The 129003-nt window shown below is 45.3% G+C and overlaps 4 protein-coding genes across 12 annotated transcripts; 2 read left to right on the forward strand and 2 right to left on the reverse strand.

The window, feature by feature from the left end:
- Positions 1–238: 238 nt before the first annotated feature.
- Positions 239–20055, reverse strand: LOC132388501 (zinc finger protein 16-like). 2 transcript variants are annotated; one of them, XM_059960865.1, is made up of 4 exons: positions 19967–20055; positions 12126–12302; positions 3672–3742; positions 239–2005 (listed from the first exon to the last, which is right to left on the reverse strand). In XM_059960865.1, the coding sequence occupies exon 4, from the start codon at positions 1595–1597 to the stop codon at positions 491–493; it is 1107 nt and encodes a 368-aa protein (XP_059816848.1). In that variant the 5' UTR covers positions 1598–2005; positions 3672–3742; positions 12126–12302; positions 19967–20055; the 3' UTR covers positions 239–490. The 2 variants fall into 2 exon arrangements, with proteins under 2 accessions (XP_059816848.1, XP_059816849.1); XM_059960866.1 differs by lacking the exon at positions 3672–3742.
- A 2991-nt stretch (positions 20056–23046) lies between these two features.
- On the forward strand, positions 23047–36561 carry LOC132388502 (zinc finger protein 239-like). 2 transcript variants are annotated; one of them, XM_059960869.1, is made up of 3 exons: positions 23047–23185; positions 27221–27384; positions 35176–36561. In XM_059960869.1, the coding sequence occupies exon 3, from the start codon at positions 35565–35567 to the stop codon at positions 36549–36551; it is 987 nt and encodes a 328-aa protein (XP_059816852.1). In that variant the 5' UTR covers positions 23047–23185; positions 27221–27384; positions 35176–35564; the 3' UTR covers positions 36552–36561. The 2 variants fall into 2 exon arrangements, with proteins under 2 accessions (XP_059816852.1, XP_059816850.1); XM_059960867.1 differs by lacking the exon at positions 23047–23185 and having other exon boundaries at positions 26436–27384.
- A 9927-nt stretch (positions 36562–46488) lies between these two features.
- Positions 46489–74404, reverse strand: LOC132388495 (zinc finger protein 229-like). Of its 7 annotated transcripts, none has more exons than XR_009510246.1 (4): positions 74305–74404; positions 72760–72910; positions 57191–57306; positions 46489–52402 (listed from the first exon to the last, which is right to left on the reverse strand). XR_009510246.1 is itself a non-coding variant. In XM_059960844.1 (4 exons), exon 4 carries the CDS (start codon positions 55344–55346, stop codon positions 53970–53972), a length of 1377 nt encoding a protein of 458 aa, XP_059816827.1. In that variant the 5' UTR covers positions 55347–56202; positions 57191–57306; positions 72760–72910; positions 74305–74404; the 3' UTR covers positions 52431–53969. The 7 variants fall into 7 exon arrangements, 6 of the variants coding, with proteins under 6 accessions (XP_059816827.1, XP_059816830.1, XP_059816831.1 ...); XM_059960844.1 differs by lacking the exon at positions 46489–52402 and adding an exon at positions 52431–56202; XM_059960847.1 differs by lacking the exon at positions 46489–52402 and adding an exon at positions 52431–56202 and having other exon boundaries at positions 72760–72906; positions 74305–74383.
- A 23097-nt stretch (positions 74405–97501) lies between these two features.
- Positions 97502–103812, forward strand: LOC132388492 (zinc finger protein 235-like; the record flags this gene model as incomplete). The annotated part of the gene is made up of 2 exons (XM_059960840.1): positions 97502–97514; positions 102824–103812. Coding segments are annotated over exons 1-2 (1002 nt in total), but the record flags the coding sequence as incomplete, so codon positions are not given.
- Between the last annotated feature and the right edge of the window lie 25191 nt (positions 103813–129003).

The following is a 129003-nucleotide window of genomic DNA, read 5'->3' on the forward strand; positions in this document are numbered from 1 at the left end:
CTCAGATACCTATCAATCTCTGCATTAAACACATTCAATGACTTGGCCTCCACTGCTGCCCGTGGCAACAAATTCCACAGATCCATCACCCTCTGACAAAAAAAATTCTCTGATTCTCTGTTCTGAATGGGTGCCCTGCAAACCACAAGTCATGCCCTCTTGTACTAGACTCCCCCAGTCACTCTTGAAATTGCATTCAGCAATGGGGATGCATTCAGCCTGCAGCTTATTGAAACTTTCTCCTCAATGTGAACCCGGTCGTGTGTTACATGGTTCGATTATTGAGTGAATCCCTTCCCATATTCACAACAGGTGAATGGCCCCTCCCCAGTGCAACATAATGATGCAGCCTTGTGGAGACGGATGAGAGAATCTCTCCCCAAATTCTGAGCAGACGATCGGCCCCTAACTCGCTGGAGTTTTAATAGATGAGATGATCATGTGAATGCCTTCCCACATTCACAGGTCGACGTCCTTTCCCCAGTGGAACTCACTGGTGTGCCAGCAGATCAGATGACTGAGTGAATCCCTTCTCACAATCTGAGCGGGTGAAATCCCTCTCTGCAGTGTGAACTGACTGGTGTGTCACTAGGTGAGATGATGTGGTGAATCCCTTCCCACAGTCTGAGCAGGTGAATGGCCTCTTCCCAGTGTGAACTCGCTGGTGTGTCTGTAGGTTGGATGACTGAGTGAATGACTTTCCACAGACTGAGCAGGTGAATAGCTTCTCCCCAGTGTGAACTGACTGGTGACTCTGTAGGTTGAATGATCGAGTGAATCCTTTCCCACAGTCTGGGCAGGTGAACAGCTTCTCCCCAGTGTGAACTTGCTGGTGTCTCTGTAGGTTAGATGACTGAGTGAATCTCTTCCCACAGACTGAACAGATGAAATCCCTCACTGCAGTGTGAACTGACTGGTGAGTCACCAGGTGAGATGATGTGGTGAATCTCTTCCCACAGTCTGAGCAGGTGAATGGCCGCTCCCCAGTGTGAACTAACTGGTGTGCTTGTAGGCTACCTAACTGTGTGAATCCCTTTCCACAGTCTGAGCAAATGAACGGCTTCTCCCCAGTGTGAACTCGCTGGTGTGTCTGTAGGTTGGATGACTGAGTAAATGTCTTCCCACAGAATGAGCAGGTGAATGGCTTCTCCCCAGTGTGAACTGACTGGTGTCTCTGTAGGTGAGATGCCTGACTGAATCCCTTCCCACAGTCTGAGCAAGTGAACAGCCACTCCCCAGTGTGAACTCGCTGGTGACTCTGTAGGTTGAATGATCGAGTGAATCCTTTCCCACAGTCTGAGCAGGTGAACAGCTTCTCCCCAGTGTGAACTTGCTGGTGTCTCTGTAGGTTAGATGACCGAGTGAATGTCTTCCCACAGACTGAGCAGGTGAAATCTCTCACTGCAGTGTGAACTGACTGGTGAATCAGTAGGTGAGATGATGTGGTGAATCCCTTCCCACAGTATGAGCAGGTGAATGGCCTCTCCCCAGTGTGAACTCTCTGATGTACCTTCAGTTCAGATGACTGAGTGAATCCCTTCCCACAGTCCGAACAGGTAAACGGCCGCTCCCCGGGGAGACCTCGCTTGTGAGCCATTAGGACAGATGACCGAGTGAATCCTTACACCACAAATTCAGCAGAGGACCAGCCTCTGCCCAGTGTGAACTGACCGGAGTGTCCACACAAAGCACAGGTGAATGGCCTTGCCAGTGTAAACTTGCTGATATACATTCAGTTGAAATGACCGACTGAATCCATTCCCACTGTCTGAGCAGGTGAATGGTTTCCCCCCTGATTAGAATGATGGACATGCCAGTCGTTCAGATGATCGAGTGAATCCCTCCCCACAGTCTGAGCAGAAAGGATGATCGAGTGAATCCCTCCCCACTGTCTGAGCAGGAAGGATGATCGAGTGAATCCCTTGATCCATTTCTTAAATATCTGGACTGAGACAGCAAAACTGTATTCCAGATTTCAGTAGACAAATTTCTTGTCATTTGTAACCTGTAAAAAGATTTTAAAAATCCATCAGTGGGTGTAGAACAGGCATGGGCAAACTGCGGACCGTTAAGCTTTTTAATCCGGCCTGCAGAACTTGATGAAATTATATTAATAACCTTGTTAACGTTTTTTTCCCCACAATTCTGGCGTTTTCCCAATAGATGACGCACTCTATATACATTTGTGGTGACCCATTTCCTGGCACATCCGAACCGGCTCACAATTAGCCAGCGTTCCGGCTAAGGGAGATAGCCTGCGGAGATTTGCGAGCACAGAGCTTTGGAGCCTCTGCGCCACGGGGAGCAGGTTGAGGGAGGCTTAAAAGTGAGGTTGGGGATTTCGAATGAAGTTTTTTTTCTTCGACTGCAGTTACCGACTCCGTGTCGTAATTTTAGCGCTGCATGTAGCACACCGCTACACATTGACCTTTGTTGAGGTGCAGCGTATTACTCCACATTTGCGCTTTACTCTTTGTTCGGCTTGACCTATTTGTGTGAACAGGCGTTCAGCGTCATGAACATCAACAAAGCCAGCCACAGATCCAAGTTAACTGACAAACACCTCAGATCCATCCTGAGAATCGCCACAACAAAACTAAATCCAGACTTTGATGCGCTGGCTGAAAAGGGAGACCAACAACACTGTTCCCACTGAAATTAAAAATAAGTTTCTTCATTGTGTTATGTAAAAAATGCATTTGAAAATATTTTTTTCAATAATCCTTACATGTTACATGTCATTTCTGTTAAGTGATGGACATGAGTAGTGCGCAGTTGCACGTACGTTCTCAAAATAAAAAATGCGCTCCAGATCAAATAACGCGCTCCGCATTCTGGCGCGCTGTCACTGTTCTGTCTTTGTGCTGGTCGTTGTTGAGTTTTGGCACAGGGGACAGTTGAATAAGAAGGAGCAGGACAAGTAGACCTGCATCTCCTACCGTTTTTGAAATAAAGACAGTCAGGAGGAGAGTGATGATGATAATATCTTGAAGGATAAGAGAATTTTCAGTGCTTTAAAATAATAATTTACTATTAAAAAAGGCTGTATTTTATTCATTTAATTTTCAGTGTTTTAAAAGTCATTTCAATAAATAGCTAAATACCATGGGACTTCAAAGACAGATATTTTGTTGTAATGCATTTGTTCATTTTCAATTGAAATTAAAGCACATGTTTTCTACATATTCCATGATATTTTATTTTCTCTTATGAGGTGTATTACCAAAACACTCCATCCATCTGCTCCTGGTCCGGCCCCCCTGTCAAATTTTAGAACCCTTTGTGGCCCACAAGTCAAAAAGTTTGCCCACCCCTGGTGTAGAACAACATTTCTGATGAGATCACTTGAGTTGTGAAGGTGTGATCTGACATCACACTGTTACAGTGAGGTTCAACCCAAGTTGGATGGAGAATTCATCTTCTAACTGGGCACAGTGCTGGTATCTGGAATGAGCATTGAACGCTCTGATTTTCTTCCTGTCTCTATAAGAATGGGGCATTTTTGCCATCTCCAATCTGTGACCTGGCTCAGTTTGACTCTCTCCATTGGTATTATTCCCTGTTCCCACTGAGCTGCATGGGTGCCTGGCCCCACAGTAACTGAAACACTCTCACACAAATAGCCGGCAGTGCATTCCACACACCCACCACTCTCTGTGTAAAAAACTTACCTCTGACATCCCCTCGGTATCTATTTCCAAGCACCTTAAAACTATGTCCTCTCGTGTTAGCCATTTCAGACCTGGGGGAAAAAAATACTCTGGCTATCCACACGATCAATGCCCCTCATCATCTTATACACCTGAAAATGGCTCGAAACATAAACAAGGAAAGAGTACACTGGTTTGAGGATTTCTTAGAAGTACACAACAGTATGAGGGTATAGATAGGATAAATGCAAGCAGCTTTTTCCACTGAGGTTGTGTGGGATGACAACCAGAGGTCATGGGTAAGTGGGGAAGGTGAAAATTTAATGGGAACATGTGGAAAAGCTCTTCACTGGTCATGACAGTGTGGAATGAGATGAATATAAGTAGTGAAAATCAGCTCAGTTTCACCAGTTAAAGGAAGTTTGGATGGGACCCTGGGTGGTAGGAGTATGGAGGGTGATGGTCCCGGTGCAGGTATTTGCATTAGACCGCTTAAATGTTTTTTGGCATTGTCTAGATGGGCTAAATATCCTGTTTCTGGACTGAACTTCTCCATGTTTCTGTGACAGAGATGCTGGCCAAACTTGTTTGGAAGGGAAAAGGAAGGAGTGACAACGGAGCAGCAATGGCTGGAGATTCTGGAGCAATTCGGGAGCTGAGTGATCGATACATCCCAAAGAAGTGGAAGCATTGGAAAGGCAGGAGGACATATCCGTGACTGAAATGAGAAGCCAAAGCCAACATAAAAGCCAAAGAGTGGGCAAACAAAAGAGCAAAGACTATTGGGAAGCTTTTAGAAACCAACAGCAGACAACTTTAAAAAAAAAAGCCACATGAGCTCAGGGTGTGGAGTCCTGATATTGTCATCATTAATGGGTCCGGGTAGCACCCAACAGTCTGAGGCATTTGGAGGAACAAAATATCCGGGGCCTCAATATCTCTTGAAAAGCAAGGTTCCCTGCACCTGTAACTTTTCAACTTTTATTTTGGCAGGCACATACAAACCCTACACCCTCAAAATTTTACTTCTGAAGGCCTTCCACTTACAAGAACTGTGTTGCCAGGAATGAGCCTGTTCCAAACCACACTTGTCAGATGCTTCTGATACCATCAAAATTGACCTTTCTCCAATTTAGAATCTCAACCCATGGTCCAGACCTCTCTTTTTCCATATTTACTTTGAATTTCATGGCATTATGATCACAAATTCTGTCACCAGCCCTGGATCATTTCCTAACAGCTTATTGTACACTTCTATATCAGAAATTCCACATACTGATTAAGGGCACATTTGACAAACTTTACCCCATCTAGTCCTTTTACAGTATGGGAGTCCAGTCTATATATGTAAAGTTAGAATCACTTACTGAATCAACCTTTGTTTATTGGCATGGTCTGCAATCTCTCTACAATGTTGTTCCTCTAAATCCCTCAGATTGTTGGGAGCAACCAAATTCCAATAATGGCTCCAGTATCATAATTCCCTGTCCTGAGCTCATCTGGCTTTCCTACGATGCTTCTTGCATTGTGATATACACAGCTCAGCACATTCATCACACCATGCTCAACCATTTGATTGCTGACTCTATCTGAGGTCTGAACAACATCTGACTGGTGTCAAGATAACAAACTCGCCCTCACTGTCACAAAAACAAAGGAGCTGATTGTGGATTACAGGAGGAATGGAGACAGGCTAACCCCTGTTGACATCAATCGATCTGGGTTTAAGAAGGTGAACAGCTTTAAATTTGTCAGCATAAACATCACCAAGGATCTCACATCGTCTGTACATACTGGCTGTGTTGTGAAAAGAGCACAGCAGCACCTCTTTCACCTCAGATGGTTGAAGAAGTTGGGGACGGGGACCCAAAATCCTAAGGACGTTCTACAGGGACACAATTGAGAGCATGCTGACTGGCTGCATCTCTGCCTGGTATGGGAACTGTGCTTCCATTAATCGCAGGAAACTGCAGAGAGTGGTGCAGACACCCCAGCGCATCTGTAGATGTGAACTTTCCACTATTCAGGACATTTACAGGGACAAGTGTGTCAAAAGGCCCAAAGGATATTGGGGACCAAATTCACCACAACCACAAACTGTTCCTGCTGCTACCATCCAGGAAACGGTACCACAGCAAAAGGACCAACAGGTTCTGGGTCATCATCTTCTACTAGGCCATCAAACTGATTAATTCATGCTGATACAATTGCATTTCAATGTTATACTGACTGTCCTATGTACAAACTATCTATTTTAAGTTACTATTAATTACACATTGCACATTTTGGTGAAGATGTAATGTAAAGATTTCTACTCCTCGTGTGCAGCAAGGATGTATCGAATAAAGTCAATTCAATTCAATTCACCCTCTCAACTATCTGTTCTGTCATTCTGGCTCCCATTTCCCCAGCAACTTATTTTAACCACATCACACCCTTCACCCACACTAGCACTAGCAAGCCTTACCACTAGGATTTCAGTCCCCTCCTGTTCTGTTCCCCTAACTAATGAATTCACTATCACCCCTTTGACTTTTCTCTGTCAGGTAATCTACCCTCCCCACCCCAACAGTTTCTAAAGTGTTCCATCTGTTGTTGTGTGGGATAACAACAAGAGTTCTCTATTTAACTTTATTCCACTTCCCTGTACAAATGCAAAAGGACATCCTTGCTCATGTACTCAATTCCCCTTGTAATAAAGGCCAACATTCCATTTGCCCTCTTCACTGCCTGTTGCACTTGCTCATTCACCTTCATTGACTGACAAACTAGGACTCCTAGGTCTCTTTGCATTTCTCCCTTACCTAACTCTACACCGTTCAGACAATACTCTGCCCTCTTGTTCCTGCTTCCAAACTGGATAACTTCACATTTATTCACATTGAATGACATCTGCCAAGTATCTGCCCACTCACACAGTCTATCCAAGTCTCCCTGTATTCTCCTAACGTCCTCTTCGCATGTCACACTGCCACCCAGTTTAGTATCATCAGCAAACTTGCTGATATAGTTTTCAATGCCCTCATCTAAATCGTTGACATAAATCGTAAAGAGCTGTGGTCCCAATAGAGAGCCCTGTGGTACCCCACTAGTCACCACCAGCCAGTCCGAGAAACACACATTCACTGCTACTCTTTGCTTTCTATCTGCCAACCAGTTTTCTATCCATGTTGAAACCCTGCCCCCAATGCCATGAGCTCTGATTTTACTCACCAATCTCCTATGTGGCACCTTATCGAATGCCTTCTGAAAATCTAGGTACACAACATCCACTGGCTTACCCTCGTCAAACATCCTTGTTACACCCTCAAAAAACTCCAACAGATTAGTCAAGCATGATTTGCCCTTGGTAAATCCATGCTGGCTCAGCCTAATCCTATCACTGCCATCAAGATGTGCCACTATTTCGTCCTTAATAATGGAGTCAAGCATCTTCCCCACGACTGACGTTAGGCTAACAGGGCGATAGTTCTCCGTTTTCTCCTTCCCTCCCTTCTTGAAAAGTGGGATAACATTAGCCACTCTCCAATCTTCAGGAACTGATCCTGAATCTAAGGAACATTGGAAAATGATTACCAATGCATCCGCAATTTCCTGAGCCACCTCTTTTAGAACCCGCAGATGCAGACCATCTGGACCTGGGGATTTATTAGCCTTCAGTCCTACCAGTCTACTCATCACAGTTTCTTTCCTAATGTCAATCTGTCTCAATTCCTCTGATATCTTATGACCCTGGCCCATGCATACATCTGGGAGATCGCCTGTGTCCTCCCTGGTGAAGATAGATCTAAAGTATGCATTAAATTCTGTTGCTATTTCCCTGTTTCCCATAACAATTTCTCCCAATTCATTCTTCAATACACACAGGTAACACCAGTTTCTATATTGGACATAAATATTTCCCCTGAACCCTCCTGAGGAATTGAGGATATATAAAACAAAACCTATGTAACCTATGTAACCTCTGGCTAAAAGAATAATTGGGACTGAATAGGAATATTTGAACCGAAGTAAACACTGTCTTCAGTGGTTAGCTCAGCCAGGCTCATTGCCAGTTCTCTGTGGCTTGCAGAGAGACACACTGAGAGCTGATAACATTGTATACTGTACCGTTGTTAGTTGATACCATTATACATTCTACCCTCATTTGAGTAAGGGGCAGAGGACTCACTGATAAGGACAGGAATGAACATCTGTTTGTAATTAAGTCAGGGCTTTGCAAAGGGAATAAGGACTGGACAGTACATCCATCCATAATTAAAACCTCAATATAACAAACTCTGTTATCTAAGTAATTAAGATTTGCACCAACACACTTGGTGGGCATACCAGTTCAAATAACATCTTGAAATAGTGATGCATGGCGTGTACTATGTATAAATATACGGCTGTAACCTAAGTCAGTCGACTTGTCAGATAGTGGCAGTGCTTACGTGCCTTCCCTTTGACAACTGGGGCTCAAAGTCCTGCAGGAGAATGTGCAATAAACTGTGGTGTCAATAAGAAGCTTGTCTCTCGAGTTTTATTCAGATTCAGCTTTAACATTTGGCATCACAAACAGGATCTCTATCTACAGAGCACTGAGCAGACGGGCTGAGTAAGCAGCTGAACCACTCTGGGGACTGTGGGGACTGACCGGGAGCCCAATAGGTATTTTACATTTGTCGCTCACTGTTAGTTCCTTTGGATGTATGGTGCCTTGCCCAAGGCTGATCACATACCTTGACAGGATCGGGAAAAAAAATCTGTCGGGAGACTAGTATAAGGTAGGCAAAATTTTTACTAAGTGGGCAGGAGGCAGTATTGGATAAAGTTTATTAAGTGGCCAGGAGACGGTACTGGGTGAACTTTACTAAGTGGGCAGGAAGCAGACATGTCAGGTAAATTCATCAATTGAGCAGGAGGTGCCTGCCGGGTAAATTTATCTGATTGTTAATTGAGCAGGAGGCTTTGTGCCTGATAAATTACTTAGAGATAATCGGTTAATTGCAGTCGATTGATACGAGTGTGCCAGGAGCAGCCCGACACAATTTTGTGTGAGAGTTTTCCAGACAAGGAAAAAGATTTTCAAATGTTTAGTGCAGCACTGAGTAAGAAATTGGGGAACAAAATGTGGCCTCGGACGGAGGGGGGTGGGGGAGCCTGGGTTATTACCTCATGAGAACAAGCAGTAAATCTGATATGGAAAAAGAACTGAGGAAAGAAGTGGAAATCATTGAAAAGGGAATGGAAGGAAAAGGCAGATGTAAAATGGAACTTTGCCAGCTATGCCACTGATGGCCTACTGGCTTCAGAATTGGACTTTGAGGCGAGAGGTCTTGAGTTCGAATCCAGCCGACTCCCTTGCACACTTTCATCCGCGCTGGGTTACAGCTGGTGATCTCTTAAACAAAACAACTCACCCAGCAGAAGGCAATGGCAAACTACTGCTGTAACTTGCCTTGTACATGATTTCCCAACACCGCACAGCGGCGTGGAAGGAAATCCTCGGCTAACTGGAAAAAGTTCCGGATGTGACATACGTTTAAAGTGGAACAGTATATTATCAGCAAGCTGGAGGAATAATGGAATGGGATAGAGGTATGTACTGCAGAAGGAATGCCAAAGGTTGGGAGCCGCTAAAAGCGGAGCGTGAATGGGTGGATGTGATTTCTGGCCTGCTACGGCAGTTTCACAGGAGACCAAGCCTTTAAACTGGAGAGACAAATACCCATTATTAATGACTTACTGCTCCAATGCTTACCAACTAAGTTAGCCAACATTATTAATACAAATAATATGGATTGGCCTGACAATGTCCGAAATCGAATGTGACAAGCATCGACATATTTTTGGGACCCGACTTTCGAATCCCGATCAATCCCGAAGGGAACTAGTATTCTCCTGTTTGATTCTTACTAAGAGAGAGAGGGGGGCAGAACTATTTGACTATGCAGCATGTTTACACTTGTTCGCAGATTGTGTTTATATAGCTCACAGTTTGTTTTATTTAAGCAAGGATAGTCACGAACACAGTGAGCCGGAGAGAAAGAAAGAAGATGGAAAGTTCGAAACAAAGGGCCTAGTGGCCAAAGGCCACTGTTTGGACTCTCCTGTGCCCACAAGGTGGGTTGATTACTGATCCAGCGTGTACTGAATGTGTGATTGTCACTTTGTTTGATCCATAGGAGTGGATCTGTTGGTTTGGGAGTATCCTGTGAGGACCACTTGTGCTAACCCTTGCCTGGGTGTGGTAATTCACTTGAAGAGGTACCCTTGTGACCAATCACTGCTGGTGATAATTCGTATAATCCATCTGGGGATGTTGTTGGAGTATCTCGCGGCTACCACTTTTGTTAACCCTTAGCCGTATTCGGGTGTGTTATGTGGTAAACACTTGTGAGAAGGGATATTCTGTGGAAATCACTGTCAGTAATACTTTGTGTGTTGGATCTGGATTGGGAGTACCTTGTGGAATCTACCTGTGTGTCAACCCTTGCTTGTGTGGTAGTTCCTTCTGAAGACAGTACGCCTGTGATAAGCTGCTTCTGGCGATAATTTGTATGTAGATTTAGAACGACGACGGATAGAACCTACAGCGACTGTTAACCTGTCATTTATTCCATGGCTGAACTGAACTTTCATAGTTCACCATCTCAATACTTTAAGCTTGATATTCCCTGAGCTCAAAGGTTTGGGAGTTATATTTACACGTATGTGTACTCATAACACTTTTTAACTTTTGATTATTTTGCTTAATTTGTTATATTATAAGTAGATACGAATAAAGAGAGTGGTTTTAACATCAAAAACAGACTCCAGGTGTGGTCTATAGCTGCTGGTTCATTTAAACTGATATGGTACTGATATGGTATTTAAACTGATATGATACGGTGCTGCTCGTGTTTATGTCTTTAAGAGGGCTCACCCCAGCACCCGGGGGCCCCCATGTTAACACCTTTCTGTCTCTCTGTCACACCTATGCCAAGCAGGTAGAACCAGGGGCCTGCTGGATTTGTGCTGAAATTCCTCGGTATGGTAAAAGTATGATTCAAATGTCAGTAATCCTGCTCAACTAGAGTGAGGAACTATCTGCCTGGGCTTTTTCAAATAACACCTGGGGAAGAGAGTGAGGAACTGTGCTCCAGTCTGTGATGACCGTGGCTGTCAGTGTTTTGAGGGATGGTGTCTCAGGGCCCCACCAAGCGGAACTTCCTACACTGGGAAACATGCATCCTGGCCATATCTGCAGGAGCCCAGCAGCCGAGAGGAATAACTGAGACTGAGCGATTTTTGATGATAGTTTTTCTCTCCTATAGCGTAGCCAGAAATTCATGAGAGATAATCAATTTGGCTATAAGAACTTCAGGAGCTGGCCACAAGGCTGCAGGGGCCCTGTGACAGAAACACAGGCCCAAGTAACAGAAACATCCATTGAAATGATTGCAATCTGGCAAACAGTCGTACAGAATCGTACGACTTTAGATTTTATCCCAGCTGAGAAAGGGGGAACCTGTGCTATTATTGACACAGAATGCTGCACCTGCATCCCTGATGAGTCTACTAACGTTACATCCCTCTCCGAGCACACTGCAAAGGAGATTGACAGCATCAAGAAAGTAGGGCAGGATTTACACGGGTTCACCGAAGGGTTGAAATGGTGATCTTCAAAGGCCTGTAAGGTAATATGTGGGGCAAAGTCCTAATCCTATGTCCTAAAAGTTGTACATATCATTGTTATAATTACTGATGTATGTTGTTTTTCCCCACTGAGAAGTCAAAGCTGTACTCAGTTGCTCTCTCTGTAAAAAAGTTACTGCTTTGTTGATCATGTAATGATCTAAAGAAGGGAATGATAAAGTATGTAAAAGGGTTAACACTTCGTTAAACTATAACAGCCTGTTTTTCTGAAAGAAACTGCTGATGATCAACAGATGTACTAAGCCATGCTGAGCCATATTTCTTCTTGAGGGTGGCTGGCTAGGGTTTCAGGATGCTTATCTCCTTGTGTGTTCATGTGTAGAGATTGGACAGCGTCAGTCTGTTCTGTGTGTGTGAGCCATTATGACTATTTTGTAATTTGTCTTTAGGGGCTGTCATAGTAAATAACTTTGGCTCCATCCAGTCTTGTGTGGGGGAGTATCTGGACAGATAAATCTATTGTGTAAGGGGAATTGGTGGATAGGGTGGTAGCATTCACAGTCTGTTCCTGTCTGAGTGACTAACTGAGTACGCCCCGGGTGCTTGGAACAAAGAGTTTGTACCGTACGGTCTCTGAGTGACTTTATCTGGATTCAACTTCCACAGAATGGGAGTGGTTTTAAAGGGCTGGGCTGCTGGAAGCACATCACCAGACCGGGACTGATTGCAACTGGGTCTGACAGAAGCATAACTGGTTCTTCTGGGGACATTCAGTCTCACTCCAGCTATTTCCTACCTTCCCTTGTACAGGTATGTAATGTCCAAAGGACAGGTTTTTGAGTAAATGAGACTCACCAAACTTTCTCCTGACTGAATCACTGGGAAATCCGAGTCTCTTGATGCAGAGTTGTTCTCTCCAGTTGCTGTTCTCAGTCCTCGGGCCAATTCACTTGTTGCTGTTCTCTCGTCTTCAGCTGTGGTTTGCTTCCAGTTGGGGTTTTTCTTCAAATAAACTTCTCACCTCAGGTCTAACTTTAACCAGAGAGATAATGAAGTATGTTAACATTAAAAAGGAGAACCAAACATTTCTGCTCAATGTTACTAAGAACAAAACTCACTGAAATTTAAACATTGAAGGCAGATATAATGATCGCAGTGAACAATTTATTGTCCCTCACACATCACAAAACGATATGGGACAAGGAGGAGCCATCATACAGTCAGGAACAGAATTATGTGATTTGATCCATCTGGTCTGCCCCACCATTTACCATGGCTGATTTTTATTCCAACACCATATTCCTGCCTTCCTCCTGTAACCCTGAGCTACTCACCAATCATGAATATATTACTTTGTGTCATAAATATACAAAATGGCAGCCTCAACCAACCTCTGCAGCAACAAATTCCACAGATCAGACATCTTTTAGCCAAAAAATTCTTCTCATCTCAGTTTTAAAGGGAAGCATCTTTTTTCTGAGACCGTGCTGTCAGATCACAGACTCTACTTCTGATGGAAACATCCTCTCCAAGTCCACTGTATCCAGGCTTTTCAGCATTCTGTGCGTTTACTTATCCATACATCCCTCCCACAACTCCCCAATGTCCCTCTGAACTCCATTGAGCACAGGTCCAGAACCAACAAATGCTCCTCATACATAACAATGATTATTCCTGAGATTATTTTTGGAAACCATGTTTGCAAGCAGCAATTGTACTGAACACATTTCCAGGAATAAGAGATAAATTGATACTGCGATAATTTACAGAGTAAGTTGAGATTTCTCTATTGTTCTACGAGCACAGAATGAGCCATTTCCATTTCCAGGTTAATTTCAGGAAATATAAACCATTCCAAGGTAAATGTAATAAAAAGAAACTAGAATTATCAGAAATTCTCAGCAGGTAAGGAACAGCTTTGGGAGAGGAACAAACTTTACAATTCAGGGTAATAATGTTTTGTCAGAATGACCAAGCATTTTCAGTTTTTATTGCAGATCTCCAGCAACTTGAGATTCTGCCTGATTTCCACCGAGTGACAGACAGATGACAGTGAAAGGGGGATTTCGAAGCATAGTTTGAACACCAAACTCAGGGTCTATCTCTACTGTTGTAAACACGGAACAGCCCATTTACTCACAGCCTCTCCCTGTGAGGATGGAATGGGAACATCCTCTCCTCAGACTGGCAGTCATTGCTTCCAAAGGAATTCCAGAAACAAACATCTGATCCCAGACCAGAAATACTCACTCAACACCTCACAAGCCCAAGCAGCTCGATCCCCGGGTCCACTTTACCTGGATCAAAAACTGATATCCCAGGACCCAACCTCACAGACTCACACAGCTTAATCTGCCACTCACCGACCCTGAGAGTCTCACACTTTGTCCCCACATCTCACACTGGGTAGTGCAATCCAGGATTTCCCCACAACCAATGTCCAGCTGCTCGAAGAAGGACATCCATCCAGCCCCTTCTGTAGAAGCACTAACCAAAGTCAAATCCAAAACACCGACAGTTCCATATGGCTGGGACACTGATCACAGGACTAGAGCCAAACAAAATTCTCCCAGTACTCTTTGCTGACTGTAATATGATGAAGTGTGTCAGGCAGTTACAGTTCACAAAATAGCACTCCCACACCAATGCACAACAGAACTGGTACCTGATGAACCTTTGGTTTTCCAGCTGACAAGAACTGATTCTGGAAATAACTCAGCGAGGCTGAAGGTGTAAAAGAATACCTCACAATGAAGACAAGAATGATTGCCGATATATATCATTGAAGAGGTGTGATACAGGGTGGACCAAGGTTCACCCAGATAGTTAATGCATGTCACTGAAGTTGGTGGGAGAGAGACTGGACAGAGGTTGAACAAGATGGGCAGGGAATGAGCAGATAGAATGAGGTGGAGAAGAAATCAAAGACGATCAATTATGGTTCTCCAGCAATACACAGATACTGAATTAATAGTACTCACTAGTGTATAAAGGATCTTAAAATGACAAAGTTAGAACAAACAAGAACTTTGCCATATATACTTTGAACCCTCACCAAATTTTTATCAACACACCATAGAAATTTTCCCATTCAGACACTTCATGCTTTTCATGGTAACTGCTCTGCCCGTGACTGCAAGGAACAGCAGAGACCTTTGGTCCAGATCAGCACATCACAGAAACCATTCTCACACTAGACTTCCCAGTCCCTCAGGAAAGCAGGTAGTGAAATCAAAGCTCCCCACAACCTGGGACATTCTCCTTCCTCACCCACCCCACTCCGGGAGAAGACACCAGCCATAAAGCTCAAGGACAAATGCGAAGAGGCTCAGGAAGTGAGACAATTTGGGGGAAGTTAACGGGACACAGTGTCCAACATCAGATTCCCCAACACAACATGGAGGAAGCATCACCTCACATCCGGGGACCCTGACCACACACCAAATGATCTTGAGTCACAAACCAGAGGGTGGGGCAGATCTGTGTTAAACAGCCTCATGTGACCTGTTGGCCGGTCTCCCATTTCAACTCTGTGAAAATAAACAGCCTGGGCTCCTGGTTTGGATCGTTCAATGCAGGTAAAGTGACATCTGCATATTTTTGAAGAGCCCAGATAATTGGAAAATAAATGAGTAATTGGCCCTCAGTTCAGCACTCATGGCTAACATCGGATCTCCCCACTCGGGATCGGTCTCAATACTCACTGATGGGAAAACGATATCTTTGGCCCGCAAACAGTGATCTGGCCCCTGGCTTCCTGACCCAGGAGGGGAGGACCCTTTCCCAATCCCACAGACGATCTGCTTCAGTACTGAGCAGAAAGGAAAACACCACCCAACCGGAGACAGTGAGCATGCGCGAAGAGATTGTTACATCTGTGGATAAATGTGAGGGGCAAACAGGATCACGTGACTGGTGGGATCTCCCACCCCAAGCAGAGAATCCAGCTACCCACCACTTCCGTGGAAAGAGCCAGCCTTGCCGCTCACATCTCCTCTCACCTTAAATGTATTAGACATTTCAACCCCCAGGAAAAATATATCATCTGTCCACACAGATTCATAATCAGGTTTATTATCACTGGCATGTTGTGTAAACTATGTTAACTTTGCAGCAGCATTTCAATGCAATACATAATATAGAAGAAAAATAAAACAAAATAAAATAATTAAAATTACAGTATATGTATATCTGGGACCATTGCTCACTGTAATTGTTATAAATGACTTGGATGAGGAAGTGAAGGGATGTGTTCGTAAATTTGCTGATGACACAAAGTTTGGAGGTTTTATGGATAGTGTGGAGGGCGGTCAGAGGTTACAGATGGACACCGAAAGGATGCCAAACTGGGCTGAGAAGTCACAAATGGAGTTCAACCCGGATAAGTTTGAAGTTGTTCAACTTATTAGGTCAAACATGATGGCAGAATATAGCATTAATGGGAAGACTCTTCACAGTGTGGAGGATCAGAGGGATCTTGGGGTCCGAGTCCACAGGACATTCAAATCTGCTATGCAGGTTGACTCTGTGGTTAAGAAGACATATGGTGCATTGACCTTTATTAGTCGTGGGATTGAGTTTAGGACCCGAGAGGTTTTGTTGCAGCTATATAGGACCCTGGTCACACTCCACTGTGCTCAATTCTGGTCACCTCACTACAGGAAGAATGTGGAAACCTTAGAACGGGTACAGAGGAGAGTTACAAGGATGTTGCCTGGATTGGGGAGCATACATTATGAGAATAGGCCTTTTCTCTTGGAGTGACGGAGGATGAGAGGTGACCTGATAGAGGTATACAAGTTTATGAGAGGCATTGATCATGTGGGTAGTCAGAGGCTTTTTCCCAGGGCTGAATTGGTTACACAAGAGGGAATAGGGTTAAGGTGCTGGGGAGTACATAGAGAGGAGATATCAGGGGTGAGTTTTTTTAGTCAGAGAGTGGTGGAGAGTGGTGTAATGGGCTGCCTGCAACGGTTATGGAGGTGGGCATGATAGGGTCTTTTCAAAGATTGTTGGATTGGAACCTGGCGGCACTGGAGAAAAAACTAACTTAGAAAAATAAAGGGCTATGGGTAACCATAGTATTTTCTAAGGTAGTGACATGTCAGCACGACTTTGTGGGCTGAAGGGCCTGTACTGTGCTGTAAGTTTCTATTATTCTATGAATAAATTAAAAATTGTGCAAAAAGCAGAAATACTATATATTTTAAAAGTGAGGTCGTGTTCAAGGGCTCAATGTCCATTTGGCTATCCGATGGCAGAGGGGAAGAAACTGTTCCTGTATCACTGAGTGTGTGCCTTCAGGCTTCTTTAACTCCCTCTCTGATAGTAACGTTGAGAAAAGGGCATGCCCTCGGTGCTGGAGTTCCTTAATACTGGACGCTGCCTTTCTGAGGCACTGTTTCTAATCCTTTGGTAATCTTCTAAACGTCTATTCAGTCTCACCCCAGCCGGCACGGCTCCAGAGTAAACAACATAAGATTGTCCAGCCTCCCGTTGTAGCTCAGGCCCTCTATTCCAGGCAGTGTCCTGGTAAACCTCTTCTGCACCCGCTCCAAAGCCCCGACATCCTTCAGAGAATGATAGCCACCACAACTGTATAAACCACTCCAGATGTGGCCTAACCCTAACCCTCCCGTTGTAGTTCAGGCCCTCTATTCCAGGCAGTGTCCTGGTAAACCTCTTCTGCACCCGCTCCAAAGCCCCGACATCCTTCAGAGAATGATAGCGACCACAACTGTATAAAACACTCCAGATGTGGCCTAACCCTAACCCTCCCGTTGTAGTTCAGGCCCTCTATTCCAGGCAGTGTCCTGGTAAACCTCTTCTGCACCCTCTCCAAAGCCCCGATATCCTTCAGAGAATGATAGCCACCACAACTGTATAAAACACTCCAGATGTGGCCTAACCCTAACCCTCCCGTTGTAGCTCAGGCCCTCTATTCCAGGCAGTGTCCTGGTAAACCTCTTCTGCACCCGCTCCAAAGCCCCGACATCCTTCCGAGAATGATAGCCACCACAACTGTATAAAACACTCCAGATGTGGCCTAACCCTAACCCTCCCGTTGTAGTTCAGGCCCTCTATTCCAGGCAGTGTCCTGGTAAACCTCTTCTGCACCCGCTCCAAAGCCCCGACATCCTTCAGAGAATGATAGCGACCACAACTGTATAAAACACTCCAGATGTGGCCTAACCCTAACCCTCCCGTTGTAGTTCAGGCCCTCTATTCCAGGCAGTGTCCTGGTAAACCTCTTCTGCACCCGCTCCAAAGCCCCGATATCCTTCAGAGAATGATAGCCACCACAACTGTATAAAACACTCCAGATGTGGCCTAACCCTAACCCTTCCGTTGTAGTTCAGGCCCTCTATTCCAGGCCAAGTCCTGATAAACCTCTTCTGCACCCGCTCCAAAGCCCCGACATCCTTCAGAGAATGATAGCGACCACAACTGTATAAAACACTCCAGATGTGGCCTAACCCTAACCCTCCCGTTATAGCTCAGGCCCTCTATTCCAGGCAGTGTCCTGGTAAACCTCTTCTGCACCCGCTCCAAAGCCCCGACATCCTTCAGAGAATGATAGCGACCACAACTGTATAAAACACTCCAGATGTGGCCTAACCCTAACCCTCCCGTTGTAGTTCAGGCCCTCTATTCCAGGCAGTGTCCTGGTAAACCTCTTCTGCACCCGCTCCAAAGCCCCGATATCCTTCAGAGAATGATAGCGACCACAACTGTATAAAACACTCCAGATGTGGCCTAACCCTAACCCTCCCGTTGTAGTTCAGGTCCTCTATTCCAGGCAGTGTCCTGGTAAACCTCTTCTGCACCCGCTCCAAAGCCCCGATATCCTTCAGAGAATGATAGCGACCACAACTGTATAAAACACTCCAGATGTGGCCTAACCCTAACCCTCCCGTTGTAGTTCAGGCCCTCTATTCCAGGCAGTGTCCTGGTAAACCTCTTCTGCACCCGCTCCAAAGCCCCGATATCCTTCAGAGAATGATAGCGACCACAACTGTATAAAACACTCCAGATGTGGCCTAACCCTAACCCTCCCGTTGTAGTTCAGGCCCTCTATTCCAGGCAGTGTCCTGGTAAACCTCTTCTGCACCCGCTCCAAAGCCCCGATATCCTTCAGAGAATGATAGCCACCACAACTGTATAAAACACTCCAGATGTGGCCTAACCCTAACCCTCCCGTTATAGTTCAGGCCCTCTATTCCAGGCAGTGTCCTGGTAAACCTCTTCTGCACCCGCTCCAAAGCCCCGATATCCTTCAGAGAATGATAGCGACCACAACTGTATAAAACACTCCAGATGTGGCCTAACCCTAACCCTCCCGTTGTAGTTCAGGCCCTCTATTCCAGGCAGTGTCCTGGTAAACCTCTTCTGCACCCGCTCCAAAGCCCCGATATCCTTCAGAGAATGATAGCCACCACAACTGTATAAAACACTCCAGATGTGGCCTAACCCTAACCCTCCCGTTGTAGTTCAGGCCCTCTATTCCAGGCAGTGTCCTGGTAAACCTCTTCTGCACCCGCTCCAAAGCCCCGATATCCTTCAGAGAATGATAGCCACCACAACTGTATAAAACACTCCAGATGTGGCCTAACCCTAACCCTCCCGTTGTAGTTCAGGCCCTCTATTCCAGGCAGTGTCCTGGTAAACCTCTTCTGCACCCGCTCCAAAGCCCCGATATCCTTCAGAGAATGATAGCGACCACAACTGTATAAAACACTCCAGATGTGGCCTAACCCTAACCCTCCCGTTATAGTTCAGGCCCTCTATTCCAGGCAGTGTCCTGGTAAACCTCTTCTGCACCCGCTCCAAAGCCCCGATATCCTTCAGAGAATGATAGCGACCACAACTGTATAAAACACTCCAGATGTGGCCTAACCCTAACCCTCCCGTTGTAGCTCAGGCCCTCTATTCCAGGCAGTGTCCTGGTAAACCTCTTCTGCACCCGCTCCAAAGCCCCGATATCCTTCAGAGAATGATAGCCACCACATCTGTATAAAACACTCCAGATGTGGCCTAACCCTAACCCTCCCGTTGTAGTTCAGGCCCTCTATTCCAGGCAGTGTCCTGGTAAACCTCTTCTGCACCCGCTCCAAAGCCCCGACACTTACTGCCCAGTGCACAAGTACGGGAAGGTACAGGTACAGAGAAACACTGACTTATAGCAGAATCACAGGCAAGTACATTCAGATAACACACGGAACACAAATTATACAAAATCTCCGTCAGTGTCAATATGGAAATATGTTTTACTTCATCCTGCTAACAGGACCAGAACAACAGGGGCTGAGCGGCGGTTCATCTCAGACGGTTCGGTGTGAAGGTCTCACAACCCGGACTGACCCCGGCAGATTCTGTGAAGGAAGCGAGGCGAGGCCGCCAGTTCGGGAAAGTTCATCCCCTCCCCTTTCAGGTTTCACCGATCACCTTGTGCTTCTCTCTCCCTCCCCACCCCCACCTTTTATTCTCCAGTCCTGCCGAAGGTTTTCGGCCGGGAACGTCGACTGTACTCTTTTCCGAGATGCTGCCCGGCCTGCTGAGTTCCTCCAGCATTTTGTGAGCGTTGCTCGCATTTCCAGCATCTGCAGGTTTCTCTTGTTTGAGTTCGGAACAGTTAAAGGGACTCACTGCCCAACATCAGATCCCCTACGCCACTCGCGACCGGCTTCAACACTCACCAATACAAAATCGTAGGTTTCGCCCCGCAGAGAACCATTCGTTCCCGGCTCCCCACCCTGGGGGCGAGGAACCCCTCCCGATGCCGATCCGCTTGAACAAAGAACGGAAAGAACTGAGCGTGCGCGATGTCGTCAGCCCGTCATCAGGGCGGTGGGCGGGGCCTAGGAGTCAAACCTGCGGATGCTGCAGATCCGCTGTGAAACTGGATCACGTGATGGCCGGAGGGTCTCCCACGTGACCCGGTGACTCCGCTCCTCGCCCCCCACACGCTGTCCAACCCATCCGCCGCGTTTCCTACATTATTTCCCGTATTATAAAAGCAACAGTTTTAATTCTTTCCCTCCATATCTTCCCCGATCCCTTTCCCTCCACTCTCAGGTCACAGAGTTCTCAGCCTTAGAGTTTCGATTCCCATCCAGATCCGACACACAATTCAGACCCACACAGGAGATGTGCAGGTTTCATTTAGATCAGTCTATGTTTGTAAACACTAAGTTCCTCCGGAGCATGACTGGATTGGAACACAGAGACCTCAAGTGAGAAACAGCAGGAGGCCATTCAGCCCCTCTAACCATCAACAAGATGGCGGCTGCTCTCCCATCTCAGCGACATGTTTCTGTCCGATCCTCATTTCCTCGATCCCTTCCGTCTCCACACATCTGCCGACCTCTGTTTAATGTGAGGACGATCACCGAGTCTTCACCACCCTCTGTGGAGGGGATTTACAGATATCCAACACCCTCTAAGTGGAGACATTTCCCCTCATCTCAGTCCCGGCCAGTCCACCCCTTTTTTCAGATACTGGGATCCCTGTTCAACTGGTAATGATGTTGTGCATTTCAATTTGTTCACCTCTCAGTCCTCGATTCTCTGAATGAAAGGGTTATCACATTTGATTTTTCTTCACATGATGACCCCACCACCCCAGGGATCAGTCAGGTGAGTATTCATTGCACTCTCGGTAACAAATACTCTCTAACCGCTTTGTGAATCATCTATGGAATTAATTTCCACCTTCTGCAGCCCCGTGTTGCCCCAACCACTCACCTCGCACCCCTGTCACTATTTCCACCTTCCCACCTCCCCCTCACCTGGATCCACCTCTCACTCCCCAGCTCTTGCCCCATCCCCACCCCTCACCTCTTTTCTCTGACTATTTCCCGACCACTCTCAGTCCAGAGGGAGGGTCTCAACCCGAAATGTTGACGGTCATTTCCCTCCACAGATGCTGCCCGACCCGCTGAGTTCCTCCGGCAGTTTGTTCTTTGGTCTGTATAACCCGTGTTAGTGTGGGGAGCGGGATTTTACACCATATTCCAGGTACAATCTCAACAAAGCACAAATAATTGTCACTTTGCCCGGACCATTGGCCCCGCTTGCAGGGCAACAGTCTGCCGGTGTTTGCCCCCAATGTGGTGAATCCCTCTGCTCGGCACCACCGTGGGCTCAGACATTTCCCCAGATGAGCCCCTCCTGTCCCCACCGGGACAAACATCCTGTCCACACCCTCTCTCAGCATCTCACGCCATCTTCATCCTGTCAATAAAATCCCCGGTCTACCTCCCCGGGGAACCAGCATCAAACCGACGGGCCGAGCGGTCTCCTCCTACCTCTCAGCGATACATCAGACTCCGGCCGCAGGAGACGGTTCACAAACGCCCCCCAATTCCCTCGGAGGGAAATGGAAATAAATCAGAAAGCGGACATTAACTTTGAGGTTTTCTCCGCTCTGAGGAGGCGGTCGGCGCTTGAGCGGGAGACGAACTCAGCGGGGTAACGCCCACTCGGCTTGTCCACCTCCGCGACTGGTTGTAACGAGTGATTGACATCGCTTCTCACCAATGGGAATAGCGCAGCTCCTGAATCCTCTGTTGACAGCGGTGGGGGAGGGGCTGGTCACGTGCTTATTAGCCCAGCCGTTAAACCGATAAAGCTCGAGCACAGCAGCGCGTAGGTGACGTAAGATACCGCGCACGTGAGGGCAGATCCCGGTGTGGGGAGCCCGTGTGACGTCAGGCGCGTGGGGGGAGGAGCTGTGTGACGTCACATGTGGGAGAGCGCTGGCATTCAAAAGCACCTTAATGGACTTTTCCGTGGGACAACAACATTAATCATGGGTTTCATCACTGAATCCAGTGTTGTGGGATGTAAAGTCCCCTGTTATGTGTCCGGCTCTGCCGTGTTGTTGGTGGAGTGGGCAGCGTGGTGCTTGTCTCGATTCGGGTCACAACACCAGAATTGCCAGCGGGGTCCACACACAGTGTATTAGTCAACAGAAAACCTCTCGTCCCTGCAGTCTTTGTCTCCTGGTAAACTCAACACCCTGACAGTGTGGACCATAGATACCCCTTCCTCTCAGAGTCAGGGGATCATTCAGACAGCTGATCGCTGAGAGGAAATATATTTATTGGTCATTAAATTCACCCAGATTCGTTTGGACGGATTTGATGTGGAGTTCGGGGTGTCACAGTGAAAGGGCCGGACGGCCAAACTCTCTCCATTGTCCAAACATCCTTCCAGGTGAGGCGACACTTCACCTGTGAATCTTCCGGGGTCGCCTCTTGTGTCCGCTGCTCCCGATGCGGCCGCCTCGACAGTGATGACACCGTCTCCTCCGCAGTTGTGCGGTGTAGGGGTGTTTTTTTTTTATCGGGGGTCGATATTATTGTTCACTTTTGTGCGTGAGGTGTGGGTTTTGGGGTTTGATGATTGGGATCCCGTTCTTCTTGATCTGGGGGGTGGGGTGGAAGTTTGATTTTTCTCTGTGAACGACTTTCATGCTCTTTCTTTGTTTCGTGGTTCTATGGAGAAACAAAAACTCCCTGTTATTTATGGATACCTGCTTTCATAGTAAACTAACCTTTGAACTATCCGCTCCGAGCGGGAGTTCCCCGTGTCCAAACATTTTCATTCTGATTTCCATTCCCGTTGCTACCCGGCCTGCTGTGTTCGGCAAGCATTTTGTTTGTGTTGGTTTGGATTTCAAGGATCTGCAGACTTTGTCTCGTTTGGGATTTACCTCTCCGTTGTCCTTCCGGCTTCCGACCATTGGTGGCGCTGTGCGGATCTCCGGCCAGCGGTGGCGCTGTGCGGATCTCCGGCCTTCGGCGACGATGTGCAGACCTCCGGCAGCCGGTGGCGCTGCGAAGAAACGCCTGCTGAACGCATGCGCGGTGCCGACTGCCGCTGTTGTTGGCGGTTCTCCGATTCGAGCAGGGGTGAGTAGGGAATGATCCCGGTGTTGTGTAACTCTGGGGCCGGTTGCATTGGGAAAGGGCCGGGCCCGAGCTCTGCCGGACTGCTGGAGCATGGCTGCAGTGGTAATGTTTTAGCTGCCGGAGCTGTGGGGGTGGGGGGTGCGGGAGATTGATTGATAAGTTCGTGGCCTAATTTGGAAGTTCTGAACTTATACAGCTCTCGGTACCTGCACGTTTCGTTCAACTCTTTGAGTGATTATGCAGAAAGTTTGAAGTTAATAACTTTTGTGGTATTTGTTTCAGATAATTGAAAATTGCTAGGATTTGTAAAATTGACTCCTTCCACCTTAGGCCATGAACTTATCAATCACCCCCAGTTTGTGAAACCCAATTTGTATACATGCTCATTTCATTTACTGGGCAACTGCCTTGCCCCATTCGTGCAATGAGTAGGTGCACAAATTTGATGTGACATATATAGGGCTTCCTATAATGTCAAGCAGTAAACCAAGGTGAAAGAAATATATGAATTCCAGAGATCCACAGAAATATAGTGATAGCTAAGACATTAACAAGATTACAGCCTATCATTACATTTCAGTGTATAACTGGTAAGATTAAACATATAATACTTAATTTAATAATATGACGAAGTATTGCATGGTTGCACTTAACCTATTATCATAGAATATAATTATCAAGCAAGTAAAATAACTTTGCTTAGAAGCAAAGGGTTGTTAGTGAGAAAAGTTTACTTTAGGATTAGCGGGTAATTCACGGACCACCATAGATGTAGCCTTACTAATACGACTGATTCGGAGCAGACGGCAGGGCCCGCAGCGCTTAGCAGTGTTCCTCGGAGGTATAAAAATAACAGAAATAAAGCAATTCATTTTTTTACACTTTTAGCCACCTAAATTGGAACCAAGTAATCAAGTATGAAAAAAGAAACTGTGATGAACTATTGCTAAAGCCACGAATATTGCTGAATACTAGTCTCAAAAGTGGTAGGTTGGCAACTCTGCCTCGTACCGTTTCTCTCGCAGAAATGGTTGGACGGGAAGTGTATGTGTGAGTGTCGATACAATCTCCTCACATGTTGGGTGTTACATAGTTTGACCTTTACAGATCCTGTTTAGTCTTTAAATATATAAAAAGTTAAAGAAGTTTGAATCTTTACATAAATTGTTATCGCATTTATACAAATAGAAAATCTCGTAGTTTGGAAGTGACAAATGTTAACAGGGGAGGACAGCAACCATTTGGGAGTTTTGGAAATGCATTTCATCTCGTTCATTGCCTCACTAAATTACTCTTTTTCCTATCAACACAAAGAGAAAAAGATCCTCTTTCCCATCAGCTACAGTTGGTGGAGCGAGGCCAAGGGGTTGATCCGCTATTAATGATAGTTGAAATGACGTAAAACTAGCTTATAGCCCAGAAATGCTTTTTTTCCATTTAGCTTGTAAAACAAAACTAAATTTATCCAGGTGTAGAAGAGGATTTTGGATGATTAGCTTGTGAATTTTATCAGAATCAGGACGAAGATGAGCGAGCAGTGAATTTTTCTTTCATTGTTTTCAACTTTTAAACTAGAGTTTCTATGTTCATACCTTGCTTAATATAACTGCTTCCTGGTATCCAACGGTACAAATTGGAAAGAGCGGGAAAATGCTTGCATTTGTGTGCAGCTATTTCTCAGCTTCCTAGGACAACGGGTCGAGCGAGAAGGAATTACACAAATACCTAAATAAAAAACAGTCACAGCTCCAGGATTTCACCAAAAACGATCAAATATCCTAATGTTATTAGTGGCACTTTTCCCCACCAGCCAACACCCCCTGCTTCCGTAGAGTTCCCTCTTTTTATTATGTGGCCGCTGTTAAATTACCCACTTGTTTATTTTGACTTTTTTACAGAGTTGCCGGAGCGGTTGTCCGGTGAGCTCTGGTAGCACTGCACCCCTGAATGTATGATCCCTTCTCCCACCTGGTTCCATCTGCTTATCTCTGCTCATCTTGTTCAACCTCTGTGCAGTCTCCTAAACCCATCTTCCTGCTTCAGTGATTTACATCTCCCACCTGGGTCATCTTCGGTCCACCCTGTATCCCACCAGCTCAATGTTATATATCAGCTATCTTTCTTCCAACCTCTGTCTTCATTGTGAAGTGTTCTTTTGTACCTTTGGCCTCGCTGAGTCATTTCCCGAATTGGTTATTGTTAGCTGGAATGCTGGAGGGTCATCTGGTCCCAGGTCTGTTGTGCATTGGTGTGGAGGTGATCGTTTATGAACAGTGACGGGCTGACACACTGCAGCATTTTACTGGCAGCAAAGAGTACTGGGAGAGTTGGTGCTTGGGCTCTAATCCTGTGATCGGCTTTCCAGGCAAATGGAACTGCTGGTGTTTTAGCTTTGACTTTGGTTTGAGCTTCTGCAGATGGGCCGGATGGTCATCCTGCAATGAAGCAGAAATGTCGAGCAGCTGGACATTGGTTGTGGGGAAATCCCAGATTGCACTACCCAGTGTGAGATGTGGGGATGATGTGTGAGACTCTCAGGGTCGGTGAGCGGCAGATTAAGCTGTGTTGGGTCCTGGGATATCATAGTTTTTAATCCAGCTAAAGTGGAATCGGGGATCGAGCTGTTTGGGCTTGTGAGCTGTTGATCGAGTATTTCTGGTCTGGGATCAGATGTTTGTTTCTGGAATTCCTTTGGAAGCAATGACTGCCAATCTGAGGAGAGGATGAGTTCCCATTCCATCCTCACAGGGAGAGGCTGTGAGTAACTGGGCTGTTCTGTGTTTACAACAGTTAAGATAGACCCTGAGTCTGGTGTTCAAACTGTGTTTGGAAATCACACAGTGGAAATCAGGCAGCTGTGCTGGAGATCTGCACTAAAAACTGAAAATGTTTGAACTCAATCTGATGAAATGTTATTAATTGAATTGTATTGTAAGCTGTTCCTTACCTGCAGAGTCTTTCTGGTAATTCCAGTTTCTTTTTATTTCTTGGTTTATATTTCATGAAATGGACCTGTTTTAACCTGGAAATGAAAATGGCTGTGATAGTTTGTAGGCCTCCGTTAGAGTCTCTGCAAGTCTCCCCTCTCCACCGATGTTGTCCAAGGGAAGGGCATTAGGACCCATACAGCTTGGCACCGGTGTTGTCACTCAAGGACACACAGGCAGCCTCTGCCAAGGCTCGAACTAGCAACCTTCAGATCACTAGACCAACGCCTTAACCACTTGACCACGCGCCAACACATGTGATAGTAGAACTGTAAAGAAAGCACAACGTTTCCCTGTCAATTATCCTGGTACCAATTTTTCTGTTTTTCCTGGAAATGTGTTCAGTACAGTGTTCCTAACAAGGTTTACATGAATAATCTCAGGAATGATCGGCTTTATGTGTGAGGAGCATTTGATGGTTCTGGACCTGTGCTCGATGGAGTTCAGAGGGACGGTTGGGGTGGTGGAGGGATGTATGGTTAATAAACCTACCGAATGCTGAAAAGCCTGGATACAGTGGACATGGAGAGGATGTTTCCATTAGACGGAGAGTCTGTGATCTGACAGCACAGTCTCAGAATAAAGATGCTTCCCCTTAAAACTCAGATGAGAAACATTTATGGCCAGAAGATGTCTGATCTGTGGAATTTGTTGCCACAGAGGTTGGTTGAAGCTGCCATTTGGGTATACATATGACAGAGTTTAACATACTGATGATTGCTGAGCAGCTCAGGGTTACAGGAGGAAGGCAGGAATGTGGTGTTGGAATGAAAATCAGCCATGGTTAAATGGTGGGGCAGACCAGTTGGACCAAATCACCTGATTCTGTTCCTGTGTCTTGTGTCTTACCGTGACTGGATGATGGATCCTTCTTATCCCGTATCGTCTGTGAGATGTGAGGGACAATAAAAGATTGTTTACTGAGGTCATTACATCTGCCTTCAGTGTTTAAATCTCAGTGAGTTTTGTTCTTAGTAACATTACACAGAAATGTTTAGTTCTCCTTTTCATTATTAATGTGCTTCATTGTCTCTCTGGTTAAAGTTAGACCTGTGGTGAGAGATTTATTTGAAGAAAAACCCCAACTGGAGGCAAACCACGACTGAAGATGAGGGAGCAGCAACAAGTGAACCAGCCCGAGGACTGAGAGCACCGACTGGAGAGAACCCATCTGACTCGGAGATTCCAGTGATTCAGTCAGGAGAAAGTTTGGTGAGTCTCATTCACTCAAACACTGGTCCTTTAGACATTACATTCCTGTACAAGGGAAGGTAGGAAATAGTTGGGAGTGAGACTGAATGTGCCCAGCAGAACCAGTTATGCCTCTGTCAGACCCAGTTGCAATCACTCCAGGTCTGGTAATGTGCTTCCAGCAGCCCAGCCCTTTGAAACCACTCCCATTCCCTCACAATGGTTACTCAGTAAAAGATCTTGCATCCTCTGATGTAGCTTTTGGTCAGATCTGAGTGGGGAGAGGGAAAGAGAGGGGAGTGTTTTTACTGACTGTCTTTCAAAAACAGTATTTGTTTGAACTTGCTGCAAACTCTCTACCCATACCCTGTACTTTCTCAACCAAATTATTGACATAGATTACAAGTAGCAATGGGTGTCACCCCAGGGAACGTCACTAAGCATGGAACTCGAGTCCAAGAAACAGCCTCTCACCATCACCCTCTGCCTCCTACCACCCAGCCATTCCCAGGCTCTGGGGCTCTGTAACAAACTCAATGTTAACAGGAAGATTAGTCAGTGATTAAGATGATGAGAGAATTGTGGCCTCCTGAAAGGACACGCGAGCTGAGCTGTCTGATTCACTGGACCGGTTCCACCCTCGTTGACAACGTAATTTACCCCTTGCCCATCCACCCACGTCATATCACCCACAGTACCCCAACCACCCTCCGTCCCGCCAGTGGCCCCACACCCTTCTGACCATTCATCCCACACCGACACATAGACAGGCCCCCTTCACCCACGTCCACCCTCCCAGCTTGGGGAACCACAACAAACTGATCCCGCGATCCCGACACAGTGCAAAACTAACACGAGGGATGCAAGACTGGAGAGCCCAGAGCCTCCCGCTGTCCGGCTCGGTCTCGGCCCTTTCCCACTGCAACCGGCCCTCGATTTACACAAACCCGAGATTAACCCCTTCCTCACCGCCACCTGAACAGGGGAAACACCCGCATCAGCTGGGGTTGAGCTGCAGTTGGTCCCCATATGAGTTAAAACTCCCCGCTATCGGATATGGAGACCAGAATCGTACGCGGTAGAACCATATAACAATTACAGCACGGAAACAGGCCATCTCGGCATTCCTAGTGCGTGCCGAACGCTTACTCTCACCTAGTCCCACTGACCTGCACTCAGCCCATAATCCTCCATTCCTTTCCTGTCCATATACCTATACAATTTTTTTTTAAATGAAAAAATCGAACCTGCCTCTACCACTTCCACTGGAGGCTCGTTCCACACAGTTACCACTCTCTGAGTAAAGAAGTTACCTCTCATGTTACCCCTAACCTTTTGCCCCTTAACTCTCAACTCATGTCCTCTTGTTTGAATCTCCCCTACACTCAATGGAAAAAGCCTATCCACATCAACTCTATCAATCCCCGCATAATTTTAAATACTTCTATCAAGTCCCCCCTCAACCTTCTATGCTCCAAAGAATAAAGACCTAACTTGTTCAACCTTTCTCTGTAAATTAGGTGCTGAAACCCAGGTAACAGTCTAGTAAATCTCTGTTCTCTGTTGACATCTTACGTATAATTTGGTGACCAGAACTGTATATAATGCTCCAAATCTGGCCTCACCAATGCCTTGTACAATTTTAACATTACATCCCAACTCCTGTACTCAATGCTCAAAGGTCAGCATACCAAAAGCTTTCTTCATCACCACATGAGCTTCCTCCTTCAGGGAAATATGCACCATTATTCCTAGATTTCCTCACACTGTCTACAAGCTTTCTCTATTTGTGAACTAACCTCTTCTCTCCTAGTCTCTTCAGTCTGATTCCCACCCCCCCAACCATTCTAGTTTAAAGTCTCCCCAGTAGCCTCCACAGATCTCCCTGCCAGGATATTGGTCCCCCTAGCTTTCAAGTGCAACCCGTTCTTTTTGTACAGGTCACACCTGTCCCAAAAGAGGTCCCAATGATCCAAAAACTTGAATCCCTGCCCCCTGCTTCAATCCCTCAGCCACACATTTATCCTCCACCTCATTCCATGACTACTGTCACTGCCACGTGGCATAGGCAGTAATCCCGAGATTACTACCTTTGCAGACCTTCTTCTCAAATCCCTTCCTAACTCCCTATATTCTCCTTTCAGGACCTCTTCCCTTTTCCTACCTATGTCATTGGTACTTATATCTACCACGACCTCTGGCTCCTCACCCTCCCACTTAAGGATATCTTGGACGCGATCAGAAGTATCCCGGACCCGGCACCAGGGAGGCAAACTACCATCCGGGTCTCCTGACTGCGTCCACGGAATCGCTTGTCTGACTCCCTAACTGTTGAGTCCCCTATTGCTACTGCCTTCTCTTTCTCTACCCTTCTGAATTACAGGGCCGGACTCTGTGCCAGAGGCACGGCCGCTGTTGCTTCCCCCAGATAGGCTGACCCCCCCCCCCAACAGTACTCAAACAGGAGTACTTAATTGTCAAGGGGTACAGCCACTGGGGTACTCTCTAGTACCTGACTCTTCCCCTTCCCCTCCTAACCGTGACCCACTTGTCTACCTCCCATGGCCCCGGTGTGACCACCTGCCTGTAACTCCTCTCTATCAACTCCTCGCTCTCCCTGACCAGACGAAGGTCATCGAGCTGCAGCTCCAGTTCCCTGGCACAGTCCCTTAGGAACTGCAGCTCGGCTCACCCGGCGCAGATGTGAACGTCCGGGATGCTAGGAAACTCCAGGACCTCCCACATCCGACACCGAGAACAGCAAGCTGCCCTCACACTCATAATTCCCAGCATGGAACCGTAATCCCACGGTGGATTTGTTCGGTGACTTGTAAACATACGTGATTAATGACCCTGCAACTGGGGACTGAGTAAATAGTTCATCTAACAATTCAGATCATACACACCAATCTCCTTGCCTTTCTCCCTCACCCCGAGCTACTTACCCCATTTCCCTCACCACACCCTCCTCACAGTCCGTCTTCCTCATAGGGCCCTCTACTCCAGCCCTCCCTTCCTGCTCCCTCTCTCCCTCACCCCTTCCTTATCATCACCCCTCTCAATCATCCGTGCTTCCTCACCGCCTCTCTCCCTCCCGCTTCTCTCTTCCCTATCCCTCTCAGTTACACTGCTACTTGACCAGGCTCCCACTCTCTTTCACCCCTTTCCTTGCGCTCTCCTTTTTTGCCACTCTCTCTACCCCTCTAGTAATAAATCGTACTCCTCTCTCTTGTTTCTCTTCATCTCCTCACTCTGTCATGCCTCTTTTCATTTCTCTCTCACTCTCTCCCCTTCTATCCATCTCTCCATCTGTTTCTCTTCCATTCTCTCTCCCATTCCACAATCCCTGTCCCTACCCCTATCACCCTCCATCCCACTCTCAATATCAGTCGCCCTCTGTCTTCCCCTCTCCATCTGCTCTGCTCTCACGCACCTCAATCAAAGTTGTCTCTCACTCACTCACCTCCGCCACTCTGTAACCACCTCCATTTCCAGCTCTCAACCTCTCTCTCTCTCCCTACGTCCCACCCTCTCCCCTCTCTCAAACACTCCCTGCTGTCTCCCGTATCCCACATTGTCTTCCCCTCTTTCTCATCCTCTAAATCTACCACTCACCCCACGCGTTCTCCCTCTTCGCTCCGTGTCAGTCCTCCTTCTCCTCCCCCTTTCTCCCGTCACACCCCGCACTCTCCACCCCATCCCATATAGTGGTATGCAAATGGCTGGGCACCAGTGGTCAAACTTCCTGTTACTGTGAATAGTTAAGTGAGTAGAAGGTGAACTGGTCTCCAAAAGTCAGAAAATTAAAGACAAAACATTCAACATTTTAAGCAAGATGAGTGTATTATTAAAAACACAAAATGCTGGCAGAACTCAGCAGGCCAGACAGCATCTATGAGAGGAGGTAGTGACAACGTTTCGGGCCGAAACCCTTCATCAGGAGTTTAGTGTATTATTTCTGTTTTGTACAATTTTAGAGTGGGAGAAAAAAGGGAAAGGAGCACCATGGAAAAGTTCAGGCACCCCAAGAGATTTGAGCTCTCAGTTAAATTTTACCGAGGTCTCAGATCTGAATTAGCTTGTTAGGGCTATGGCTTGTTTGCAATCATCATTAGGACAGGCCAGGCTGTACAAATTGCAAAGCTTTATAAATATCCTGACTCCTCCAACCTTGTCCCAACAATCAGCAGCCATGGGCTCCTCTAAGCAGCCGCTGAGCACTCTGAAAGTTAAAATAAATGATGCCCACAAAGCAGGAGAAGGCTCTAAGAAGATAGCAAAGCATTTTCAGGTAGCCGTTTCCTCAGTACATAATGTAAGTAAGAACTGGCATTTAACAGGAACGGTGGAGGTCAAGTTGATGTCTGGAAGACCAAGAAAACTTTTTGGGAGAACTACTCGTAGGATTGCTAGAAAGGCAAATCAAAACCCCTGTTTGACTGTAAAAAACATTCAGGAAGATTTAGCAGACTCTGGAGTGGTGGTGCACTGTTCTACTGTGCAGTGACACCTGCACAAATATGACCTGCATGGAGAGTCATCAGAAGAAAACCTTTCCTGCATCCTCACCACAAAATTCAGCGTCAGATGTTTTCCTGACATTGAGGGACAGGTTGCTTTCTTGACACCAGACAGATGTTGTTCAGAGCTCAGATAGAGTCAGTAATCAAATGCTTGAGCCTGGTGCGATGAATGCATGGAGCTGTGGAAATCATGATGCAAGAAGCATCGCAGGAAAGCCAGATGAGCCCAGGGCATGGAATTGTGATATCGTGGGCATTACTGGGAATTGGTTGCACCCAACAGTCTGAGGGATCTAGAGGAACAAATTTTTAGAGAGTTCACAGACTATACCAAGAAACAATAGTTGATATAGTAAGTGATTTTAACTTTCCATATATTGACTGGGACTCCCATACTGTAAAAGGACTAGATGGGGTAGAGTTTGTCAAATGCTCCTTAATCAGTACATAAAACATCCGGCGTAGAAGTGTACAATAAGCTGTTGGGAACTGCTCCAGGGCTGGTGACAGAAATTAGTGAATGGGAACACTTTGTGTCTAGTGATCATAATGCCATGAGATTCCAAGTAAGTACGGAAAAACAGAGGTCTGGACCTCTCTTGAGATTCTAGATTGGAGAAAGATCAATGTTTATGGTATTTGCAAGGATTTGAAAAGTGTGGACTGGGACAGGCTGTTTTCTGCAAAGGAGTACTTGGTAAGTGGGGGTTCTTCAGAAGTGAAATTTTGAGGGTGCAGAGTTTGTATGTGCCTACCAAAATAAAAGTTGAAAGGTAACTGGTGCAGGGAACCTTGGTTTTCAAGAGATACCGTGGCCCCGGATATTTTGTTCCTCTAAATTCCTCAGGCTGTTGGGTGCTATCAAGACACATTAATGACTACAATATCATACTCCCACATCCTGAGCTCATCTGACTTTCTTTAGTTGCCTTCTGTTGGTTTCTAAAAGCTTCCCAATGTTTTTTGCTCTATTATTTGCCCTCTCTTTGGCTTTTATGTTGGCTTAGGCTTCTCATTTCAGCCACAGTTGTGTCCTCCTGCCTTTCCAATGCTTCCACTTCTTTGGGATGTGTCTATCACTCAGCTCCCGAGTTGCTCCCAGAAACTCCAGCCATTGCTGCTCCATCGTCATTCCTACCAGATTCCCCTTCCAGTCAGGTTTGGCCAGCTTCTCTGTCACAGAAACATGGAGAAGGTCAGAACAGAAACATGCCCACTCTGGACGATCAGAATGGTAATCTGTACGGGAGACAAAATAGATGGGGGAGGTTGTAAATAGTAGTTTTGCATCCATATTGACTCAGGAGATGGACACAGAGTCGATAGAGGTGAGGCAAAGCAGCATCAACTTCAGAGACCCTGGACAGATTAGAGAGGTGGAGGTTTTGCTGCCTTAAGGCAAATTAGCATGGATAAATCCCCAGGACCTGACAAGTTGTTCCCTCGGACCCTGCGGAAGACAAGTGCAGAAATTGTCAGGGTCCAAGCAGAGATATTGAAATAATCCTTAGTGCCAGGTGAGGTACTGGAGGATTGGAGGACAGACAATGTTGTTCCACTGTTCGAGAGGGGCTGTAAGGAGAAACGAGAAAATGTTACGTTATTGAGCTTGACATCAGTTGTGGGAAAGTTATTAGAACATAAGTGCAGAAACCGGATATATAAGTATTTGGGTCGATGTGGACTGATTAAGGATAGACAGCATGGCTTTTTGCATGGTAGGTCATGTCTAACCAGTCTTACAGAGTCTCTTGAGGAAGTTATCAGGAAAGTGGTTGAAGACAAGGCAGTGGATGTTGTCTACATGGACGTTAGCAAGGCACTTGACAAAGTCTCATATGGGAGGTTTGTCAAGAAGGTTCGGTCACTCAGCATTCAAGATGAGATAGTAAATTGGATGAGACACTGTCTTTGGGAGAAGCCAGAGTTTGGTAGCAGATGGTTGCCTCTCTGACTGGAACCTGTGTCTAGTGGTTGCCACAGGGATCAGTGCTGGATCTGTTATTGTTTGTCATCTATATCAGTAATCTGGATGATCAGATGGTTAGGGATCAGCAAATTTGTGGATGAAACTGAGACTGGGGATTCAGCAGACTGTGAGAAGACTATCATGGCTTGCAGTGCGATCTGGACCAGGTGGAAATATGGCTTGAGAAATGGAAAATGGAATTCAATGCAGACAAATGCGAGGTGTTGCATGTTGGTAGGACCTACCAGGGTGGGTGTTACGCAGTGACTGGTCAGACATGGAGGAGTGTTGTTGAAGAATAGGATCTGGGAATACAGGTCAAAATTTCACTAAAACTGTTGACACATTTCGATAGGGACGGAAAGAAAGATTTTGGCACATTCGCCTTCATAATCCGAAGTACTGAATTATATGTTATGTTGACTTTGTACAAGACATTGGTGAGGCCTAATTTGGAGTATTGTGTGCAGTTTTGGTCACCAACCTACAGGAAAGATGTAAAGACTTTGAAAGCGTTTGGAGAAAATTCACAAGGATGTTGCCAGATCTGGAAGACTTGGGTTACAAGGAGAGATTGAACAGGCCAGGACTTTATTCCTTGGAATGTGGAAGATTGAGGGGAGATTTGATGGAGGTATTCTACAATTCTGAGGGTTAGAGATAGGATAAAATCAAGCTGGCTTTTACCACTGAGGTGGGGTGTGACGATAACCAGAGGCCGTGGGTTAAGGGTGAAAGGTGAAAGGTGAAACGTTCAGGGGAACATGAGGGGAAACTTCTGCCAGGTGAGTTTCCAAAGAGATCACCAGCTCGTAACTCAGCACGGATGGAAAGCGTGCAGGGGAGCCGGCCGGATTCGAACTCGGGACCTTTCGTCCCGAAGTCTGGCACTGATGCCACTATGCCACCAGCCAGGTCAGGACATGGCATTGAAACTGTGGAACTTTATATTAACATTACATAAAGGGAAACCCCAGCTGCACGTCAACAAAGGCTATTTACGTGAGAGGGTTTAGTTACCGTGGGGCCAGACACCCTTTCAGCTCAGTGGGAAGAGGGACTAATTCAAATGGACAGAGTCAAACAGAGCCAAGTCACAGATTGGAGATGGCATAAGTGCCCCATACTTATAGAGTATCAGAGAGTTTGAGGGTCGTTCCAGATACCAGCACTGTGCCCAGTTAGAAGGTGATTTCTCTCTCCAACTTGTGTTGAGCTTCACTGTAACAGTGTGATGTCGGATCACACCTTGGCAACTCAAGTGATCTCATCTCAAATGTTGTCCTTCACCGACTGATGGATTTTTAAATCTTTTTGCAGGTTAAAATTGACAAGGAATTTGTCTATGGGAATTCAAACGCAACACACCAGTTGTGCTGTCGCTGTCTAGATATTTAAGGAGCAAGGGATTCAATCAGCCATCCTTCCTGCTCAGACTGTGGGGAGGGATTCACTCGGTCATCTGACCAACTGACACGTCTGTCATTTTACACAGGGGAGAGACCGTTCTCCTGCTCAGACAGTGGGAATGGATTCACTCGGTAATCTCAACTGAAGGTTCACACTGGGCAAGGCCATTCATCTATTCTGTGTGTGGGAAGGGATTCAGTTGGTCTTCCCACCTGTGGACACACCAGTCAGTTCACACTGGGCAGAGGCTGGTCATCTGCTGAATTTGTGGGGAAGGATTCACTCGGTTATCTGATCTAATGGCTCACCAGCGCGTTCACACTGGGGAGAGGCCGTTCACCTGCTCAGACTGTGGGAAGAGATTCACTCGATCATCTGACCTGCTGGCGCACCGACGTGTTCACACTGGAGAGAGGCCATTCACCTGCTCAGACTGTGGGAAGGGATGCAGTCAGTTATCTGCACTGAAGGTACATCAGCGAGTTCACACTGGAGAGAGGCCGTTCACCTGCTCAGATTGTGGGAAGAGATTTACTCAGTTATCCAACCTACAGAGTCACCAGCGAGTTCACACTGGAGAGAGGCCATTCATCTGCTCAGAATGTGGGATGGGATTTGCTCAGTCATCTCACCTCCTGAGACACCAGTCAGTTCACACTGGGGAGTGGCCATTGAACTGCTCAGATTGTGGGAAGGGATTCCCTCGGTTATCCCAACTACTGGGACACCAGAAAGTTCACACTGGGGAGAGGCCTTTCACCTGCTCAGAATGTGGGAAGGGATTCAGTAATTCATCCCACCTACAGAGACATCTGCGAGTTCACACTGGGGAGAAGCCATTCACCTGCTCGAACTGTGGGAAGGGATTCATTCAATTATCTGATCTACAAAATCACCAGCGAGTTCACACTGGGGAGAGGCCATTCACCTGCTCAAACTGTGGGAAGGGATTCACACAGTTATCAAGCCTACACAGTCACCAACGAGTTCACACTGGGGAGAAGCCATTCACCTGCTCAGTCTGTGGGAACGGATTCAGTGATTCATCCGCCCTACACCGTCACCAACGAATTCACACTGGGGAGAAGCCATTCACCTGTTCAGAATGTGGGAGGGGATTCACACATTTATCCACCCTACGCAGTCACCAACGAGTTCACACTGGGGAGAGGCCATTCTCTTGCTCAGAATGTGGGAAGGGATTCACACAGTCATCAACGAATTCACACTGGGGAGAAGCCGTTCACCTGCTCAGACTGTGGGAAGGGATTCACGCTGTCATCTAATCTACTGAGACACCAGCGAGTTCACACTGGGTAGAGGCTGATCACCTGCTCAGTCTTTGGTCAGAGATTTTCTCGGCCATCTCCACCAAATGTGCATGATTGTCAAGTCAAACTTGAGTTTCAGGAAGGTATCAAGGAAGAGCAAGAATTCACTGGCAGAGAGGATGGAACCTACTGCCTGAGGGCGGTTTCTGCCCAGAATATTTGGGCGGACCCCGCAACGTCACAGTGGCAGTCCGAGAGCAGCGTCACATCGGCAGCCAGGAGCAGCGTCACAACCCGCGGTAAGATGCCGAACTTTAAATAATTGTTGAGACTGTTTCAGGGAAAGGAGCACTGCTGTCACTGCGTTTGGGTGAACTCCGCCACCGGGATCATCGCATGCAGGGACTTCTTGAAACCGGTGCGAGGCTTAAGAAGAGCTTGCGAACCTTCGAGAGAGTTCACCCAGTTTGGAACCATAACGGTCCAGTAGAGAAACAGAGGTGCAGGTCCAAAATCATCTCCAAAGTCCGAGAGGCAGCCAGTTTTTCACCTGATCCTAATGCTAATGCTTTATGACTATCCTTGACTAGACTAATGACTGACTTACCGCTGATTATTTATGACTACTGACTAATAATTACCAACTGCCACACTTGCGAAAATAAAAATAAAAAAGGAAGAAGAAAGAAAGTTGTTTGGTCATTGAGTGGAATCCGGTTAAAACCTTCAGGTAGGCGTATTCTGTCCCTTTCAAGTGGGGAAGCTGCACATGGGAGCAAGAACTCCGACTTGACAGTGAAAATACTGTTTGACCAGGAAAAAGAAATCTGGGAGCTTTGAGCTGGAACAGCAAGAGCAATAACCTGGAGTCCTGAAATAGGAAGGAAATCAAGTTCAGATAAAACAACATCAAAGCATCACTAAAAAGTTGTACTCTCCCCTGCAGAGGGAATCAAACATGTCTGATCAAGCTTTTGGGAAATCAGTTGAGCAACTCAAGCTAGAGAGAATGACAGCAAAAAGATTGTTTTCTTGTCTGGCCAACAGTATTACCAGGACCTATGAAGACATGTCTGAAGAGGAGCTCAGAGTGAGTTTCAATAAACTCACAATAGAAGCCGAGGAAGTCATGAAAGCCAATGATGATGTGGAGGCTGGACTCACTGCAGAATGGGAGGTGGGGCTGAACACAGAGAAAGTAGCTGTGTTAACTGAACAGCAAAAAGCTGACCTGGCAAAGACGGCAAATGAGTGTGAGTTGAAACTGAAGGAAATCAGAATCCGGGAGACTCTTTGGACCAACTTTGGAAATGTTGAGTTGCTCACAGTACTACAAGCAGCAGAGAATGAATGTGAAGACGTCACTGCTGTACAACCTGATGGCCACCAGGAGGCGTATGGCTTCATGCTTAACCATCTGCAAGGACTGGTAAAGACAGCGAAGGAGGTGGGAACGATGGAACCGGCCAGGGGATCGGAAGCACCTTCAGAGTCGCCTAAAGGGGCTCGAACTCCAAATCCCCAAGCTGGTTTCCAAGAAGGCCCACTTCATACAGGCAAGGAGAAAGGAGGATGCTGAAAGACTAACACTGACGGCATTGGGCTTTTCCTCCAATTTTCCCACGCCAGCCATCAGACTGAAACCGACGGCCCTTCCCAAGTTTACTGGCAGCAGACGTGATTTTCACAGGTGGAGAAAGGACTGGGAAGCACTCCAGAGGCAGCGAGAGCCGACCGGTTCAAGAGAGGTGGAAAAGGTTCAACTGCTGGACAGTCTTGACGACAAAGTCAGAAGAGACCTTCGCCTCAAAACTTATAAAACTGCAGAAGTCATCTTCTGTGTTCTAGAAAACCGCTATGGAAATGGAGTGTGGAAATCGGAAGTGGGATAGTATTGTTACAGAATGCGAGCTAAAATGCGGGGGTTGTGGCTGCGGAAACTGCCAGCCAGGCGGCAAAGGAATGACTCTTGCTGAAGAGAGGGAACTTGTATACAAATTCATATACAAAAAAAAATCAAAGCAATAGTGATAAGGGAGAAAGAAAGGCATGAATATTGACTTCTCTAACTTCCGTTAATGCCCCTCCTCCCCTTCTTACCCCATCACTGACATGCTTAGTTGCCCATCACTCCACTTGTTCTCCATCTCCCTCTCGTGCTCCCCTCCACCTTTCTTTCTCCCTAGGCCTCCTGTCCCATGATCCTTTCCCTTCTCCAGCTCTTATCACTTTTGCCAATCACCTTTCCAGCTTTCAGCTTCACTCCACCCGCTCCGGTCCTCTCCTATCATTTCGCATTTCCCCCTCCCCCACCTACTTTCAAATCTCTTAGTATCTTTCCTTTCTGTTAGTTCTGACGAATGGTCTCGGCCAGAGACGTTGAAAGTGCTTCTCCCTATAGATGCTGCCTGGCCTGCTGTGTTCCACTAGCATTGTGTGTGTGTTGTCTGAATTTCCAGCATCTGCAGATTTCCTCGTGTTTGCACAATATACGAAGGATACTTCACATTATGGATCATATATACAAAAAAATAAAATCAAAGCAATAGTGATAAGCGTGGACGCTGAAAAGGCATTTGATTCGGTTAATTATAATTTTCTTTACAGAGTTTTACATAGATTTGGTTTCCATATCAATTATTAAAACTATACAGGCACTATATGACAACCCTACCGCTGGATTAAAATCAATGGATATTTAATCAAATAGTCTTACCCTAGAAAGGGGCACAAGACAGGGTTTTGCATGGTCAGCACTACTCTTCGCATTATATCTGGAACCATTAGCTCAATACATGAGACAAAGTGGGGAATTACTAGTAAAGGGGCAGAGCATAAATTGGCTTGTTACGTGGATGACATTTTGATCTATCTAGGGCAACCAACATACTCTTTAACTGATTGATGCAATCCTTTGAACAATATGGTCAATTATCAGGATACATTATCAACATAGATAAAACCCAATTACTTTCATATTACTACAGCCCAGCAAGAGAAATTGAAAGTAGATAACCCCGGGCATGGCAAACAGAGTCTTTCAAATATTTGGGCATCATTATGCTAAAAGATTAGGCAACATTATCAGAATGTAATTATCAGCCTTTATATAAAAAGAACATTAAGGAATATATAGCAAGATGGAACCTGATTCCTTTCTTTTAGTTTCAGTTCAAGGAGTGAGTCTATTATAATGAATATATTGCCCAGACTGTTATAGCTCTTTCAGACCCTACCAATAGAGATTAATCAAAATCAATTCAATGAATGGAACAAGATGTTATCAAGGTATATTTGGCAAGGTAAAAGGCCTAGAGTTCATCTCAAAACTTTGCAATTAGCAAAGGAACAGGGTGGATGGGGCCTAACTTCTCTTCGAGGTTATTATTTTGCAGCACAGTTGAGAGCTGTGATATGCTGGAGCAACCCATCGTATGACGCTCAATGGAAAAACATTGAGGAGCGGGTACTTCCCATCCCCATACAAGCAGTTTTGGCTGATAATAACTTGCAAAGGTACATAAATATTATTGATAATCCATGGGTGAAATAGACTCAATATGGAAAACTATTATAAAAGAATATAATCTCGAGGGAGATACTGCAATTCTTCAATGGTGTGCATATAACTCAGATTTTACACCAAATAAATTGGATGCTAGATTTAAGGACTGGACAGCTAAAGGAAAAACAGTTCTTTGCAACATAATAAAAGAAGGAACACTGTTCAGCTTTGAAATGCTGAAAGGGAAACATTTAGAAAAACAAGATTTTTATCAGTATTTATAGATGCAACAGTATGTTAATAGGATGCTTAAGATTGTAACCAAGGCATGTTAGAGCTGTTTAGAGAAGCATATAATTCAGATAACGGTAGTGGAATTAATTCAAGCATGAATAAGGGTTTGTCAAATCTTAAAATACATTTGACTTCATACATTAAAACAAAATGGGCGAAGGAAGGAGGGATAATTATATCTGAGGAAGAATGGACAACAATATGGAGGTATCAATGGAAGTGTACCAGTTCACAGAAATGGAGGGAGTTCGGACAGAAAAACTTGATAAGGTAGTTTAATTACACCCTCTTAGAAATCCCATTATGATAGTAACCTCGCTGTTTGCTGGAGAAACTGTGGAAATCGAAATGCAAATCATTATTATATTTTTTTGTGACTGCCCTGCTATCAAAGACTATTGGAGGGGGATACACAATGCCCGACATGGCATCTTTAAGTGTGAAATACCCTTGGGGAGTAAGACCATATATTTTGGATATATACCTCAAGAATGGTTGAAAAAAGATAAATATTTAATGAATATGTGGTTGGTGGCTGGTAAAAAGACTGTTACTGGGATATGGTTATCACAGGAGAGCCCAAGGTTAAATGCATGGATGGAAATTACAATGGACATTTACAAAATGCAGAAGATAATCATAATCTGGAACAATTTGATTCATACTGGGAAAAATGGTTTAACTACATAATGCCTCATAGGCCTGATTTTATTCTCACAAATCATTTAATATGTTGTTAAAAAAAGATCACTCCCTACTTGTACATAGTTTTTTTTTCCTTTTGCTTGTTTTTTCTTTCACTCTTTTCTATAAGTGTATACCTCAGATAAATTGAATGCTGAGAATTGTGACATATATGATATATATCTACAATGTCTGAAATACACCTTCTGGAAATGTTTGTTTGACGATGAACTTCAATAAAAAACAACAAGAAAAACAGATAAAACTTAAGTATATATTTTCATCAAAAATGAACAGGATTCAGCACTCCATGTGTGTATTTGCAATCGTGATAAGAAATACAGACCAGAACACGTACATGTGAGGCCAACTCAGAACAATAAATCATCACTGGAAGAAAACATTAAGCAGTGGAATGAGTATGACCCTCCATGGGAGACATCCCAACGATCTGAGTAGACTAGATGGTGACAAGGAAGCCTTGAGCACCTGAGTGAGAGTTGGTGACCTCTCCCCAAAAAACAAAGGGGTTCCTTGCAGAAATAAAGGACGTTTGACAAAAGGGGAAAAACATCAAAAATACATGAAATATTAACAAACGAGGCAGTTAGTGCAGAAAATGCCAGAGAAACCAGACACAATCCAACACACTCCAGGATCCTGCAGCAGTTTAACTCAATCTGATTACTTACAAAGGTACAAACAAATGGCAAATATCATTTACCAAAATCTTGCTTTAAAATACAAACTCATGAATACCCATCAATTCAGAAAGGTACCATAAATTCAAGCCCGATACAGTTTTAGTGTCAAAATCTTACGTATTATATGATAATCAATACATTATTTCAGATAGGACAATCCATAATAACCAACCGGTTATAATATTACGGGATAACCAAACACGATCAACTCCCCCAGCAGATTAAACCATTCCCAACTCACACATGTTCCTCAACCAGTGGAGCACCTCACCACAGGCATGGTTTGTGTCATCAGTCAGACAACCAAATTATTTTCTCTGTCAATCAGCTTCCAAATGTTGCTACTCTGTCATTCGTTGCCACGCCCCACTGCTGCTTCCCTTCTCATCATACGTTCAGAATCCAAAGCCCCAATCTCTGCCCTGTGTAGACCCCCCTCGGGTTTCTGACCCTGCTTCGTTGAACATCCGACAGGTGGTTCCCCATTCTGCTTTCAGTATTTAAAGGACAGGGGTGTTTTCAACAAATTTTAGAAGCAGGGAAAATGACACATAATATGGAAATGAGTCGTGATTAAGGAGGTTAACTAGCAAAGTCATTCTTCCTCAGTCCAGAGATGAGAGCGGCGAAGAACTTGTTGGAGAGAACTGCAGTCATCTCGTCTTCTTCAGACTGCAGATAATGCAAGGGGAACCTCTTACACCAGCAAATGGTGACTGCAACCCATTTCGCAGGGAGAACGAGAGGGGAACAACAGGGGAGGATTTAAAAGGCGTGTGGTGGAACAGAATCAGTGGTAAGGTTTAGCAGGCCTGAGTTGACTCTACTGTACACTAGCACTGTTATAAATTCAACAGATTCCGAAGACTTACTAATGAGGCCGACATAATGCAGGTGTTCCAAACTATAAGTGTACAGAAACGGAGAAAGTGCGCAGTTGAGAGAATTCGGCCTTTTCTCCTTGGAGCGACTGAGGATAAGAGGTGACCTGATAGAGGTGTACAAGATGATGAGAGGCATTGATCTTGTAGATAGTCAGCGGCTTTTCCTCAGGGCTAAAATGGCTGCCACGGGTTTAATGTGCTTGGGAGCAGGTACAGAGGAGATGTCACGGATAAGTTTTATACTCAGAGTGGTGGGTGTGTGGAATGGACGACCGGCAATGGTGGTGGAGGCGGCTACGATATGGTCTTTTAAAAGACTACTGGATAGGTACATGGAGCTCAGAAAAATAGAGGGCTATGGGTAACCCTCGTAAATTCTAATGTCGGGACATGCTCAGCACAACTTTGTGGGCCGAAGGGCCTGTATTACGCTGTAGGTTTTCTATGTTTATTTTTTTCCTTTACTCCACTTTTGTGGAATCAACAAACAGAGAGGACTGGTTTAAGGTGAGAGAGGATTGATTTAATAGGGATCCCAGGGGAAAATTATCAATCCACTCTCCCTTCCGTTTCATTGTTTAACTAACACGATGAGTGCACTCTCAGGTTGGAGGAGCAACACCTCATATTACTTCCGGGTAGCATGAGCATCGATATCTTTAACTTCTATCTCCACCTTTTCATTTCATCAATCCACACGCCAGTCTCCTCCATTCCGTCTCCCCACTTCTCTCTTCTCCACTGCGGATCATCTCCCTCTGGTTCCTCTTTACTTTCTTCCCCATTGTCCGCAATCCTCTCCTATCAGATTCCTCCTTTTCAGTCCTTTGAATTTTCCCCCAACCACCTCACAGCGTCTCACTTCATCTCCCCCCTCCCCCCACTCACTCACCTTCACTCTTATCAGGCTTCACCTATCACCTACCAGCTTGGACTCTTTCCACTCCCCACACCATCTTATTCCGGCTTCTCCGCACTTCCAGTCCTGATGAAGGGTCTCGGCAGGAAATCTCTGCTTTGCTCTATCCCCTCTATAGAAGCTACCGGACCTCCTGACTTCCTCCAACATTTTGTTTATGTGACTCTGCATCTCCAAAATCTGCAGAATCTCATCGGGACAGAGTGCAGAATGCAGAGACTACATCGGGTCTCACTGATGTCGAGGAGGCCACACCTGGAAAACTGGAAACAGTAGATGACCCCAACAGTCACGATGCTGAAAAGTTGCCTCAAATGGAAGGACTGTTTGGGAACCTGACTCGTGGTGAGGAAAGTGTTCTCGGGCAGGTCTGGCACTTCATCCACTTGCAGTTGGCTTCCAGTCCACTTCACAATCGCTGTAAACCTCTCCCTTTTGTGGACAACACTACCACTTGGTGGTGATTTGCCACAATAACAGGACCCCCCCCCCCCCCCCGATTTGTGGACTCCATTTTCACCAGGTGGCGCTCTGCCGCAATAACACTGAGAGACAGAAATGTAACGCTGCAGCCTGCTGAAATATTTATTCAAGATTCAGAGTTGTTTAATTCCATTTCCAGCAGGCATGTGTAAACGAGGTCGAAATAATTATTACTCCGGCTCCAATACAACACAAAAACACAATAGTAACAACATATATCCACAGCTTATATACTGTGCACGGATTGATTGTATGTTCATAAAGTGACGCTCGGCATAGGATGCCTGCATATAAGATGACAGACAGGAAATGATAAAGTAGAGGTGTTTGGTGTTGTGGAAGGGTGGGTTAGAGGGTAGAGATATTTATCAGCATTACTGGTTGGGAAAAGTATCTGTCCCGGAGGCTGGTAATCCTGGTGAGGATGCTGAGCATCTCCCCACCAATGAGAGTGAGATGAATCGTCCATCAGTGGGATGGGTGGAGCTAGATTATGAAAATTAGGTTGGTCCTTGATCTCAAGAGAGGGAATTTGGAAAATACTAATGAGGTGCTTTTAGAATAGCTTGTAATTGTGCCCTCTTGAAAAAAGTTAATTCTGGAATGGGTGTTGTCCAAAGAACCAAATTTGATTAGGGTGCTTATGGTAAAGGAAACACGTGGACATTGTGATCGTAACATGTTGCAATTCACCCTGCACTTTGAGAGGGGAAAGGTACAACAAGATGCATCTTTATTAGTAGGGCGAGGGGAACTACGGAGGCACGAGAGAAGAGCTTACCAAAGTTGATTGGAAGGGGACACTAGCAGGGATGATGGCAGAATTGCAATGGCTGGAGATGTTCAACTTGACAGCCTCAGGGTTGAAGAGAAACACATCATATTCCACCTGCAGAGCTCCAACATGAAGGCATGAATATCGGTTTCTCCTTCCAGTAAAAAAAATACTGCCCACCTTTCCTTCTACATACCCCCGAGTAACGTAACTTTACACATTCTGACCACTGATATCTGGGACTTCCATATTCCTGCCAGTGTCTTCTACAGATAAGAGTGATGTACGATACTTATTCAGTTCATCAGCCATCATCTTTCACCCTCACCCCATTAATACCTCTCCAGCATCATTTTCCATTGGTTTGATATTCGCTTCTGTCTCTCTTTTACACTATATATGCCTGAAGAAAAAATAGCATCCTCTTTAATATTACTGGCTAGCTCACCTAAGTATTCCATCTTTTCCTTCTTAATGATTTTAGTTGCATTCTGTTTGCTTTTAAAAGCTTCCCAATCCTCCAACTTATAGTAATTTTTGTTCTGTGCCCTCTCTTTGTTTTATATATTGTCTTCGGTTTCTCTTATCAGCCACGGTTTTGTCACCTTACCTTTAGAATACCACTTCCACTCTGTGACTTCTGAATTGCTTCTAGAAATTCCAGCCATTGTTGCTCTGTTTCATGTTCTTTTTAAATCAATTTTGTCAATTTTTCTCTCATGCCTCTCTAATTCTCTTTATTCCACATCGACTTTAGTTTCTCCTTCTCTAATATCGGGGTGAATTTGATCAGATTAAGAACACTTGCCCCTGAGTGTTCTTTGGACTCAAGTGACCTAATTAATTCCGGTTCATTACTACACCCAATCCAGAATAGCTGATCCCCAAGTGGGCTCAATCACGAGCTGCTCTAAAAAGCATCTTGTCGGCATTCTAGGAATTCCTCCTCTTGAGACCAACACCATCCTGATTTTCCTAATCACCTGCATGACAATCCCCATGACTATTGTAACATTGCCCGTTTGGCACTCATTTTCCATCTCTCATTGTAATTTGTGGACCACATATTTACTACTGTTTTGGGGTCACTATAAAATTCCCATCAGGGATGTTTTGTACATTTGCTGTTCCTTAATACTACCCACAGATTCTACACTGCCCAACGCTATGCCACCTCTTATCTAATGATTTTATTTAATATTTCACCAACAGAGTCACACAACCCCACGACCAGCTTGTTATTTCACTAAACATATAAATATCTGGGAAACAAGGGGACTTGCAGGTGCAAGAAATCGAGAGAAATTCACACAAAGTGCTGGAGAAGCTCAGCAGGTCAGGCAGCATCTGTGGATGGGAATCAACATTTCGGGCCAATACCCTTCTTTGGGACTCTTGATACCCACGTATCTGGGAAATCAACAAGCAAAGACAACAGAAAGTAGTGCAATATTGAGAAAACCTGTGACAAAATTTATTTCAAGGCTTTAAAAAACTGCGGAACAGAGCTCAATAATCAACAAATACAACAAAGGCAATAAACACTTCCATCAATACCGACATTGACTTTTTTAAATGAAAATATCTTAGTCCCATTACGATCATAAAATTTACAAAGATAAGTAAGAACAGAAATGACAAGTTTAGAAAAGACTATTTACACTCAAACCCACCGGGATTAACACTTCCTTGGACAGAAGGAGGAAGAAGAATAACGCACATGAGAAAAAAAACGACCACAAGACACAGGAGCAGAATCGGCCATTTGGCCCTTCGAGTCTGCTCCACCATTTCATCATGAGCTGATCCAATCTGCCCTTTAGTCCCATTCCCCCACCTTCTCACCATAACCTTTGATGTCCTGACTACTCAGATACCTATCAATCTCTGCCTTAAACACACCCAATGACTTGGCCTCCACTGCTGCCCGTGTCAAAAAAATGCCACAGATTCACCACCCTCTGACTAAAAAAAATTCTCCACATCTCTGTTCTGCATGGGCGCCCTGCAAACCTTGAGTCATGCCCTTTTGTACTAGGCTCCCCCAGTCACTCTTGAAATTGCATTCAGCAATGGGGATGGACTAATATCCAGCTTGCAGCTTATTGGATCTTTCTCCCCAATGTGAACCCAGTCGTGTGTTACAAGGTTAGATTATTGAGTGAATCCCTTCCCATATTCACAGCAGGTGAACGGCCTCTCCCCAGTGGAACACAATGATGCAGCATTCGTGAAGACGGTTGAGAGAATCTCTTCGCAAAGTCTGAGTAGACGATCATCATCTAACCGGTGTGAACTTGCTGGTGTTTTAATAGACGAGATAATCGTGTGAATGCCTTCCCACATTCAGAGGTCGACGGCCTCTCCCCAGTGGAACTCACTGGTGTGCCAGTAGATCAGATAACTGAGTGAATCCCTTCTCACAATCTGAGCAGGTGAAATCCCTCTCTGCAGTGTAAACTGACTGGTGAGTCACTAGGTGAGATGATGTGGTGAATCCCTTCCCACAGTCTGAACAGGTGAACGGCCGGTCCCCAGTGTGAACTAACTGGTGTACTTGTAGGCTACCTAACTGTGTGAATCCCTTCCCACAGTCTGAATAGGTGAACAGCCTCTCCCCACTGTGAACTCACTGGTGTCCCTATAAGTTGAATGATCGAGTGAATCCATCCCCACAGTCTGAGCAGGTGAACAGCTTCTCCCCAGTGTGAACTTGCTGGTGTCTCTGTAGGTTAGATGACTGAGCAAATCCCTTCCCACAGACAGAGCAGGTGAAATCCCTCTCTGCAGTGTGAACTGACTGGTGAGTCACTAGGTGAGATGATGTGGTGAATCTCTTCCCACAGTCTGAGCCACACAACCCCATCAGTTCCATTATCCAAGTCATTGACAAACTATGTAAGAAGTTCCGGTCCGAATACTGACCCCTGAAGACCACTAATCACTGCTGGCCAACCAGAAAAGGCCCCTTTTATTCCCACTCGCTGCCTCTTGGCTGTCAGCCATTCCTCTATCCATGCCAGTATTACTTCGGATTTTTATCCTGTTAAGCAGTTTCATGTGTGACACCTTATCAGATGCTTTCTGAAAATCCAAGTAAATGATATCCACTGCCTCTCGTTTGTCCATCCTGCTTATGACTTCCTCGAAGACTTGTCAGGCAAGATTTCCCTGTACAGAACCTATGCTGGCTTTGTCATTATATCATTAGTCTCCTAGTACCCCAGAACCTCATCTGTTATCATGACTCCACACTTTCCCAGCCACTGAGGTTAGGCTAACTGGACTATAATTTGCTTTACTTTGCCTTCCTCCCTTCTCAAAGAGTGGATTGACATGTGCAATCTTCCTGTCCTCCGGGACCATGCCAGAATCAAGTGATTCTTGACGAGTCATGACCAATGCATCTGTTATCTCTCCAGCAACCTCTCTCAGGACTCTGGGATGTAGTCCATCTGGTCCAGGTGACTTATCCACTTTAAGAACCTGAGTTTGCCTCAAACGTTTTCCTTTGTAATAGCAATGGCACTCACTCCTGTTCGCTGACACTCACGGATCTCTGGCACACTGGTGGTGTCTTCCACGGACAAGACGGATGCAAAGTACCTATCAAGTTCATCTACCATCTCTAAACCATTTGTACCACATGAGCATCATTTTCCAGTGGTCCAATATCAACTCTAGCCTCCCTTTCGTATATTTTATAACTGGTTGATATTATTGTATAGTTTGCTGTCTCATTTCACCTTTCCCCTTATAGCTTTTATTTTAAATTTGCCTGCTGTTGGATGTTAAAAGCTACCCAGTTATCCAACCTACTACTCACTTTTGCTACCTTATATGCTTTTGTACAGTCTTTCACTTCCTTTGTCAGTACTACGTCTGTGGGACATATCTATCCTGTACATTATGAACTAATCCCAGAAACGTCAGCCATTTCTGCTCTGGCGTCATCTCCACCAGCATCCACCTGAGGAATCACCTCTCTCATGCCTCTGAAATTCCCTGTCATTCCCCTGCGATACTATGCATCTGACCTGTGCTTCTCCCTCACAAATTGCAGTAGGACTTCAATCATATTATGATCACTGCCTTCTAATGGTTCCTTTACATTAACCTGCCTAATAAGATCTGGGTTATTACACAACATCCAATGTAAGATAGCAGTTCCCCGAGTAGGCTCAACCATCAGCGGCTCTAAAAAGCCATTTCGTTAGCATTCAATACATCTCCTCTTTTGCGATCTCACGCCAATCTGACTTTCCCAATCCTCCTGCAGAGTGAAGTCACCCACTACAGTTGTGTCATTAAATTTATTACATAAAAGCCAAACATTCAGCAGTACCTGGGGCAGAAGTGAGGATACATGCTTTTACTAAGGAGAGAAGGGGTTTTTGAAGCGGAAAGGCCTGAAGGTAGATAAGACACCGCAGAGTTCAGAAAGAGGTGGCTGAAGAGATTGTGAAGGCATTAGAGTCATAAAACACTACAACACAGGAAAATGCCATTCGGCCAGTCTAGTCCGTGCTAAAGCATTAATCTTCCGAGTTCCAACAAATTCCACCTAGACCATCGCCCTCCATATGCTTCTCATCCAGTGACCTAAGCAAACTTCTCTAAAAGATTACAATCGTCCCTGCCACTTGCTCTGGCAGCTCGGGGCACACTCTCCCCGCCTCTGAATGAAGAAGTTCCCCCTTAGTTTTCTCTTCAAGTGATGAGTAATGATCTATCACAAATCACTAGATTTTGGAAAGGTTCTGGTGGACCAGAAATTTGCAAATGTCACTCCACAATTTAAGAGGAAAATTATTGGACAGTTATTATTGTTGGACAGTTATTATTATTGGACAGTCTGACCTTAGTGGTCAGGAAGATGTTAGAGTGTACTAAGAGTGTGTTTTTTGGGTACTGTAATTGGGGAAACATGATGAAGTAGGCCAAAGTCTGCCGGATTCCTTCAAGGAAATCTTGACTGACAAATCTCTTGGAATACTTTGCGGAAATAACAGGCAAGGTAGATAAAGCAGAGGCAGTGTATGTTGTTTGCTTGGATTTTCAGATGATCTTCAACAAGGTACCCCATGCAAGGCTTATTGAGAAAGTAAGGAGGCATGGGATCCAAGGGCACATTGCTTTGTGCATCCAGAACTGGCTTGCTCACGGAAGACAAAGAGTGGTTGTATACTGGTCATATTCTGCATGGAGGTCGGTGACCAGTGGTCTGCCTCAGGGATCGGTTCTGGGACCCCTACCCTTCGTGACTTTAATAAATGACCTGGATGAGGAAGTGGAGGTACGGGTTAGTAAATTTGCTGATGACACAAAGGTTGGGTTAGGTTGCAGGGGGATATTGATAGTCTGCAAACCTGGGCTGAGAAGCGGCAAATGGACTTCAACCCAAAGAAGTGTGATGTGGTTCATTTGCTTCGGTCAAATATGATAGAATATAGTAATAATTGTAAGCCTCTTGGCAGTGTGGAGGAACAGAGGGATCTTGGGGACGGAGTCCACAGGACACTCAAAGCTGCTATGTAGGTTGACTCTGTGGTTAAGAAGCCACACTGTGCGTTGGCCTTAATCATCCGCAGGCTTGAGTTTAAAAGCCGAGATGTAATGTTGCAGCTATATAGGACTTTGGTCAGACCCCACTTGGAGTACTGTGCTCAGTCCTGGTCGCCAAATTACAGGAAGGATGTGGAAGCCATGGAAAGGGTGCTGAGGAGATTTACGAGGATGTTGTTTGGATAGGGATAGATTGAGTGAACTCAGTCTTTTCTCCTTGGAGTGATGGAGGATAAGAGGTGTCCTGATAAAGGTGTCCATGAAAATGAGAGACATTGATCGTGTGGATAGTTAGAGGCTTTTTCCCAGGGCTGAAAGTGCTAGCACGAGAGGGCATAGTTTGAAGATGCTTGGAAGTAGGTACGGAGGAGATGTCAGGGGTATGTTTTTTTTACATAGAGAGTGGTAAGTGTTTGGAATGGGCTGCCGGCAATGGTGGTGGAGGCGGACACGATAGGGTCTTTTAAGAGACTCCTGGATAGGTACACGGAGCTTAGAAAAATAGAGAACTGTAGGTAACCCTTGGCATTTCTAGAGCAAGGACATGTTCGGCATCGCTTTGTGAGCCAAAGGGCCTGTAACGTGCCGCAGGTTTTCTATGTTTCTAAGGTGCTGCACGTGAGGCTGCTTAACAGGATCACAGCTCATGGAATTACAGGAAAGAAACTTGTGCTGACAAGGGAGAAAGTGTCAGAATAATGTGGGCAATTCTGTTTTGCTGTCGGTAACTAATGCTGTTCTGTAGGGGTCAGTATTGAGACCGCATCGTTTCATGTTAAATCTGAATGATATGGATGACGGAATTGATACCTTGGTGACGAACATTGCAGTTGATACAAAGATAGGTACGGGACAGATAGTTTAGAGCAAAGCGGGAGTCTGCAGAAGGACTTCGATAGGCCTGGAGAATGCCAGCAAAGTAGCAGTTGAAATACAGTGTATGCAAGTCATGTACATTTGGTAGAAGTAATTGGGCGTAGAAAAAAAATAAATGGGAGAAACTTGAAAAAAATAGAGGTTCATAAGTGCTTGTGAGTCCTTGAGCAAGAGGCCCTAAAGGTTTGCTTGCAAATTGAGTTGATTAAAGATGACAACTGCAATGTTAGCATTAGAAGAGCAGGGATGCGATACTATAGCTTTATAACGCATTGGGCAGATCACTGTTGGTGTATTGTGAGCAGATTCCGACCTGTACTTACGACTTATTATCTGAGCAAAAGATGTGTTCGTATTGGAGTGGGTCCGGAGAAGTTTCAAAGAATGATTCCAGGACGACCAAGAGTGGATGACCTGGATGAGGAAGTACGTGGGAAGGGATTCACTCAGTCATCCAACCTACAGAAATTTATCAATATCCACTGCTGCTGATTTCCACACACAAATAAATCAAAAGGGATATGCCCAATCAAATAGATAATTAATCGATCAATAGCCCCCAAAACAACACGGCCCAGCCAGACACATAACAAGTGACTTTACATCTCACAACAGTGGATTCTGTAATGAAACCCATGATTAATGTTGTTGTCCCTCTGAAATCATAAGAAACGCACATTAAGGTGCATTTAAATGCGAGCGCATCCCCACAGGTGACGTCGCACAGACCCCCCTCGCACCTGACGTCACGCATGGGCTTCCCACACCGGGATCTGCCCTTACGTGCACAGCGTCTTACGTCATCCATGCGCTGGTGAGCTCGGGCTTTATCAGTTTAATAGCTGGGCTAATAATCACATGACCAGCCCTCCCCCACCGCTATCAACAGAGGATTCAGGGGCTGCACTATTCCCATTGGTGCAAAGCGATGTCAATCACTTGTTACCACCAGTCGCAGAGTTGGACAAGTCCAGAGGGCGTTACCCCTGCTGAGTTCGCCTCCCGCTCCGGCCTCAAACTCCACATCACAGTGGAGTAAATGTCCGTTTTTTGATTTATTTCCATTTCCCTCCAAGAGAAGTTGGGGCGTTTGTGAAGCGTCACCTGCGGCCGGAGTCTGATGTGTCACCGAGAGGTAGGAGGAGACCGCTCGGCCCGTCGGTTTGATGCCAGCTCCCTGGGGAAGGAGAGGAGGGATTTTATTGAAAGGAAATAGATCGTGTGAGAGGGGGCGGACAAGATGTTTGTCCCGGTGGAAATCTGTGAAAATGTCTGAGCCCACGGTGGTGGCGAGCATAGGGATTCATATTGGGGGGGAAACACCGGCACACTGTTGACCTGCAAGTGGGGCCAATGACAGGGTTGGGAGCTGAATGGTTGGGGCAACACGGGGCTGCAGAAGATGAACAGTTTTTGCACAGAGGATTAACAAAGTGGTTAGAGAGTATTTGTTATAGAGAGTGCAATGAAGTTTCAACAGACTGATCCCTGAAATGGTTAGGTCATCATATGAAGAAAGATCAAATGTGATAACAATTTCATTTGGAGAATCGAGGACTGGGAGGTGAGCACATTGAAATGCACGTCATTACCGGTTGAACCAGGGATCCCAGTCTCTGAAAAATGGGGTGGATGCCTATATTTTATAATAAAACCCCTATTGTTTTACCTTTACCTTCTCTCCCAGTTGTGTGCTTGCCCTTGTCCTTCACAGCCCCTTACCTGCTTAAGATTCATCCATTAGCATCAGTCAGCAATTCATTCTTTTTGGCTTTTCCTAATCCCTTAGGGGTTGGCGCTTCTAGAAATTTATAAATGTCCATTGCTGGTGATTTCCACAACAAATAAATCAAAAGGGATTTCCCCAATCAAATGATAATTCTTCGATCAATAGCTCGCAAATTTGTTCATATCCCAGACGCAGGCCCCAAATTTGTTACGAACCATAATGCTTTAGAAACAAGCCAGCAGCAATAGATTACATCTGGAGTTTGGTTTTGATGTTAAATCTGTCTTTATTGGAATCTACTTGTAATATTGCAACTTAAACAAGATAAACAGAAGTTAACAGTGTTAAGTTTATAAATGTGTATAAGTATAACTCCCAAACTATTGAGCTCAGGGGAAACAAGGCTTGCAGTCTTGAGATGCTAAAGTATGAAAGTTCAGTTCAACCACAGAATAGGCGATGAGGGAGAGAGATTTGTAATCCAGGGTAAATGGTGAGAGAAGGCAAATATGTCAAATTCCTCAGGTTCCACGGTGGTAAAACAAGAGAACAGTCGCTGTAGATTTTATCCGTCATCGCTCCAAATCCACATACAAATTATCACCAAAAGTGACTTGTCACAAGGTGTATCATCTTCAAGTGAACTACCACATCACAGCCAGGCAAGGGTTAACACATAAGTGGTTTCCACAGGACATCCCAAATCAGATCCACTCCTATGGATCAAACAAGGTGACAAACACACATTCAATGTACATGGATCAATAATTAACCCACCCTTGTGGGCATAGGAAACTTCTAAACAGTGACTCTTGGCCACTAGTTCCCTGGTTTCGATCCTTCCATTTTCCCTCCTTCGTCTCCGTCTGACTCTGAGTGTCTGTGTTCTTGGTTAAAACTAAACAAGCTGCGAGCGATGTAAACAAGCTGCAAGTCAGACTGATTCACCTTCTTAATCTCTCTCTCTTAAAATGACAGTCCACAGCAAAGGAAACCCAGGGATTCATAACAATGGCTACTTCCCATTGTGAACTGACTGGTGTGCCAGTAGGTTTGATGACCGAGTGAATCCCTTCCCACAGAATGAGCAGGTGAACGGCTTCTCCCTGGTGTGAACTCTCTGATGTATCTTCAGTTTAGCTGAGCTAGTGAATCCCTTCCCGCACGGTGAGCAGATGAATGGCTTCTCCCCAGTGTGAACTCGCTGGTGGACCAGTAGGTTGGATGACTGAGTGAATCCCTTCCCACAGACTGAACAGGTATATGGCCTCTCCCCAGTGTGAAATTGCTGGTGTGCCAGTAGTTGGGATGACCGAGTGAAACTCTTCCCACAGTCTGAGCAGGTGAACGGCTTCTCCCCAGTGTGAACTCTCTGATGACTCTGTAGGATGGATGGATCAGTGAATCTCTTCCCACAGACTGGGCAGGTGAATGGCTTCTCTCTAGTGTGAACTCTCTGATGACTCTGTAGGTTGGATGACTGAGCGAATCCCTTCCCACAGACTGAGCAGGTGAATGGCTTCTCCCCAGTGTGAACTCGTTGGTGACTGTGTAGGGTGGATAACTGAGTGAATCCCTTCCCACAGACTGAGCAGGTGAATGGCTTTTCCCCAGTGTGAACTCTCTGATGACTCTGTAGGTTGGATGACTGAGAGAATCCCTTCCCACAGTCTGAGCAGGTGAACGGCTTCTCCTCAGTGTGAGCTGACTGGTGTACCAGCAGTTGGGATGACCGAGTGAATCCTTTCCCACATTCTGAGCAGGTGAACGGCTTCTCCCCAGTGTGAACTCGTTGGTGACTGTGTAGGGTGGATAACTGAGTGAATCCCTTCCCACAGACTGGGCAGGTGAATGGCTTTTCCCCAGTGTGAACTCTCTGATGACTCTGTAGGTTGGATGACCGAGTGAATCCCTTCCCACAGACTGAGCAGGTGAATGGCTTTTGCCCAGTGTGAACTCTCTGATGACACTGTAGGTTGGATGACTGAGTGAATCCCTTCCCACAGACTGAGCAGGTGTATGGCTTCTCCCCAGTGTGAACTCGCTGATGTATCAGTAGGTTGGATGACTGAGTAAATCCTTTCCCACAGTCTGAGCAGGTGAACGGCTTCTCCCCAGTGTGAACTGACTGGTGTACCAGTAGTTGGGATGACCGAGTGAAACTCTTCCCACAGTCAGAGCAGGTGAATGGCTTCTCCCCAGTGTGAACTCGCTGATGACTCTGTAGGTTGGATGACAGAGTGAATCCCTTTCCACAGACTGAGCAGGTGAACAGCTTCTCCCCAGTGTGAACTCGCTGATGTCTCTGTAGTTTGTGTGACTGAGTGAATCCCTTCCTGCAGACTGTGCAGGTGAATGACCGCCCCTTGGTGTGAACACGCTGGTGTGCCATTAGGACAGATGACCGAGAGAATCCCTTCCCTTAAATTCAGCAGATGACCAGCCTCTGCCCAGTGTGATCTGACTGGTGTGTCCACAGGTGGGATGCCCGACAGAATCCTTTCTCACACACACAACAGATGAATGGCCTTGCCCTGTGTGAACTTGCTGATATACCTTCAGTTGAAATGACTGAGTGAATCCATTCCTAAGCAGGTGAATGGCCTTTCTCCTGTGTAAAATGACGGGCTTGCTGGTTGGTCAGATGACCGAGTGAATCCCTTCGCACAGTCTGAGCAAGAAGGATGGTCGATTGAATCCCTTGCTCCACTTCTTAAATATCTAGAAAGAGACAACAAAACTGGCGTGTCGTGTGTGAGATTCCTGGAGACAAATTCCTTCCCGTTTTTAACCTGTAAAAGATTTACAAAATCCATCAATGGGTGTAGGACAACATTTCAGATGAGATTACTTGAGTTGCCAAGATTTGATTTGGTATCACACTGTTACAGTGACGTTCAACCCAAGTTGAACAGAGTAATCATCTCCTGACTGGGCAGAGTGCTGGTATCTGGAATGTCCATCAATTTCCATATGTAGTTCAAGTTCCAACTCCTTGAAGTGCAGGGTTAAAAGCTGCAGCTGGATGCACTTCTTGTAAGTGAGGGCATCAGGGACACTACAGGTCTCCCCATCTTCAATACCCCCTCTAATTTGTAATAACCAGCGTGTACATAAATCTTGCACTGTGCATTTTTTATAGAGAGGTATTCATTTTCACAGCTAGCAAATCACGGTCAATAGGAACTTTGATCTCCTCTGGGTTCAATCCAGTTCATCTGCACTCTCACACAACCTATGTAGCAGGCCTATAATGGGAATTGAAGGATTTTCTCACCAAAGTTTTGGCATATTGTCCATATGTGGTTTGCTTGCTAAGTTACGCTTTAAAAAGGCAGATTTCCAAATATCACTCCACTTCTTCCCACTTGCAAATTTTCCAGCAACTTTTGCAACACCAGAATACACACAAGTATCACCAGTTTCTGTATTTGACATAAATATTTCCCCTGAACCCTCCCCCCCAGTGACTGATAGTGGTGAACTCAGTTTCTATATGCCCCTGAAGCCTCCCCCAATTTTCCCGCAACATTTGCATCGCCACAATTCTCCAGCAACGTTTGCATTGCCACAATACACACATCAGACAAAGACTGACAGTGGTGAACTCAGTGATTGCAATGCCAATGAATATGAAGGGAAGGGCAGTAGTCTTTCTGTCTCACTGGAGTCTGGCACATTTGTGATGTGAAAGCTACTCGTTGCCCAGGGCAAAGGTGTTTGATATCATTACGTACCCAGAGAGAATGGGACAAAACATGTTCTCACAGGTAGAAAACTCCAGAGCAAGAGGAGGTAGAGGAAGCAGCACACACAAAATACTGGAGGAGCTCAGCAGGCCAGGCAGAATCTATGGAAAAGAGTACTAATGCTGAATTCCTCCGGCATTTTGTGTGTGTTGCTTGGATTTCCAGCATCTGCAGGTTTTCTCTTGTTAGTGATTGGAGGTAGAACAAAGGTGATTTTCTCAACTGGTGATGTATAAGATTTTGTTCCCTTTCTCCGAGTTCCTAATCCTTGCATTTAGATAGCTGGAGCTCAGCTCTGTCTGAGAGATCCATCAGTTCCCATTCACTTAGCAGCCGGAAGCGCCCCGGGGCCCGTGTACGGATTGTGGTGCTGAGAGAGAGGGACAAGAGCAGGACAGCCCTGGGATTGTTGGCCACGGTCTCTGGATTTCACAGGAATTGTCCCGAAGTCGGTGTTTAAGTTAAAAACACAGAGAATCGCTCTTACCTGCACCCGACATTTTCAAGGCCTTCTGTGTACTGCGTGCATCGGGGACGTCCTCAGCCTGACGCCTGCGCATTTCATTGGCGCTTCAGCGCTGGCAAAATTCTTAACGCATGGCCCTATGGGTAATCACGGTGCAATTAACCATTTCTGCAAGCACCGGTTCAATGTCCATACCTCATTTTTTTTATTATCATGTGTATAGAAAAATTCTGCAGCTGTTTTAACGCAGAAAGCGGCTCCCATAAACAATATACTCAATATCAACGTGTATCTAATGCCAAAGTAAAATGCAGTTATAAAACACAGGAGATTCTGCAGTTGCTGGAAATACAGAGATGCACATACACAAAACACTGGAGGAACTCTGCAATTCAGAGAGGAACTAAGCAGCGGAGTACACAGGCTTGGCATGCTGAAGGGGCTCTCCCTAAACGATGTCTTTTTATTCCTCTCCACATTTGCTGCCTGAAATTAACCACCTTTTTTTCGGCCAACCAGTTTCCAAATGTTTCTGATTTTTCTTTTGTAGCCACATCCTGCTGATCTGATTCCTGCTCCTCCTGGTAAACTCTAGACCCCATCTCTCTCTGGAGCCCCAAAGCCCTGACTCAGGCTGGCAACTCTTTGGTTTCTGACTCTGCACCATCGAAGATTCACTCGCTAGTCTGCTGTCAGACTTTAGAGGTGCATTGTGTTCCGAGACCTCAGGTTCGCTTACTGTGAGTGTCGCTTTAAGAGCCTGAGTGAGTTGGGACTGTGATGTCAGAGGAGAGGGAGGGGCAGGGGGAGAGGGAGAGAGAGACACAAAACCACAGTGAGCTCATCATCTTATTCAGACTGGAGAAATTCATGCAGGTGTCTCAGATGATGAGAGGCATTGGTCTTGTGGATAGCTAGAGGCTTTTCCCCCATGGCTGAAACAGCTCACACGAGGGGGAATAGGTTTAAGCTGCTTGGAAGTAGGTACAGAGGAGATGTCAGAGCTAAGTTTTTTTAAGCAAAGAGTGGCGTGTGTGTGGAATGCACCGCCAGCGACAGTGGTAGAGGCGGATGCAATAGGGTCTTTTAAGAGACTCTCAGATAGTTACATGGAGCTTAGGAAAATAGGTGGCTGTGTGGCAGGGTAATTCTAAGCAGTTTCTAGAGTAAGATACATGGTCAGCACAACAATGTGGGACAAAGCATCTGTAATGAGTTGTGCATTTATATGTTTCCATGAAATTCACGGGAAATCTCCTATCCCACGGAGTGGTGACTAGTTGCAACCTGTCATCTCAGGGAGAGTGAGAGGGGAACGACAGGGAGAGATTTTGATATACAGATACGGAACAGAAACATGGGCAGGAACCAGATGGGCTGAGTGGCCTTTCTAGTGTACATTGTGAGTGTCTCTAGACAGTAAATATCTGAGACACGGGATTTGATACAGAACTGATTTATCTTTCACAGATCCACAATATTAAACACCAGTCTAGATTAAGTCTAACATCAGCAGAACAGACTCCTCCAATACTCAGTGACCAGGGTTCAGTCCTGGGTGCGATGAGCAGCCGCAAGAACTGCAGAATCTGACGGTAACAGTCCCTCATGAACCTGCAGCTGCCTTCAGTCACTGTGATGGCTAAACTTTTAACACAGAGCTGATTTGAACTTCCTCCCTGATGTAGGAGCGCTCAGACCGAAGATGTAGGGGAGAAGGAAAAAAAAAGAGATAATAAAGTTGTTTGCACCATTAGTGATAAACAGAGAGGACGAGGTGGAAAGTTTCTTGAATGCATCTGTTTTAATGCTTGGAGCATTGTAAGAAAGGTGGATGAGCTTAGAGTATGGATTGATAACTGGAAATATGATGTATCTATTAGTGAAACATGGTTGCAGGAGGGGTGTGACTGGCAACTAAATATTCCTGGATTTTGTTGCTTCTGGTGTGATAGAATCAGAAGGGCAAGAGGGGGAGGTATTGCAATGCTTGTCTGAGAAAATATTACAACAGTGCTTTGACAAAATAGATTACAGGGCTCATTTAGGGAGCCTATTTGGCTGGAATTGAGGAATGGGAAAGGTATAGTAACACTTATAGGGGTGTATTATAAACCACCTAATTGGGAGCAAGAATTGGAAGAGCAAATTTGTAAGGAGATAGCAGATATTTGTAGTGAGCATAAGGTTGCGATTGTGGGAGATTTTAATTTTCCACACATAGAAACAAAGAACATAGGTGCAGGAGTAGGCCATTAGGCCCTTCGATCCTGCACTGTCATTCAGAATGATCATGCATCATCCAACTCAGAACCCTGTACCTGCTTTCTCTCCATACCCCTGATCCCTTTAGCCACAAGGGCCATATCTAACTCCCTCTTAAATATAGCCAATGAACTGGCCTCAACTGTTTCCTGTAGCAGAGAATTCCACAGATTCACCTCTCCCTGTGTGAAGAAGCTTTTCCTCATCTTGGTCCTAAAAGGCTTCCCCTTTATCCTTAAACTGTGACCCCTCGTTCTGGACTCGCCCAACATCAGAAACAATCTTCCTGCATCTAGCCTGTCCAATCCCTTTAGAATTTTACACGTTTCAAAAAGATCCCCCCTCAATCTTCTAAATTCCAGCGAGTATAAGCCTAGTCGACCCAGTCTTTCTTCATATGAAAGTCCTGCCACCCCAGGAATCAATCTGGTGAACCTTCTTTGTACTCCCTCTGTGGCAAGAATGTCTTCCCTCAGATTAGGGAACCAAAACTGCATACAGTACTCCAGCTGTGGCCTCACCAGGGCCTTGTACAACAGCAGTAGAACCTCCCTGCTCCTGTACTCGAATCCTCTTGCTACGAATGCCAACATACCATTTGCCTTTTTCACCACCTGCTGTACCTGCATGCCCACCTTCAATGACTGGTGTACAATGACACCCAGGTCTTGTTGCACCTCCGCTTTTCTTAATCGGTCATTCAGATAATAATCTGTTTTCCTGTTCTTGCAACCAAAGTGAATAACCACACATTTATCCACATGAAATTGCATCTGCCATGAATTTGCCTACTCACCTAACCTATTCAAGTCACCCTGAATCCTCTTAGCATCCTCACAGCTAACACTGCCGCCCAGCTTCGTGTCATCCGCAAACTTGGAGATGCTGCATTTAATTCCCTCGTCTAAATCATTAATATATATTGTAAACAACTGGGGTCCCAGCACTGAGCCTTGCAGTACCCCACTAGTGACTGCCTGCCAATCTGAAAAGGTCCCGTATATTCCCACTCTTTGCTTCCTGTTTGCCAACCAATTCTCTATCCACATTAATAACATACCCCCAATACTGTGTGCTTTAAGTTTGCACACTAATCTCCTGTGTGGGACCTTGTCAAAAGCCTTTTGAAAATCCAAATATACCAAATCCACTTTTTCTCCCCTATTCATTCCACTAGTTACATCCTCAAAAAATTCTATAAGATTCGCCAGACATGATTTTCCTTTCACAAATCCATGCTGACATTGTCCGATTATTTCATCTCTTTCCAAATGTGCTGTTATCACATCTTTCACAACCAACTCTAGCATTTTCCCCATCACCGATGTCAGGCTAACCAATCTATAATTCCCCGGATTCTCTCTCCCTCATTTTCAAAAAAAAGTGAGGTCACGTTAGCCACCCTCCAATCCTCAGGAACTAATCCAGAATCTAAGGAGTTTTGAAAAATTATCACTAATGCATCCACTATTTCTTGGGCTACTCTGGGATGCAGACCATCTGGCCCTGGGGATTTATCTGCCTTTAATCCCTTCAATTTACCTAACACCACTTCCCTACTAACATGTATTGCCCTCAGTTCCTCCATCTCACTGGACCCTCGGTCCCTTACTATTTCTGGAAGATTATTTATGTCCTCCTTAGTGAAGACAGAACCAAAATAGTTATTCAATTGGTCTGCCATGTCTTCGTTCCCTATGATCAATTCACCTGTTTCTGACTGTGTAGGACCTACCTTTGTCTTGAGCAATCTTTTTCTTTTCACTTATCTATAAAAAACATTTACAGTCAGTTTTTATGTTCCCTGCCAGCTTTCTCTCATGATCTTTGTTTCACTTTCCTAATTAAGCCCTTTGTCCTCCTCTGCTGGTCTCTGAATTTCTCCCAGTCCTCAGGTGTGTCACTTTTTTGCTAATTTATATCGTTCTTCTTTGGACTTGATACTATCCCTAATTTCCCTTGTCAGCCACGGGTGCACTACCTTCCCTGGTTTATTCTTTTGCAAAACTGGGATGAACACTTGTTGTAGTTCATCCATGCAATCTTTAAATGCTTGCCATTGCATATGAATGTTGAGGAACCAACTAGAGAGCAGGCCATTCTACATTGGGTTTTGAGCAATGAGGAAGGGTTAGTTAGCAATCTTGTTGTGCGAGGCCCCTTGGGTAAGAGTGACCATAATATGGTGGAATTCTTCATTAAGATGGAGAGTGACATAGTTAATTTAGAAGCAAAGGCTCTAAACTTAAAGAAGGGTAACTTTGAAGGTACGAGACGTGAATTAGCTAAGATAGACTGGCAAATGATACAAAGGGTTGACAGTAGATATGCAATGGCAAGCATTTAAAGATTGCATGGATGAACTACAACAATTGTTCATCCCAGTTTGGCAAAAGAATAAACCAGGGAAGGTAGTGCACCCGTGGCTGACAAGGGAAATTAGGGATAGTATCAAGTCCAAAGAAGAAACATATAAATTAGCCAGAAAAAGCGGCATACCTGAGGACTGGGAGAAATTCAGAGACCAGCAGAGGAGGACAAAGGGCTTAATTAGGAAAGGGAAAAAAGATTATGAGAGAAAGCTGGCAGGGAACATAAAAACTGTAAAAGCTTTTACAGATATGTGAAAAGAAAAAAGATTGGTCAAGACAAATGTAAGGACCTTTACAGTCAGAAACAGGTGAATTGATCATAGGGAACAAAGATATGGCAGACCAATTGAATAACTACTTTGGTTCTGTCTTCACTAAGGAGGACATAAATAACGCTCTGGAAATAGTAAGGGACCAAGGGTCTAGTGAGATGGAGGAACTGAGGGAAATACATGTTAGAAGGGAAGTAGTGTTAAGTAAATTGAAGTGATTAAAGGCAGATAAATCCCCAGGGCCAGATGCTCTGCATCCCAGAGTAGCCCAAGAAATAGTGGATGCATTGGTGATAATTTTTCAAAACTCCTTAGATTCTGGATTAGTTCCTGAGGATTGGAGGGTAGCTAATGTTACCCCACTTTTTAAAAAAGGAGGGAGAGAAAAACCAGCGAATTACAGACTGGTTAGTCTGATGTCGGTGGTGGGGAGAATGCTAGAGTCGGTTATCAAAGATGTGATAACAACACATTTGGAAAGAGGTGAAATCATCGGACAAAGTCAGCATGGAGTTGTGATAGGAAAGTAATGTGTGACGAATCTTATAGAATTTTTTGAGGATGTAACTAGTAGTGGATAGGGGAGAGCCAGTAGCTGTGGTATATTTAGATTTTCAAAAGGATTTTGACAAGGTCCCACACAGGAGATTAGTGTGTAAACTTAAAGCACATGTTATTGGGGGTATGGTATTGATGTGGATAGAGAATTGGTTGGCAGACAGGAAGCAAAGAGTGGGAGTAAACGGGACCTTTTCAGAATGGCAGGCAGTGACTAGTGGGGTACCGCAAGGCTCAGTGCTGGGACCCCAGTTCTTTACAATATATATGAATGATTTAGATGAATGAATTAAATGCAGCCTCTCCAAGTTTGCGGATGACACGAGGCTGGGCGGTGGTGTCAGCTGTGAGGATGCTAAGAGGATGCAGGGTGACTTGGATAGGTTAGGTGTGTGGGCAAATTCATGGCTGATGCAATTTAATGTGGATAAATATGAGGTTATCCATTTTGGTTGCAAGAACGGGAAAACAGATTATTATCTGAACGGTGGCTGATTAGGAAAAGGGGAGGTGCAATGAGACCTGGGTGTTATTGTACACCAGTCATTGAAGGGAGGCATGCAGTTACAGCAGGTGGTGAAAAAGTTGAAAGGTATGCTGGCATTCATAGCAAAAGGATTTGAGTACAGGAGCAGGGAGGTGCTACTACAGTTGTACAAGGCCTTGGTGAGACCGCACCTAGAGTATTGTGTGCAGTTTTGGTCCCCTAATCTGAGGAAAGACATTCTTGCCATAGAGGGAGTACAGAGAAGGTTCACCAGATTGATTCCTGGGATGGCAGGACTTTCATATGAAGAAAGACTGGATCGACTAGGCTTATACTCACTGGAATTCAGAAGATTGATGGAGGATCTTATTGAAACATATAAAATACTAAAGGGATTGGACAGGCTAGATGCAGGAAGATTGTTTCCGATGTTGGAGAAGTCCAGAATGAGGGGTCACAGTTTAAGGATAAAGGGGAAGACTTTTAGGACCGAGATGAGGAAAAACTTCTTCATACAGACTGTGGAGAATCTGTGGAATTCTCTGCCACAGGAAACAGTTGAGGCCAGTTCATTGGCTATATTTAAGAGGGAGTTAGATATGGCCCTTGTGGCTAAAGCGATTGGGGGTATGGACAGAAAGCAGTCACAGGGTTCTGAGTTGGATGATCAGCCATGATCATACTGAATGGCGGTGCAGGCTCGAAGGTCTGAAGGGCCTACTCCTGCACCTATTTTCTATGTTTCTATCCACTGTCAACCCTTTAAATATCATTGAAATATCAATCTTAGCTAATTCACGTCTCATTTCTTCAAAATTGCCCTTCTATAAGTTCAGAACATTTGGTTCTGAATTAACTATGTCACTCTCCATCTTACTGAAGAATTCCACCATATTATGGTCACTCTTAACCAAGGGGCCTCGTATGACAAGATTGCTAATTAAACCTTCCTCAATACCCAGTCTAGAATGGCCTGCTTTCTAGTTGGTTCCTCGACATGTTGGTTCAGAAAACCATCCCGCACACATTCTAAGAACTCCTCTTCCTCAGCACCCTTACCAATTTGGTTCACCCAATCTATATGTAGAGTGAAGTCACTCATTATAACTGCTGTTCCTTTTTTGCACGCATTTCTAATTTCCTGTTTAATGCCATCCCCAACTTCACTACTACTGTTAGGTGGCCTGTACACAAATCCCACCAGCATTTTATGCCCCTTGGTGTTATGCAGCTCTACTCATATCAATTCCACATCCTCCAGGCTAATGTCCTTCCTTTCTATTGCGTTAATCTCTTCACTAACCAGCAACGCTATCCCACCTCCTTCTCTTTCCTGTCTATCCCTCCTAAATACTGAATATCCCTGGATGTTGAGCTCCTATCCTTGGTCACCCTGGAGCCATGTCTCTGTGATTCCAACCATATCCTTTTTGATTTTTGCCCTGGATTTGACTGCCTGCCACTTTTACTTTTCACCTTACTACTTTTTGGTTCTACTCTCATGTTGCACGCCTCTGTCTCTCTGCACTTGTTCCTATCCCCCTGCCACATTAGTTTAAATCCCCCTGAACAGCAGTAGCAAACGCTCCCCCTAGGGTTAGGAGGAGGGACAGCCCTCAGTGAATCCTGTGTATGCTCCCTGGAAGCCTCAAGAAATGATAATGATCATGAATCTGGCCCCAGATAGAAAAGAAAAACAAGCACAGTTTGCTCAGTGTGTCCACAGTACTACACAAACGTTTAATGCAACTCCGCAAGATTTATTCGGTCTCTGCTGCATGATACTCTCAGCTGATGAAGGGCAGAAATGGAAGGCAGAATTGAAATACCAAACCTATCAGGAGTTACAGGTGGGAAACCATAACGAGAATGAACAGACAGACCAGATCTCCAGCAATCTGTCAACATCACCAAAGTACCTAAATGCAAACATAAGGCTGGGGAATCTGGACCAGACTACTGAGAGTGATTTGTGGCCTGCTACGGCACCTTCGCAGGAGACCAAGCAAATCTGTCCGCCCAGTTCAATGCCCTACTGCTCCAATGCTTACCAACTAAGTTAGCCAACATGATTAAAACAAATAATATGGATTGGCCTGACAATGACCGAAATCAAATGCGATGAGCTTTGACATATCATTAGGACCCAACTTTCGAATCCCGATCAACCCCGAAGGGAACTAATATTAAAGGTGAATAAGCTCAGTGGGAAGAAGGACGCGAGCAGGCTATATCTGAGGAACAGAAATGGGAGCAAAAACCTAACAAGGGACAGGTGGGGACAACAAAACATTCAGAAACTGACAAGAAGATGCTTCCAACCGTGAGTGCAAACCCTCAGGAAGAGCCCACTGTAATATTTCAAGTTGCTGGAAATACAGTTCCGTTTATGATTGATATGAGGGCAAGCACAACCACTCTCCATCAGGAAATAGTATCGGAAAAGGGATTCATGCTATCAGGCGCTACAATCACTCTGTCTGGGTTCAGAGGCACGGAACGTACGTATTCACGTATCCAGCCACTGCAGGTGGAAATCCAGGGGAACCAGTGTGAGGTTTCATTTACTGTCACCACCAGACGGGGGTGTAATCTCGTAGGGAGAGACTTGCTCTGTCTGTTGGAAGTCGAGATTCCATGCACGGAGACGGATATCATGCCAGAACTGCGAACAACTGACAGCTTCCTCAGTTTCTGACCACCCAATTGTGGGCACTTTATCTGGACTCCAGTACATTTGAACCCCTTCTGCCAGCGGCCAGCTCTCATGTGACTCTGTGTTATGACCCTACCGGGTGCACACTGAGGACAGCTAATATTATGCACCCCTCGAGGAACAGAAATTCCCAGTCACGGTGATTGGAGAGGTTAAAGGAAGAGACGGCACTGCATTTCTGGCCAAAGTTCCAAATTTCATTTGGCGACAGACAGGACTGGTGGTTCCCAATACGACTGTCAGGGTTTGCCCTGGGTTCAAGCCAAAGAGCCGAGGGCTCCTTGCCCACACCTTGATGAAACAGGCATCCAGCACCGAGGGAGACTGGCAAGACTTGGTCAAGGGGCAGCTCCGATACTGGAAGAAATCTGAGGTGAAGACGGGACATCTGGTAAGACATTCTTTCAATAGTGACCGAACCCAAGATGTTGTACCCCATCTCTGGGCAATTTCAGTCCATGAAGTCAGACCTCCTGTCCAGATCACAGTGAAAGAAGGACAGACTCCCATCCACTCCGCAATGCCCCCTCTAGCTCATCCGGATCACTGTGAAAGAAGGACAGACTCTCCCATCCATTCTGCAATACCCCCTCTAGCCCATCCGGATCACAGTGAACGAAGGACAGACTATCCCATCCATTCTGCAATGCCCCCTCTAGCCCATCCGGATCACTGTGAAAGAAGGACAGACTCTCCCATCCATTCCGCAATGCCCCCTCTAGCTCATCCGGATCACTGTGAAAGAAGGACAGACTCTCCCATCCATTCTGCAATACCCCCTCTAGCCCATCCGGATCACAGTGAACGAAGGACAGACTATCCCATCCATTCTGCAATACCCCCTCTAGCCCATCCGGATCACTGTGAAAGAAGGACAGACTCTCCCATCCATTCTGAAATACCCCCTCTAGCCCGTCCGGATCACAGTAAGAGAAGGACAGACTCTCCCATCCATTCTGCAATACCCATCTAGCCTGTCCTGATCACTGTGAAAGAAGGACAGACTCTCACATCCATTCCGCAATACCCCCTCTAGCCCATCCGGATCACTATGAAAGAAGGACAGACTATCCCATCCATTCTGCAATACCCCCTCTAGCCCGTCCGGATCACAGTGAAAGAAGGACAGACTCTCCCATCCATTCTGCAATTCCCCCTCTAGCCCGTCCGGATCACTGTGAAAGAAGGACAGACTCTCCCATCCATTCTGCAATACCCCCTCTAGCCCGTCTGGATCACTATGAAAGAAGGACAGACTCTCCCATCCATTCTGCAATGCCCCTCTAGCCCGTCCGGATCACTGTGAAAGAAGGACAGACTCTCCCATCCATTCCGCAATACCCCCTCTAGCCCGTCCAGATCACAGTGAAAGAAGGACAGACTATCCCATCCATTCGGCAATACCCCTTCTAGCCCATCCGGATCACTGTGAAAGAAGGACAGACTCTCCCATCCATTCTGAAATACCCCCTCTAGCTCGTCCGGATCACAGTAACAGAAGGACAGACTCTCCCATCCATTCTGCAATACCCCTCTAGCCTGTCCGGATCACTGTGAAAGAAAGACAGACTCTCCCATCCATTCTGCAATACCCCCTCTAGCCCGTCCGGATCACTGTGAAAGAAGGACAGACTCTCCCATCCATTCCGCAATACCCCCTCTAGCCCATCCGGATCACTGTAAAAGCAGGACAGACTCTCCCATCCATTCCGCAATACCCCCTCTAGCCCATCCGGATCACTTTGAAAGAAGGACAGACTCTCCCATCCATTCTGCAATACCCCCTCAAGCCCATCTGGATCACAGTGAAAGAAGGACAGACTCTCCCATCCATTCTGCAATTCCCCCTGTAGCCCATCCGGATCACAGTGAAAGAAGGACAGACTCTCCCATCCATTCTGCAATTCCCCCTCTGGCCCGTCCGGACCACAGTGAAAGAAGGACAGACTCTCCCATCCATTCTGCAATACCCCCTCTGGCCCGTCCTGATCACAGTGAAAGAAGGACAGACTCTCCCATCCATTCTGCAATACCCCCTCTAGCCCATCTGGATCACTGTGAATGAAGGACAGATTCTCCCATCCATTCTGCAATACCCCCTCTAGCCCGTCTGGATCACTATGAAAGAAGGACAGACTCTCCCATCCATTCTGCAATACCCCTCTAGCCTGTCCGGATCACTGTGAAAGAAGGACAGACTCTCCCATCCATTCTGCAATACCATCTCTAGCCTGTCCGGATCACTTTGAAAGAAGGACAGGCTCTCCCATCCATTCTGCAATACCCACTCTAGCCTGTCCGGATCACAGTGAAAGATGGACAGACTCTCCCATCCATTCTGCAATACCCCCTCTAGCCCATCTGGATCACTGTGAAAGAAGGACAGATTCTCCCATCCATTCTGCAATACCCCCTCTAGCCCGTCCGGATCACTGTGAAAGAAGGACAGACTCTCCCATCCATTCTGCAATACCCCCTCTAGCCCGTCTGGATCACTATGAAAGAAGGACAGACTCTCCCATCCATTCTGCAATACCCCTCTAGCCTGTCCGGATCACTGTGAAAGAAGGACAGACTCTCCCATCCATTCTGCAATACCATCTCTAGCCTGTCCGGATCACTTTGAAAGAAGGACAGGCTCTCCCATCCATTCTGCAATACCCACTCTAGCCTGTCCGGATCACAGTGAAAGATGGACAGACTCTCCCATCCATTCCGCAATACCCCCTCTAGCCCGCCCGGATCACTGTGAAAGAAGGGCAGACTCTCCCATCCATTCCGCAATACCCCTTCTAGCCCGTCCGGATCACTGTGAAGGGACAGACTCTCCCATCCATTCTGCAATACCCCCTCTAGCCTGAGGAAACGTTTTATGAGGACGGAAGCTCTTTTGTGGATCCAGCAGGAAAACGACATTCTGGCTATGCGATAGTGACGGACAGTGAAGTAATTGAACAGGCCTCCTTTGAAGCAGCTGTCTCTGCCTAGAAGGCTGAGCTGTTTGCTCTGACTCGTGCCTGTATCCCAGCAACAGACTAAAGTTGGAACGTTTAGACAAACTCCCGTTATGCATTTGGGATTGTACATGACTACGGGGCTCTCTGGGAACATGGGGATTCCTGACTTCCTCTGGTCTCCCCATGAGTAATGTCACCTTTGTAAACAACTTACTCACCGCTCTACAGCTACCTCGAGTTTTGTTCTTCTCAGGGGGCTGCCTCTGAGGAGGAGTGAAAACTGTGGTCCCAGATGGGGTGCCAGAAAGACCCTAAGCTAGGTCTTTGGATCACCCAGTGGGACAGGTCTGGGTTCCTACACAGTTTTTACCAATATTGGTTGATTATATACATAATTGTACACACCTGGGAAAGGAGGGAATGGTTGGTAACCTGTACCCTGCACACCGGGTACGACTTCTTTGACAGGTGGATCTTTCTCGTGTCTACAAGTTGATTTTATTGAATTGCCTAGAGGACATTGCTATAGATACTGCTTAGTTATTATAGATGTGTTTAGTAGATGGATTGAAGCTATTCCAACTACCATTAATTCTGCTGACTGTTGTGAAGTATTATTAAGGGAAATAATTCCCAGGTACAAGCCAGAGATGCTGAGTTCAACAATGGCCCACACTTTATGGTGAAAGCAAACGAAGGAGTATGTAACAAACTAGCTATCAAGCAACAATTCCACTGTGTACATCACCCACGGGCCGCTGGCAGAGTGGAGAGAGCCAATGGCACTCTGAAGAGTAAACTGGCCAGACTAACAGCGGAGACTGGACTCACTTGGTTGAAGGTCCGACCATTAGCCCGATTCCACATGACGGTTACCCCACAGAGGAAAACAGGGTTGTCACCAGCTTAAATCATTACCGGATGGCCCATGAGGACACACTAGGAACAAAGTCTCAGGATTAAAGGCAAGGTGAATAAGAATAAGGAACCTTGGTTCTTCAGGGATATTGGAACACTGATAAAGAAGAGAGAGATGTATGACATGTATAAGAAACAGGGAGCAAATAAGGTACTTGAGGAGTATAAAAAGTACAAAAAAATACTTTAGGAAGAAATCAGGAGGGCTGAAAGAAGACATGAGGTGGCGTTGGCAGTCAAGGTGAAGGATAGTAAGAGCTTCCACAGGTATATTAATAGCAAAATGATAGTTAAGGGATAAAATTGGTCCTCTTGAAGATCAGAGTGGTCGACTATGCATGGAACCAAAAGAAATTGGGGAGATGTTAAATGTTTTTTTTTTGTGTCTGAATTTACTAAGAAAACTGGCTTGGAGTCAATGGAAATAAGGCAAACAAGTATTGAGGTCATGGAACCTATACGGATAGAAGAGGAGGAGGTGCTTGCTACCTTGAGGCGACTAGATAAATCTCCAGAACCTGATAGGGTATTCCCTCGGACCCTGAGGGAGACTAATGTTGAAATTGCAGGGACCCTGGCAGATATATTTAAATGTCATTATCTACGCATTAGGTGCCAGAGATTTGGAGGATAGCTCATGTTGTTCCTTTGTTTAAAGCAGGCTCCAACAGTAATCCGGGAAATTATAGGCTTGTAAGTTTGATGTCGGTCATGGGTAAATTATTGGAAGGAGTACTAAGAGATAGGATTGACAATTACTTAGATAGACAGGGACATATTAGGGAGAGTCAACATGGCTTTGTGCATGGTAGGTCATGTTTAACAAATATATTGGAGACTTTCGAGGCGGTTACAATGAAAGTGGATGAAGGCAAGTCAGTGGATGTTGTCTACATGGACTTCAGTAAGGCGTTTGACAAAGTCCCGCATGGGAGGTTAGTTAGGAAGATTCAGTCACTATGTATACATGGTGAGGTAGTAAATTTGATTGGAAATTGAGAATGGGAGAAGTCAGAGAGTGGTAGAGGAGTATTGCTACTCTGAGTGGAGGCCTGTGACTAGTGGTGTGCCACAGGGATCAGTCCATTGTTATTTGTCATCTATATCAATGATCTGGATAATAATTTGGTAAATAGGGTCAGCAAATTTGTTGATGATACAAAGATTGGAGGTGTATGCACAGTGAAGAAGGTTTTCAAAGCTTGCAGAGAGATCTGGACCAGCTGGAAAAATGGCAGATGGAGTTTAATACAGACAAGTGTGAGGTATCGCACTTTAGAAGGTCAAACCGAGGTAGAACATCCAAGGTAAATGGCAGGGCACTGAGGAGTGCACTAGAACAGAGGGATCTAGGAATACTGATACAAAATTCCCAGAAGTGGCATCACATGTAGATAGGGCAGTAAAGAGAGCTTTTAGTACCATATAACCATATAACAATCACTGCACGGAAACAGGCCATCTCGGCCCTCCTAGTCCATGCCGAACTCTTAATCTCAACTAGTCCCACCTACCCGCACTTAGCCCATAACCCTCCACTCCTTTCCTGTCCATATACCTATCCAATTTTACCGTAAATGACACAACTGAACTGGCCTCTACTACATCTACAGGAAGCTCATTCCACACAGCTATCACTGTCTGAGTAAAGAAATACCCCCTCGTGTTTCCCTTAAACTTCTGCCCCCTAACTCTCAAATCATGTCCTCTCGTTTGAATCTCCCCTACTCTCAATGGAAACAGCCTATTCATGTCAACTCTATCTATCCCTCTCAAATTTTTAAATACCTCGATCAAATCCCCCTCAACCTTCTACGCTCCAATGAATAGAGACCTAACTTGTTCAACCTTTCTCTGTAACTTAACTGCTGAAACCCAGGTAACATCCTAGTAAATTGTCTCTGCACTCTCTCTAATTTATTGATATCTTTCCTATAATTCGGTGACCAGAACTACACACAATATTCTAAATTTGGCCTTACCAATGCCTTGTACAATTTTAACATTACATCCCGACTTCTGTACTCAATGCTTTGATTTATAAAGGCCAGCGTTCCAAAAGCCTTCTTCACCACCCTATCTACATGAGACTCCACCTTCAGGGAACTATGCACTGTTATTCCTAGATGTCTCTGTTCCTCTGCATTCCTCAATGCCCTACCGTTTACCCTGTATGTTCTATTTGGATTATTCCTGCCAAAATGTAGAACCTCACACTTCTCAGCATTAAACTCCATCTGCCAACGTTCAGCCCATTCTTCTAACCAGCATAAATCTCCCTGCAAGCTTTGAAAACCCACCTCATTATCCACAACACCTCCTACCTTAGTATCATCGGCATACTTACTAATCCAAGTTACCACCCCATCATCCAGATCATTTATGTATATTACAAACAACATTGGGCCCAAAACAGATCCCTGAGGCACCCCGCTAGTCACTGGCATCCATCCCGATAAACAATTATCCGCCACTACTCTCTGGCATCTCCCATCTAGCCACTGTTGAATCCTTTGGTCTTTATAAATTCAAGTATTGAGTATAAGAGTTGGAATGTTATGGTGAGATCGTATAAGGTATTAGTGAGGCTGAATTTGCAGTATTGTGTGCAGTTTTGGTCACCGAATTACAGGAAGCATATTAATAAGGTTGGAAGTGTGCAGAGAAGGTTTACAAGGATGTTGCCAGGACTTGAGAAACTGTGTTACAGAGAAAGGTTGAATAGGTAAGGATTTCATTCTTAGGAGTGTAGAAGAATGAGGGGAGACTTGATAGAGGTATATAAAATTAGGGTGGGTATAGATAGAGTGAATGCAAGCAGGGTTTATCCACTGAGGCTAGGGGAGAGAAAAAAAAACAGAGGACATGGGTTAAGGATGAAGGGCAAAAAGTTTAATATAAGGGGGGGCTTCTTCACAACTGGGTCTGACAGAGGCATAACTGGTCCTTCTGGGCATATTCAGTCTCACTCCCAACTATTTCCTACCTTCCTTTGTGCAGGTATGTAACGTCTAAAGGACCAGTGTTTGAGTAAATGAGACTCACCAAACTTTCTCCGGACTGAATCAATGGAATCTCTGAGTCAGATGGTTTCTCTCCAATCAGTGCTCTCAATCCTCGGGCTGGTTCACTTGTTGCTGTTCCTTCGTCTTCAGTCGTGGTTTTTCTTCCAATAAATCTCTCACTGCAGGTCTGACTTAAACATGAAAGATAATGAAGCACGTTAACAATACAAAGGAGGACCTAACATTTCTGCTTAATGTTACTAGGAATAAAACTCACTGAAATTTAACCATTGAAGGCAAATATAATGAGCTCAGTGAACAATCTTTTATTGTCCCTCACATGACACAGACGATATGGGATAAGAAGGAGCCATCATTCAGTCATGGTAAGACATACGACACAGGAACAGAATTAGGTGATTCGATCCATCTGGTCTGTCCACCACACAACCAGGGTTGATTTTTATTCCAACACCATATTCCTGCCTTCCTCCTGTAACCCTGAAGCTACTCAGCAATCATCAATATATTAATCTGTCACAAATATACCCAAATGGCAGGTTCAAACAAATTCACAAATTCCAAATATCAGACATCTTTTGGCCAAAAAAAATTTCTCATCTCAGTTTTAAAGGGAAGCAAGTTTATTCTGAGACTGTGCTGTCAGATCACAGACTTTCTGTCTAATGGAAACATCCTCTCCATGTCCACTGTATCCAGGCTTTTCAGCATTCGGTAGGTTTATTAACCATACATCCCTCCACCACCCCCACCGTCCCTCTGAACTCCATCGAGCACAGGTCCAGAACCATCAAATGCTCCTCAAACATAAATCCGATCATTCCTGAGATTATTCTTGTAAGCCTTGTTAGCAACAACTGCACCGGACACATTTCCGGGAATAACAGTCAAATCGGTTCCAGGATAATTTACAAGGTCAAGTTGTGCTTCCTTTACTGTTATACTATCACTCCACTTCCAGGTTAAAACAGGTCCATTTCAGGAAATTTGTATTACAGATCCTGTCTTGTCTGTACTTGACCGACCACAGTTGCTGGACTATAAACTTGCAGGAGTAATGTGTGGCTCAGCTCTACTGCGTGAAGCTGAGGCTGAAACCATTCTCCCCCTGGACTTCCCAGTCCCTGGGTAAAGCAGGCAGTGAAATCAAAGATCCCCACAACCTGGGACGTTCTCCTTTCTCACCCACCCCAGCCCGGGAGAAGACACAACAGCCAAAAACCTCCAGGACAAATGCAAGGAGCCTCAGGAAGCGAGACGGGTTCGGGGAAGTTAATGAAACACATTGGCCAAAATCACACCACGTGATCTTGCGTCACAAAGCGGAGGGCGGGGCGAATCTGTGGCACACAGCCTCACGTGACCTGTCGGCGGGACTTCCATTTCAATTCTGCGGAAACAGACAGCCTGGGCTCCTGGTTTGGATCGTTCAATGCAGATTAAGTGAAGTCGACACATTTCTGACGAGCCCAGACAGTTGGGAAACAAATGAATTCCTGACCCTCAGTTCGGGGCTCACGGCCAACATCGGATCTCCCCGCTCGGGATCGGTCTCAACATTCACCGAAGGGAAAGTGATATCTTCGGCCCGCAGACAGTGATCCCGACGCAAGAGACGAAAGTCTTTCGCGAACACACAGCCGACCTACTTCAACTCTGAGCGGAGAGGATAACACCGTTCACCCGGAAACGGTGAACATGCGCGAAGAGATTGTTACATCATCGGGAGTCGGGCCCTCGGAAACAGACGCGCAGGTGCTGCCAATCTGCGGTTACATGGGAGGGGCAAACGGGATCACGTGTCAGGATTGGCGACAACTCCCCCCTCCCCCAGGCAGAGATTCCAGCTGCTCATTAGTCTGTGAAAAGAAGCAAACTTGCCGCTCACATCTCCTCTCACCTTAAATGTATTAGACATTTCAACCCCCAGGAAAAATATATCGTCTGTCCACTCTATCTATTCCTCTTGTAATCTTATAAACGTCCATCCAGTCTCACCCCAGCCTGCTCCGCTCTGGAGAAAACAACACAAGTTTGTCCAGCCTCTCGTTATAGCTCATGCCCTCTAATCCAGGCAGTGTCCTGGTAAACCTCTTCTGCGCCCTCTCCAAAGCCCCGACATCCTTCCGAGAATGGGGGCGACCAGAACTGTATGAAACACTCCAGATGTGGTGTAACCTGTTTTGTAAAGCCTTGTTACGAACTGTAGCGTTTTAGAAACGAACCAGCAGCAATAGAGTTCACACTGGAGTCTGGTTTTGATGTTAAAACCATTACCTTTATTAGTATATAGTAACAGGCTCGTAACAGCCGAAAAACAACTTCCCGACTTTTGAACTCAATGCTTCAACTAATAAAGACAACCATGCCATTTGCCTTCTTAACCACCCGATCAATCTGTGCAGTCTCTCTCAGGGAGCGATGAACTTGGAGTCCATGATCCCTCTGATCATCGACACTGTTCAGTGTTTTGCATTTAACAGTGGACTGTCTCATACATTCGACCTACCGAGCTGACAAGATGATCATCACTAATCAAATCTCACTGAGATTTCTCAGGTCCTGTTGAATTTATTGCCAACTGCACAAGTATGGGAAGGTACAGGTACAGAGAAAGACTGACTTGTGGCAACATCACAGGTAAGTACATTCATATAACACGCAGAACACAAATTATACGGTTCTCTGTCAGTAACGATTTGTAAATATGCTTCATATCATTAACGTTATATAAAATACGCTGTGTCATGATCAATATTAAAATGTGCATTTTGTGTCAATAACAGACAGGGAAATGTTGAAGTTGGTCCCTGTCTCCATTCATCCTGTAATCCACAACCAGCTCCTTTGTCTTTGTCACAATGAGGGAGAGGTTGTTTTCTTGACACCACTGTGTCGGGGTGATGACTTCTTCTCTGTAGGCTGCCTCGTTATTATTTGAGATTAGGCCAGTCAGAGTAGTGTCGTCAGTAAATTTAATTAGCAGATTGGAGCTGTGGGTGGCGACACGTCATGGGATTACAGACAGTAAAGGAGGGTGCAAGGAGACACCCCTGTGGGATATGTGTGCTGAGGGTCAGCGAGACCGAGGTGAGGGAGCCCACTCTTACCACCTGCCGGCGATCTGACAGGAAGTCCAGGATCCAGCTACACAAGGCAGGGTGAAGGCCGAGGTCTCTGAGCTTCTTGTCGATACTTCACGCCTTCGTATGGCTACTGCTCTGCCCATGACTGCAAGGAACTGCAGAGAACTTTGGAGAGAAGAGAACATCGGGGAAACAAGCCTCCACTCCATGGACTCTTCCTACACTTCCCCTGCCTCGGAAAAGCAGGCCATGTACTCAAAGACCCTCACAACCTGGACATCCTCGCTGCAAACCCGCTCCTCCATCGGGGAAGCGATACAAAAGCCTTAAAGCGCGAACTACCCGGCTCAAGGACGGCTTCCTGTCTGTGGTCATAATCCAGAAGAATGATGAAATGGACTCGGCCTCACAATGTAACTCGACGTGACCTCTGCAGCTATAATGCTTTGTTACATTGTTGTTTTGTCATTTTCATTTTTCATTTTTATAATCTTTTTTACCAGTACATAATCTTCTACAGCTATAGAATGAAACAAGACCAATGGATTAATATGTATAAAATTAATAAAGCTGAAGAAAAAAACTAATCGCTAAATATAAAAATGGAAAATATTTTTACGAAAAAGAAGGTAATAAAGAACCCCATCTAACTAGGGGGGATCCCACTAACTACAAAAAAGGGAAAAAACCCATTAGAAATCAACCCCCCCGGAGCAATACGTTTAGCCATCATCTAAATATAAAAATAGTATCATTGTAACGTTCTCGTTCGGGTGTAACAGATAACGCCGAATTAAACGTCGAGATAAACCACAGTCAATGAAAACCAGATCGCAGTAAGATTAACCATTTACTGTTCACTCTTCACATTAACATATGGTGAAAACTGTTGATAAAACAATACAAGATTGATACAGTATTTGTTCCTTTCTTAATATCACATTTCAATTGTAAGTACTTGCAAAAGTGACTATAACTACATTACATTAAGGTGCAGTATACAGGCAGAGTTTACCTACGCCATTGAGTACTTTAAATACACTTCAATGCAAACTATCCGCAACTCTTTAACTAACGAAAACATAAACATTATCGACCGTCGTTACTTTTAACAGGATCGGCATTAACATCTTAGTTCAATATATCGATTATCTATTAACTTACAGCGTTGCTCTCAGTGTGATTTCTAATGCTTGCAAAACAACTTCTGCTCAGGTGAGCCTCGTGGTGAGCCCCCCACCCTCGCGTTAATCTCAAACCGGTATTTTCACACAAGACGCGGCGAAACCGGATGTGACGTCATCGCATGCCGATATTTTTTACAGGCAATGAATATACTTTAAACACTTCTAATTCTAACTAGAAAATACTAACAAATGAATTACTAAGCGAAAATATTATAAACTAAATAACTGTCAGAAAGAAAACACAATCATCAACCGCCATTTCATATTTATAAAAAAATAAAATTGGAAGGAAACCACATAGCATAATTCAAATTAAATGATAATATTTGGCAAAGAACCCCATCTTCTCTCAAAATCGAATCGAGGATCAAAAGTTCTCCTAATTTTTTTCAAACTAAGACATAAGATTCCTTGAGAAAACCAATCAATTAATGCAAGGGAAGAAGTATCTTTGTATTTTAATAAAATGGCCCTTCTTGTCAATAGTGTAACAAATGCAATTACAACTAGATCTGAAGATGAAATACCCTGAATATGATGTGGAACTATACCAAATAGAACAGTCAATCTATTAGGTTGTAAATTCATTTTCAGAGCTTCAGAACTTGTTGGAAATAAAGATTTCCAAAACGATTTTAATGATGAACATGCCGGAAATTATGTGACAAAGTAGCTACTTCAGTTTTACATCTATCACAGCATTTGTCTATACTACGAAATATTTTAGATAGTCTCTCCTTTGTTCAATAACAACAGTGAACAGTTTTAAATTGAATTAAACAATGGTTGGCACATATAGAAGAATTTCCGTTTTTCAAAACTCGAAGCCAATCTTCATTAACAAAGGTCATAGTAAGTTCTCTCTCCCAATCATGTTTAATCTTTAGTGATATGTTCTCTTTTTGTAACAAAAATAAGTTATACATTCTGCCAATGGAAACTTTCTCTAAGGGATTCAATTTCAAAATGGTATCTAACAAATCAGATTATTGTAAATATGGAAACTTAAGTAAGCATTGTTGTCAAAAATGTCGAAACTGAACATATTCCAAAAAATATGTATGAGCGAGAGAAAATTTGTTAATTAAATCTTCAAAGGTCATCAATCGACCATCACAAAATGAATCTGTAAAAGAATGGATCCCTTTATTGTTCCATAGGAGAAAAATAGGGTCAGTTGTTGAAGGTTTAAATGAAAAGTTTCGATATAAAAATCTAGACAACTGAATTGTTTCAAATTTAAAAAATTACGTAACTGAACCCAAATCCGTTGGAATAGTTTAAGAACCGGGTAAAGATTTAAATTTGGAATTTTAGAGAGCTATAAAGCTAATGGAGCTCCTAATATTGAAGTTAACTGAAATTGTTTAACAGCTTTTAATTCCAAATCAACCCATAATGGTTTTTGTTTCTTATTAAGCCAATATAACCAAAAACATAATTGTCTAATATTCACAGCCCAATAATACAGTCTTAAATTAGGAAGAGCAAGTCCACCATCTATTTTAGATTTTTGTAAATTATACTTATTAATTCTTGGTCTCTTATTATTCCAAATAAAGGAAGAAATAAGAGAGTCAATTTGATCGAATTTTTTTTTAGTTAAAATGATAGCTATACCAACCAAGTCAGTAAGGGGATTTGGGTCAAATTGGACCCTAAAAAGTTGTGAAAAGGTATGGAATACTTCCCGCCAAATCTTTTCAATTGTAGGGCAAAACCAAAACATATGAATTAAAGAGGCATCAGCAGAGTTGCATTTATTGCAAAGTGGAGAAACATTCGGGTAAAAACTGGAGAGCTTCTGTTCAGAATCGTAAGCTCTATGAACCACTCTAACTTGTAGAAGAGAATGACGAGCACAGAAAGATGATTTATTAACCCGTTTAAGAATTCTATTCCATCTATCATCAGAAATCTGACAGTTTAGGTCATCCAACCAAGCTCTTTTTATTTTATCAAAGAAGTCTTGTCTGGAATCAATCAACAAGTTAGAGATACCGGTAAAAGAACCATTTACAAAAGCGTCCTGGTAAACCTCTTCTGCGCCCTCTCCAAAGCCCCGACATCCTTCCGAGAATGGGGGCGGCCAGAACTGTATGAAACACTCCAGACTAACTAGTTTTATAAAACTGTGTTACGAACTGAAACGTTTTAGAAACGAACCAGCAGCAATAGAGTTCATACTGGAGTCTGGTTTTGATGTTAAAACCATTCTCTCTATTAGCATCTAATTACAATATAGTAACTTAATGAAATAAAGGACAGTTAACAGTGTTATCTGTATATATGTGTAAATATAATTCCCAGACTATCGAGCCTGAGGGAACAAAGCTCAGAGTCTTGAGATGGTAAAGTAGGAAAGTTCAGTAATCCCGGAATAAATGACGGGAGAGAAATATTTGTAATCCAGGGTGAAACGTAGAGAAAAGGCCGTTACTTCAAAATAACCGTCGACGAAGTTCTTATCCTTTGAATCCGTCCACATACGAGTTATCAGCGAAAGTGACCTGTCACAGGAATACCGTCCTCCAGGGGTTTCTATACATCATCCCCAGGCAAGGGTTAACACAAGATATTCCAAAATCCACTCCTATGGATTATACGAAGTGACAGCCACACACGTTCGTTGTGCTTCCGTGTACCGATGATCAAACCACTCTTGTGGGCCGAGGAGACTTTCAACCCTCAGCTGCGAGTAACTGAAGCGATCAGCCTCTCACACACTCTCTCTCTCTCTCTCTCTCTCTCTCTCTCTCTCTCTCTCTCTCTCTCTCTCTCTCTCTCTCTCTCTCTCTCTCTCTCTCTCTCTCTCTCTCTCTCTCTCTCTCTCTCTCTCTCTCTCTCTCTCTCTCTCTCTCTCTCTCTCTCTCTCTCTCTCTCTCTCTCTCTCTCTCTCTCTCTCTCTCTTCTCTCTCTCTCTCTCTCTCTCTCTCTCTTATCGTTCAGTCCACAGTCAGCGCTGTCAGCCTGTGACTGACGTCATAGTCCCGCCTCCTCACGCCGCCGCTCTTAAAGAAACAGTCACAGTACGACCGCAGGCTCGTAACAGCCGCAACACAACTTCCCGACTTTTGAACTCAGTGCTTCAACTAATTGGAGAGTTAGAACACACAGATGCCTATATTGATGACTTAGTCACAGGGAGTGACACTTGGGAAGAGCATATCTGTGCAGTGGAGAAGCTGTTTGACAGGCTTTCCCAGGCCAGTCTTATGGTTAACTTGGCTAAGAGTGAATATGGCCATGCCACTGTGACCTGTCTTGGCTATGTTGTAGGTCAAGGCAAGTTGGCTCCTGTTCAGGCAAAACTCCAGGCAATTTCACAAGTTCCTATTCTGACTGCTAAGAAGGCTGTTAGAAGGTTTCTGGGAATGGATGGATATTATCGTAAGTTCTGTAAAAACTGCTGCTATCGCTCTTCCTCCGACTAATCTCCTGAAGAAGGGTGAAAAGTTTGTTTGGACCGAGCCTGGTCAGGAGGCATTTGATCGATTTTAAGTTATTATGTGAGATTAGGCCAATGAATGTAGTGCTGTCGGTAAATTTAAATAGCAGATTGGAGCTGTGGGTGGCAACACAAGTCATGGGTGCACAGAGAGTAAAGGAGAGGGACAACCCTCTGGGGTATTTGTGTAGGTACCTGGATGGTAGGGGTATGGGAGTGGGCAATTTAAATAGTTTAGCACAAACTAAATGGCCCAAAGGGCCTGTTTCTGTGTTGTACCTTTCTACAATTACCTGAAATATTACAAAAAAAATCACTCTAAGATCTTTTAACAGCTGTGTAGACCAACCATTCATTTCAGCAGGAATTTTTTATATGGCTTTAAAATTGTGGCACTTTAAGTTAATAATACATAAAAGAAGATCCCAGCTGCATGTCAAGAAAGACTGTTTGTGTGAGACTGTTTCAGTTACTGTGGGGTCAGGCACCCATGCTGCTCAGCAGGAACAGGGAATAATACCAATGGAGAGAGTCAGACTGAACCAGGTCACAGATTGGAGATGGCAGAAATGCCCCATTCTTATAGAGACAGGAAGAGCATCAGGGAATTGATGGTCATTCCAGACACCAGCACTCTGTGCGCAGTCAGGAGACGATTTCTCCGTCCAACTTGGGTAGAACCTCACTGTAACAGTGTGATACAAATTAAACAAATAATCTCATCTGTAATGTTCTCCTAAACCCATTGATGGATTTTGTAAATCGTTTTACAGGTTAAAAATGAGAAGGAATTTGTCTGCAGGCAGCTCAAACACGACACGCCCGTTTTGTTGTCTCTGTCCCGATATTTAACAAGTGGAGCAAGGGATTGAATCGACCATTCCTCATTTGACCAACCGTCATTTTGCACAGGAGAAAGGCCGTTCACCTGCTCAGACAGTGGGAGTGGATTCACTCAGTTATCACAATTGAAGGTACATCAACAAGTTCACATTGGCCAAGGCCATTCATCTGTTCTGCGTGTGTGAGAAAGGATTCATTTGGTCTTTCCACCTGTGGACACGCCAGTCAGTTCACACCACACTGGGCAGAGGCTGGTCATCTGTTGAACTTCTGGGAAAGGATTCACTCAGTCATCTGACCTAATGGCTCACCAGCGAGTTCACACAGGGGAGCGGCCGTACACCTGCTCAGTCTGTGAGAAGAGATTCACTCACTCTTCCACCCTATGGAAACATCAGCGAGTTCACACTGGGGAGAAGCCATTCACCTGCTCAGAATGTGGGAAGAGATTCACTCAGTTATCCACCCTACAGAGTCACCAGCGAGTTCACACTGGGGAGAAACCGTTCCCGTGCTCAGAGTCTGGCAAGAGATTCACTCAGTCATCCACCCTACAGAGACACCAGCGAGTTCACACTGGGGAGAAGCCATTCACCTGCTCAGTCTGTGGGAAAAGATTCACTGATTCATTCCACCCTACAGAGACACCAGCAAATTCACACTGGGGAGAAGCCGTTCACCTGCTCAGTGTGTGGGGAGAGATTCACTCAGTCATCCACCCTACAGAATCACCAGCGAGTTCACACTGGGGAGAGGCCGTTCATCTGCTTAGTCTGTAGGAAGAGATTCACTCATTTATCCAGCCTACAGAGACATCTGCAAATTCACACTGGGGAGAAGCCGTTCAGCTGCTCAGTCTGTGGGAAGGGATTCACTCAGTCGTCCACCCTACAGAGTCACCAGCGAGTTCACACTGGGGAGAAGCCGTTCACCTGCTTAGACTGTGGGAAGGGATTCATTTATTTATCCAGCCTACAGAGACATCAGCAAGTTCTCACTGGGGAGAAGCCATTCACCTGCTCAGTATGTGGGAAGAGATTCACTCAGTTATCCACCCTACAGAGTCACCAGCGAGTTCACACTGGGGAGAAACCGTTCCCGTGCTCAGAGTGTGGGAAGAGATTCACTCAATCATCCACCCTACAGAGACACCAGCGAGTTCACACTGAGGAGAAGCCGTTCACCTGCTTAGACTGTGGGAAGGGATTCATTTATTTATCCAGCCTACAGAGACATCAGCGGGTTCACACCGAGGAGAATCTGTTCACCTGCTCAGAATGTGGGATAGCATTCACTCAGTCATCCCAACTACTGGCACACCAGTCAGTTCACAATGGGGAGTGGCCGTTGTTATGAATCCCTAGGTTTCGTTTGCTGTAGGCTATTTTAAGAGAGGCTATTCAGTCTGACTTGCAGCTTGTTTAGTTTTAACCAAGGACACAGACACCCAGAGTCAGACGGAGATGAAGGAGGTAAAATGGAAGAATCGAAACCAGGGAACTAATGGCCAAGGGTCACAGTTTGGAACTTTCCTATGCCCACAAGGGTGGGCTAATCATCGATTCACCGTACATCGAAAGTGTGGTGGTCACCTTGTTGAATCCATAGGAGTGGATCTGATTTGGGGATCCTGTGAAGACTGCTGATGTGTTAACCCTTGCCTGGGTGTGGTGTGATAATTCACTTGAAGATGATACCCCTTGTGACAAGTCACTTTGGGTGATAATTAGTATGTGAGATTTTGGAATAACGACAGATAAAATCTTCAGCAACTGTTCTCTCATTTTACCACCGTGGAACCTGAGGAATTTGACATAATTGCATTCTCTCAATATTTACCCTGGATTACAAATATCTCTCTCATCACCTATTCTGTGGATGAACTGAAGTTTCCTACTTTACCATCTCAAGATTCTAAGCCTTGATTCCCCCGAGCTCAATAGTTTGGGCAACACACAAAATGCCGGTGGAACACAGCAGGCCAGGCAGCATCTATAGAGAGAAGCACTCTCGACGTTTCGGGCCGAGTCCCTTCGTCAGGACTAACTGAAAGGAAAGATAGTAAGAGATTTGAAAGTTGGAGGGTGAGGGGGAAATGTGAAAGATAGAACACCGGAGGGGGTGGGGTGAAGCTGAGAGCTGGAAATGTGATTGGCAAAAGGGATACAAAACTGGAGAAGGGACAGCATCATGGGATGGGAGGCTTCGGGAGAAAGAAAGGGGGAGGGGAGCACCAGAGGGAGTTGGAGAACAGGCAGAGTGATGGTTAGAGAAAGAGGGAACAAAAAATCTAAATATATCACGGATGGGGTGAGAAGGTGAGGAGTGGTGTTAACGGAAGTTAGAGAAATCAGTGTTCATGCCATCAGGTTGGAGGCTACCCAGCCGGTAGATAGGGTGTTGTTCCTCCAAACTGAGTATGGCTTCATCTTGACAGTAGAGGAGGCCATGGCCTATTCTGCTTTGATAGTTGATGAAGCAGCTGATTATGTCCTAGTGAAACAGTCTGTGCTCAAAGCTTACGATTTGGTCCCAGAATCATACAGGCAAAAATTTGGAAATTGAAGGAAATTTGTGAATCAGACTTATCTGGCATTTGCTTCTCAGAAGTCTGTGTGTTTTGACCACTGATGCACGTATAAAAATATAAATGATGATTTTACCGATAGAAGGAGTTGGTTTTAATTGAAGAATTCGAAAGGTGCGTGCCTGATGACATAAAGATGTATTCAGATGAAAAGGATGCTGCCACTTTGCAGGAGTCTGCTGGATTAGCAGATGAGTTTGCTTTAACTCATAAGGTTAAGTTTACCCCGAATAAGAGCTTCCAAAAGAATACCAGTGCAAACCAGAAATTAAAGTTTGGGCTAGTGATAAGAGTAAGGATGAAGGGAAGCAGTTGAAGGAGAAATATTCTGGTCCTACTTGTTACTGTTGTAGGAAAGCTGGTTATGTGATGGATAATTGTTCTGTCCTGAAGAATAAAAAGGTAAAGGAGGCAGTCCCAAATGCCTGTGTTGAAGCTTCTATAAACCCAGAGGGTTCTGAACATTCTGATGAGGCTCAGTTAAGGTCTGAGAGGTCTGACTGAGTTAAGAAGGGTTCGAACATTTTATGTCAGATGGGATTGTATTAGTAAATGAATCGGTACCAGTGAAAATTCTGAAAAGAGGATGCTGTCCAATTTACTGGGGCTTCTCAGTCACTCATTCTAGGAGGCTGTGGTGGCCAGTGCTATAATATTTGCTGTTGTGTACAGGGGCAGCAGGCTAGGGTAGCAGACACCAACAGAATCAACAAACTCATTCGTAAGGCCAGTGATGTTGTGGGGGTGGAACTGGACTCTCTGACGGTGGTGTCTGAAAAGAGGATGCTGTCCAAGTTGCATGCCATATTGGACAATGACTCCCATCCACTCCATAATGTACTGGTTAGACACAGGAGTACATTCAGCCAGAGACTCATTCTACCGAGATGTAACACTGTGTCATAAGAAGTCATTATTACCTGTGGCCATCAAACTTTACAACTCCTCCTTCGGAGTGTCAGACACCCAGAGCCAATAGGCTGGTCCTGGACTTATTTCCGCTTGCATAATTAACTTATTATTTAATTATTTATGGTTTTATATTGCTATATTTCTTCACTATTCTTGGTTGGTGTGGCTGTAACCAAACCCAATTTCCCTTGGGATCAATAAAGTATGTCTGTCTGTCTGGACGTTAGACAGCGTTCTAAAGTTTGGCGATGAGACTGACACTGCTGAGGTAAATCTTATTAAAGGCATTCGCGGCGGCATAATTTCTGTGCCATTGCACAAGGCAACTTTACTGTCAGGGTTGGTTTCGGGACCTGTTGAGATCGGATTATGCTCCAGTTTACCGGTGGGAGATGTTACTTTGCTGTTAGGGAATGACCTGGCAGATGGTAAAGTTGTTCCTGCAGTGCTGTTGACAACTAAGTCAGCCACTGACGACCCACTGATGGATTTTAACATTTATCCTTCCTGCCCAGTAACTCGAAGTATGGCTAAAAAGTCTGCCGACGCAGACGGTTCTGTACAGAATGATTCTGATACCCATGATAGCCAAAATCGGGATTCCGGTTATGATGAGTTGCCAGGAACTTTTCTGCCTTCATTGTTTCAACAGGATTTAGGTAGTAGGTCTGATGAGAAAGATTTATCCCTGTCTAGGAAGGAGTTTATAGCAGAACAGATCTGAGACCCTGAGATTGAAGCTTTAAAAGAAACAGCTCTCTCAAATGATGAGATTAAGAAAGTGCCAGTAGGGTATTATGTCAAGGATGGAGTGTTAATGAGGAAGTGGAGGCCACCTGCTATACCAGCGAGTGAGGAATGGGCAATTGTTCACCAAGTTGTAGTTCCTAAGGTTTATAGGACTGAAATTTTAACTTTGGCCCACACTATACCCTTACATCGACATTTTGGAGTGAATAAAACTAAACAGGATTATCAAAAAATGGCACTCGCCTAATTTGAGGACAGATGTTGTGACCTTTCGCGGAACCTGTCACACTTGTCAACTTGTGGGTAAACCTAATCAGGTCACCCCAGAGCCCCCACTGTAGTCTAAACCTGCATTCTGTGAATCCTCTTCAAAATTTATAATGGATTGTGCTGGCCCTTTGCCAAAGACTAAAGCTGGCCATCAGTATCTGCTAACTATTATGTGTACTACATCCTGATTCCCAGAGGCAATACCTCTCAGAAATATTAAAGCTAAAACTGTGGCAAAGGCTGTTACCAAATTTTTTACTTTTTCTGGTTTGCCTAAAGAAATCCAGTCTGAACAAGAAAGTAATTTTACATCTGGATTATTCCAGTTTATGAACAGGGAGTTTATGAACAGGGAACTAAACAAATTACATCATCTGCATACCATCCAGAATCACAAGGGGCTTTTGAAAGATTTCATTCTGCCCTCAAAACCATGATTAAGACATATTGTGTTGAAAATGGAAAAGACTGGAATGAAGGAATACATTTGCTTTTGTTTGCAGTAAGAGAGTCAGTATAGGAATCACTGGGATTTACTCCATTTGAGCTTGTATTTGGTTGTAGAGTGAGGGAACCTTTGACCTTGTTAAAGAACATAGGATTAATGGGGATGTACATGTTAAGTTGTTAGACTATGTTTTGAAGATCAAAGATAAACTGCGGCTCCCGAGCCATTTGTGGCTCTTTCACCTCTGTGCTGCGGCTCCCTGTGGCTTTGGGAAATAATTGGTCAGTATTTAATTAAAATGTATTTTATGTTAGTTTGTTAGCTTTTGAAATGTAATTATGGTGATCTTGTACAACCTAAGTGTAGCGACACATTTCCTGCCACATCCGAAACGGCTCACAATTAGCCAGCATTCCGGCTAAGGGAGATAGCCTACGGGGGTTTGTGAGTACGCGTCTTTTGCAGCATCTGTGTCCATGGGGGCTGGGTTGAGGGAGGCTTAAAAGCAAGGCTGTTTAGTTCGAATAAAGCTATCTTTGACTGCAGTTTACTGACACCGCTACAACGTGTTTTTATCGCTGGCTGTCCAGACGGAAGGTGCTGAAATGCTTTGTCGCGTGTCTGGAAGAAGTGAAAACTTTCCTGGGCAGCAAAGGGCTCACCTTTCCTGAGCTGGAACAGCCAGAGTGGCTGGAAAAGCTACACTTCATGGTAGACATGACAGCGCACCTGAACACGCTGAACACAGCTCTTCAGGGGAAAGGACGTACAGCCCTGCACATGTTGGAGGATGTTTTGGCATTCGAGCACAAGTTGACAGTGCTTGCCAGAGATTTACAGAAAGGCACTTTGTCTCACTTCCCCAATTTGAGAGAGTTCAAACAAGGTCACGACATGATAATTTCGGAGTATTTACATTCTGCAATCATCGCAATGCAAACATCGTTTGGGAAACGCTTCTGTGAGTTCAGAGAGGAAAAAAACACATTATCCTTCCCGGTCACTCCCTTAAGCATCGATCCTTCCCTACTGAATACGACTGCATTGGCAGGTGTGAGTCAACCTGATCTTGAGATGGAACTGGCCGACATAGCCGACAAAGACATATGGGTGTCCAAGTTTAGACGCTTGACAGCAGACCTTGAAGATGTTGCCCGTCAGAAGGCCGTTCTTGCTCAGAAACACAAATGGAGTGATATTGAAAACCTCACAGATGACAGCTTGCGATCCTGTGTAAAGATGAAGGTGACATCATACAGCCCTGATGTGCAGACGCTGTGCGCTGAGGTCCAGGAGCAGAAATCCCATTAACCAAGTATGATAAATATTTTAATTGCCTATTATTTTACTTATATTCATATTTTTTCATTGTTCAGTGAAATAGTCCTTTCATTTTTCAGGATGACAGCTGGCTGACGTTATTTTTGGTTTGCTGCTGGCGGAAAATTTAAGTTCGGCGTTTTTCATAAATACAAGAAGGACTCAAATAGACATTGAATATTTTACTTAAAAGTAACTTTCAACCCAACGTCTTTTTTTCGGAGTTCAAAATGTTTTTGTTGCATGCAGAAATGTAATTTCGTTTTCACTGCAGAAGTTCATCAATTTCATAAATGCAACACATTATAGTTTGTTTATACATAGCATAAAGGCAAAAAAAACGTTGTATGCAGTGTTATTTCATTTTAAATGTCAAACGGGTTTTGCGGCTCCCAGTGTTTTCTTTTCTGTGGGAAACGGGTCCAAGTGGCTCTTTCAGTGGTAAAGGTTGCTGACCCCTGAAACCGCTTAAACAACACCCATATTGCATGAATGCAGAAAAGTGTAAATTGCCTGAGCAGGGAATTGAATAGAAACTGGAAAATGGTATTATTAGTCCTTTAGCAGCAGATTGCTCACCCTGTGTTATTGTGCCCAAACCTGATGGTAGTGTTAGATTTTGCACTGATTATAGGAAGGTAAATGCAGTAACAAAAGCAGATGCCCATCCTGTCCCTAGGGTGGATGATTGCATCGATAAGTTGGAAAAGCTGAATTTCTTACAAAGATTGATCTGTTGAAAAGGTATTGGTGTGTTCCATTGATGGACAGAGGTAGAGAAATTTCTGCATTTGTGACACCATCTGGTTTGTGTGAATACAATGTTTTACCTTTTGGAAGGAAAAATGCTCCAGGAACATTCCAGAGAATGAATGATCCTGTAATTCGAGGATTAGAACACACAGATGCCTATATTGATGACTTAGTTACAGGGAAGAGCATATCTCTGCAGTAGAAAAGCTGTTTGACAGGCTTTCCTAGGACAACCTAAGAGTGAATTTGGCCATGCCACTGTGACCTGTCTTGGCTATGTTGTAGGTCTAAGCAAGTTGGCTCCTGTTCGGTCAAAAGTCCAGGCAATTTCACAAGTTCCTATTCTGTCTGCTGAGAAGGTTCTTAGAAGGTTTCTGGGAATGGATGTATATTATCGTAAGTTCTGTAAGAACTTTGCTGCTATCGCTCTTCCTCTGACTAATCTCCTGAAGAAGGTTGAAAAGTTTGTTTGGACCGAACCTTGTCAGGAGGCATTTGATTGATTGAAAGTTATTATTTGAATTTAGGCCAATCAATGTAGTGTTGTCATCACATTTAATTAGCAGATTGGAGCTGTAGGTGACAGCACAAGTCATGGGTGCACAGAAAGTGCAAAGAGACCAAAGAGACAACCCTGTGGGTTATGCGTCCTGAGGGTCAGGGAGACAGAGGAGATGGAGCCCACTCTTACCACTTGCCGGTGATCTGACAGGAAGTCCAGGATCCAGCTACACAAGGCAGGGTGAAGGCCGAGGTCTCTGAGCTTCTTGTCGATACTTCACGCCTTTGTATGGCTACTGCCCTGCCCATGACTGCAAGGAACTGCAGAGAACTGGAGAACAGAGAACATCAGAGAAACAAGCCTCCCCTCCATGGACTCTTCCTACACTTCCCCTCCCTCGGAAAAGCAGGCCATGTACTCAAAGACCTTCACAACCTGGACATTCTTGCTGCAAACCCGCTCCCCCATCGGGGAAGCGATACAAAAGCCTGAAAGCGCGAACCACCCGGCTCAAGGACGGCTTTCTGTCTGTGGTTACAAGCCAAATGAATGATAAAATGGACTCGACCTCACAATGTAACTCGACGTGACCCTGCACCATATGTCTATCTGCACTGCACTTTCTCTGCAGCCATAATGCTTTGTTACAGTTACTGTTTTGTCGTATATCAGCTCAAAGAACTGTTGTAATGTATCGATCTGTGTGGATGGTACATCAGGCAAGATTTTCACTGTAGCTCAGTACTTGATGAGAATATACAAATTCCCCGTTTTAATTGTGTGGAAATATTAGACAGACTGAGCTTCTGCTCTGGAACTACAAAAGGAAACTGTACTGTTGTCATATCTGAGGAATGCAAATAAATAGAAAAGGCTTCAATCTCGCATTACGACCTGCGGTAACTGGGATCAGGTGACCGGTGGTGGGTCTCCCATATCAATATCAGAATCAGGTTTAATAGCACCGGCATGTGTCATGAAATGCGTTGTCTCTGCGGCAGCAGTAGAACCTAATTCATAACCATAGATTTTAACAATTGTGATTTAATATAAGAATATAATTATTACATAGTTAAATTATATAAATAGTACAAAATGAAAAAAGATGTAATAAACTATTTTAGTTGTGTCGACTATTTGACTGACTGGGTTGTTGCTTTGGAAGTAGTGGAGAGAAGCTTAACTGAACTGTACACATTTATGAGAAGCTCAGAGAAATAGAAAAGGCTAAATTCTCACATAAATGGGTCAGACACCCAGAAACATCGGCTGCACTTCAGCAGATAAAAACAGTGGAATGAAACATGCTGAAAATATTGCAGAAAAAAGCATATTGTCTACCACAATGAAAGGACGTGACAGACCCGGATCTCACTGCCTTGTCTGAACGGGCGAAAGATGAAGCTACACGGACACGAAGAGCAGTGACCCGCAGATGCTGCAGATCTGCGGAACAACGTGAACAGGAGGCGGGATCACGTGACGGCGGAGGCGGTGACTCCAATTACCCACCACTCTGTGGAAAGAAGCAAACTTGCCGCTCACAACTGCTTCCAACTTAAATGTATTAGACATTTCAACCCCCAGGAAAAATATATCGTCTGTCCACTCTATCTATTCCTCGCGTAATCTTATAAACGTCCATCCAGTCTCACCCCAGCCTGCGCCGCTCTGGAGAAAACAACACAAGTTTGTCCAGCCTCTCGTTATAGCTCATGCCCTCTAATCCAGGCAGTGTCCTGGTAAACCACTTCTGCGCCCTGTCCAAAGCCCTGACATTGTTCCGAGAATGGGGGCGACCAGAACTGTATGAAACACTCCAGATGTGGTCTAACTAGTTTTATAAAATTGTGTTACGAACTGAGTCGTTTTAGAAACGAACCAGCAGCAATAGAGTTCACACTGGAGTCTGGTTTTGAAGTTAAAACTACTCTATTTATTAGTATCTACTTATAACATAGTAAGTTAACGAAATAAAGCAAAGTATTATGTGTATATATGTGTAAATATAACCCCCAGATTATCGAGCGTGAGGGAACAAAGCTCAGAGTCTTGAGATGGTAAAGTAGGAAAGTTCAGTAATCCACGGAATAAATGATGGGAAAGAGATATTTGTAATCCAGGGTGAAACGTAGAGAAACAGCCGTTACTTCAAAATAACCGTCGACTAAGATCTTATCCGCTGAATCCGTCCACATACGAGTTAATGAAAGTGACCTGTCACAGGAATACCGTCTTCCCGGGGTTACCACACAACATACCCAGGCAAGGGTTAACACAATATATTGTAAAATCCACTGCTATGGATTATACGAAGTGACAGCCACACACATTCGTTGTGGTTCCGTGTACCGATGATCAACCCACTCTTGTGGGCATAGGAGAGTTCCAAGTCTCAGCTGCGACTAACTCAGGGGTCAGCAACCTTTACCACTGAAAGAGCCACTTGGACCCGTTTCCCACAGAAAAGAAAACACTGGGAGCCGCAAAACCCGTTTGACATTTAAAATGAAATAACACTGCATACAACGTTTTGTTTTGCCTTTATGCTATGTATAAATAAACTATAATGTGTTGCATTTATGAAATTGATGAACTCCTGCAGAGAAAACGAAATTACATTTCTGCATGCAACAAAAACAGTTTGAACTCCGAAAAAAAGACGTTGGGTTGAAGGTTACTTTTAAGTAAAATACTCAACGTCTATTTGAGTCCTTCTTGTATTTATGAAAAACGCCAAACTTAAATTTGCCGCCAGCAGCAAACCAAAAATAACGTCAGCCATCTGTCAACCTGAAAAATAAAAGGACTATTTCACTGAACAATGAAAACATATGAATATACGTAAAATAATATGCAATTAAAATATTTATCATACTTCTTCAGGTTGACTCACACCTGACAATGCAGTCGTATTTAGTAGGGATGGATCGATGCTTAGGGGAGTGACCGGGAAGGATAATGTGTTTTTTTCCTCTCTGAACTCACAGAAGCGTTTCCCAAACGATGTTTGCATTGCGATGATTGCAGAATGTAAATACTCCGAATTTATCATGTCGTGACATTGTTTGAACTCTCTCAAATTGGGGAAGTGAGACAATGTGCCTTTCTGTATATCTCTGGCAAGCAACGTCAACTTGCGCTCGAATGCAAAACATCCCCCAACATGTGCAGGGCTGTACGTCCTTACCCCGTTGAAGAGCTGTGTTCAGCGTGTTCAGGTGCGCTGTCATGTCTACCATGAAGTGCAGCTTTTCCAGCCACTCTGGCTGTTCCAGCTCAGGAAAGTTGAGCCCTTTGCTGCCCAGGAAAGTTTTCACTTCTTCCAGACGCGCGACAAAGCGTTTCAGCACCTCCCCTCTGGACAGCCAGCGATAAAAACACGTTGTAGCGGTTGCTACACGCAGTCAGTAAACTGCAGTCAAAGATAGCTTTATTCGAACTAAACAGCCTTGCTTTTAAGCCTCCCTCAACCCGCCCCCCATGGGCGCGGATGCTGCAAAAGACACGTACTCACAAACCCCCGTAGGCTATCTCCCTTAGCCTGAACGCTGGCTAATTGTGAGCCGGTTCGGATGTGTCAGGAAATGGGTCGCCCGCCACAACGTCTTATTTAGATTGTACAAGATCACCATAATCTTCAAATTTAGATTTACATTTCAAAAACTAACAAACTAACATAAAAAACATATTAATTAAATACTGACCATGTAGCGGTGTGCTACACGCAGCGCTAAAATTACGACACGGAGTCGGTAACTGCAGTCGAAGGAAAAAAACTTTATTCGAAATCTTCAGCCTCACTTTTAAGCCTCCCTCAACCTGCCCCCCCCCCCATGGCGCAGAGGCTCCAAAGCTCTGTGCTCGCAAACCCCCGTAGGCTATCTTATTGTGAGTCGGTTCGGATGTGCCAGGAAAAGGGTCGCCACAACCAATTATTTCCCAAAGCAACAGGGAGCCGCAGCACAGACCTAAAAGAGCCACATGTGGCTCCGGAGCCGCGGGTTGCCGACCCCCGGACTAACTGAAGCGATCAGCTTTTCCCTCTCTCTCTCTCTCTCTCTCTCTCTCTCTCTCTCTCTCTCTCTCTCCCTCTCTCCCTCTCTCCCTCTCTCCCTCTCTCCCTCTCTCCCTCTCTCCCTCTCTCCCTCTCTCCCTCTCTCTCTCCCTCCCTCCCTCCCTCCGACTGCCTGTCTGCAGATCGCGCTCTCTCTCTCTTTCTGATGGTTCAGTCCACAGTCAGCGCTGTCAGCCTGTGACTGACGTCATCGCCCCGCCTCCTCACGCCGGCGCTCTTAAAGAAACAGTCACAGTCCGACCGCAGGCTCGTAACAGCCGCAACACAACTTCCCGACTTTTGAACTCAATGCTTCAACTAATAAAGACAACCACGCCATTTGCCTTTTAACCACCCGATCAATCTGTGCAGTCTCTTTCAGGGAGCGATGAACTTGGAGTCTAAGATCCCTCTGATCATCGACACTGTTCAGGGTTTTGCATTTAACAGTGTACTGACTCATACATTCGACCTACCGAGCTGCCAAGATGATCATCACTAATCAAATCTCACTGAGATTTCTCAGGTCCTGTTGAATTTATTGCCAAGTGCACAAGTACGGGAAGATACAGGTACAGAGAAACACTGACTTGTGGCAGCATCACAGGCAAGTACATTCAGATAACACACGGAACACAAATTATACGATTCTCTGTCAGTAACAATCTAAATATCTTTTATGCCATTAACAATATATAAAATACATTGTGTCATGATCAATATTAAAATGTGCATTTTGTGTCAATAATAGACTTGGAAATGTTGAATTTGGTCCCTGTCTCCATTCCTCCTGTAATCCACAACCAGCTCCTTTGTTTTTGTCACAATGAGGGAGAGGTTGTTTTCTTGACACCACTGTGTCGGGGTGATGACTTCTTCTCTGTAGGCTGCCTCGTTATTATTTGGGATTCGGCCGATCAATGTAGTGTGGTCAGCAAATCCAATTAGCAGATTGGAACCCGTAACTGCAGCCCCACAGTGCACTATGTACTGATTGCAAAGCTACGAAATTGCATGTGAATAGCCTTCCCTCCCCCAACTCCACTCTTTCTGCGTCACCAGCAGACTGGGACATCTCACATCTCGCTGCCTCCGCCAGGACGTTAACCTGTGAACAACTGTGGTCAGGGACTGCTCTCTGGGGAACTCCAAACGCTACCTCCTTCCAGTCTGGAAACGACCCACTCATCCAGCCACACACTACCGGCAGTTTATCGATCTCCAACGAAAAAGCCTAATCACCTATTCCCGATGTTCAATACCATTGCTAACTCTGAGTTTGCCACTGTCAAATGCCAGGAGGGACATAACAATCAGAACGTCTCTTGTCACAGCCGTGTAAATAAAATGTGATCTCAGTGGGTGTGTGGCGCATGCTCAGAATGCGAAGGAGACAGACAAACTGAGCCAAGTCACAGACTGATGAAGGGGAGGAATGATCCATTTTGACACAGAGAGAGAAGCAGAGAGTTTGATATTGTGCCTGATGCCGGAACTGTGGCCAGTTAAAAGACGAAATCTTGTTGCTCTAAATTGTTTTGAGATGTGACAGTGTTTTAATCAGAAGACACCATGGAGACTAAAATTATTTCAGTTGAAATGTTGTCCTTCACCCTCTGATGTGCTTTGTGAGCTTTTAACAGTGTAGAAAAGGCAAAGGATTTGTCTGTGGGAATCACAAACACAACAACACGTTAGTTCTGCTGTATCTGTCAGTTCACCAGCGCATGAAAGCCGCCGATTCTTGAATGTGGAGGCGGAGATGATGGAGAAGACAGCGCCCCACTCGCGACAAGGAGAGTCCGAGCACGTGTCCATGTCCGTGATCTGATTGGATACATCGCCATGACGTTATAGCAGTGTGACGTCATTCACTGGCTCTCATTTTGGAAGGGATTCCGTCGGGCATCGCAGATACACCAACAGCTTCGCTCTGGGAAGCGGCCGTTCACCTGCTCCGTGTGTGCGAAGACTCATTCAGTTAACCCACCTTGTGATGCTCCGGTGAGTTCACAATAAATAGTGGCCACATTTCTGTCCGGAGTGAGCCAAGAGTTTTACTCAATCATCCCAGATGCTGCAACAGCAGCAACTTCACATCAGGGAGGAAGTTCAAATCAGCTCCGTGTTAAATGTTTAACCATCACGGTGACTGAAGGCAGCTGCGGGTTCATGAGGGACTGTTACTGTCAGATTCTGCAGTTCTTGCGGCTGCTCATCGCACCCAGGACTGAACCCTGATCACTGAGCATTGGAGGAGTCTGTTCTGCTGATGTTAGCCTTAAACTAGACTGGTGTTTAATATTGTGGATCTGTGAATGATAAATCAGTTTTTTATCAAATCCCGTGTCTCGCTTGAGAGGCCACTCGGCCCAGCTGGTCCCTACCTATGTTTCTGTTCCATATCAGTATGTGAAAAATCTACCCCTGCTGTTCTCTCACCCTCCATGAGATGACAGGTTGCAATTAGTCACCACTCAGTGGGATAGGAGATTTCTCTTGAATTTCATAGAATCACAGAAATCTACAACATTTTACCGATGCTTTGGCCCACAATGTTGTACCGACCATTTAACTTGCTCATGAAATTGGTTAGAATTACCCTACCACATAGCCATCTATTTTCCTAACGGAGTCTGGTTTCGATGTTAAAACAATTATCTTTATTAGTATAGTGACGGGGTCCTGAATTACCCATATGAACTGTGTTTTTGAAAAGAGAGATGGAGATGTTCAACACGAGAGAGAGAGAGAGAGAGAGAGAGCGAGAGAGAGAGAGAGCGAGAGAGAGAGAGAGAGAGCGAGAGAGAGAGAGCGAGAGAGCGAGAGAGAGAGGAAAGACTGTTCGGAGACGGTGTTATGGTTTCTCTGCAAGCTTGTTGACACTTTTACAAGGACACTGTCAGCTTCTGTGTTCTTACAGAGAGAGAAGGGAGGAACTGTTTGATGGACAGCTGGGGCTCAGCACGGTGAGATAAGTAGGAGGTCCGCTGATAGACCTCCAGACACATGGTTTTGGACACTGAATGAGCTTTGTTGTGTCCACAGAAAAAGGTGGGTTTTGGAAGATCGATCCGGAGCATCGATCAGTGGCTCTCGCAGTGTGAAAAGCCTGTGACCGGTGGGGAGTTATTCGTGTGTCCATCCCTCGCCTGGGTTAATAACTCCACCACAGAAGAACGGTCCCGTTTGTAGTGTCACAGTCGGTGACTTCCAAAGCATTTCGGAGGACGGACTATCGACGGCGTCAGCTTACCTGAAGACTCAAAACTCTCCCTCTCTCTCCCCATCACTACTCGACTCAATCCCACGAACTGAACCGAACTTAAAAAGAACTTCACTCATCACCGGAAGACGGTATCCATTCACCCCGAGGCGTGAAGAAGCTTGGCTTTCCTATTTCCACACACACACACACACACACACACACACACACACACACACACACACACACACACACACACACACAAAGACAGTCATTGCTGACCTGTTTCATATATCTGCATTTATATTGCTGTATAGCGTAGTTACTAATAAAAGGAATGTAGAGAGAAGGCAATTACGAAGAATTCCACACACATTCCACGCTGGGTAAACGAAATAACAGTCGCCAAAGATCTTATCCGTCGCTTAGCTCCGAAATCCACTTAGAAATATCACCAGGTGACAGTCACAAGAATATCGTCTTCAAGTGGTTACCGCAGAACACCCCGATTCCAGGTAAGGGCCAACAAAAGTGATACCACGGGATACTCCAGCAAATCCACACATATGGACTACACGAAGTGACAGTCACACATCCGATGATCAGATCAACCGTACCTTTTGGGCATGGAAGAGTTGCAGCCTATAGCAGTCACACGCTGAAGTTCCAACAGCTTGTCTCCCTCTCCCTCTCCCGCTCCCGCTCCCGCTCCCGCAGCTTGTGTCTGACGTCACAGCCCCGCCTCACTCAGCCACTTAAAGCGACACTCACAGTAAGCGAACCTGCGGTCTCGTAACACAATACACCTCTAAAGTCTGACAGCAGACGAGCGAGTGAATCTTCGATGGTGCAGAGTCAGAAACCGAAGATTTGCCAGCCTGAGTCAGGGGCCCCAGAGAGAGATGGAGGACGAATAAGACCAGCAGGATGTGGTTAAAAGTGAAAGATTAGAAGCATTTGGATACTGGTTGATCGAAAAAAAAGGTGGTTAATTTCTGCAAAACACAGGTGGAAATCAACAGATAAGGCAGAAATTTTGGAGAGGAATACATAGAAAATGTTTTCTCAGTATTTCCAGCAACTGCAGAATCTCCTGTGTTTTATATCTGCATTTTACTTTGGCATTAGATACACGTTGATATTGAGTATATTGCTTATGGGAGCTGCTTTCTGCGTTAAAACAGCTGCAGATTTTTTCTATACCCAAGATAAAAAAAATGAGGTATGGACATTGAACGGGTGCTTGCTGAAATGTCTAATGGCACCGTGATTACCCATTGGGCAATTCGTTAAGAATTTCGCCGGCGCTGAAGCGCCGATGAAATGCGCAGGCGTCAGGCTGAGGACGTCCCTGAGTTTCACGCATGCGCGCAGTGCACAGAAGGCTTTGAAAATGTCTGTTGCAGGTAAGAGCGATTAACCGTGTTTATATCTTAAAAACCGACTTCAGGATAATTCCTCTGAATTTCGGACACCGTGGGCAGCAATCCCGGGTCAGTCCTGCTCTCTTCCCTCTCTCTCAGCTCCACGATCCGTACACGGGCCCCGGGGAGCTTCCGGTTGATGAGGGAATGGGAACTGATGGATCTCTCAGACAGAGCAGAGCTCCAGCTATCTAAATGCAAGGAATAGGAACTCGGAGAAAGGGAACAAAATCTTTTACATCAGCAGTTGAGAAAATCACCTTTGTTCTACCTCCAATCACTAACAAGAGAAAATCTGCAGATGCTGGAATTCCAAGCAACACGCACAAAATGCCGGTGGAACTCAGCATTAGTACTCTTTTCCGTAGATGCTGCCTGGCCTGCTGAGCTCCTCCAGTATTTTGTGTGTGTTGCTTCCTCTACCTCTTCTTGCTCTGGACTTTTCTACCGGTGAGAACATGTTTTGTCCCATTCTCTCTGGGTACATTATGATATCAAACACCTTTCCCCTGTGCAACAAGTAGCTTTCACATCACAAATGTGCCTGATTCCAGTGAGACAGACGACTGTCCTTCCCTTCATATTCATTGGGATTTCATTCACTGAGTTCACCACCGTCAGTCATTGGGGACGGGTTCAGGGGGAATATTTATGTAGAACACAGAAACTAGTGATGCCTGTTTGCATTTTGGTGATGCAAAAGTTGCTGGAGAATTTGCAAGTGGGAAGAAGTGGAGTGATATTTGGAAATCTGACTTCTTAACGTGTAATTTAGCAAGCAAACCACATATGGACAATGTGTAAAAGCTTTGGTGAGAAACTCCTGCATTTCCTGTTACAGGCCTGCTACATAGGTTGTGTGAGAATGCAGATGAACTCGATCAAACCCAGAGGAGATCAAAGTTCCTACTGACAGTGATTTGCTAGCTGTGAGAATGAATACCTCTCTATATAAAATTCACTGTGCACATCTTGTCACTGGGTAAAAAATACACAGTACAAGATTTATCTGCACACTGGTTATTACAAATTAGAGGGGTATTCGAGGGAAGGAGGGGAGACCTGCAGTGTTCCTGATGCCCTCCCCTACAAGATGTGCATCCAGCTGCAACTTGTAACCCTGCACTTCAATGAGCTGCTTGAAATGGGTGAATTCCATATCATCCAGCAGTTGGAGGGGGGTGATAGATATGACATGAAGAGAGGTGAGCTACTCCCAAGGTGCAGGACACTGGAAACTGGGTGAGAGTCAGGAAGGGGAATGAGGTTAAATAGGCATCGCAGAGTACTCTTGTGGCCATTTCACACAACAACAGGTGGACCACTTCAGAAGCTGTGGGGGGAATTACCTGGCAGAGGAAAGTCAAAAGACTGATAAGGGATTCGTTAGTTAGAGGAACAGAACAAGAGGGGACGAATATCCTAGTGGTAAGACTTGCTAGTGGTAGTGATCGGGGAGGGGGTGATGTGGTTAAAATAAGTTGTAGGGGGAATGGGAGCCAGAATGACAGAACAGATAGTGGAGAGGGTGAATTGAATTGACTTTATTAGATACATATTTCATAAACATGAGGAGTAGAGATATTTACATAATCTAAATGGGCAATGTGCAATTTATAGTAAGTTATAATAGATAGTTTGTACATAGGACAGTCAATACAACATCGAAATGCAATTGTATCAGCATGAATTAATCAGTCTGATGGCCTGGTAGAAGATGATGTCCCGAAGCCTGTTGGCCCTTTTGCTGTGATACCGTTTCCTGGATGATAGCAGCAGGAACAGTTTGTGGTTCTGGTGAATTGGGCCTTTTTGTCCCTGATATTCGTTGGGCCCTTTTTACACACCTGTCTGTGTAAATGTACTGAATCGTGGAAAGTAGATTGTGCAATGTATAATTTCCTTGTTTATATTTAGAGACATTTTTTGGTGTATAAAATGATGAGGGGTATTGAGCATGTGAGTGGCCAGAGGAGTGTTTTTTCCCCCAGGGTTGAAATGGTTAATGCCGAGTTTCCACACTCCCAAGTTAAGAGAGATGGAAAAATATTTAAGATCTCCCCCATCTGCTTTGGTTCCACACGTGGATTGCCATTCTGGTCTTCCAGAGGACCAACTTTGTGCCTTGCAATCCTTTTGCTCTTAATCTATCACTAGAATCCCTGAGGATTATCCTTCACCTTTTCTGTGACAGCAATCTCATGCCATCTTTTAGCCATCCTGATTGATTTCTTATGTGTTCTCTTGCATTTCTTATACTCCATAAGAAACTGACTGCCTATCCCTGTTATGCAATTCCATTTTGTGCTTTACCAGGGTCTGAATATCTCTTGCAATCCAAGTTTCCCTACAGTTTCTATCTTTACCTTTTATTCTGACAAACCTACTTACTACTTTCAAAATTTTGCTTTGAAGCCTCCCATTTACCAAGCACACCTTTGCCATAAAGCAGCCTGCCCCAATCCACAGTTGCCAGGTCCTAGTGTTGATTCTAGGTGTTGATCCATGCACTGAACTCATCCACCTTTCCTGCACTGCTCCCTGTATTGAAATATACAGGGCTCAGCATATTCACTGCACCATGCTCAACTTTTTCATTCCTGAAATTTGTCTGAGGCCTGAACAACATCTGTCTCCACAACCTCTCCACAATCTGTTCTGTTATTCAGCCTCCCATTTCACCTGCAACTTTAGTTTAACCCTCCTTACCCCCACCTCCCACCATGCAGATCTATCACCCCTTTGGCTTTCCTCTCCCAGATCAATAAAAATGAGGTGCATACCAGGTACAGGCAAATAGGAACAAATGGGGTAGTTATGAAATACAGGAAATTCAAGTGAACACTCATGAAAGAAATAAAAGAAGACATGAGGTTGCCCCAGCAGACCAGGTGAAGGAGAATCCTCAGGGATTCTGCAGATATGTTAAGAGCAAAAAGATTGCAAGGGAAAAAAATTAATTCTCTGGAAAATCAGAATGGTAATCCATGTGAAACGATAGCATAGACTTGAGGAGATTTTTTTTGCATCTGTATTTACTCAGGAGATGGACACAGAGTCTGTAGAAGTGAGGCAATGCCGCATCAACTTCATGGACCCTGTACAGAATACAGAGGTGGAGGGGTTTGAGGCAAATTAGTGTGGATCAATCCCCAGGGCCTGACAAGTTGTTCACTTGGACCCTGCGGAAGACAAGTGCAGAAATTATTGGGGCCTTAGCACAGATATTTAAATCATTCTTAGTGACAGGTGAGGTACTGGAGGATTGGAGGACAGACAATGTTGTTCTGTTGTTCAAGAAAGGCTGTAAAAATGAACTAGGAGATTATACATTGGTGGGCTTGACATCAGAACTGGGAAAGTTATTGGAATGTGGGTGCAGGAACCAAGTATATACTGTAAGTATTTGGATAGGTGTGGACTGATAAAGGATAGACAGCATGGCTCTAGCCAATCTTATAGAGTCTCTCGAGGAAGTTATCAGGGAAGTGGATGAAGGCAAGGCAGTGGATGTTGTCTACATGGACGTTAGCAAGGCACTTGACAAAGTCTCATATGGGAGGTTGGTCAAGAAGGTTCAGTTCAAGAAGGATGTTGCCATGTCTGGAGGATTTGGGTTATGAGGAAAGATTGAACAAATCAGGACTTTATTCCTTGGAATGCAGAAGATTGAGGGGAGATTTGATTGTGATAGAGAGGCACAGATACTGTTAATGCAAGCTGGCTTTTTCCACGAAGATTGGGTGGGACGACAACCAGAGGCCATGGGTTAAGGGTGAAAGGTGAAATGTTAAGGGGAACATTAGGGGAAACTTCTTCAGACAGATGGTCATCCGGCTGTGGAATGAGCAGCCAGCACAAGTGGTGCATACGAGCTCAATTTCAACATTTAAGAGGTTTGTTTGGTACCTGGATGGCAGAAGTGTGAGAGTGGGCTGTTTAAATAGTTCAGCACAAACTAGATGGCCCAAAGGGCCTGTTTCTGTGTTGAAATTTTCTATGATTGTGACAACAACCTGAAATAATACAAAAATTCACTCTTAAGTACTTTGAACAGATGTGTGGACTAACCAGTCACTTCAGCAGGAATTTTTTATGTGGCATTAAAACTGTGGCACTTTAAGTTAATAATACATAATAGAAGATCCCAGTTGCACGTCAAGAAAACCTATTTGTGTGAGAGTGTTTCAGTTACTGTGGGGCCAGGCACCCATGCTGCTCACCAGGAACAGGGAATAATACCAATGGAGAGAGTCAAACTGAGCCGGTAACAAATTGGAGATGGCAAAAATGCCCCCTTCTTATACAGGCAGGAAGAGCATCAGAGAGTTTGATGGTCATTCCAGATACCAGCACTCTGCCCAGTCAGAAGATGATTTCTCTGTCCAACTTGGGTTGAACCTCATTGTAACAGTGTGGTACCGGATCAAAGCTTGGCAACTCAAGTTATCTCATCTGTAATGTTGTCCTACACCCATTGATGGATTTTGTAAATCTTTTTACAGGTTAAAAACGAGAAGAAATTCGTTTCCAGGAAGCTCAAACACAGCACACCAGTTTGGTTGTCTCTGTTTAGATATTTAAGGAGCAAGGGATTCAATTGACCATCCTTCCTGCTCAAACTGTGGGGAGGGATTCACTCGATCATTTGACCAACTGGCAAGTACATCATTTTGTACAGGAGAAAGGCCGTTCACCTACTCAGTGGGAATGGATTCATTCGGTTATCACAATTGAAGGTTCATCAGGAAGTTCACACTGGGCAAGGCCATTCACGTTCTGTGTGTCAGAAGGGATTCTGTCGGACATCACACCTGCAAACACTCCAATCAGTTCACAACACACCAGGCAGAGCCTGGTCATCTGCTGAATTTCTGGGAAAGGATTCATTCAGTCATCTGAACTAATGGCTCACCAGCAAGTTCACACCAGGGAGCGGCCGTTCACCTGCTCAGTCTGTGAGAAGAGATTTACTCAGTTATCCAATCTACAGAGTCACCAGCGAGTTCACACTGGGGAGAAGCCATTCACCTGCTCAGTCTGTGGGAAGAGATTTACTCAGTTATCCAATCTACAGAGTCACCAGCGAGTTCACACTGGGGAGAAGCCATTCACCTGCTCAGTCTGTGGGAAAGGATTCACTCTGTCATCCACCCTACTGGTACATCAGCGAGTTCACACTGGGGAGAAGCTGTTCACTTGCTCAGACTGTGGAAAGGAATTCACACTGTCATCCCGCCGACTGGTACATCAGCAAATTCACACTGAGGAGAAGCCGTTCACCTGCTCAGTCTGTGAGAAGAGATTCACACATTTATCCCAACTACAAATTCACCAGCGAGTTCACACTGGGGAGAAGCTGTTCACTTGCTCAGACTGTGGAAAGGGATTCACTCAGTCATCCCGCCTACTGGTACATCAGCAAATTCACACTGGGGAGAAGCCGTTCACCTGCTCAGTCTGTGGAAAGAGATTCACACATTTATCCGAACTACAAAGTCACCAGCGAGTTCACACTGGGGAGAAGCCGTTCACCTGCTCAGAATGTGAGAAGAGATTCACTGACTCTTCCACCCTACAGAGACATCAGCGAGTTCACACTGGGGAGAAGCCATTCACCTGCTCAGTCTGTGGGAAGAGATTCACTCAGTTTTCCCTCCTACAGAGACACCAGCGAGTTCACACTGGGGAGAAGCCGTTCACCTGCTCAGACTGTGGGAAGAGATTCACTGACTCTTCCACCCTACAGAGACACCAGCGAGTTCACACTGGGGAGAAGCCGTTCACATGCTCAGTCTGTGGGAAGAGATTCACTCATTTATCCACCCTACAGAGACATCAGCGAGTTCACACTGGGGAGAGGCCGTTCACCTGCTCAGTGTGTGGGAAGAGATTCACTCAGTTTTCCCTCCGACAGAGACACCAGCGAGTTCACACTGGGGAGAAGCCGTTCACCTGCTCAGTCTGTGAGAAGAGATTCACACATTTATCCCAACTACAAATTCACCAGCGAGTTCACACTGGGGAGAAGCTGTTCACTTGCTCAGACTGTGGAAAGGGATTCACTCAGTCATCCCGCCTACTGGTACATCAGCAAATTCACACTGGGGAGAAGCCGTTCACCTGCTCAGTCTGTGGAAAGAGATTCACACATTTATCCGAACTACAAAGTCACCAGCGAGTTCACACTGGGGAGAAGCCGTTCACCTGCTCAGAATGTGAGAAGAGATTCACTGACCCTTCCACCCTACAGAGACATCAGCGAGTTCACACTGGGGAGAAGCCATTCACCTGCTCAGTCTGTGCGAAGAGATTCACTCAGTTTTCCCTCCTACAGAGACACCAGCGAGTTCACACTGGGGAGAAGCCGTTCACCTGCTCAGACTGTGGGAAGAGGTTCACTGACTCTTCCACCCTACAGAGACACCAGCGAGTTCACACTGGGGAGAAGCCGTTCACATGCTCAGTCTGTGGGAAGAGATTCACTCATTTATCCACCCTACAGAGACATCAGCGAGTTCACACTGGGGAGAGGCCGTTCACCTGCTCAGTGTGTGGGAAGAGATTCACTCAGTTTTCCCTCCGACAGAGACACCAGCGAGTTCACACTGGGGAGAAGCCGTTCACATGCTCAGTCTGTGGGAAGAGATTCACTCATTTATCCACCCTACAGAGACATCAGCGAGTTCACACTGGGGAGAGGCCGTTCACCTGCTCAGTGTGTGGGAAGAGATTCACTCAGTTTTCCCTCCGACAGAGACACCAGCGAGTTCACACTGGGGAGAAGCCGTTCACCTGCTCAGTCTGTGAGAAGAGATTCACACATTTATCCCAACTACAAATTCACCAGCGAGTTCACACTGGGGAGAAGCTGTTCACTTGCTCAGACTGTGGAAAGGGATTCACTCAGTCATCCCGCCTACTGGTACATCAGCAAATTCACACTGGGGAGAAGCCGTTCACCTGCTCAGTCTGTGGAAAGAGATTCACACATTTATCCGAACTACAAAGTCACCAGCGAGTTCACACTGGGGAGAAGCCGTTCACCTGCTCAGAATGTGAGAAGAGATTCACTGACCCTTCCACCCTACAGAGACATCAGCGAGTTCACACTGGGGAGAAGCCATTCACCTGCTCAGTCTGTGGGAAGAGATTCACTCAGTTTTCCCTCCTACAGAGACACCAGCGAGTTCACACTGGGGAGAAGCCGTTCACCTGCTCAGACTGTGGGAAGAGGTTCACTGACTCTTCCACCCTACAGAGACACCAGCGAGTTCACACTGGGGAGAAGCCGTTCACATGCTCAGTCTGTGGGAAGAGATTCACTCATTTATCCACCCTACAGAGACATCAGCGAGTTCACACTGGGGAGAGGCCGTTCACCTGCTCAGTGTGTGGGAAGAGATTCACTCAGTTTTCCCTCCGACAGAGACACCAGCGAGTTCACACTGGGGAGAAGCCGTTCACATGCTCAATCTGTGGGAAGAGTTTCACTCATTTATCCACCCTACAGAGACATCAGCGAGTTCACACTGGGGAGAAGCCATTCATCTGCTCAGTCTGTGGGAAGAGATTCACTGACTCTTCCACCCTACAGAGACATCAGCGAGTTCACACTGGGGAGAGGCCGTTCACCTGCTCAGTCTGTGGGAAAGGATTCACTTGGTCATCCGACTTACGGAGTCATCACCGAGTTCACACTGGGGTGAAGACGTTCACCTGCTCAGTCTGTGGGAAGAGATTCACTCAGTTATCAAACCTACAGAGTCACCAGCGAGTTCACACTGGGGAGAAGCCGTTCACCTGTTCAGTCTGTGGGAAGGGATTCACTCAGTCATTCACCCTACAGAGACATCAGCGAGTTCACACTAGAGAGAGGCCATTCACCTGCTGAGAATGTGGGAAGGGATTCACTCAGTCATTGCACCTACTGGCACACCTGTCAGTTGACAATGGGGAGTGGCCATTGTAATGAATCCCTGGGTTTTGTTTGCTGTGGACTCATTTTAAGAGGGAGAGAGAGATTAAGAAGGTGAATCAGTCTGACTTTCTGCTTGTTTACATCGCTCGCAGCCTGTTTAGTTCTAACCGAGGACACAGACACTCAGAGTCAGAAGGAGATGAAGGAGGAAAAATGGAAGGATCAAAACCAGTAAACCAGTGGCCAAGGGTCACTGTTTGTAAGTTTCCTATGCTCATAAGGGTGGGTTAATTATCAGTTCACCATACATCGAATGTGTTGTTGTCCCCTCATTTGATGCATAGGAGTGGATCTGATTTGGGATATCCTGTGGAGACCACTTATGTGTTAACCCTTGCCTGGCTGTGGTGTGGTCATTCATTTGAAGATGATAACCCTTATGACAAGTCACTTTAGGTGATAATTCATATGTACATTTGTAAAGATGATGGATAAAATCTGCAGCAACTGTTCTCTCATTTTCCCACCATGAAACCTGTGGAATCCGAAAGAATTGCCTTCTCTCAACATTTACCCTGGAAATACAAATATCTCTCTCTCATCACGTATTCTATGGTTGAACTGAACTTAAATACTTTACCATCTCAAGACTCCAAGCCCTGAGCTCAATAGTTTGGGAGTTATATTCACACACATATATACACATAACACTCACGAGGAAATATGCAGATGCTGGAAATTCAAACAACACACACAAAATGCTGATGGAAAACTGCAGACCAGGCAGCATCTGTAAGGAGAAGCACTGTCGACATTTCGGGCCAAGACCCTTCATTAGGACTAACTGAAAGGAAAGGTAGTAAGAGATTTGAAAGTAGTTGGGGGAGGGTGAAATGCAAAATGATAAGAGAAGACCTGAGAGAGTGGGATGAAGCTAAGAGCTGGAAAGGTGATTGGCGAATGTGATACAGAGCTGGAGAAGGGAAAGGATCATGGGAAGGGACGCCTCGGGTGAAAGAAAAGTGTTGGGGGAGGAAGCACCAGAGGGAGATGGAGAACAGGCAGACAATTGAATACGTCAGGTATGGGGTAAGAAGGGGAGGAGGGGAAATAACAGAAGTTAGAGAAGTCAATGTTCATGCCATCAGGTTGGAGGCTACCTAGCTGTTCGTCCAACCTGAGTATGGATTCGTTTTGACAGAGGAGGCCATGGATTGACATATCAGAATGGGAATGGGATGTGGAATTAAAATATGTGGCCACCGGGAGTAATCTTTTGCTGCTGGTTCATTTATAAGTGTTACGGTTTGTAACAAAATGGGGCTACGTCTGGGATATGAACAAATTTAAGGATTGATTTATTATTGATATCATTTGGAAATCCCTTTTGATTTATTTGTGTCTGGAAAATCAGCAGCAATGGATTTTCATAGATATCTGGAAGGGTCAACCTCTCAGGCATTAGAAGACACTAGAAGGATTGAATTGTTGAGTATTGCTAAAACGTTAAAACTTGCAAAGGTGAAATTGACAATGAGGGGGGCACTGATGCAGAGGATAATAGCTGAACATTATGTATCTGAGGGTGTGTTTAAAGTGGAGGAGTTGGAGGTGTTTCCTGAAAGTAAACCTCATGAGGAGCTCCAGTAGAATTAGAAAAATTCAAGATGGAGTCTGTGGAAAGGCAGAGGCAGATTCAGGCTGGAGAGGCAGAAAAGCAGAAAGAAAATTCTCTTACAAAGTGTAATTAAGGGGAAGGGTTAACAAGTCTATACAGCTTTGACAGTTGTTGAAGCAGCTGATTATTTATTTATTTATGCTGCCCCCCCCCCCCCCCCCCCCAATCGTCGCCACTGGGCTATAAACGTGCAGGAGTAGTAACGTGCAGGAGTAGTGTGTAGTTCAGTGCTTTCTTCAAGGACACACACGCTGCCTCGGCTGAGGCTCAAACTCATGACCTTCAGATCACGAGTTCAACACCTTAACCACATGGCCACACACCACACATTATGACCTCGTGAAGCAGGCTGTGCTCAAAGCTTACGAGTTGATCGCAGAAGCAGACAGGCAAAAGTTTAGAAATTTGAGGAAATCTGTGAACCAGACTTATAAGGAATTTGCTTATGAGAAATGTGTGTGTATTGCAAACTGTTGCACATATAAAAATGTAAATGATGATTTTAACAGCTTGAAAGAGTTGGTTTTAATTGAAGAATTCAAAAAATGCGTCCCTGATGACATAAAGACGTATTTAGATGGAAATGATGCTGCCACTATGCAGGAGTCTGCTAGATTAGCAGATCAGTTTGCTTTAACTCATAAGGTTAAGTTTACCCTGAATAAGAGTTTCCAACAGAGTCGCAGGGATAACCAGGGTAAACCAGAGATTAATGCTGGGATTTGTCACACTTGTCAAGTTGTGACAAAACCTAATCAGGTCATCCCAGTGGCCCCACTGTGGTCTATACCTGCATTCGGTGAACCCTTTTCCAATGTTATAGTGGATTGTGTTGGCCCATTGCCAAAGACTAAAGCTGGCCATCAGTATCTGCTAACTATTATGTGTACTACATCCAGATTCCCAGAGGCAATACCCCTTAGAAATATTAAAGCTAAAACTGTGGCGAAGGCTCTTACCGAGTTTTTTTTTACTTTATTCGATTTGCCTCAAGAAATCAAGTCTGATCAAGGAAGTAATTTTACATCTGGGTTATTCCAGCAGGTAGTTTATGAACTGGGAGCAAAACAAATCACATCATCTACATATCATCCAGAATCACAAGAGGCTTTAGAAAGATTTCACTCTACCCTCAAAACAATGATTAAGGCATACTGTGGTGAAAATGGAAACGACTAGGATGAAGGAATTCATTTGTGTTTGTTCGCAGTAAGAGAGTCGGTTCGGGAATCATTGGGCTTTACTCCATTTGAACTCGTATTTGGTCGCAGAGTGAGGTGACCTTTGACCTTGTTAAAGGAGCGGTGGATTGCTGGGGATGTACATGTTAAATTGTGACTGTGTTTTGAAGTTCAAAAATAAACTACAACAATCCTGTAGTCTAGCGAGATAAAACTTAAAGGTTTCTCAAAACAAAATGAAGTGTTGGTTTGATAAGCAGGGTTGTGAAAGAAAATACCGGGTGGGAGATAAGGTGCTTGCCTTATGTTGACGATTCCGCTTCAGGTGGAATTCAATAGACCGTATGAAATAGTCTCTCAATTTAATTATGTGAATTATGTTATTACAACACACGACTGACGTAAGCTAACACAGCTGGTACACGTAAATATGATAAAGCCTTATTTTGACAATCAGGCACCATCTGTGTGTGTTGCTGTCAAAATATATGAATCTGGCAACCCTGAGAGTGAAACAATTGACTCGTCTGAGACTTTTCACAAGCCAAACGTGGTCCCAGTTAGGCTAATGAACTTGGTTGTTCCAGAAAACATTGATAACAAGTTGGCTCATCTGCAGCCAAAGCAACAACAGCTGAAGAAATTAATTCCGAAGTTTAAAGATTTATTTCCCGATGTTCCCAAGCAAACCACCTTTGCAGTACATGATGTAGATATTGGTCAAGCCAAACCGATTAAACAACACCCATATCGCATAAACATAGAAAAGTGTAAATTGCCGGAGCAAGGAATTGACTATATGCTGGAAAATGGTATTATTAATCCTTCAGCATCAGATTGGAGCTCACCTTGTGTTATTGTGCCCAAACCTGATGTAGTGTTAGATTTTGCACTGATTATAGGAAGGTAAATGCAGTAACAAAAACAGATGCCTATCCTATCCCTATGGTGGATGATTACATTGATAAGGTTGGAAAAGCTGAATTTCTTACGAAGATTGATCTGTTGACAGGTTATTGGTGTGTTCCATTGATGGACAGAGAGAGAGAAATTTCTGCGTTTGTGACACCTTCTGGGTTGTATTAATACAATGTTTTGCCGTTTGGAATGTAAAAGTGCTCCAGGAACATTCCAGGGAATGTTTGATTCTGTAATTCGAGGGTTAGAACACACAGATGCCTATATTGTTGGCTTAGTCACAGGGGGTGACACTTGGGAAGAGCATATCTCTGCAGTAGAGAAGCTGTTTGACAGGCTTTCCCAGGCCAGCTTTGCAGTTAACTTGGCAAAGAGTGAATTTGGCCATGCCACTGTGACCTATCTTGGTGTTGTTGTAGGTCAAGGCAAGTGGGCTCCTGTTCGGGTAAAAGTCCAGACAATTTCTCAAGTTCCTATTCCGACTGGTAAGAAGGCTCTTAGAAGGTTTTTGGGAATGGTTGGATATTATCGTACGTTCTGCAAGAACTTTGCTGATATCGCCTTTCCTCTGACTAATCTCCTGAAGAAGGGTGAAAAGTTTGTTCGGACCGAGCCTTGTCAGTAGGCATTTGATCGATTGAAAGCCATTTTTATGTCATCAATCTGTGCTCAGGGCACCTGACTTTACAAAGCCATTTTCTATAGCTGTGGATGCCAGTGAGGAAGCTGCCGGGACAGTGTTATTACAGAAAGATGATGATGATGTTGAACATCCTGTAGCTTACTTTTCGAGAAAATTCAATGAGCAGCAAAGAAATTATTCCACCAGAGAGAAAGAGTTGTTGTCACTCATCTTGGCTTTGCAGCATTTCGATGTCTGTGTTTGCCCTGCACAGATAGCACTTGTAGTTTATACTGATCATAATCTGTTAGTGTTTCTGAGTAAGGTAAATGAAAAAACCAGAAGATTGTTGAACTGCAGTCTGATTTTGCAAGAATATGATATTGTAATAACGCATATAAAATGTACGAACAATATAATTGCTGATTGTTTTTCCAGATGCTAACCTTACAGTTTTAATAGTGAAGCAGAATCTGATATTTGTATACGCTTCTGCAATGTGTTACAAGATAACCATACATGCATTGTTTTACATACTGTAGTTCGCAGTTAAAATTTTGCACTTTTAGATCAAAGTTTTTTTTGGGGAAAGTGTTATGAATCCCTAGGTTTTGTTTGCTGTGAACTGTCACTTTAAGAGAGAGCCTGAGTGAGGTGGGGACTAACAATGACTGTATTGATAGTGAATGATCAGCCATGATCTCAGAATGGCGGTGCCGACTCGAGGGGCCGAATGGTCTACTTCTGCACCTATTGTCTATTTTCTATTGTCTAATGACGTCAGCCGCTGACTTTCTCAGCTCATTTTTGATTTTTACAGAGAGAGAGAGCTCAAGGAGGCGGGACTGTCTGACTTGCAGGTTGTTTACATTACTCGCAGTTTGTTTAGTTTTAAGCGAGGACACAGACACAGTCAGAAGGAGTCAAAGAAAGTGAACGAAAGGACTGAGACAAGGAAGCCAATTGCTAATGGTCACTGTTTGGAACTCTCCAGTGCCCACAAGGGTGGGTGTCTTATCGATCCAGTGCACAGCAAATATGTGCCTGTCACCTCGAATAATCCACAGGAGCGGATTTTGTTTGGGGAATCCTGTGGAGACTACTTATGTGTTAACCCTTGCCTGGGTATGTGGTGTGGTGTCTCACTTGAAGATGATATCCCTGTGACAAGTCACTTTCGGTGATCATTCCAATGGATTTGGAACGATGACGATAAAATCTACGGCGACTGTTATCTTGTTATCTCGTTTTACCACGTGGAAACTGTGGAGTTCGGCGTAATTGTCTTCTCTCTACATTTACTCTGCATTAAAAATATTTCTGTCCCATCCCTTATTCCGTGAATGAACTAAACTTTCATACTTTACCATCTCAGGACTCAGCCTTGATTCTGTCTCCCCCCACCCCACCCCCGCCGATCTCAATAGTTTGGGAGTTATATTTACACACATCTTGCTTAAATTACTATATTATAAGTAGGTACCAATAAAGACCAAGTTCTTCGGTGTGCACATAACAAACGATCTAACCTGGACCCACAACACCTCCACACTAGTCAGGAAGCCACAGCAGCGTCTACTGGAGCACCATGTGGAGTGTCATGTCCGGCACCATCTTTGTATGGTACGGAAGCTGCAAGGTATCGAACCACAAGACAATACAATGGAGAGTAAAACCCGCCGACAGGGTGATCGGGGTCTCACTCGGCCCTGTTTGTGGCATTTTCCAGGAACGTTGCAGACGAAGGGGCCAAAGCATTGTTGAGAATCCCTACCACCCATCCCATGATCTCTTTGACACACGGCGGTCAGGATGAGGGTGCATGCATATCAGCACTAGGAATGCCCGGGTAATAACTTGTTCCCTCGGGTTGCGAGAATAATGAATATCTCGCCATTAATGAGGTCTCGTCACTTGGACAGCGAGCTGTTTACTAAATGTTTACTGTTTCCCAGTGCTGTGCTTTACTACACGCGTTTTGTATTTAATTAACCAGTTTCGAGCACAATATATTGGTTTGTCTGTTGTGTGTGATATAGGTTTTGTGGTTGCACCAGGGTCCTGAGGAAATAAGTGTGGAATTAGGAACAAAACTAGGCTCTTTCAAACCTAGGGGTGAATGGATACAGTCTTACGATGATGAAAAGAGTTCAGTTCAGTTTGAGGTAGCTAGTTGAGTAACTTTGGAGATTGAGAGAGGTGAGAGGAGAGTTGATGCCGTTGATCTTCCCATTGTCTTCTGAAATCCCTGTTGTCCTCCGGAATCCTGTTGAAGTCACCGACTGTGACCTTAACACGTACGACCGTTCTTCAGTGGTGGAATTATTAAACAGGGGAGGGTGGACACACAGATAATTCTCACCGATCGCACCTTTTCACTGACTAGAGCCACTGATCGACTTTCCCGAATCGATCCTCCAAAAACACACCTTCCTGTGGGTGCATCAAAGCTCGTCCAGTGTCCCAAACCGTGTGTCTGTCTGTGTCTCAGCGGACCTGGTATTTATCCCCACATGTTGGACAGCAGCTGACCATCAACCTGCTCCGTCCTCCTCTCTCTGTAAGAGGTTTACCAGCAGGCAAGTTTTCTTGTGGAAAGGTAAACAACTTGAAGAGAAATCATAACGTCAATCTTTCGAGCAGTCTCTCTCTCTCTCTCTCTCTCTCTCTCTCTCTCTCTCTCTCTCTCTCTCTCTCTCTCTCTCTCTCTCTCTCTTCTCTCTCTTCTCTCTCTCTCTCTCTCTCTCTTCTCTCTCCTCCCCCCCCCCTCTCTCTCTCACATACACTGCATTGGACACCTCCTCTCTCTCTTTGTAACAGCTCAAACAGTGTCCGGAAGTCAGTCTCATTCTCCCGACATTTTAAAGCGATTATCTACAGAAAATATGAACCCTTGGTGTACATAACACACGCCATTTTTAAAGAAAGGATGTAGGCAAAAGACGGGCTGTAACAGGATCGGTCCGAGTCAGCATGGATTTACGAAGGGGAAATCATGCTTGACTAATCTTCTGGATCTTTTGAGGATGTAACAATGAAAATGGACAAGGGAGAGCCAGTGGATGTAGTGTCCCTGGAATTTCTGAAAGCCTTTGATAAGGTTCCGCCTAGGAGATTAATAGGCAAAATTAGAGCATATGGTATTGGGGGTAGGGGGACTGACATGGATAGAAAATTCGCGTTGGCAGACAGAAAAGAAAGAATAGGTATGAACAGGTCCTTTTCAGAATGGCAGGCAGTGACTAGTGGGGTACCGCAAGGCTCGGTGCTAGGACCGCAGCTATTTACAATAAACATTAATGATTTAGATGAAGGGATTAAAAGTAACATTAGCAAATTTGCAGATGACACAAAGCTGGGTGGCCGTGTGAAGTATGAAGAAGATGTTAGGAGAATGCTGATTGGACTTGAGACTTGGGCAGGTTGGGTGACTGGGCAGATGCATGGCAGATGCAGTTTAATGTGGATAAATGTGAGGTTATCCACTTTGGTGGCAAGAGCAGGAAGGCAGATTACTATCTGAATGGTGTCAAGTTAGGAAAAGGGGAAGCACAGCCATATCTAGGTGTCCTTGTTCATCAGTCACTGAAAGTAAGCATGCAGGTAGAGCAGGCAGTGAGGAAAGCTAATGGCATGTTGGCCTTCATAACAAGGGGAGTTGAGTATAGGAGCAAAGAGGTCCTTCTGCAGTTGTACAGGGCCCTGGTGAGACCACACCTGGAATATTGTGTTTAGATTTTGTCTCTAAATTTGAGGAAGGACATTCTTGCTATTGAGTGAGTGCAGCTTAGGTTCACGAGGTTGATTCCCGGGATGGCGGGACTGTCATCTGTTGAAAGATGGAGCGACTGGGCTTGTATACACTGGAATTTAGAAGGAGTAGAGGAGATCTGATTGAAGCATATAAGATTATTAAGGGATTGGACATGCCAGAGGCAAGAAACATGTTCCCGATGTTGGTTGAGCCCAGAACCAGAGGCCACAGTTGAAGAATAAAGGGTAGGCCATTTAGAACAGAGTTGAGGAAAAACATTTTCACCCAGAGAGTTGTGGATCTATGGAATGCTCTGGCTCAGAAGGCAGTAGGGGCAAATTCTCTGGATGCTTTCAAGAAAGAGTTAGATAGAGCTCTTTAAAATAGCGGAGTCAAGGGATATGGGGGAGAAGGCAGGAACGGGGTACTGATTGTGGATGATCTGCCATGATCACATTGAAAGGCGATGTTGGCTCTAAGGGCCGAATGGCCTACTCCTGCACCTATTGTCTATTGGCTATTATCTATAGGCCCGTCAGCTTAACATTTGATGTCAGGAGAATGCTTAAAGCCGTCATTAAGGAAGAAATAGCGCGGCATTTGGAAAGGAATGGTTCCATTATTCAGAAGCAGCATGGATTCAGACAGGGCAAGTCCTGTTTGACCAACTAACTGGAGTTGTTTGTTGACATAACGAGAGCAGTGGATTGAGGAGAACAGCTGGATACTTGGATTTCCAGAAGGTGTTCGATAAGGTGCCAGAGAAGAAACTTATGAATAAGATACGGATGCATGGACTCGGACGAAGTGTATTGGCATGGGTAGTGGATTGGTTAACATATAGGTGGCAGAGAGTTGGTATAAATGGGTGTTACGCCGGTCGGCATTCTGTGGTGAGTGGGGTGCCGCAGGGGCCGGGTCTAGGCCCGCACCTGCTTACCATTTACATTGATGATTTGGAAGAGGATACTGAGTGTAGCGTAGCAAGAATTTCCGATGATACTAAGCTGAGTGGAAAAGCAAATTGTACAGAAGACGTGGAGAGTCTGAAAAGGGAAAAGATAGGTTAAATGAGTGAATCAATGTCCGGCAGATGGAATACAATGTTGATAACTGCGAGATCATCCACTTCAGAAGGAATAACAGAAGCGCAGATTATTATTTAAATGGTGAAATATTGCAGCATACTGTTGTGCAGAGGGACTTGGGAGCTCCTGTTCATGAATCGCAAAAAGTTGGCTTGCAGGTATAACAGGTTATTAAGAAGACAAACGGAATGTTGGTCTTCTTTACTAGAGAGATTGAATTCAAGAGCAGGGAGGTCATGCTGCAAATATACAGGGTACAGCACCTGAAGTACTGTGTGCAGTTCTGGTGTCCATACTTGAGGAAGGATATACTGGCTTTGAAGACAGTGTAGAGCAGGTTCACTCGGTTTATTCCAGGGATGAAGGGGTTAACCTATGAGGAGAGATTGAGTCGCCTGGGACTGTACTTTCTGGAATTCCGAAGAATGGAAGGGAATCTTATAGAAACATGTAAAATTTTGAAAGGGATCGAAGATCGAAGTAGGAAAGTTGTTTCCATTGGTAGGTGAGACTAGAACTCGGTGGGGGAGGTGGATTTACCCCAGTGGGTATCTTCTCCCCGGGCCCTATGCCCCTGAACCCGGACCTCACTGCAGAGCTGGAAACCGAGCCCCGGCTCCTCACCTGTCGTCAGAGTCGATGCGGCTGAGAGACTCACCGTCCGAAGACTGCCTCCGGATGCCGTTCCCATTCTTTGCCTCTTCGGCTGTTTATTCATCTGTGTGTGTAGTTCTTTTTATCTTATTGATAAGTCTGAATGTGATTTCCCTTTAGTCTTCCCCTCACTCGGCAGATCAAGCGGACACCCTCCCGCATACAGATACCCTACCCGTGAACTCCAGTTCGTCCAAATGACGAGCACAACCCATCCTCCGTCTCTTCAGGCTCCCCCTTGAATCTTCGTGTTGGCAGAAAACCGAATCCATCCAAACAAGCGACGTCATCATTCCCAGCGATTTATTCCTTTATCTTTCCCGTCAGTCTGTGCGACTCAGCGCACCACACGCAGGGGAACGGGTTATTGGTCGGATAATTGGTCGGACAATTGGTTGGACACCGGGATAGACCTAGGGGGGCGGGCAGAAGGTCGGTAGGGGGAAATGCCCACAGCAGTGCGGTGACAATTCGTGGATGTGAAAGGAAACAGTTCAGCCAGGAGCGTCTGGGCACAATGCAGACGGGAGCCGGCACGGACCAAATAGGACAGTGGGACCAGCAATGACATAGAATTCCTATGAGATAGAGAAAAAGAATGACTTTGGACCATAGAGTACTTTTTGTTTAAGATATCTATTTTCCCGATGTGAGTGTCATTGCTCAGGTCTGTAAATATTCCGCTAAACCATGCAGGAATCAGTGGCACTAAAGGAACAACGAGTCGGACAGCAGGACAGGCTCAGTGTTAGCGACGGCCGACACTGCGGGCGTCGTATCCATGGCGACAGACATTGTATCAGATAAAATGGACGAAGATGAACCTCCGTCCGGAACAGCGGATGTAGCGTAGCCTCCACCGGGAACAAATGAATGAGGATCAAATCTACTGGGAAAAGTGTATGGAGGGTCAGTCCGCCGGGAAAATGGATGGAGGGGGAACTTCCAACGGGAACAATAGATGGCTGGTCACCCACCGGGATTAGTGATGTAGAGCAATTGAACGGATGGTCAGCCCAGCGAGGTCAATGCATTGCGGGTCACTCACGCAAGGAACATTGGATAGAGGTTCAATACCACATGGGTCAGTGGCTGAGGCTTCATTACCACCGGGAACAATGAACGGAGGTTCAACACCACACGGGTCAATGACTGATGTTTCACTACCACCGGGAAAAATGAATGGAGGTTCAACATCACACGGGTCAATGGCTGAGGCTTCACTACCACCGGGAACAATGAATGGAGGTTCAACACCACACGGGTCAATGACTGAGGCTTCGCTACCACCGGGAACAATGAATGGAGGTTCAACACCGCACGGGTCAATGACTGAGGCTTCTCTGCCACCGGGAACAATGAATGGAGGTTCAACACCACACGGGTCAATGGCTGAGGCTTCGCTACCACCGGGAACAATGAATGGAGGTTCAACACCACACGGGTAAATGACTGAGGGTTCACTGCCACCGGGAACAATGAATGGAGGTTCTGCGCCCCTGGGATGGACGGTTTCTTGTCACCCCTCCAATAGATGGAGGGTCAACGACCGGGTACAAGGGATGGTTGCTCGTACCTAACGGGATGAATGGAAGCAGGGCCACCACCATCTGATGTTATAGACATTAGCGCATCGCTATAATTTGTAAGCTTGCTTCGCAATAATTGAAATTTGTGGGCGCAGAGTCACTGTATCTGGGGACTGAGGAGAAAGTGGGACCTCCCCATTGTCACTGACAAGACGGGGTCTCCGACAGAGGGCAGTGTTGGGGAAGGGTCACTCTTCCCGGAGATTGCAGGATGATGTCATTCACCCGACACATTGACCTGGGGAATGAGAATCCTGTCACCGATGGGAGATGGATATGCAGCGTCATGTTCCCTGACGTGCGATTGAAGGAGAGTGACAACGCTTACTGTATGGACATCTTAGCTGTACTGTCCTTCGATGTTCAGTCAGCTGCGCCTCCTTGGGGAAGAGAGGGTAAAGTCGGGAGCAGCGGGGCTGACGGTGAGCAGGTTTGTGCTTCGTTAGGGGGTTGCTCTGTTAATCAACCGGAGTACTGAAATGAACGGATATTTCACCGCCCTTTTCACCGGCTCTCGGAATCTGGACTGAGTGTGTAACTGAATGTGTTCGTGCAGCAGCAGAAATTCCTCAGCAAATATCCGGCATAGGCGGAAATAATTTCCGAGTCATTCCCCTGTGTTCCTATCGCGGTGATGACAGTTGTAAATAAAATTTGCAACATTCGTCAGCCACGGGAGGATGAAGCTGCCGGAGAGGTGAAGAGCAAAACCACAGACCCTCTTCCAGCTCTGCTGTTTCCCCCCTTGCTCTGACCCCTCAGCCCCTTCGGACCCGACTGGCGACTAAAATGTGCCTGAATGTCAGAGCGTTGAGCAGCAGAATTACGCCGAATGGGAGGAACGGAGTCAAAACGATGTCAAACCAGTCATACGCCACCCACGCCGGTTCAGTGAAGTAACTTGGCTTCAGATAATAGAACCATGGTACATCGTTAATGAACTCTCTGCAAGTGAAGTAGAGTGGGCCGTTTTCAGACAGAACGGACCGCCAGATGGCGCTAGAACCACGGCCGCCGTTCTCCCCGTGCAGGACTTTGTTTTCAGTTTCTGACAGCAAATGGCAACAAACCGATCGAAGGTGAAAGTGACGGTGAACCAAACGGAACAGTTCACGGCGATGCGGGACAGGACACGGAGAACAGTGCACACAGAGGTGACGTTCAGGAAACAAACGGGAAAATAATGATAATTCAGTTGATATAAACCGACCTCAGTGATAATGACCAGTAGATCCGCCCCTGGCATGGCCACCAGGTACCGCGTGATGCAGAAGGAGAGGCCGCACTTTCCCCGGGACAGGATGACAATCTCCACTAAATTCACTGGAGAAAGAGAACGAAATGACATAAACATTATGATTCGCAATCGGGCACCCCCAACCTAATCGCCCTCCACTACCCATCACGGGTAAGGTTGATTTACTGTTAACCTCAGATTCACTGCTATCGGATTCCAATGATTCACCACTCACGAGCGTTAAAGAATTTCTTCTGATATCCGTCGTGAACAGTGTATACATTCTTCTGAAATTTTACCTCCTAGGCCTCGACGACACGGTACAGGATACATATTCCCTGCACCCAGACTGTCAATCACAGAATCATAGAAATCTACAGCGCATTACAGGCCCTTCGGCCCACAATGTTGTGCCGACCATGTAAATTCAGATGGAGAATATCTCCAATATTTGCAAATCATTCATCTTGCTCAGTGTGAATGAATGCACAGGTCATTGTTTGAATGAAGCAGCTTCGTGACGGAGCGTCCAGTCCACGTGATCCAATCCCCGTCACAGTACAGCCACGTCAGAGGCCAAGATGGTGAACATTCCTCTATTGCGAGTCGGTATTTCTTAAGCAAGGAGCACAGGCTGCACGCGATACAACAACTTTTGCTTCATAATGTCGAGACGAAGTTGGAGTAGGAAAACTTGACTCTGACAGTGGGATAAAAGTTACTTGCTGAGAAAATCAACTGACCATCTCCGAATCTGACTGGTTGCCCTATTTACACGTGAACAGTGAACAGTGTTCCAGGCGACCTGAGAATTGGCACACGAGAAGTTTCCAATATATTATGCAAATCGCTATTTTGGCAGCACTTCGCTTATAATTTCCCCCATTCATTACATTTATCCACGTTATTTATTTAATTACCATGAATTTTCGCACACATCGAGATTCACCAAATGCAACTGGATCATCCCGTCGTCCTCATAATTCTCCACATCGCCCAATTTCACATCGCCGGGAACGCCAGAAAAAAAATATATATATATTCTGTTCTCATAATTCCCCACATCGCCAGGAAGGCCAGTAAAATTAAACACGCCCTCATAATTCTTCACATCGCCCACTTTCATCTCGCGGAACAATGAGACCCGTCCTCATAATTCTACACATCGCCTAATTTAAACTCGCCGGGAACGACAGAAAAAAATACACGCCCGGTCCCGACCTAATCAACAGAATCAATCCAGTCTATATCATGACAGATGGGGTTCCATTCTGTGCGGTACCGCACATGTGATTGCCTGCTACCCTGAAACGGAACAATTTATTGCCAACATCTGTATTTTTCGCCTGACAACGATTGTTCAAATGCAAACTCACAGGTCACTGTCTTTTCCACAGCGGAATTTATCCGAGATAATACTTATAGTTTCAGACTTTATAGGGAATTAGAGAATGGTTCCTGTTATTGCTGATGGATTAGACAGTTCAGAGAGATGAGGGCAGAAAAAGAATAAACGGGTGGGGAGAGGGGTGGAAAGAGGAGGAAATGGTGGGGAGAGAGAGTTGGGGGAAGAGATGGAGAGAGAAGAGTGGACACGGAGGAAGAGAAGTGACTGAGGGAGAGAAAGGCTGAGGGTGTAGGCATTGGGACATCTCCTCAGCTCTTTCTCCCCCTCCCCTTCTCAATCTGACTCCTCCCTCTCCCCCACCTTGCAGAAAGTGGTGGTGATCCACGCCAACCAGCCCGCACCGCCAGACCTCGCCTCCGTCTTCTCCGGCACACACTCCTGCCTTTGACGGGCCCAAAGTGACGACACGTCACCGGACAGCCTGAAGGATTCGAACCGAGCGACCTGAGGCTCGGCACGAAAGAAAAATCAAGGCAGGATTTTGGAGACGGAGGGGGGAAGGCTGGTAACGGTGTTAGTCACATTCCTCCCCGTGGGAAACCCCTAGAAACAGCTCCCTTGTTACGAGTCGCCCTCTCCCACCCTCGGCGTCCCGTCACTGTTGAAACACTCCGCTCTCTGTCACCTCGCTCTCCCCTCTATCACCGCCCATCTCACACTGGCCGGCGGCCATTTTGCGATGGTTATCATTGACAACCACTCTCCCAGCATCAAAGAATGGGACACAGCCTTTTCCTCAACTTCCATTCATTTCCCTCCCTATTTATTCAATCTCTATTCCTCATCCCTCCTCTCCTTTTCCTCCCACCTCGTTCTTCCAACTCTCTAATTAACCTTCTACCGACAGCCATTTTGTCACAGTGTGAGAACCTCCCTCCCACTTCCTCCACCAGGAGGTGGGTCACTCCCTCACACTCACCATCTTGACACCCTCCTTCCCATCCCAGCACTCGTAAACCACTTCCCTCCCTCCCCTCACTTTTCTCTCCCACCACCTCGATGTTGTACACCTTCTGCTGGTTGGCTGCTATTCTGCGATGCCGATTTTCGCTTCTCCTCATCGCGCTCTTTCTCTCTCTGTCACCCAGTGTGTCACTCCCCTACTCACCCCGTCAGCCCTGACACCCTCCCCTCTCTGTCCCTGATGCACCATCAATAACTCTCGGAGACGGGAGGCGAACGACAGGCTTTTATTAGCTGCAAGAGACCACCACACAACATCCTGGAGACTTGAGGGAGGAGCAGTGCCTCTAATCGCCTTCATACAGGGGTCTGTGGGAGGAGCCACAGGAACAGTCAGCAGAGGGGCGTGTCCAGACAGGTACATATAGTTCACCACAGTCCCCTTGACCTTTCTCCCACCATCCACCACATCTTGGGGGGTGAACATTTTCTGATGGGGAATTTCGCTCCCCCACCCAATCCCTTCCAGCTGTCGTTGAGTGAGACTCTCCCCTCTCCCTCCGTTGAGACACTCAACTCTCCGTCCAATCAGCCCTGACCGCGTCCCGACCCTTCCCTTCCCTTTTCCCGTCCACGCTCCCACTTTCTTGCAGCTCGTTTCAGTTGTGGAGGAAATGTCACCACCCATCCTTCCTCCACTATTGAAAAAGTCACTCCCCCCTCACTCCCCGTCCCATCACTCCCGTTCCCTTGCTGCTGTTTCTCTCCGCCTCGCCCCGCCTTTATCTTCTCCTGTCGGCCACCAGTTTGTGACAGGCACTTCCGCCCCTCCCTTTTCGTCTCCTATTGAGTCAGTGACTTCGCCACGCTCACCGTCTCATCAGTCCACTCCTCGTCCCGTCACTCCTCTTCCTCCCAAACCCCTCACCCCTCCTCACCAAAACCCACATGTATATGTGTATGTGTGAATATCTGAGGTACATACATTAGTTTTTCAATGACAAAATTATTAGAATTAAAACATACATACTATAGCAAGACTATATAAATCACAAATTAAAATACTGTTATTACAATCAATAACACACTCGATCCCGGGATTGTATCCATGGGCACCGCATGTTCCTTCGCCATAGATTCTGTGTGCGACAGTGGCCATTGTAAGTCAGTGTCTCACTCCATCCCTTCCCAGCGCTCACTTTAAACAAGGAATCACTAACCCTAAACTGCCCCGTCAGAAATTTTAAGCGAAGCGGCGGACATTTTATGACAGAGCGTCACTCTCTCCCTGCAGATAATTTTACATCGCCCCATTACATCCTCTCTCTTCATAATGTGATACTGTCTCCGTTTCGGCCATTTTACTTGGTGCGTCTCACCCTCCCTGTTGGCCATTTGAAGTCTGTCCATCTCTCTCTCCCTCTCAGCCATTATGACAAAGGAATCAGGGACTATTTCATGTCGGGCTGCCACTCCCTCTGATTTATAAGTGCCTTACTCCCGTCCTGGCGTCAATTTTCTATCAGTGCATCCCTCCCTCCCTTCCTGAGACCATTTTCTCTGTTGACAATGTTATATCGGCGTGTCACTCTCTCCCCGGTGACAATGTTATATCGGTGTGTCACTCCCTCTCCGGTGACAATGTTATATCGGCGCGTCACTCTGTCCCCGGTGACAATGCTATATCGGCGCGTCACTCTCTCCCCGGTGACAATGTTATATCGGCGCGTCACTCTCTCCCCGGTGACAATGTTCTGTCGGCGCGTCACTCTCTCCCCGGTGACAATGTTATGTCGGCGTGTCACTCTCTCCCCGGTGACAATGTTATGTCGGTGTGTCACTCTCTCTCCGGTGACAATGTTATATCGGCGCGTCACTCCCTCTCCGGTGACAATGTTATATCGGTGTGTCACTCTCTCTCCGGTGACAATGTTATGTCGGCGTGTCACTCTCTCCCCTGTGACAATGTTATGTCGGTGTGTCACTCTCTCTCCGGTGACAATGTTATGTCGGCGCGTCACTCTCTCCCCGGTAACAATGTTATATCGGCGCGTCTCTCTCCGGTGACAATGTTATGTCGGCGCGTCACTCTCTCCCCGGTGACAATGTTATATCGGCGCGTCTCTCTCTCCCCGGTGACAATGTTATATCGGCGCGTCACTCTCTCCCCGGTGACAATGTTATATCGGCGTGTCACTCTCTCCCCGGTGACAATGTTATATCGGCGCGTCACTCCCTCTCCGGTGACAATGTAATGTCGGTGTGTCACTCTCTCCCCGGTGACAATGTTATATCGGCGCGTCACTCTCTCCCCGGTGACAATGTTATATCGGCGCGTCTCTCTGTCTCCGGTGACAATGGTATATCGGCGCGTCTCTCTCTCCCCGGTGACAATGTTATATCGGCGCGTCTCTCTCTCCCCGGTGACAATGTTATATCGGCGCGTCACTCTCTCCCCGGTGACAATGTTATATCGGCGCGTCACTCTCTCCCCGGTGACAATGTTATATCGGCGCGTCACTCTCTCCCCGGTGACAATGTTATGTCGGCGCGTCACTCTCTCCCCTGTGACAATGTTATATCGGTGTGTCACTCTCTCTCCGGTGACAATGTTATGTCGGCGCGTCACTCTCTCCCCTGTGACAATGTTATATCGGTGTGTCACTCCCTCACTGGGGACAATTTTATATTCTGGCTTTAATCCAGAATCCTAATTTTAATCTGCACATAACACCCTCCCTGGTGATAATTTTCAATCACTGCGTCATCCCCACCCTGTCGTTCATTTGAACGCTGCCTGTCACTCCCATTCTCTTGTCTGTGTATCACTCTCTGCCGGCCCTGAGAAACGTGGTGACCACGGCCACCTTCATTCAGCCCATCGCCTCCTCTATGGCGCCCATTGTCACTCAGCCCATCACTTTCTCCCCGGAGACTATTTTCAGTCCTGAGTATCGTCAGTTTTACAAAATCGTCAATGTCCACACGACCCTCGAGTTTCCATATAACTAATAAACCCATCGGCGTTCTCGTCAAGTTCCGTAAACACCGCCCGGAGTTCTGTCAAACATGGAATTCAGACGTCCCTACCAATTTCCAGGATCCCAGTCCCGTTGGAAATGAACAGGAGGAGTTCCAATGGGAGGCAGACGGAGGGAGTAAATGGGAAGGGGCGCGTCCCGTTAGGAATGCGGATGGTGGGGATGAATGGAAAAGGGTCGTGTTTGATTGGCAGCTGGGCCCGTGTGAGCGGACGGGAAGGGACGGCTTCCCGATTTTGCTAAATTTTCCTCATCTTCGATTTCATCCTGGGCCACGTCTCGACCCTAAAGATCAAAAGTGTTTGTTAATCGCTGGGGTTCTAATATTCACCTGTACACCGCTACCCGTTTGTGCCCCCTCCCACCCTGTATCGGTCCCCGCCGTTCCATTACTTCTCTCCGTCTCTTTCACCACCTCTACTGAGATTCGTCTCGTGTGTACGTGTGTGTGGTATGTGTGCGCGGACCCCGAGATTGTGTGAATTAACGGTTTGGAGAGAGATTCACTCTGTGTCTGACTCTGGGAGCGTGTGATGGGACGGTGTGGAGCGAGATTCACTCTGTGTCTGACCCCGGGAGTGTGTGATGGGACGGTGTGGAGGGAGATTCTCTCTGTGTCTGACCCCGGGAGTGTGTGAATTAACGGTTTGGAGAGAGATTCACTCTGTGTCTGACTCTGGGAGCGCGTGATGGGACGGCGTGGAAGGAAATTCACTCTGTCTCTGAAGCCGGGAGTGTGTGATGGGACGGTGTGGAGGGAGCCGGGACAGAGAACCATATAACAATTACCGCACAGAAACAGGCCATCTCGGCCCTTCTAGTCCGTGCTGAGCGCTTACTCTCACCTAGTCGCACCGACCTGCACTCAGCCCATAACCCTCCATTCCTTTCCTGTCCATATACCTATCCAATTTACTTTAAATGACAATACCGAACCTGCTCCTGCCACTTCTAGAGGAAGCTCGTTCCACACAGTTACCACTCTCTGAGTAAAGAAATTCCCCCTCATGTTACCTTTAAAATTTTGCCCCTTAACACTCAACTCTTGTCCTCTGGTTTGAATCTCCCCGACTCTCAGTGGAAAAAGCCTATCCACGTCAACTATATCTATCCCCCTCATAATTTTAAATACCTCCATCAAGTCTCCCTCAACCTTCTACACTCCAAAGAATAAAGACCTAACTTGTTCAACCTTTCCCTGTAACTTAGGTGCTGAAACCCAGGTAACATTCTAGTAAATCTTCTCTGTACTCTCTCTATTTTGTTGACATCTTTCCTATAACTCGGTGACCAGAACTGTACACTATACTCCAAATTCGGCCTTACCATTGCTTTGTACAATTTTAACATTACATCCCAACTCCTATACTCAATGCTCTGATTTATAAAGGCCAGCAAACCAAAAGCTTTTTTCACGACCCTATACACATAAGATACCACCTTCAGGGAACTATGGAGCATTATTCCTAGATCACTCAATTCCACTGCATTCTTCAATGCCCTACCATTGACCATGTATGTCCTACTTGGATTATTCCTACCAAAATGTAGCACCTCACACTTATCAGCATTAAACTTCATCTGCCATCTTTCAGCCCACTCTTCTACCTGGCCTAAATTTCTCTGCAATCTTTGAAAACCTACTTCATTATCCACAACACCACCTACCTTAGTATCATCTGCATACTTACTAATCCAATTTACCTCCTCATCATCCAAATCATTAATGCATATAACAAACAACATTAGACCCAGTACAGATCCCTGAGGCACACTACTAGTCACCGGCCTCCAACCTGACAAAGAGTTATCCACCACTACAGTCTGGCATTTCCCATCCAGCCACTTTTGAATCCATTTTACTGCTTCAATATTAATACCTAACGATTGAACCTTCCTAACTAACCTTCCATGCTGAACCTTGTCAAATGCCTTACTGAAGTCCATATAGACAACATCCACTGCTTTACCCTCGTCAACTTTTCTTGTAAACTCTTCAAAAAATTCAATAAGATTTGTCAAACATGACCTTCCAGGCACAAATCCATGCTGAGTGTTCCTAATCAGACCCTGTCTGTCCAGATAATTTCATATATATAAAGTAATCTCCAAGAATACTTTCCATTAATTTACCTACCACTGTCGTCAAACTGACAGGCCTATAATTGCTAGGTTTACTCTTACAACCCTTTTTAAAGAATGGAACCACATGAGCAATACGCCAATTCTCCGGCACTTTCCCCGTTTCTAATGACATTTGGAATATTTCTGTCAGAGCCCCTTCTATTTCTACACTAAATTCCCTCAACGTTCTAGGGAATTTCCTGTCAGGACTCGGAGATTTATCCACTTTTATATTCCATAAAAGCGCCAGTACTTCCTCCTCTTTAATTATCATAGTTTCCATAAATTCCCTAGTTGTTTCCCTTACCTTACACAATTCAATATCCTTCTCTTCAGTGAATACCGAAGAAAAGAAATTGTTTAAAATCTCCCCCATCTCTTTCGGCTCCACACATAGCTCTCCACTCTGATTCTCTAAGGGACCAATTTTATCCCTCACTATCCTTTTGCTATTAATATAAATGTAAAAAACTTTCGGATTTATTTTCACCTTACTTGCCAATGCAACCTCGTATCTTATTTCAGCTTTTCTAATTTCTTTCTTAAGTTTCTTCTTCCTTTATTTATATTCCTCGAGCACCTCATTTACTCCATACTGCCTATATTTATTGTAGATATTTCTCTTTTTCCGAACCGTTTCCAATATCCCTTGAAAACCATGAATGTCTCAAAATTTTAACCTTTCCTTTCAACCTAACAGGAAAATAAAGATTCTGTACCCTCAAATTTTCACCTTTAAATGGCCTCCATTTCTCTATTACATCCTTCCCATAAAACAAATTGCCACAATTCACTCCTTCTAAATCCTTTCACATCTCCTCAAAGTTAGCCTTTCTCCAATCAAAAATCTCAACACTAGGTCCAGTCCCATCCTTCTCCATAATTATATTGAAACTAATGACATTATGATCACTGGACCCGAAGTGTTCCCCACCACATACCTCCGTCACCTGAACTATTTCATTCCGTAACAGAAGATCCAACACTGCCCCTTCTCTAGTCGGTACCTCCATGTATTGCTGCAAACAAACTATCCTGCACACATTTTACAAACTCCAAACCATCCATCCCTTTTGCAATGTGGGCTTCCCAGTCTATGTGTGGAAAATTAGCATCTCCCACAATCACAACCCTGCTCTTACTACAAGCATCTGCTATCTCCTTGCAAATTTGCTCCTCCAATTCTCGCACCCCATTAGGTGGTCTATAATACACCCTTATTAGTGTTACTACACCTTTCCCATTCCTCAATTCCACGAAATAGTCGCCCTAGACGAGCCCTCTAATCTATCCAGCCAGAGCACCGCCGTAATATTTTCTCCGACAAGCAACGCAACACCTCCCCCTCTTGTGCCTCTGATTCCATCACACCAGAAGCAACGAAATCCAGGAATATTTAGTTGCCAATCACTCCCCTCCTGCAACCATGTTTCTCTAATAGCTACAACATCATATTTTCAGGTATCATTCCATGCTCTAAGCTCATCCACCTTTCTTACAATGCTCCAAGCATTAAAATAAATTTATTTAAGAAATTCTCCACCTCTTCCTCTCTGTTTATCTCTAACAGCACGAAGAACTTTACTATCTTCTTTTTCGTACTTCTCCCATACATCTGTTCCTACACTCTGTTTCCCCTCCCCCCTCGTATCTAGTTTAAATCCACTGGATCCTCTCTAGCAAACCTACCTGCAAGAATATTTGTCCCCTTCCAGTTCAGATGTAAACCGTCCCACCAGAACAGTTCCCAGCTTCCCTGGAAAACTGCCCAATTATCTATAAATCTGAAAACCCTCCCTCCTGCAGCATGTCTTCAGCCACGTGTTGATCTGCACAATCTTATTATTTCTAAACCCGCCTGCACGTGGCACTGGTAGCAATCCTGAGATTGCTATCCTGGAGGTCTTGTTCTTTAACTTGGCACCTAGCTCCCTAAACTCACCTTTCAGGATCTCCTCACTCTTCCTACCCACCTCATTGGATCCCTACATGGACAACGACATCCGGCTGCTCACCCTCCCTCTTGAGAATACTGAGAACTCGATCCTAGATATCGTGGACCCTGGCACCAGGTAGAAAACAGACCATCCGTGATTCTCGATCTCTTCCACAGAAACTCTTATCTGTCCCCCTAACTATCGAATCCCCTATCACTACTGCTCTCCTCTTTTCCTTCCTTCCCTTCTGAGCTGAGGGTCCAGTCTCAGTGCCAGAGACACAACCACTGCAACTTGTCCCTGGTAGGTTGTCCCCAGCAACAGTATCCAAAACGGTATACGTATTGTTGAAGGGAAAGACCACATGGGTGCTCTGCTCTTCCTATCTATTCCCCTTCCCTCTCCTGACAGTCACCTGACTAGCTGTCTCCTGACTCCTAGGGGTGACTATCACCCTGAAACTCCTGTCTATTTCTCCCTCTGCCTCCCGAATGATCCGAAGTTCATCCAGCTCCAGCTCCAGTTCCCTAACTCGGTTTGTCAGGAGCTGCAGCTGGATGCACCTTTCGCAGGTGTAGTCATCAGGGACAACTGTGCTTGCCCTGACTTCCCACATGCTTCAAACGGAGCACTCCAATGTCCTAACTGCTGCCTCCATTACCTACTCCTAAGTTAATTAAATTAATTAACGGAACTTACCCGGACTTACCTCACTGGGAGCAAACTCGTCCTCAGCATCTACTCGCCAAAGCCTCTAGAGCCAAAGCCTCAAAGCTCCATTCCTACCCTGAGCCACTCACACCACTGGCTGCTCCTCTCCAGTTACCCGTCCTTTTATTTGTCCCTGCCAATTATCTCATGAGCCCTTCGCTCCTGCTCTTCCTTCTGTAACGGCCACACTTCCTTCAGAACCGAAGGGTGCATTGCATCACCCTCAGACTATTCAGACTATTAAGCTTTCTGAGCACTTGCTCGGTCGTAATTTTCACTGCACATAATCCGCTTCCCTGGCATTCTTAAATGTTGGGTGTACTGCAGATGTCTTCCACTTGGCCTCTGATTACAATATCTCTGGCGTCATTTTCTATTATTCCTATATCTACCCTCAACTCTCTTATAAGCTTTATATACTTAAAAAAACTCTTAGGAGCTTCTTTGATATTAATCGCCAGGTTCCTTTCATAATTCATACATTTCAAACCTACTCCTAAGCTAATTAGGTTAATTACAGGAGCTTACTCACCCTTACCTCACCTGGAGTGAAGCTCGCTTTTTAGATTTCCCCGCCGACTTTCATGCGCTTGCGCAATCGTGTCCCGTTCAACCTCGCCTCTGCCTATTCTCGCCAAAGCCTGATTGAGCCAAAGCCGTCCGACTCTGCCTCAGTCCACTCCGATAATGGCCGATGTATATGAC

The sequence above is a fragment of the Hypanus sabinus genome, unplaced genomic scaffold (genome assembly GCF_030144855.1).
Source record: "Hypanus sabinus isolate sHypSab1 unplaced genomic scaffold, sHypSab1.hap1 scaffold_336, whole genome shotgun sequence".
In the NCBI taxonomy this organism is placed as follows: Eukaryota; Metazoa; Chordata; class Chondrichthyes; order Myliobatiformes; family Dasyatidae; genus Hypanus; species Hypanus sabinus.

What these genes read in the sequence shown, in the direction of transcription:
- LOC132388501 (XM_059960866.1), bottom strand. Translation starts at nt 1,597, where the DNA reads ATGGCTCACAAGCGAGGTCTCCCCGGGGAGCGGCCGTTTACCTGTTCG.
- LOC132388502 (XM_059960869.1), top strand. Translation starts at nt 35,565, where the DNA reads ATGGCTCACCAGCGCGTTCACACTGGGGAGAGGCCGTTCACCTGCTCA.
- LOC132388495 (XM_059960844.1), bottom strand. Translation starts at nt 55,346, where the DNA reads ATGGCACACCAGCGTGTTCACACCAAGGGGCGGTCATTCACCTGCACA.